The sequence below is a fragment of the Anomalospiza imberbis genome, chromosome Z, assembly GCF_031753505.1.
Source record: "Anomalospiza imberbis isolate Cuckoo-Finch-1a 21T00152 chromosome Z, ASM3175350v1, whole genome shotgun sequence".
Lineage (NCBI taxonomy): Eukaryota > Metazoa > Chordata > Aves > Passeriformes > Viduidae > Anomalospiza > Anomalospiza imberbis.
Window position 1 is genome coordinate 62,317,744 of NC_089721.1, and position 144,179 is coordinate 62,461,922.

Genomic DNA, 144,179 nt, shown 5'->3' on the forward strand with positions numbered 1-144,179 from the left:
ATATTCCAGTGCAAAAATAGATCCCATTACAGATAGCATAAAGTGCTTGGAACGAAGGACCAACTGTAATTCAGGAGGGAAAGATAAGCACAACAGTGGTTGTTTAACCATGGGGAAAATACAACTCCTTACTGAAATACAAATGTACTACAAAGAGGGATGCAACATGTCAATAGTACTGAAGTTTATAATAAGTTGACACCTCAATGTAGTTTCATTATCAAAAGTGGTTCATGTAATGTGTCTGACTCTAGAGTGATTTATTCCTCAACACATACTTGAGTAAGTAAAAATTCGTGGCTGTCTGAACATATTCCATGACTAATCTTCATGACAGTGTTGCATTATGCTGTCTGTTCAGTACAAACAAATGCAGATCAGAGCTGTGAAGTAGTTTGGTTAATATCCACATTTACTGCAATATTTTGTTCACAGATAGCAGACCCTGTAAGCATGACAGTCATGGGGCAATAGAAATCAAGAATCTTTTTGGTGGGCTAAGGAAAGTGTATTACCATGTGACTGTTGTTTCCTGATACATGACTAATTTGAATGAGCAGTTGCCAAGAGCAAGCCACAGCCCTTTCAGGACCAAATCTGAATCCTCCTAGAACTCGTTCTAGCTCTACATGCACTAGTTTGGTGCAGTGCAAAACGTGAGCCCTTCACTTCAGTGACGTAATGCTGATTTGTAATAGCGACTTCTAGCAGTGGCAAGCCTCCAGGACATGCTACTTGTTTAACTGATACTGCATACTTGAAGTCTGTTTTGGAGTAGTCATGGCTGTAGCTCTGCTGTTTCTGCACCTGGAAGTCTGGTGTAATCATCACCCTGTAACTCATCCCCATAGAGTGACAATGTCATAAAGGTAAAAACACAAAGTATGTTTTAAGTGAGGTATACCAATCCCCTTTACACTCCTTTTCTCAAATCCCCTTAGCAATGAATTATACAGATTAAAAAAAAAAAAAAAAAAGTATGAAAAAGGCACTTCAGCAGAGCCTGTACTAAGCTCTTACTTTACCTGAAGGCAGGACACAGAGGGACAAGGAACTTGGTTTAACTGTGTTAAAAATGATGAGTGGGTCAGTGTTACCAAGTATACTTGGAAATATGTAATTCATCTTCTTCAGGCTCATGCCAGCCTTTGTAGTATTTGTTTGGCTGCTATGGTCATTCACAGAAGAAAATGGTCCATGATTGATTCAGGGAGTAGCTTCAAAACTAGTGTGGAACCTCTGTGGGTATTTAAGGCAGAGGCATGGCATACAGGAACAGCTCAGGAACTGCAGTTGTGTTCAAACCACATTACTGAACCAATTTTCAAAAGTAAAAGCAACAGATGGGGCCCTAAAAGCATACTCTCCCATGACCGTTGCACAATGTGAACAAGACTGTTGTTCTTACTACATAATTTCCCCTCTAATATTAGTCTGGCTTTGTAAAACTTGAAAAAATTGACTGATCAACTGTAGCACTATTATCTTGAACTCTCTTGTTTTTCAGAGGGATTTTTTACTGAAACAGTTGTTTGTCACATGTATAATAAGGGTGTATACTCCAGTTAGGGATCACCTAATGACTGAAACTACACTGCACAACAGAAGCAGAAACTTACACATTAATGTTATACCAGTTTCCAAACAGGTAAATTTTAGGTGAACAACTTGCAGTTGTTTGTAGATAGCAGCTGATTGCTAGAATCTGGAACATGGTCAGATCATGAATGCAGCTATCCACCACATGGACAAAAAGAGAACATAGCAAAGGAATAACGTAAAGAAATATTGTGGCTACAAAGATCAACTGAAAGCATTTCCAATCCCTAATTATGCTACCTACCTATTTAAAGTCATAAATAATACTGTTAAAAAAAAATCTACATCTTGTTTCTAGTTTTTTCTGGCAAAGCCAGAAACAGCAACATGCTTGTGCTAAGCAGTAATTCCAGATGTTGGGTACCTTTCTGGTGCAAAGCAGGGGTTAAAGAGCAGATATTACAAATATGAGTGACAGGTCATTATTTAGAATTTGCTCTTGGCATTAGCAGCTTGTACAACTACTGAGTTTGCTGCTGTGGTCCAAACCCTATGTCTGCTTCTCACCCACTTCTTTCTACTAGACGGTCATGCAGCTGCAACAGTACCTCAGGAGCAGGAAAGTACTTAACTGCACAACCATCTAGTCAGAGTATGTTGTTGATTGTGATGCTGGTGGGACAGTCATGCATTTGGAGGGTTCACAGTTCTGCGTATCACCACTTGCTCATGAAGATACGTGGTTATGATGGCCTCTTGCCACCCCACCTGCACACTACTGCTTTGTGGCCTCATCTTTGTCACCACTGACCTACATCAGCCTAGAGAAAGCCAGCTTGTCAGGTAAGTTTTTACAACCTAGGGCTACAACACTGGTGGTGACTTTTCTTGCCACGGACTGTTTTGGTGCATTCATTGCCAGCAATGGATATAGCACCAGCACATTCCCACTCCTGACATGAATGTTCTAAAGACCAAAACATGCATGTCCTAAATCTCTGTAAATAACCACTGGCCATGATTTCTCCATGAATTATTTTAGCAACCCTAATAAAAACATACTGTACAGAACAAGTTACAGTATAGCTGAAAGCCCACAGCATCTCGTGGGTGCTTTACCACAGCTTCAGAGTTATACTGTAATGAGCTAAGTTCAAGTCTTTCACTGGAGAACAGTACAAGACGACTCCATGAGGCACTGCCCCTGTAAAGGAATTGTTTTCATTGCATTGAATTGCATTGCATTGAATGGATATCAGTAGAGTGTCCAGTTGCTTTTCCTCTAGCTTCTTTGGGAGTATCCTATCCCAGGAAAAGGAAGTTTGCATTCTGCTCATCATCTCTGACAAAATTGGCTCACACACAACTTTCTTTTACCTTCTCATCTTGCAGGAAGGAGTTAAGGATTGCAATGTCTACCACAGTCTGGTTTTTGTGCAATGATAGGTCCTTAGTATGGTCATCATCGCTTTGGTCCTTAGCAAAATTTACAAAAACCTACAAGAAAAAAAGGCCATGTCAAACACCACAATAGTATTTAATAAATTAATGGCATTTTAAGCAGTGGATATCCTGAAACAGTCCTGAGATTCAGTACTCTACTTTGTTTAAATGTCCTTATAAGATAGGTCAATTAAATTGGACGATGTACTCCTACCTCTGCAAAAGAAGCTTTTGGCATCCAGGCTACTAAAAACTTACTTGGTCAAGTGTGGTCTGAGAAACGGAGTAGTCTTCTATGTGGAGTCTCTTCTTGTTATGGGAGAGAATACTGAATATTTTGGCCAGGGAGGATGGTGAAGAGGGAAGTTGGTACTGCAGCATATTCCGATGTTTTTCCTTTAGGACGCTTCCAGGGAAGGCATGCCCAAAGAACTCCTCAACAGGCTTTAAGTCTGGGTTTGCCCCTGCAATTCTCACCACTATGGTGTAACCATCTCCAAACCTGCAAACAAAAATGTCAGTACAAGAGTTAAGCACTTCTGAAATACAAGTGATGCTAAAAATCCAGCAGCATTTCCTATAGTCAGAATAGCAATGGAAATGCTGCATGAGGAACTAATCCTAACTGTATCTCCCTAAAAGTGCAAACTCTGTGGTGCAAGAAAAAAAAAAAAAAAACCCAAAAAAAAAACCCCACCACCTACCTGTTTTTTAGGTGCTGAACACTGCCCAGACACCTGAATCGCCCATTGACCATTATTGCCATTCGAGTGCACAGGGCTTCACATTCTTCCATGCTGCAGGCAGAAATAACTTCATTAGTACTGCAAACAGCATTGAAGGGCAGAGCAGAAAGGCTGAGCTTAGCATGCAGCCCGGGCAGATGTAGAAGCCAAGGTATAGCACAAGTGGGCTGTTACTTACCTGTGAGATGTAAGCACCACTGATCTCCCCTCCTTGATTACACTCAGAGCACAGTTCCACAAGAAGCGACGTGCTTTGGGATCCATCCCTGTTGTTGGCTCATCCTGCAAAAGGTATACAAAAAACAGATTATGCTGCTACATTTTAATGAAAAATACCTCATCTTTGAAATGACCTGTCCATTCCTGATTATGGAAACATTGAAAATAAGCAAGTTTGATTTATTTTCCAAAATTACAAAGTAATTTATGCACCAAATTTTTAATTAGTCTTCATTTCAACATGTTTTTCTATTTTTCAAGAAAAATATTGATGAGCAAAGGTTGTGGACTCACCAGGAACACCACAGGTGGCCCTCCAATGAGAGCAATGGCTGTGGAAAGCTTGCGTCTGTTCCCTCCACTGTAATTCCCAGCATATTTTTCTCCATATTTCACAAGGCCCAGTTTTCGAATTGCCCACTCACTAACCTATGACAGACAGCACAACACCAATAAGCATAGCAACATCTGCACAAAGAGATTTTTCTTACAAGCTTTGGTTTCAAAAGCAGCTTTCAGAAGGGCCATTCATCTGAGGATCTAATGGCATGGATACGAGTTTTGAAACACTCTGTCCACCTCTGGATCAGGATATATGTAACCCTGTCCCCCAGGAGGCCTAAAAAAATCAAATGCCTGCAGCTTATCAGCTGGTGAGCATGAATTCAACATCAGCTGAGCCGCATTAACCAACAGTCTCGTGCTCTTAGCAGCACCAGCTTCAGTGAGCTTTCCTATTACTGTGGGCTTACAGTAGGGATATGGACCCTACTGACCCACAGCTCTCACACCGTGGTGCATCTTAGCCCTTTGGATAGATGGAATTCCATTTGTTGTTCAGAAGTGTCCCTAATAGTGCCAGCCAGCAGGCATTGCTGCCCTGCAGTGTGCTATGGGGAAGAGATTCAGCTACTACTCGAATCACACCCAGAACTGAGTCCCTTTTTATATGGAGCTGGTGAGAACATCACACAGCAGCAATCTTAGAAGGAGATTTCAGTTTCCACCCATCACATCTACCCTCACAGGAGGATTGAAGCTACTTGGACATACCCTAGATATCATTTACCTAGAGCAATCAGGTGTCATACAGTAAAAACTCTTAATTCCAGCAAACAGAACTGAGAAGGGTGCTCCTGTCATCAACTGCCTAAAGACTGCTACTGTAACCTCACGTCTGAATGCTGAAATAGCAGCACTTTAATGAGGCACCATGGTCAACTGGAAAGCTTTTAAAACTCAGCACAAGGCTTCTGCTAAGCTGTAGAGTGTTTGTTTCTGGAGACTTTAAAGAATTAACACTTGACAGCGAGTGAAGTTTTGCATGACCTGCAGCTCCACTGCCCTTAAATTCTTAAAGGCAGAAAGCTGTTCAGTGGGGAAGAGCATTCACTATGAGAACACAGGACCCAAATTATCTGCCCATTTAATACATTTTTCCAGGCAACACCGGAAAAACAGGAGACTTCTTGGGTTTCCCTGAAGGAAAGGGTGACAGATTTCACCATTCAGTATCTTCAGCAGCTTCACATCATGGCATTACATGAGTTGCAGGGAGGATGCATGCAAGCAAGAACTTGCAAGTTGGTCACTGGGGTGGGTCCTGTGGTGTTCCATTTACCTTGCAGACTTCTTTCTCTGGAACACCTCTCAGGAGTGCAAAGAACTCCAAGTGCTCTCGCCCTGTCAGCAGTTCATTAACAGCATCGAACTGTGGGCAGTAGCCCATGTTCTGATGGACTTCTTGGATGTTGGACAAGATACTGTAAAAGAAAAAAACCTTTGTTAGGATTTCATGAGCATATGCTGCTATTTTAATTGTTAAAACAGCGTGAAACAGCGTTTTTGGAATTACTGAACTAACAAAAATACAGGATCATAGAAGTCCATTTTGATCAAATTACTTTTTATCTCTCTCCCTTTTCCCTTCCTTTTTGTTAAAAAATTATATTTAAACTTGGAAGAGCTGTTACTGAAATGACTACCAGACTAAATCAACTTTCCTAAGCCACTGATGTACTTTATCAGACTCAAACAAGGGCTGAAACAGATGCCAGGAGTTGTAAACAAGAAGAGTGGAAGAGAGTTTTGATGTTTTGAGAGTTTTGGAAAAAAGCTGTTAAAACTAGAGGAGAAAGCAGAGAAAATATGCGTTGTCTTTCACCTGTTTCCTTTGAGGAAAGCTTCTCCTCCCGTCACATGTGTATCACCAGTTAGCATCTTAAAAGTGGATGACTTGCCAGCACCATTTACTCCCAGGAGTCCAAAGCACTGGGGATATAAATGAGCACAGTGTATTTGAGAACAAGATCCAACTGCATCATTTTCAGCAGTGGCAAGATGGGAAGAAGCAAACTTGACCCTCAGGACAGCTAGAGGGACTCTTAAGTCCATTTTTTAGAAAAAAAAAAAAAGCTTCTGGGCTTTTATTTAGGCTGGGAAGATGAACCAACTGTGATGTCACCTTGATACACTGTCACTGCAGTTCATCTGTGCCAAACCTTGCATACTGGAGTTTGGCTTCTGGTCCCAGACACTGAGAGTTAAGTATCTTCTTCAAAGGCAGAGACACACAGAACCAGAAACTGCTCCAGCTTCTACTTTCTTTTGGTGCAATTTGAACATTTATCTGGTTTTGATCTTACTCTACCCTGTCTTGTGGCTCCTAAATACTGCAGTAATAGCAAAACAATGCATTTAACAAATAAGCTTACCTCTCCAGGGGGGATTCCAACACAAATCCTATCAACTGCTGGCTTTCTCTTCATTCTGTAAATCTGAAACCGTAAGAAAAAGGAATGAGAAGGATACCATCAAAGAATTCTAATCAGAGCTGTACATCTGCAGTACTCCCAGCTCGAAGCAGTTTTGATCCCACTAAATTCCTCTGATAAGGCACAGTGAACTGAATAGTTTTGTGTCAATGAGTACAAATGCAGAAGTTCTGTCACCTTGGTTAGCTCCTTGATTTCCAAAATGTCACTCTGTCCTCCTCCATTTATTATCCTCTGCCTCTCTCTGGTTACATCCTCATCTTCATCATTCACAGGAGGCAGCTTGGCATAGACAGGCCTGAAGAAAGCAACATGATAAAACCTTAGCAGAAAATGGAAAGCAACATGATAAAGCTTTAGCAGAAAATGACACGGCCTATAGGTAATATTCTCCCCATTTCATAGGTGACACAAATGAAAACTTCACCTGCCTGCAGCAGCACAGTAGAGAGGACAACCTACCTGGGTTTGATGAAGAACCTGTACTGGATGAGCACTGTGATGAGAAAAAACACCACACCTTCTACTGCCATGGCAAAGAGGTTCCTTCCCACCAGGTCCCATGACAGAGGGGACACAAAACGATTCTCTCCTGCCAAAATGAGATTAAAAGCATAATCACTTTTCCAAAGCAAGGGGAGCAGGCTAGCATTTCTTCCAGCAGAGCTCACCAAGTTGGGCACTGGGACAATTGGTGATCAGCCAATTGCAGGAGGGAAGGGTTAGACCACACAAGGGGTCAGCTGTGGCTGCATGTAGCAAAGTTGGGACTCAGGCCCAGAGAATTCAGTCTGCCAAAGAGATATCCCACCTTTCCAAAAGGGTAATGAAGCACAGAAAGACTATGACTCAGATCTGACATCTGCATGCCAGAAAAAAAACCATCCAGCTTTCCAGAACCTCAGCCACTCCTTACACTAGGCCTAATAACATCCATACAATCGTCTTTATGCATTTTTATTTAATGCTCTTAACTCAAAACTCTTTGGATCTATCTACCAGTTTCTCTTAACAAGAGTGGAAGGCTATGACTTGCCATGTTTGACCAGGTCTGTGCTGCAAATTGTGCACTTTGAGTTCCTGAAAAGTTAAAGGAGCTTGTCTGGAGCAGACTCTAGATTTCTCTGTTCCTTTCAGGCCATTGTCTGTGTGAAACACAATTTTACTTACCAAATCTCTCCAGAGCATCAGCCATAGCCTGGTTTTTCACCATATCAATGAGTCCCCGGCCCAGGCAGAAGTGGGGGAAGATGAGGAAGACAGACTTCAGGATGTCATTGATGTCCTTCAGCTTCTGTTAAGAAAAAATTGAAGTGCCAGTGAGCCAGCTGAGCAAAAAGCAACCACCACCTCCCAAGAGTGACCCATATTGTCACTAACCCCTCCTTCCCTTTCCCAACGCTGCAATCCCACAAAAATCTAAGGATTAGAAATGTTCTCCCAAGAGCCAGGGCCACGGCTCCTCTGGACAGTCAGTGTTGTTGTGTTGCTCACAATGCTATTAATGCAAGCAAACTGCAATAAAAGGTTTTTCCAAACACTCACAGTCTAAAAGGTAGTGTCTGCAAACAATTATATGCAAAAAGGACACTGGCTGAGGACACAGGGAAGTTTAACTTGAACAGACTGGTTATGTCAGTGGCTGTAGGGAGTTCCCCCCTATCCCATATTGGAAGCTCTAATACTTTTCCTTTGTTGTCTTCCAGCTGGGCTTAGTCCATGGATTGAACTGATACTACTCTGAGTTCCTGTTCTGCCAGGTACTCATCTCTGAGCATGTACTCATTTTTACTGGGCTAGAACAGGCTTTGTAACAAAAGGAACCATCATCAAGGACCGCGCCCTTATGGCCACAGGAAGAGGTGCAATCAACAACTCCCATGGTGCCTCCTGAGCCTCCTCCCAAAAGGAACACTTCACACCACTGTGGGTCAAATAGTGCTTGCTAAGACATCTTGTGTTGTCTACAAGCATAAGAGGAACTTGTACCTTCCCCAGGAAGCATCTGGTGTTGAAAAACTGAAGTGCATAAGCTCCCCAACATAGCTAGAGAGGTATCTACAATATGAGACAAAATTTAGGGCAACTAAATGGTTGGGAGATTAAATGGCCTTTGTAGATGGAAAATACCCCATTACGAACATACAAGAAATTCTATTTGAACATAAGAAAATTCTAATTTTTTTTTTTACCCTAAGAATGACTGAAAAGTGGAAAAAGTAGTCTGTGGAGTCTCTCTCTGGAAATGTTAAATCCTAATGGCCCTGAGCAACCTGTTCTTAGTGGTTTGACCTTGCCCCTGCCACTACGAAAAACCAGGCCAAGTAAACCCAATACACTGCTGTAGCTGATCCTGCTCCAAGCTTGGACTAGACAATCTCAGGAGCTCCTTCCCCACCTTAACTACTCTGTGACCCTTTCTACACGGGGCTTTAATGCATTTCCACCAGAACCCGTGTTCAAGCTGCTGCTGAAGCTAATGCGTACAGGGCCTAGCTTTTCTGGAGATCTGGCTACTAAAGGCACCATGGAACCAACATGGAACCAGACTGTAGCAGCACAAGACAGTGAGGAGCCTCTGGAAAAACATACATCGTTGGTGAAGAGCTCCAGGACAAAGGTGGCCACACTCCCATTGATGCCAATGAAGAGATTCACACTGGTCAGCACAACATAGGCCGTGCTAGGGATTTTGAACACAAAGGAGGCCGGATACATGAGAGGGGTGATGGACCACCTGGCAAGAGAAAAGGCAGAAACATCAGGTAAGAATTGTCCAAGTCTAAGAACTTTCCCAGTCATCCTCTGATAAGAAATCCCTTACCCATAGAGAAACAGAAGGAGAGCCAGCACAGGCAAGTTGGAGGAGGATACATAGGACTTCTGTTGGAAGCAGATGAAGATGATGACAACTAGTGTGGCTGGAACAATGTAGTTGCACTGGAAGATGAAAAACATTACTTTAGATTTCTTTCCAGATGACATTAAAAAAAAGGAGAGATGTTTTTCTGCTCTAATCCAATAGTTTTCAAAATGTTTCAGTGTTTCCAAAGCTGTTTTCAATGGGAGATTCTTAAAAGTGTCATATGTGTGAACCATAATAGAGTACACATGAATTCACATTTCTTGGTTCCTCTAGAAGTAGTCAGTAGACTCTCAGAGGTTTCAGACACCACCGGTTGAGAAAACTTGCTTTGGACAGAGCAGAACAAGGGGCTACACAAGCAAACATTTTTGTGCAAGTATTTTAGAGTGACATAATAAATGCTAATGATTGAGCTTATGGTTGTCCTTCCATCCTCTGCTGTATTCCTCGACCCACTGAGATGAAGCACTGCCCCATGAGAGTAAACACAAAAGTCACAGTCACATTTGTTATTCACTGAAATAACGTGGTGCCCACTGGAACAAACTGTACTATGCACTTCAAGACACCCTGGAAAGACAGAACAGAGGATAGTTTAGCCCAGGCTAAGTCCTTACCATATCCCACACAAAGTTGGCCAGCCAGTAGATCACAGGCTTCACACCACTGATGAACTGCAAGTGTTTAGCCTTGCTGACACGTTCCTGAATAAGGAAAACCACAAAGCTGGCAGGAACAAAGGACATGGCAAAGATCACACAGATGGACACAAGGACATCCACAGAGGTGGTCATCCTGCATAAAAAATGGAAGAAAGCAAATTGTTTGTATGCTGGTACTACCTCCTTTGAGAAGAAATGAGGCAGCTCATGCAGGGCAAGGCAGAAACTATTTCTTCTGCTGTCATTATTCTGTCCTTATACTCAGAATCCTGAGTAAAGAATTACCCTGCAAGATTCTCTGAACTGCACAGCTCTTCTCCAGCCATATAGCAAAGGGAACATACACAGTCTTTTGGCATCTCAAGCACAGCATCACAACCTGCAGACTGGTTAGTAACTTCAGTACAATAGACTGCTTTCTGCTTTCCTTATTACCACCACTTTGTTTCCCACATAATACATTTCCTGGGGTTGTTGGGGTTTGTCTTTTTTTTGGTGTTTCAAAGTTGAGAAGTATCTGCCCATTATCTGCCACTGTTTTATGGATAGAAGGATATATATGCACACAGATTATAAGTTCTGACTCTGATCGTAGTGGGAGTGGACTAGTCAATGCCTCATTGAAGTTAACCCTGTGCATTACTGTGTGCCCCCCAGCTTGAGACAGTGGGCAAAACTCAACAGGACCTGTTAGTGGTTCCTAATCAAATACTGGGGACAAAAGAATGACCATATTTATGGTGAGACACCTTTCTGAAGGCGACTGAAAGAGATTTCCTACAGTTGCAGAAGGTCTGATTCCTGAAAAGGACCGGTTCTTAAGAACTGCAGCTTCCAGAGACTCCAGGACAGAGGAAGTTTGTACAGCAGTGCTGCTCAACAGCAAGTTCTCAGCAGAACAAATTGCCCAGACCAGAGAAAATAAGGCCTGCTTGTTAAGAGCCTGAATGGCAGAGGCCACTGAGTGGGTCCAATACCTCCCATGTTTCCTGTTTCCAGTCATCAGCAATAAGCCCAAACCCATCCATATTCATGTCACAACTTACAGAGCTACTTCAGAGAGCTGCTGCTTGGTGAGGTTTAGTGGGTGATTGAAGGCAGTGATCCCATAAACACTGGGATTTTCACCCTGATGGAGGTTGGCCCGAAGGATGGCATTGTTGATCACATTCAGGAAGGATGCAATGGCATGCCAGCCCTTGTTGTTAAACCACACCTACAAGACACCACATCAGCATCAGGAAGGTACCAGGTACATCAGCTACCCAAAAGCTTCCTAAGCCCTGCAGAACATCCCTTCCTCTGTTGAGGGCATATTTCTTTCCACATCATTCCAGCTAGCTTGCTGAGGGGCAGAACACACAGTTCAATCAATAAACAAAAGAGGCTGCTGGAAGCTATCACTGATCCAGCACTGAATTATTTTTTGGCATTTAGGCCTAGAGTCCACAGGAGAAACAAATTTTGAGGAAGCCCATATAAAACTACAAGCTACATTTATTCCACTAGCAAATACAGAGAACACTGGTCTACAAAGTTTTCCAAGACAAACTGCTGTGACTCCAAGTCACCAGAGCTTCAAATAGCAGACACAGAAATGAGGATTGGTTAATTTACCTTCACATTGTTCTTTGTATCCAGGCCTTTCATGAAACTTGATAAACTGTTGAGAAATCGATCCCCAGAACTCCCCTGCAAACAGCAGAGAGACAGTTACTTCTCCTCTAAGAATACCTTTATTCATGCCCTGGGGTCTAGCAGAGACTACACAATGTTTTTCACAGCTCTGACAGCTTTCTGCCGACTCAACAGCCTCTACCCACCAAACTGGAGGTGGTAAGAAGGCTGAGTAACTGTGGTTTCCCTTCACCCTTTCCCTTTCTGTAGTCTCACCGGTAAGAAGGGCCAGTCTTATGCCTGTTTTTTTCCAGCTAAACATTTTAACCAATGTTGCATGCAACCTTCAGAGACATTGCAGCCTGCAGGCTGACAGTCTCAGAGGAAAACAGTGGCCCAAATTCTCTCCTGAACCAGGGCAGACTCAGCACAGGAAGGTTCAGCTGAGGTTTTGAAGATGGCAGCAACCACTTCTTAATTCCATAAGACAGCCCACCCTGTCCTGCCACAAAACATTCAGATGTCTGCAATCCCCACTGTCTTGCAACTGGTGCTGGGCAGAACCCACATCAGCAACACAGGCTGGATAAGCTTTAGCTGAGCATGTCTTCAAGCCTTCTGCTACTCCCAGACAACAGCCTGGGAGATCTCGGCTCAGAGGTAGTGGGGAGAAGTCAGTGGACGCAGCTAACATACACATGCTCCTCATTTTATAGCTTCCAAGTCATCTCCCAAGGAACAAGACTCAGTATTTAGTGCATCCTGGGCTTATGGGGGAAAACTGCTCACCTGTGCCAGCTCCAAAATTTTCTTCACCTGTTTAATGGCATCAGTGACTTCATGACTTGAAGGAAGCACGAGAGAACTGCTGGCTCCCAAGGAAAAGCCACCATACCTGAAAGTTCAGATAGAAAGTGACGCTAGACATGACCATTCACTGACCTCTACAAAATGCTACTCCTTATCCCTCTCCATGTCCGTGTCTCCTCTTCCTACAGTACACCCAAGGCTAGCACTTTCCACTCTTATGTGAAGGGATGACATTTTTTCTCCCACATGGTTGTTTAGCCATGAAGTCTTCTACTGTCCAAAGGCAGCTATTCTTTACTGCAGGCAAAACAGTATGTCTCCCTGCTACCCTTGCTTGGAAGAATAGCACCTCACAGAATAGACTACCAGCATGCTGGTCATGCAAATCTTTTCAAGACTGCTCTCTGCATAAGGCAGACATGCTGTCCAGTGCTCTGGGGTTGTCACAGTTTATCCTTAAACATCTTCCTCCAATATCTGGTAGTTAAGAGTCCTATAACACTAACTCAAAGCAGGGTGGATGTGCCCTGCTAAAACAGCATGGTCAAGGTTTAGTGGACCTATACAAGGTAAGGAAAATGCAGTAACTCACCTGAACTCATTCACCCAGATTTTATTCTTTAAGCTGCAGAGAGAAAAAAGAGTTGATATATAATACACAGAATCAGAGGAGAGACAGACCTAACAAAGCTGCAGGCACATGGCTAGGGAAAAGAGTGCAATAGCCTCTCACATCTGATATAGCTCCCACCATTCCTCTTTGGTGTAATCCCTAGGCTTCCCCCATAATCTGCCTATGAAGGTCAGCACACAATCACGCACAAAGCAGAAACTTCACTTGAGCTGAGGATCAGGGATATCTGAGGACCTGAGTGGATCTGGCTCACTACTGAAGAGTTTGGGCTGCCCAGGCTTATATGCCTGATTTGTGCGTCACCCATAGAGCAAGCAGTGTTTGTCAGGGAGGGAAGGGGGAGTGTTCAACAGCTACCTTTTCCCAATGATCTGCGCATAGGTCTTCACCAGGTAGTCTGATATATTGCGGCCTGTCAGATTCTGGAGGATGTCAGCGGTGTCTTGCTCACGCTGGTGTCACCAGTGGAAACACAGATAAATGCTCATCAGAAAACACAGGTTCTGAGTGAAATACATCTTGTACAATGCTGCATGCAAGAACCACACCTAGCCACTCTGCTCCTCATGAGCAGTACCACTGCAGTACCACTGAGCTCCCTCCTACCTGTGGGGGTGGGAGGCCACCTGCACCAGGGGGGCATACAGGCAGCAGCATCTTGATCTTCTCACTGCTACACTGGCAAGATGGGGAAGGATTCTCCATGCTCCAGTTGCCTTTCAGGAAGATGTCCAGCACTGACTCTGGGACTGAAGCAGTGGCCCATTCCTTCTGCCCCACAGTGCAAGGAGTGTCCCTGTGTTTGGAAAGAGGCAAGAAAAAAAGCAATTTTTAAGACAAATATGATGGTCTTTGCTTACAAGAGATTTAAAGATCAAACTACACAGTCCCCAGAAGAGGCAGTGTGCTTCTCAAAGGAGCATGACCTCACAGAGATGAACGGCTCAGAGCAATAGATCAGACTCTGCAGCTTTTAACAGATCCCACTACCAAAGAAACTGAGGCTTGCCAACACTGTAGGGCCAGACACTCCCCTCTTTGCATTATAATTAAATGCTTTGTTTCAGTCCCAGCAGGCACACTGTCCAGGCTTCAGGGAGCATCTGGAGAATGTGCTTAGTCACATGGTTTAGTTAAAAGTAGTTCTCTGAGGAGCAGATAGTTGGACTCAATGATTCTCATGAGTCTCTCCCAATCTGAGATATCCTATGATTTTAAGATCACAGCAGACGATCTTCTTGTATGACTCCTTGGATATATTTCTGCCTTTGGGGCATCAAAACACTGCTCTTCCCCCAAGGTAGCAGTGGGCAGCTTTTTCCCCATGGCCCATTGGTGGAATAGCTCAGCTTTCATGCCTCTTATGAAGGATGCAGCTTACTTTCCACCACTGGCCATTATATCAGACACCTTGCCTCCGTCCCCATCATCCTGTGAACATGAGCTGCAGATCTTCTGGACACACCATCTTGGACTCTTGGAGTGTACCTCTTCTACATTTTCAGACTAGATCTTCAGTGACTTGCCCAAAGCCATGCACCAAGTCAGGTGGCAGAGTTAGGAAACAACAAATGCTGTCTGGCTCTCCATTCCTTCTGCTAGTGTTTGTGGGGTGTTAACTCAGGTTTCTAATGCAGCTGGAAACAAAGGATTGTGGAGTGGGAATAGCTACAGTCAACAACATACTGCAACATAAATAGGTTTTTTACCATGTTCAGGCCCAAACAGTAACTTGATTCATTTGCTCTCTCCTTTCCATCTCTACCAGCAAGGACTTGCACTCAAACCTCAACCTCCTCACCAGACTGAGGGCTGGCAACTTTTAAAAAGCTTCTGAGCAGAAAAACTGAATGTAATCACAACTCTTTTGGCTTAAATCCTGCTCTGGCCATGCATTACTGTAATTTCCTAAAGTCAGCTAGAGCTACCAGGGATGTGCTTCCTGTTCCCAGACCAGAGTTCTACTCACGGGATGGAATGTCCCTGCATACAGCGTGTCCCAAACCCTGGCTTATCAAGAAGGGCATCCAAAAGCTTGTGAGTGCCTGCATCTTCTGGAGCATCATTGCTATGGGAACAGCAGAAAAACACTATCAGTCAGTGTGGTAACAAGCACACAGCAAAAGAAGCAACAGAGCAAGTCCAATAGCACAGTGAAAGGATGTGGGTGGGGATTTGCCCTTGAAGAATGCTTGGCCTAAGAGCACACATACATTCCAAGTTTTTGTAACAGTATTATTAGGAGAGTCATAGCACCATTCAGAAATGGATATGGCTTTGCCTGTACTTAGAGCTGGCATTTAAAGGTCAAAGAAGAAAACACCACAACTCTCTTTTAAAATGTGCTTCTGAGATAAGCACAAAACCCAAAACAACCTGTTAAAGAACTCAGTAACTAAAGTTCACAAAGAATATAATTTATGGGCCACAAAAAACATACCTAATAAAAGTGTACTGCTCATCATACATCCAGGGTTGTAATTCCAGGCTGGGATACTTCCCAAAAGGAGGAACAATCAGGCTGAACATGAGAGCAATACACACAAAGACAGCTGGCAGCACAATCTGAAAGTGTAAGGAAAAAACATGTCTTTTTTATAAGCAAATGTTTCCAGAGGCATCAGGAGTTACATATGATTCACTTATCGGTTCAAAACTTTTTCAAAGCTTCCCAGGAATACCTTTGCTATTTACACCAAAGCAGTCCTAGACACCAATACAAGATCTATCTTGACATTCAATCAGGGAATTCACTTTGCTCATGTTGGAGGCTGTAGAGGATTTAGCTGCAAATGCTGTTCTCAAGGGCAAAATTACATTCTGCTGTGCAAGAGTACTGTAATTGCATGGTTAATCATGCAAATCCTTTCACTTGCACAGGCAAGTGCTTCATTTCTGCCCCCATGCGTAGTGAAGGCTAATTTTGGTTATCTGCATTCCCTTGAGGTTATTAGCCCACCATCAACTCAAGACTACAATACACAGTCCAGAGCTGTCCCTGATGAGGGACTTTACTCATGTTGGAAGCTCTCACCTGGGCAAAAAAGCCCTTACGGCTTCTCTTGGCAATGAGCATCCTCTTCCATAATAAAGCCATGAACTGCTGCTGAGTGAGCTTCCAGCCCTTCATTTGGTAGGAGCCTTTCCCATCCATGCCACTGAGAAGGTCTGTCTCTCTGGATTCTGCTAGCAAGAAGAAATGACCCTCATTCAAAAGTTCAGACATGCTCTCTGTGCTGAAGACACAAGGTGATGGCTGGAGCAGCCACTCTCACTCACCAAAAAAAAAAAAGCATAATCAGCAGCAATAACAACAGAAATTTACAAGAATGTATTTTCTTATCTCTGAGCTTTGAATGGAAGGATTGAGCAGGCTGTGCATCCTGCACTGTTCACTATTTCTAAAGGCAAACACCACTCCTTTGGCAGACTCAGCCATCAGATCTGCAGTTACTTATAATACAAAAGAGCATACACAGAAAGAAAAGAGGCTTGAACTCTAGCAATACCTGGATCTATGTCTGAGTCATTAGGATCAAATGCATCATCTTCTGTAAACGGACGAAGGCAGCTCTGTCTGTCTCCAAACACACGTCTGTTCCTTCTGGCTGGCAATGTACCATCTGAAAATAATGCAGTTATGGTTAGCTGAACTGCTTCAGTCAATCTCCGGCCATCCCCAGAAAAAACAAAGCAATATAATTTTCATTTTACATGTCTTCCATTTGCAAATTGAAGAGCTGATTTTAGGAATGACTTTAGGGCAGGTAAAAACAAAACCAAGACTGTAATTCTGCAATAGGTCATGCTTTATGCACTATACTTTCTGTGATGTCCCAGAAACTTCTTTTAGTGCACTTGACACCTTTCTGGTTTTTCTCCCAGAGAGCAGGCTGCTCTCCTTGTAAGAAAACTCTCACTGTCCACAGGACAGTCATATGTAGTCATGTGACTGCAAGTGCAATTTGCTGTTTTGAGCACTTAGTGCAGTGATCTGCTCTCAGAAAGAGAAAGTAATTTGGACCCTGCTATGGTCTGATGTGTCAGGAGTTCTTCAGAGCAGACAACAGTGTCAGTCAAGTAATTTGCAATATATTCAAACAATAGAAACTCTTCAGTATTACAACATAAATATGCTACCAACTGAGTCAATTGACCTTTACAGCACATAAAAGCATGCATTAAATACACTAAACGCAGCTAGGACAGAAGGACTAGGACAGAAGAACTTCAGTTCAGTCTCAATCAGGCTCTGTCATACCTTGGTATGTGTCACTTCTGTAGGGAATAACTACACCCACCTGAGGTTTCTGCATCCACACCACTATCATCAGCCACTTTCAGGAAGATCTGAAAAGGAATGATAAGTCTCAGTGAAAATCAAAAGAGGAGAGATATTGTAGGTACTGCTTCAGAAGATGCCATGTAAGACTGGCAGGTGCTACAAGAGAACTGAGGATACTGAGTTTATCTTCTGCATGATGGAGATACAGACTTTGTGGCTTCTCTCCCATTTCCGGGAGCCAGACTGCTACCAGCTGTTCCCCCTTTCCAATATGAGTTCTCAGGCCATCTCAAACATGAGCTCTTTCCTGTGTCTCAGAAGCAGACCTAGTAACTAAACTTGGTGAATCTCATATTTCCCCATGTCTAACAGCTCTTGCTTGAATAGGCACCTTCATGGAACTTGACTCATGGACTCTCCTAAACCAGAAATAATCAGTTTTCAAATTGCAGATAACAACCAAGGTCTTCAAAGCTGTTAAGGACCTAGAGGGCAACCTCAGTAAGTGACAACACCGCTGTTTCAGTTTCCCTTATCACTCTTTAAAAATAAACAAATAAATATTCTACAGAAATAATGTGCTTGATACTTCTGTGATAAAAAAGAAAGACTTGGCAAAGGAACATAGTCACATGGAACAAACCCTGAAACCATAAAAAAAATCCCTCACAAGGTCATATATCTAAATTGTTTACATAATGTATGTATTTAATACTGAAATGTGTGTTTTCAGTTAAATGCAACACAAAGCATCCCTAAAAATAACACAGATATTAGCAGCCAAATCAGGGGCCAACCATATCTCAGCAAAGCGCATATGACCTGTCCTTGCTTGTCTGTACCACATTTCAATTTTTAATGCACACCTCTATGAGCACACTCTTACACAGGGCAGAAGACAATCCATTTTGGAGAGGAATGCAAAGCTGCCTGTTCTGTCAATTTTTACAGGAAGCAATAAGGCTTCATCTCATTCTTAATTGTGCCATGATTCCTTCTGCCTAGTTTAAGACAAACAGGAATCAGCAGCTCACTAACCTCCTCCAGGGTGGTTTCTGAGATGCCATAGCTGGAAATGCCAAGATCAGAAAGGCGGTCATCAATTTCATGGAACAGCTCCACAAAAGCTCCCTCTTTAGCAGCTTTGTATGGCAAGACATAGGTTAATTCATGACCTATGTCCTCCACCAGTCTTGCTTCAGGAACATGTTTTGTAATGAGATTTGAAATTGCAGACACATCTAGAAAAAAACAAATGCAAAAGATAGTTCTGTTCTGGTTACCACTCATTATGTGGAAAAAAGAGCTCAGCCTTAAAAATCCTACCAGAAGAAAAGAAGAACAAACAGGACATCTCTGGAAAGAAACTCATTTCCATGAAGTGTCATTTCTTTTTAACACAAGCCTGGATAAAAGCCTGACTATAGTTTTTATGTGCAGAACTTGGGAGAGCTTGTACATGCTACTGGAAGACCTGCAAATAAATCATTGATGTACAGCTCACCAACATTATATATTGCTAACAGGTCACACAACTACGTAATATTTGCTTATTATATCTCAGAACAGCTTGAATTCAAAATGGCTCACTCAAGAAATGCATTCCAATATTTAAAATACCATCACTGTGAATTTAATAATTTCCCCAAGACTGTAGCTACCTAGGAGCAACAAGAATAAGGCAGCTGTCCAAGGCAAGCTACAGAGCAATGTCAACTAGGATTCAATCTTAAATTTTTTTCCTCACCTATTGTCAATGTGTCACTTTCATGGTCACTGCCAAGGCCAGCATCAGAGCTGCTCTGGGAGACACTATCATCCTGGTCACAAAAGAGAAGACAAACATTATTTCCTGCTGTTTATTCAAAATGGGGCCCACCAGATACTACATACTAAGTAAATCCAACTAGATGCTGCAGATGGTGACATAGCACTGCAAAGGGCTAAAACAGAAGTAAGATCACAGGTATAGAAGTGGGTGTTACAAAAGTATACTTCACTTATTTTGGATCTCTCTGATCAGCTTGAGACCACCAGCACTGAAAAAAACTAACGGGGATGTATGTCTCACACAACAGTTTAACTAGACATGGATTGGCACAGTACCCACTGGACAAGTAACACTTCTTTCAAAGAACAAGGGATTTTCTTTTGAGGCATTCTACCATAGAAAATCTCAGCTGCTGCTTCCAAAAAGCCTAAGATTTCATGAAGAAAGAATAAACATGTACAGAAAAGGCCAGCTGTACCTTTTTCAGATAGGAAACTGTGCTGCTGCTGTTTCGGCAGGAGCTCAGAGAAGAATCTACATCCTTTTTGACCAGGGTCAAATAATAGCCTGTTCCCAGCTGGTTCTTCAGGAAGAGAGAAGATCCAACACAGCAGAGCTTGCCATGAGAAATGATGGCAATCCGGTCCCCCAGAATGTCTGCCTCATCCATGTGGTGCGTGGAGAGAATGATAGTGCGACCTGGAAGAGAGCAAGGAAGGCGTGGCTGCTAAGTCAAACAAACCTGTGCTCCCATGCCAGAGCCACAATCATCTGCATCTTGCCATTAAGTTGGATGGGAGGTTGATGCCACAATTTTGGCTCCTTTGAACAAGGAGTATGGAGAAGATTCACAACTGCTGTCATGGGTTTATTCTCCCCACTGTCTGCTGGCTCTTGTCATGCTTAGCAAATGCAGGTTTAATTTCATGTCTGCAAGGCTAGTTGCATGAAGCAGAACAGGACGCTGCTGAAAACTAAGGGTGATTTTCTGACTTTACCTGCCCTCCGTCATAACCTAGTAAAAAAGTTTGTTAATGAATTCTGACATGAATAGGAGGAGAAAGATATACAGACGAGAGATCTGAGCCTCCTTGTCCTGCATGGTCTTTGTTCATTCCTTGGTGCAGGCAACAAATTTTGCAAAGACACAGTGGTATTTCGAGAACAGTCAAGAATCAGATTGACTTTCTTTTGCCTTCCACAATACATTTATTAAGAGTAGAGAAGAAGATGACTTACCTTGCCGATACTTCAGAAGCAGTTCCCATATTCCTCTGCGAGAATAAGGATCCACCCCAGCTGTAGGCTCATCCAGAATGACAACCTTGGAGCCACCGACAAAAGCTAAGGCAACAGAGAGCTTCCTCTGCATGCCACCTGTCAGCCACAAGAAGAAAGAGGTGTTCAGGCTGATGCAGAGATGAGTGGAACAGCAATAATTGCAGTATGGTAATAAGCTCTCTTATATGGAATAAGCTCTCTGAAAGAAAGCAGGAGGAGAGTACTGAGGAGAGCAAGTACTGCTGCTGTTTCAGGCTTTCAGGGTCCCACCACTTTCTGGACAGCAGATAATTCATCGAAGGGGATAGTCTTTCCTCAGTGGAGTCTAACTCTCCTCCTACTGCAGGGAACCACAACTTACATGCCCTTTCTTAACTGAATTATACTGTCCCAGCACCAGGGGTAGCAAATCGCCAGCTTGGAGGCCTAAGCATATTTGGGCATCTGGAACACAGGTCTCCAGAGCTTGAGCTGCAGAAAGAAGTCCCCATGAGATTCCCCTTCCATGGAAGTGTTCCAGAGGCAAAACCAAGGAATTACATTGCATTCCTCAATACTAAAGTCAACTGTGGTCATCTGCTTTCCCTCCCCAAAGTCAAATGTGCAGTCTGTACTGATAATTGAGTAAGACAAAGGCATGTCAGTCCCTCTAGTAGCTGGTACAGACTGACACAGGAATTCTGCCCCTACTGAACAAAGAAGGGCACTCCAGGACACCAACTGAAGGGGCAGAAGTCAGCATAAGGAATGCATGTATGGTGCACAAACAGCAAGAGACTTGTAGACTGTGGTCCGAGCCACTCTCACCTAAACTCCTAACACCCAAATATATTAGTAAGCTTTGGACAACACACAGCAAATGCAGCTGAACTGTGCCATGATGGAAAAAATACAAAATACTCTGAGAAAGTGAGAGACTTGTTATGGCCATTAGATAGCTTGAGACTGTGCAAGACTGTGATGTTTGCTAAGATACACTGATTTGATACTTAATAAATAACTGACTTCCTTAAATGCTTAATTTTATAGTAGTCTATATATAATTGCAGGAGCCCATCAAGGTCTATAACACAGCCTCTGCAAAAGCCAATGGTTGCTTCTGAGGCTGAGAAATGTAGAAGATCTGAACCTACCAGAGAGCTTGTTTGTCCTAGCTTTCAGTTTGTGAGGCAAACCAACATCTGTTGCCATCTGCTCCATCTCCTCTTTCACCTTCTTTTCCGGCAGCCCTTTGAGCCGAGCATAGAACCAGATGTGCTCCTCCACAGTCAGCCTAGGGAACAAATGCAACCTCAGGGCAGAGTTGAAAGCACCATACTGGGATTCGTCCCTTTTATTAGCATTACTGTAGGCATTTCTGTTTCCTCAGGAAAACATCTTTTAAGGCTGAGGTTTCAGGAAGGAGCCACAGACTGGGTGCACTCAGTTTCGGCCTCACTTCAGGGTGTGGCTCTATTCAGCACCCATGTAAGTAATCCTTTTTTAAGGGTGCTTGACTGTACCACAAACAACCCAAATCACTAGGCACCGGGGAAACACTTGGTACGTGAAAGATGAAAGTGTAAGCTCTTGCTGATCATTCTCAGGCACTTAGGAATGTGCTAATAAACAGAATGTTCCTGCACCAATCCCACACCACTCCACTGTCTCGCACCATGCACACACAGAAAAAGAACTGTAAAGCCGATGCCCACTGCTGTATCCTAGAGAACCAAACATCTGTTGGGTAGCACCAGTCCTGTGTCTCTCAGATGATACTCACAAGTCAAACAGCACATTGTGTTGCGGACATACACCCAGATTCTGCCTGATGATGCTAAGCTCAGAGCGAATATCTTTGCCCAGGATGAAGGCTGTACCCGAAGTTGGGGGGAACAAGCCAGTCAAAATGGACCTGAAAGAAAAATAGAATAGATCAGCAGGTTCCACACCAGGAAACAGTGGAAGGCTGAATTAAGAGTAGGTGGAAACCCTGGGGAATCCCATATCAAGAAATTAAAAACATCTGAAAAACATCTCACTAATGGATTTTAAATAAACGAAAACACAAATCAGCTCCACTGGTGATCAGAGAACACCCACATGGCTGCTTGAAGGAAAGATTTTTTTCCTCTAAAAGCTTCTTGTTCTTCCAGTACCAACTTGCTTTCTTTCACTGGTAAGTCAGAATCACGTCATGGCATCACTAAAAAATGCTGCCTATGGATTCATTTGACCCAGCCTCAACCTGAACCCCTTGTGACTCCAGTCCCCTGCATCTGTAAGGCAGCACCACAACTAGAGTAAATCAGCAGAGGCACTCTAGTCTGCACCAGCTTGCACACTGCAGTTCTATGGCTACCTCTACTATATGGATAGGAGTTGCATATTCAGTCACTTCCCTACTGTCTTAAATCATTATTTTGTTCTTACATGGTAGTGGTTTTCCCTGCTCCATTATGTCCCAGAAAGGAGGTGATTTGTCCTTCATAAAAGTTAAGTGTGAGACCATCTACAGCAACTTTCTTGCCATCACGGTAAACCTTGACCAGGTTCTGGATGGAAACACCAAGACTCAGATGCACCGGCTCTTCTTCCTTGCAGACTGGAAGAAAACACAAAGCAGAGAAATATGATAGGTTTGAACAGAAATTTCATGGGAGTTTTAATAGACATCACATTCCCCCAAGCCTGTGAAGGAGCTTATGAAGAACTGACCACTTTCTTCCTCAGAGACAGGAATCTTCCACAGAAGTCATCATTTAGCTATTGTCTCTCTCCTGGGCTAATATAGGAGCTGGAGATCTCCTGTTTTATCAGGTTCAGCAAAAATACAAGGACTTCTCAACTGCATGAGCCTGGAGTACCCAGCTGCACTCAGATGGGCAAAGTACTTTGGGTTTACCTGGATGCACTCACCTGATCAGCATACCCAAAGTGTGACAACAAAAGGGTGACCAATTTCACCTTCCATGCCAGTAGTGCTCCTGCTGTCCTTGGACTCTCATTTCAGAAAAAGGCAGACCTTAACACTTCACTTCAGAAAAGCTCTGTGTCCAGCACTTACCTTCTGAAGATCCCGTCTGGTCAAGATGGGGTTGCTGCCTGCCCTGAGGTTCCTCCCCGAACCAATATGACCTTGTGAAAGGAAAGTACCAGGGTCTGGGAATCCCATACTGGCCTAAAAACAAAAGCATTACATGAGCCTGAGTGCATCTGTCCCTTTTCTTTAATTAGCTTTCAGGACAAGAAGGGAAGTACTTCACCTACAGTAAGCCTCCAGATGAGGACGAAGGAGAAATATTTCTATATGAAGACACTGACAGACTCTGGGTAAGAGATATCTAACTTCACTTTAGGGTTAAAAACCCTGTGCTGAAAGGTACATAATAGCACATGCGGTACTGATACTCAACTCCTCTCTTGCAGCACTGTGAACTTTAGAAGAGGGAAAAAGTGAAGTACAGCAAAGCTTCTGGAGCTAGATCAGCCCAAAATGGGGTCATGCTTCTGTGCTGGGCAACATTCACTACTAACAGCAAGCAACAACTTTGCTCTGATGCTGGTTTTGCTCCATGACCTTTATATAGCTCTGCTTAAAAATGGGCAAAAATTTGCACCCACCCTACCAAGTGAAAAGGGTGAAGGGATTGATTTAAAAGCCTTAAGATACGATTTTCCCTCAGAAGAACACCTCACCTGGGAAGACAGATTCAATGTACCAGGTCATGACTCCATACAGGAAGGTATCAAACATCATCATGATGGCTGATGTGGTGATGCTAAAGCCATCTTCTTCCAATGGGCTCTCAAAGAAGTTGTCCCACTGAACACCAACTCCCTGCTCCTCAAACAGTGCAAAGTACTCACAACCAAAACCAAAGGCTACTGGAGACAGCAGGCTCTGAAAATGGGAGGCATGAACATACACTGAGTTTTTTTACATCTACTCTCCAACTAGTCATCTCAGTTGTAGCACAAGAATAAGGGATGTTGTCCATATGAAAAGTCCAAGTTCAACAGACTATCACTGTATTTGCAGATACAGAGTGGCAGATTTGGTCTAGGTTCCAAGAGGCCTGAAATCTCTACTGGACCTCCACCCAGAATTGTTTGTTTCCCTATCTTCTTTCCCTTACTCTTTGGATTTTCCTGCAAGGGAACAGGTTGCTAAGTCACCCTTCTCTGGACAGGTAAGAAGTGCTGTGCAGAGGAAAGGCAGGTGGTTCCTTCAGTGTGCACATCTGGTTGTACAGTATCACAGCATACAGAGATCAAGGCAGCTTAGTCCAGCTGCATTACCCACTACCAAAACCAACAAAACCCTCCCAGCAGCTTCTACCAGGTTCAGGAAACCTCTTTATCAAGCCCAGCCCTGATAGACTCTTACACTGAAAATTAATCTCCCATTGCCCCTTCCCCCCTTCTAACAGTGTCCAGGTGTTGAGTGCCCTACTGGTGGTGACCCAGTGCCCAGGAAAGTTTCATCAAAACTCACTGCAAAAATCTTGAGTGAGAAGCTGATGTGGTCCTGCCAGGCAACACACAGCACATAAGGCAGGTAGAGCGTGAAGTAGACAATGCCCCCACAGGCAGCTGCCAGGTTGGCCCTGGAGAACACGGTGCTGATGAGGAAGCACTGGAGGATGGTCACAACGCCAAAGATTGAGAGGAAAATGAATACCACACTAGGATCACTGTAAGGCAGCAGATTCCCCATCTGGCAAGAGAACAGTAAGTGTATAAGGTTTTGAAAGGACTCTCCAAGGTACCTCTGTTACAGGCAGCTCTGCAGAGCTGCTGCTCAGGGGAGGCAAGGCTTCCTGCAATTTGCACAACAGCCTTCCCGGAAGTGAGGCAGTAGCAGAGCCATCTTTTAAAGAGAACTGAATCTACAACATTCCCTCCTGCTGTTTTCAGCCACACAGTCCTGTTGTTCCAAAATCTTGTTCCCAAAAAGCAACTGGTCAACAACACACACCCACAAACTCCTCCCCAGTGTGTCAATGCAGACCACTGCTTAGCAGGCTCTAAAGGCTCTAGGGTCTGCTGCCACAGGCCAAACCAGGCAACTCACCTTCAGGATCAGCACCAGCAGTCCTGCACTCATCAGGAGAGGGACAAGGCTGCTAATGAACCAGCTTAACCAAAGGATGCCATTGTCAAGTCCCATAATCCTCATTGTTTCTTTCAGCCGGGCTTCCTTCTCATACACAATGCCCTTAATTATCACAGCCACTGAGTAGATCCAAGCTAGTGTCATGAAGAGAGGCATGGAACGGCTCATGACACGCAGAAATCTGAGAAAATGAAGGAAAGAGGCCAGGAGGACCGGGTGAGAAACATTACTGCAACTTCAGATACCACTTCAAGGGCTAGCAGAGCATGGTGACAGCTAAGGCTTCACTGCACAAAGCAGCTGATGTGCAAAGACTGCCACAGGATCCTTGTCTCACCATGAGGTGAGGTGGATGGGTTTAGAGCATATCACCAGTTAGGAGTGGGAGCTGGAGCTGCAATTGTCACTTAGCGGTAGAGTGGGTGCAAAGAGCTGCCTTGCCTGGGAACTGCTCTCAATTGCCCTCTTTCCCCTCTCCTGTGCCTATCTATCTGATTTTTCCCAGTGCTATTTTTGCGTGCATCAGGTGTGAGGATATGGTCACACCTCAGGAAGGTACTGTGTATGTTCAACTCCAGTACTCACAGTTCCTCTCCTAGGCAGGACTCTGCAAGTCATTACTATTATAAATCCTCTATGTGGGTGCCCTAATTCTAGGGATTGAGAACACTATGGAGATTGCCTCCTCACTGATAATGGGGACAAAAACTGTGCCTGAGGAGTGACAAAAGCCCATGCCTCCCAAGCTCCTCCTCCTGGGAGTTTTTGAAGCAGCTTGCATACATACATGTCATCCACGTAACATGGGTAGGGCATCTGCTGCACATAAACTCCTGTCTTCTTCTCTGTGCCTGTCTGAACCCTGATGATGGCCTGTTCTACCACATCCTGCAGGTAGACAAAGCCTCCCCAGACATAGCGCATGTCCTCAAAGGGGTCAGCACGGGGACCAGGATCCCAGTACCTGCACCAAGGGAACAAGACCTTTCCGTCAGAAATCCTCCTCACCTCCATCCTTTGTAAGAAATTGATCATAAGGCAGGATTTCAGGGCTCACCCATCCTTGATCTTGTTGGTCCTTTCCACATTATCAATATCCATGCGTATCTTGTATTTCACGTGTTGAGGAAGGTCTGTGCTGTCAGGAACTATTTCAGTGAAGACTATGCCAGCCCAGAACCTCCTTTCATCCAGAAGTTCCAAGGATTTGTTAATGAGCCGGACTTCTGTGGGCACAGGCTCCAGTTTGTCCAAGTTGACACACTAGACAGAGATAGAATTGGAAGCATTTATGGGATACACTGCCAAATCATAATGTACGTTGTTTAGTTGTGGGGTGGAGGGAAAGAAGACAACACTCCAACAGTAATGTCACGCCCAAGAAAAAGACAACAGCATCAGACTATTTTGCAATGGTTTGTTATAGCCCAGCAAGCTGCAAGAGTAGTCATTGCTTCCTGCTTGACAGTCACCTACCAGTCAAACATATATCACTGAGAAATACCCCAGCAAAGGCAATTTCTGTACAAGAGGTTAGCTAGCACTGCTGTATTACCTACAGGATCTCATCCAAGTTTCAGTTTCCAAAAATAGTCTTATTTTGTCTGCTATCAATAAATCAAGTCTGATTCAAAGCCTCTAAACATCAGTCAAGCGACCTGAAGGTTTTGGATCAGGCCCTTAACAAGCCATGGCCTGTTTCTGTTTGCACTCATCTCCCAAGCTGATGAGGCAAAAAGTAGAACTAATTTTGTTCCTTCAGTTTAAAGCAGCTGATAGCTTCACCACAGCCCCCAGCTAAACCCCAGACTGAAGTACGAGCTGCTACACTGCTGGAGACAGCAGCAGATTTCAGTCAGTAACAGAAGGGCAGGAAACCACACACAGTGACAAAAGCAAAAACTTCAAAAACAAGGCCTACAGTTAGATTCCTGCATCCTGGTTGTATCCAAAAAATGGATGGAGGAACATCTATCTTCCCTGTTCAGAACACCCAACTGCATGAGTGGAGATCAAGCTGCTGCCCTCCCCCAGTGCCTTGCCTATACTAACAGGATCTCACCTCCATGAAGCGGGAGATGGTCTGGATAGCCCGGTCTGTCTCATTGAAGGCATCCACCCAGGTGTACACAGAGCCATTTTCTGTCTCAAATTCCTCTGGACTGTTTGACAGGAAACGGGCAACATCCTCCACTGTCCAGTTGGAAGCTGGCAAGTGCAGGTCCCAGAGGGCTTTGCCTTTCAGCAACGTCTGCAGGTGTTTTGTTTTCAAAGAAGAAATAGTTGTGAGAAGTAATGTTAGATTCCTCTCTCATAACGAAGACGAGCAGTACAAGGAAAACAGCTGTTTAAAAGGTGCAGGTAGAGGCCCTCTGTCATACTGAGAGGATCAGCACAGTTCTTCCCCTCATCTTCCCTTTGAGAGGGATGTGCCTCCCTCGGTACAGCTACACCATATTGGTGTGCTTTGCAGGCTGGCTGTCTGCCTCCATGTCCTGCCACCCCTCTCCCAAGGAGAGGGCAGCAGAGAGCCATGTACAGCTCTGCACCTCACACATGCAAACCAGGGAAGAGGGAGATGCTAGCTCAGCAGAAATGCATTTGCCCAATACTGGGTGCCTAGCTCTGCTCACTTCTCCCAGAAAAATCTCACCTTCTGGCTGGGATGGAGAGTGATTGAGGCATGGCTGAAGGCTCAACAGTCACTGTGCTGAGCAGAAATACCACCACCAGAGGCCAGGTGATTTTTGCATTTTGCTTTTGTGCCACCAGGGCTAGCTGAAGCAGCCCTGTACAGCCATGATGTCCTGCCTCTGTCCTCCTGTCTGGGACAGTGCTTTCTTCAGCTGGTTTAACTGCTAGCTTTCTGAGGACAAGCTACTGTATGCACAATGCCTAGTACAAATACACTGAAGCAGAAACCAATCCACTGGGCAGACGATGTAAGGCCAGGCAGAAAGGTAACTGTAATTGTAAATTATATAGTTGAACTGAAGTCAGGGAGATAAAATGAAAAACCTTCACAGGAGAGAAAACTGCAAAAATCCTTATGATTAAGAACAGGAAGTGGATTTTTTGCCACAACAAAATCAAAGAGAGGTAAAGAGCTTCCCCATACTCTGCTGTTACCAGCAAACCAAAAACTAGTGGGTCATACAGTTACAAAAACAACTCTGCAAACTGGAAAAACAGAACAGACCAAGCTAGCAAAGGAAAGCATACAAAAAGGAAATCCAAGCACACAAGAATTGGATGTGCTGTGCGCTCTTCTCATTTGGTCTCCATGGTTAACGTCTGCTACCATGTGTGCAGGGAAATGGCTCAGTCTCATCTTGTTTAAGTCCAGCATTAAAGCTCCTTAACCCTAGGGGCATATGCTGCTCTTCCTGAAGTTCACAGGCGCATTAGCATCAAGCTAGAAGTGGCAGAGATGGGCAAGTAAAGCACTTTCCCTCAGCAGGAAGAAATACGCCAAACAGATTGTACAACCCAGAAAGCTGAGAGGTAACGGCCAGTCAACCCAGGAACATGGCAACGGAAGGGGATGCTCCCTGGGAGCTGCCAAGGCACTGACAATGAAGAAATCCTGCTTGTGTGAATGTCAACAGGTGACAACAAAGGGATTGCTGTTACTACACTAGTACAGAAAAGACCAGATTGATGGGAAGATCAATAATTAACTACCAGAGTCAACAATGTTAACATGCAACATAAAATATAAAACCATAAAAGCCAAGGGCTCAATAGAACTAAAAAAAAAAAGGCGCAACATTCAGTTTTCAGAGGACATCACTGCAAATCAGTGTTTTGGACCTCAACTTTCTGCCTGAGCTTTGTAAAGATCTGTTCAACTGTCTCTGGCGCTCTAGTATGTCATGTTGATGAAGAAGTACAACAGGCCAGGTCACAGATCATTCAGCAGAGCATTACACTGTGGTAGAACAGGAATGAATTTCAAGGTTTATACAACCTGCAGAAGTCTCTGTACACAAGAAGGTGCACTGAGATACCCAACCAACTGTGTTGCAGAGACAGCTGGAAAAACGACTTTACAGTGGTCCCTCTGTTTCTTCATGCTAGTTTTACATCACTGTGCTTCCAAAGACATCGGCACAGGTTGCAAAGATCCACCCCCCAGAGCTGCACCTGAGGAACCTAGGTGACGTGCTCATGACACATTAGGGCAACACTGCAGACAAAACATTACATTTTCCACCAGAGACAGATTGGAACAGGGTGTTAAATGTGCACTGCTCCTGTTTGCAGGAGACTGTTATGTGAAAGAAGGAATGCCAAGCATAATGCAACTTCAGTACAATCAAGATCTCTTTCAAGAAGGGGTCCCATCCATAATATTTATCTGCCCAATTCAGCACTGAAGCATCATTTAAAATAAATACTTCATCATTATTGCAAAAAAACAACAGCAGTGGTTCTGGCAAGGACAAGCATACTGACCCGAATGAGATCCATTTCCTGACTACTCTCCATAAATGTCCAAATCTTTGGGCTTATCTCCTCCCACATTCCCCCGAGGTCACGAAACACACCCAGCTCCTGGAATGTCCTGTTCACCTGTCACAAAGAGGAGAGGAAGGTTATTTCCAAAAGCTGGTAGAGGCCCATCATGAGCTGAGAGGGTGTATTGAGCGTTCAACAGTAAGTGCATGGGATGTGAGAGATTAGGGAGGCTGTGCTTTTGCAGGCAATCCTTCCTAGGTTTGTGTTTGGGTCCAATTTAACTAGAGAGGATCAGCTGCACAGCCAGAGGACATAGCTAATGCTACATTATCAGAGGACAGGGCTAGAGTTACCTCAGACATGACCTTCCTTACAGCTGGCGTATCTGGAGTGAACAAGATCTTCCCAATCAGCAAGGGTTTTAAAGCCCTCCAGATAATCCTGGAAAGCGGGCTGGATTCCAGGTTCTTCATTAGCTCATTGCAGTAGGGTGCTGAAGAAAAGCACAAAGGTGAGCAGCTGAACAGCACAGTGACAACTGCAGAAGGCATAAAGCTTCCAGAACATTCAAAGCTCAAAGCAAAGCATTTTTTCAGACACAAACCCCCTCCTTTACTGCAAAGCTCCAGAAAAAGCCCCTTTTAGCCCAAGCCTGCACAGTCTGACCAGTGAACAAGAAGCAACCAGGTAGCCTCCAACACTAAGCCACAGTACTAGTTCTGCAACACTCCCACAAACCCAATGCATGGCACAAACAAAATCTGTCCAAAATGGTCAGATTTCCAGAGGCTGCATGTGACTGTGCTCCCTCTCCCACTAAAGCACGTCCACTGCACAGGTTTCTGTGTACTCTACACAGTAGGTGGGTAGCAGGTCCTTGGGAGACTCTGCAAGTTGATAACTTATTGGCCTTAAGGGCATATGCAGGACAATATATTGTATGCCTTTCTGAAACAGCAGTGAGTATGTCCCTCAGGACCACCTACTTTCATCTGTGGAAGTTTGGAAAACACTAGCAATGACAAGCATGAAGTAGATAGGACCTCAGACCGTGCCATTGTTACACTTACTTGTGGAGTTATCATAGAAGTTAATCACATCATCTTCAGTGCTGTTGCCTCCAAACAGCGCTTTGTAATTGTTATCCTCATACCAGTTGAGGGATTTAATTTTGAGCCCTCCGCCTTCAGGATGGCCGCACACGATGCGTGACACAGCCTGATAGATCTGTGTAGAGGAGTTTGAGGCATTCACATTGGTCAGGAACATCACCTCTTGCCTCATGTCACTCCAGCTCTTCATGCTCAGCAGCTGGAGGGGAAGGGCAGAGAAAAGAATGGAAGCAAATAACGAACAGGATTAGTAAAAGGAGTTCTTTCTATGCACCTTCAAACCACAGAACAGATTTTTCAACAGATGAGAATCCCCTTGAACACAACATCAAGGGTGAGAACCAGAGAAAACATTTCCCCACCACCACAATGGAAGACTGTAGAATGAAGTCTCTTCTGTGCAAGTATTTGGAATGTATCCTTGCCAAGTTCTTTACTCTTGAGTTTTCTACTCTAGTGCTGTGGGTGGTTCCCGGCCTCCCTGCCTTCTAACATAGGAACTGCTTGTCCCCCTGGTTGCACAATGGCTTACATTCCAGTGGAGTACCCTCACAAGGACAGGTGGGGTGGGGTACATCGAGTCAGAATAGGAATTAAAGGAGCAACACCAAGTGACTGCAGCTCATGGGTCACAAACTGGATGAGCCACAGGCCACAGCAGTGTCACCTGGCACAATTCCACCAAACCTCCACTGATTTAGAGCAGGCAGCCAGTTTGACCTCCCAGATTGGCATCCCTTATTCCTGCCCCAGAAACTCCTTGCCCCATTGTCAACAGCATTCCCAGAATATCCTTGAAAACAAGCCCTGCTGCAGCCAGGAGTCCGAATCACAGCATAAGCTTAGCACACAGCCAGTCACAGCAAGGAGCCTTCTGCTGGCCAGCTGACCTAACATCAGGCCTGAGGTGACAACACTCAACCAGCCAGAACAATTAGTACCTCCACACTCATCTGAGTGGCATAAGCCAGACAATATGCCTGCAATGTGTCATGAACAAAAGCACCCTGCCCTCAGCCTGAGATACTCACTGCATTAATGCTGCCATATTTGGGCATGGCCAAGCTCACCACAAAAGGAAAGGCAACCCACCTGCATGAGCACTGGTTTCGTTCTATACTGGAATGTAGTGCTTTCAGACCCCTATCTTGAGATGTCAGAACATCACCTCTTTGATGGTGACAATAAGTGGATGTTAAGAAGAAAAAAGGCAAGAATCCAGGATACTTCCTCTAAGTAACCTTCCAGCTTCCATATATTTTCAGCCCTAACCCTCAATGACTTTCTTCCATGGTAAACTCCTAGAATTTAAAACATCCACAAGTATTTAATATCCAATATCACAGGAAAGAACCTCTCTCTCCTTATCTGGCTGTGGTTAGCTCCATTTAGTGTCATGTGATTTTGTTTTTTGTTTTTACTGCAAGAGACAGTGAGCATTCAATCCCTATCTCTTCTTCATGTGCCACTCAACTCTGTAGGTCTTTGTCACATCCCTAACTCATCTCTTTTGCAAGCTGAACAGTCTCAGCCTGTTCCCTTGTTCCTTTTGTGAAAGCCATTATACTTCTAAATGTCCTAACTGGCCTTCTCTGAACTTTATTCCAATTATGCTATCCCTTTTCAGAGAACAAGAACCTAGATCTGTGTTCCATATCAAAGGGTTTTGTATCGTATCATGGTAAAATGCTACAGCTGGTTCTTTAGCCCTTTTTAAGTGTTTTCTAGAATTTTATCTGATTTCTTGACTTCTACTGAAATACCAGGTGACATTAACTTGGATGTTCTTACTGTGATGTCCAGAACAGGCACGTGCACTTAATAGGGTTAGCAATACTGCTGAGACACCTATTTGTAACTGCTCATCAACTGCATCTCAGAAACAACTTCAAATGCTGTGCTCCAACTGCCCTATTTTTAGAGACAATAAGAGAGTCAAAGACCATCTGCCACTTTTGCTCACAGTGCATTGGTCTATCACCTTTGTTTAAATAAATGCAGATAATCAAAGTCTAAAGACAGCTGGTAAAGCCAGCCAGCAACAATGCTGAAAGCACCAGTGTGCTGGAACAGCCAATCGAAGTTCACCCAAGGAAAGCACACTCAAGACTCTTTGGCCTTACAGTGGGAGGTAAACCTGACCCATTTGTGCATGCTTTAGATGTGTCAACATCTGGAGAAAAATTCTTGATGCTAAACAACAGCTACTACGTGTCACCTACACAAGGAGCCTCTATTTTCAGATGCCTAAGAGCACATGACACACTGATATAATGGAAGACAGCTGTGAGAACAGCAGAAGTCTGAGTACAAATGTCCAGACTGACTGATTCGAGTGTACTTTCATTTCCTTGCTACTCACTGGTGCCTTTGCCTGCAGCCTGGTGCCAATCAACCTCGCTTCAGGCTCAGGGTGACCTACAAGACCTACCAGCATCATGGAACATGAATGAAAACTGTCACAAAGCCAGTTTTGTTTGTTATATAAGTTCATGCAGATGTTTGGATTTGATGATTCCTCACCCAAAAGGCCAAGGCTGCATTTCAGGTGTGACAATTTGAGTGTGCAATTCAAAGGGATGCCTCAGGGAGTTTTTGGTATCTTAGCTAAAATAGCTCATTTTTGGTCAGCAAAAAGGCAGCTGCTTCAGCTAAAGTACCATAAACTCCCTAACATGATAAGCAAAGGTACTTAAACAGGAAATGAATATAATTCCCACGAACATTTGAAGTACTAACCATCTTAAAGAGGGATTGCATTTGCATACAGCTTTCTACAAATTATTTTGAAACAGCTTGAGCAAGGAACTTTGTTTCATCTTTGGCACCAGCATCTTAGCAATTTACATGCAGACCTGATCTTTTTACACCTCTGGAAGCATATATGTCAAATGTGAAGGGTTATTAAGCTATTTCTTCTTCCAGACATCAGACCTGGCTCTCTAAGTGTATCTAAATAGTTGTCCTTGTTCTTGGTGTTTAATCTACCCTCCTAGAAGTTGATTTAAAGAGTCCAAGGACACAGATTCAATCAATCCCCATACTCCGAGACAAATATTTTGTTCAGACCATTTTCTAATTGAAAGTCCCTGCTAGAAAGGCTCCTAGACATGGCACAAACAATAGTTCTCTCCACCCCCTCAAGCTGCTGCCCTTTGAAACAAGGGAGCAAGTCCCTTCTTTTCACACAGAAATCCGCCTGACAGACAATAAGAAGTAACTTTCGGTCAAGCCATCTGGAGCAGCTCATGCTGTACACAGAGCAAAATGCTGCCTTTGTTTGCACAGCAGGGCAGAATAAAAGGTAGTCATGCCCAAAACAGCTGCCAAGCAAAAGGCACATTACCCTGGGACATTTTCGGCCACATCAGCAAACTGAGTATCACGTGGTTTCCATTATTTTTATCCCAGACAAGAAGAAAAGCCAAGCTTAAATGACGTAACAGGAAACAGCTGTAGTCAAACTCTGAAGGGCAGCCTCCCTGCTAGCAGCAAAAGCTCTTCCATGGTCCTAACTGAAGCTGATCCTGGAATCGTTTTAATTTCAGTGTGAAGGGAACTACACAGCAGGTTGTAGGACTTGGGGAGGGGTGCATGCCAGGAATTGTTGGCTGGCACGGCACAGGCTCCCGGCAGCTGCCTCTCCGTGGGAGTGAGGCACACGCTAACCTGGAGTGACCCGTTCTTGTGCATTCTCCCAGAGGTTACTGCCGTTCACGGCGCAAAGCTCTCTAGCTCTGATGCAAGGGAGGAGGAGGCGGAGGCATTGTTTAGCTTAGATGGAGGTGGCGGCACTGTTTAGCTTAGATGGTTGTGATTTCTGCTCCAGGGAGAGAATGTTTTTGACTAATAGCAGCACTTCAAAGGGCCAGACAAAAAAACTAGGGTAAGTTTCTGGCTCAATACCCATCCCCTACCCCCCAGATTTGGACTTCTGATTCAAACTTAGGTACGCAGGGCTTTTTTTCTTAATCCAACATTTCACCCGCAAAAACAAATACTTGCAGTCTCTAGAATGTCAATTTGACTGTGCAAATTGACGTTTTTTTAGTGTTGTGATGTCATTGTGCTGAGTGCCCCACAAGACTGGAAAACCATCTCTGGCCCAAAAAGCAAGATAGATAAAGAGGAAACAGTAGCCAACTGCTACTAATTTAAATTGTAACAGCCACAGCACCTTTTCCACATGCCATACCCCTCACTGCACATGAAACCCAGCAGATATAACCAATTAATAGCCCTGATGTGGATAGGCAACCGGATGGGAAAAAATAGAAAGGAAAGCCTCAAAATGTAGTTTGCAAGGCACTACCTGGCAGCAGATGTACTGCAAGCCCAACCATTGTGCCACTGCTGAGAAGACAAAACACTACCGAAAATGTCCTAATTCCTGTTACGGTATTTGTAACTTGAAGTGCCAAGAGGTTGCGAAGTGCATACTGCCTGCACACAGGGAAAACAGCTGTAGGATGGGGAAAAGTTTCAAAACAAGCCAGGGATTTGACTGTAAGCTGCTTCTTGTACTCGATCACAGGCTAAGATAGAAACCACAGTGATGTCTTCTCCTGATACAAAGGCTCTTCTTACCTCTTTAACAAGCTTCCCAATGCTCTCTCTCAAAGTTTCCACAGTTTCTGACAGATCCCACAAGGAGGAATTGAAAGAAAGTTGTCTCTGTGGGAAGAGAAAAGGAAACTAGAAGTTACTGCAAAGCACAAATGAAGAAATTAAAACTCTTGTAAACATTCCTGCATAGAGCAGTTAGAACTGTTTATATTGGTGGGGAAGACGGAGCTGGCTTTCTGTGTAATGTTGTACTTAAAATACCATGGGCATCTGCACCCTGCAATGTGATAGGATCACCCCTTTCTCTCCTCACAGGTTAGGTATACAGATACCATAATCTGAACCATACCAACAAAATGTTAAATGAATTCATATACACTTACAATGCAAAGGACGACTTGCATTCCAGGTCACACAACAAGCACAGTCTACAGGATAGCATGTGAAATCCTGCAAGCCAGCGCCAAGAAGGGGATGCAAAGTCAGTACAGTGGAGGAAAGACAATTTGGTGGGTACAAGTTTTCAGTAAGACTACACAGATACAAAGATACTCAGATACAAAGGACCCCCTACTGCAGTGTACATTATCACTAAAATCCTCCCATCAGGCCTTGATGTTCTTTATCCAAACCAAGGTTTTATTTTAAAACAAACAGCTTCCAGGAATTAGCTAGCATGCACTGTCACCAAAGAGCAAGACTGATAGGCTTCCAGAATTGGAAGGCATAGCTTTCAGGAAACTATTTGCTCTAGATGAAGTCACATTGAAAACAACTCCTTGTTTCCAATTGCTCTACATGTAACTGGTGGCCTGGAGTTCCATTTGTGGGGCTCTTTTCCCCTTTCATTTACATATCTGGATTATCTTGCATGGAAAACATTTGGGCACAATCCTTGTTGCAAGGGAATGAAGATTAAAATAAACTCCTAAGATTTTGTATTAGTAGCTCCACGTTGCAGCATTTGAAAGCATACTAAAATTACAGCACTGCAACACACAGATGAACAGCCAAGGCCCTTGATTTTAGCACATATCTTTTGAGCTGAATCTCTTCCTTTTCACATCTTTCCTAGGGCAATCTCTGGAAACCAATCCTGGAGGTTTTCACTTGTTCTGCTTGATCTGCTGGAGATGGCTAAGCCCTGGTCAGTGCCAGCTATTGTAAATGAGCACTGTTCTGCTGAGCTGCTGGTATGTTTAAAACTCATTTTTTGAGTGCACAGTTAGTTTTTGCTCCAAAGCCAGTTGCAAATTCAGGGAGGATTCTCTAACCTCTATAGATCTCTACTAAATGCAGTCCTTAAGGTTTGGATAAATAAAAACATATCATCTAGGAGAAAAGCAATTAAAAATCCCACAGGCTTAGACCTTCAAGACATATTTAAAGAAATTTAGCCAGCAAATGTCAAAGCTACTTATCTGCTCTACCACTACAACTTTAGCAGTAAGATGAGGTAGAAAGTTCCAGGTTCATGCATAAACAAGAGATGTGTTCAGCTCCGTATACTTCATCAATCTCCACACAGATTTGTGTTCACTGCATTCAGAGGTGATTCAGGGACAGGGTGGATGAGGAAAAGTTTTCTGAAGATAGTAATTGGTTCAGAACAGTGAAAAGTCAAAATCCCGTTGCAAAGGATTAGTGAACATCCTTCTACTGACACACTGTTACAAAGTGCCAGGCAAAATTCAGAACTGCAAAGTAAAGTACACAGGGAAAAGACAGTTCTACCTTAAGATACCCCTTGTATGGCCCTGAATTAGCTCATGCCACTCAAAAAGAGACATCTTAGAAATACAGTGATAAAACAGACCAACATCAACATAAATCCACAATGCAATTCCAGTTCTCAAGTACTATGTGCAGTTCTGGGTTCTCCACCTCAGAAGGAGCTCAGGTACAGACAAAGGCCATGATTCAAGGTAAGAATAATTTTTGAAGAACAATAGACCCCAGTTCTTCCAATGGGTCATGTAAGGACAAACAGAGATTATGACAAAGGTCTGTAGATTTACAAGTGGGATAGGGAATGGAAGTGAGATGATTGCCTTCTGTGCCTCATCATACAGAGCTAGAAAATGTCCAGTGAAATGATCAGTTTAAAACAAAACCAAAGGAGCTTCTGCATATGCAACTTAGTCAAAACAGGAAAAAAAGTCAGTAGACTCTACACAATGCTGAGTTTGAGAAATACTTAAAAGAATTAATTGAACATAAAAATCTTAATAAATGCTATTAAACAAGCTCTCAACAGCAGATGAGAAAGTCTGGGTTGCAAGCTACTGAAGAACAGGAGATTACACTGAAGAAATGTTATGTGCCTGCCCAGTGGCTTCATCCTTTCACATGCCTCCATTAAGGGTCACTGCTGCATTATCAGTCAAGGACACTGAGCTTAACATGACTTTTTCCTGACCTCATACATCTTAGGTGATTCAAGAAGATTGCAAACCTTACTCTGTGAGGAGTACCCATCTATCCTTTCATACCACAACACTCTGACTTTTCTTTCCTAAGAAATTCCTATCACTTCAAGATCATTTCTCACCAGAACTTGCAATAGTATCATTGATATGGAGGAAATTTTACTCTCTCTACCACTTCTTGAAATTTTTCTCTCTCTACCACCTCAAAGCCCACTCAGGAAGCCTCTCAAAAGTCATGACCAGAGACAATAACAAATGATCAGTCACAAGGGCCAGTCTTCTTGGAACAGATGAACATGTCATTAATTTCCCTGTAATATACATCTTTGTAGTGACTCACTAAGTAGTTAATTACATTAATAACAAACCTCTAGATTCAGGGTAGATCCAGGAAGACTGTTCCTTCTGTGGGACTGTCTTTAGCAGATATCCACACTACATCTAGGGGCTGGGGAGGGCAATGACTCATTTACTGACAATGTGCTGCAAAAACATCACCTGTCTGCTCTAGGCACACTGTGGAAAGACAAATGTATAGCAGGTTTTGAACACAACTGCCCTCTACAATTACTGTGGTAGTGGCTAGCAAGTCACTAAATTTGTCTTTTGGGGCAGCCAACATCATAGTACTCTTGAAGTACTGAGTGCACTGTGGGGGACTCTGTGTGCGTGTATGGGCATGCTACAAGACTTACTCTAGTGACAAATTCTTGAGATGGCTAGAGTTGAAGGACAAGCCTTCAATAAATTCACATGAGACTTATGGGGGACGGACAAATCTGATTTAACATACATGAGAATGCATGGGTTTGAAGTGTTGGGAAGTCAAAACATTCAGCCAAAATTCAGTCTGCATCATACAGCTGACTGTTTCTCCTTAATGAAGATGACTCTGCCACATTTGCTTTGAAATAGTTATTACAACTTCATACTGATCTTACCAGAAACTTTCCACTGGCCTCTGCAAAAAAAAAATCACATGTTTTAAGTTTCTGCTCTTGTTTCCTGAAAGTGGAAGTCTCAAACCTCTGCTGCTTAAAAGGATGATATCATTATGCTTAATGAAAATTCTCTCAAAAGACCAAAGAAAGCTCGAATTCAGTTGCAGCACATATTTACATTAGGAAACCTTTTCTAAAAACCATTTTTCAACTGCAATGCATTTATTATCTAATGCTTAGTTCATACTAACCATTTGACAAAATACCACCCATATTACGGAGGGAGAAAGAAACAATTGGATTTTCATGTGCTCACCCACAGTCTTTCAAGGACCACTGTAATAGACAAGCCACAGCATATTTATGGCTTATGACAGATCCATACCACTGGAAGTGAGTAGGGCAAAGCCCTTATTACGCAGTGGTGTCTAAGAGATGAAATCCCACAGGAGCAATCTGAATTATCATTTAACCTTACCCTGCCAAATCATATTTAAAACTGGGGAGATTTGTAGAGGGATATATAAACAGGTACTTCTGTGATGTAAGACAGTCAGAAATGTCCCACTGGACTGTGTGGTAATGGCTGGGAACTTACTGCCATTGCTCTTGTTAGCCTTTCCCAAACTGCATAATTCCTCTATGGGACAAGTGCTGGCCTACCATGAGGAGAAAGCCAGGAAGGAAATTTGCATGCATGCAGTCATATGTAATATGCAATCATATGCTTCACTACTGTTCTCAAACCAGCTTCTCCTGCCTCAGTCTCACTCAGCCCGTGCAAGGCAAGCCTCAAGAAGAGATGATGTGTCCATAAGGAGCTTGTAAAACATGTCCTATGTCCTATAGTATTGTTGGTCAAAAGGCTTCAGAGAATGGATGCCAATTAAGACATGGGCCATGGAATAGGGAATTTGACTTTTTGAAACACTTTTTCCATCTAGTGGAGTGAACACTCAGAGAAGAAGGAAAGTTGATCCTCCACCTTAGTGCCCTGTGATCACACCCAGATTTTTAGCTGGGTTTTGATCTGAACAGTCTGCCTCAAGTAGGTTCTTACATGAATAAGAGTAAGGACACTAACCTCCCTACCATACCTCCATGAGCTTGGCTCCGTTATTGCATCCTACAAAACAGGCTAAATTCAAGTAATACAAAAGATCCACGATAGAGCTAGCATCCTAGTGTGAAATCTTAACTACAAGTCCTTGTTTTAACTGTATCACTGTCCTTTGGGCAACACTCAGGGTGTTCTGCGTAGAACTGAGGAGCAGGTATATAAAACATTTATGCCTCGCCTTTCTTTTTATAAAAACGGTGCTGCGACTTTTAGAGCTCATGCATTTCATCATGCATGCACTTTAATTTATTTCTTAAAGCCTTGATCTGTCCATAATTTGCTAGTAATTACTGCATTTTTGAGAGCTACTTAGAACACTTTGCATTTCCCTGAGGCTGCAAATGCACACACATTTTAAGCCAGCAGAACTGAGTGTTATCATGAGGGTCTCAGCCCACACACTCACTCCCTGATCATAGGGCTCTCAATCTTGCACTCTCCCCTTCATGTTTTAGCTTAAATATTTGTGTAAGCATACAATCAGGTCAATCACTTTTAATCTGGATCAATTCCATGATGAAATTTACTGCATCATCTTGCAGAGGGAATAACAAACAGGAATGCAGACAGAAAAAAACAAGCAGGTGGATGTCAGGCTAAGTCATATGTATTGAGACATTTTAAGAAACCATAGCCACTTAACTTCCCAGATATCAGTTTACAATTCAAGCCCTTGGTGTTGAATTTACAGAGTTCTTGCACACAGTTGCAAGCCCTTATATTAACCTTCTTGTACTAAGATGCTACCTATCCATAAGTCACAAAATAGTACAACCAGTGAAGCCCATGTTCAATTACACAAGCTAAAAATCTCTCTCCAAATTGCTGTTGCACCTGCATTTGACTTGGCCCTTACTTTGCTTACTGAAATGCCTTGCTGTAAAGTACATCAAAGGGATTCAGAAAAAAAAATTAGTATCTTGACAAATTGCTGGCATTGGTTTACAGACTCTGTAGTAGATACAGAGCATGCTATCTTCAGTGTGCATGTCCAAGATTTGACACACAATAAGCTGCATCAAAAGCCTCCTTTGTTCATGAGCAGAAAGTTCCCTCTTTGTTCAAGGATGTTACTGCAGGTCAGGGCACTTTTTAGCCTCTAAAGACATTAAGTTTCCAATGTGTTGGTTGTGATCCTACAGTTAATTTATCATTGTCTGGCCACAACGAAGCCAGTTAGTTTTTGTTTTACTCACTGACGCATTACAGCAGCTTAACTACTGGGTGCCCTGTGACACATTTCTGAGAAAAACTGTGGACCTTTACCAGACAACAATACACAGCAGGTTTAGAACTGCTGGATTCTGAACTCCCAGCTTTTCTCCCCTTGAAGACAAGATCATGAGCCAGCTTCTCAAAAGCCCCCCAAAACTGCACATAATGTCTTAAATCTATACTGCTGCTGCCAAGAGGCACAAAGTGGCTTGTGAGTGTTTCCTTTCACCAACAAACAATATAGACCTAAGAACACAGACACTCAGCACCTGCTTCTGTCAGCGAAGCTGCAGAAGTTTCCATAAATAAGAAAAGCAAGACTGAGTCTCCACAGGGCCTAGAAAACCAATTCCAAGTGGTACAATAGTGTTTCCAAGTGGTTGAAAATGGCTATTTTCAACCCACTCAGGCCCCAAAATTCTAGCATCTTTGAAAGGTTTAAAGTAAAATAAGTATATATGTGCACATACACATACAACCCAAGACAAGAAACAAGTTATAGCGAGTCCTCTCCAAACAACCCATCTCTGTTAAAATTTTAATGCTGTTACCCCATCTCTTATTGCTTATGGGTTGTCTTGCTCTTCCAGCAGTAAAAACTAAGTGCAGATGGAGCACACATGCAAAACAGACACTGAGCTGTGGAGAGAAGATGTCACTGACCACTACATAGTGTGCAGAAGAGTAATATGATTCCAGTACTTGATAATGACTCTCTTTGACTGGCGACAAAGCCAAGCAACAAGTACGTGACTGTGAGTACTGAAAGGCTCATCAAATCTGAAAATTCACATAGCAGACAATAGAATATTTGTTTTAGTGGGTAACAAAGTTGGTTCTGTGGTCCTTTTTTCACTCTACTGTCATTTCCAGCACTGAATTCCTCAAACTTCCATATTTTAACAAATATTGCAGATCTGTAGCAAAACATCATTGGATTTTCCAAGATCCAAGTCTGTTCTAGTCTCCAGTCACCCTGTAAATAATGTATTTCTTGAAGTTCAATGAATTCCACCCCCAATACCCATTCCATTGGTTAATTTTTGAAACAGGACTTTAAAACTTGACTCTGATTCATATGATTTAAATCTGCTTAAAGGTTGTAGCCTGCCAGTGGCTAGAAACTTCTGTATTCAGTGGCCCCATGCTAAGGGCAGAGGGCCGTAGTTTTAGTGCTCAGAAAAAGCCAGGCTTATATTTGCGCTAATTACAGCCAAGATACAACATTTGACTAAAACACAGGGACAACCAAGAGCCTGTTTGTTACTGTGCAGCATAGAGACTTTCCTCTTGACAAACTGAACGGCAGACCACACACACTTAGGCTGTGAAAGTAGCAGAATGAACAGGAAGGGTAAGAATGATGGGAAGAAGCATGCTGTTCATGCTCCCCATGACAAAGACCAACCATCTTTCCCCTTTCTAACTGCCTCTAAGCAGCTCTGGAAATGCAGGTATGAGCTCCTAGACTGAAAGACATGGAAAGCATCACTGTGTCAATGACAGACTCTCACTGGTGTGACCAGTGAACTCACCTGAAGAGGCTTCAAAGGATTCAGGTTAGCACGGAAGGCTTGCTCAGTTGCACGGAGTTTTTCCTTTGACAAGGTGCAAATGAAGGCTTCAGAGTCCATGGCTGCTGTGTGATTTTGGATCGTTAGAAATTCAGATGACATTGAGCTATTGCAGAGATCTCGCAGTCGCATTCGATAACCAGACACAATGACCTATAAAAGTGGGAAAAACATGTAAGTCTGCCTGCATCTAAGACTTCAACAAAAAAAATGGTTATTGCTCAGACAAAGCAAGCTATTAATAACATTTCCAGATAGAGGTGAGGGGGCATTCTTCACTACAGGTTGAGCAGCCCTGATCCATATGTAACCCAGTTCCAAGAAAAACCCTTCCCTGCTGAGAACAGGGAGAGAAGTCCTGGGGGAGGCAGGTCACTCTTCACTTTCCCACAAATATGCACAAAGCAGCCATGATCCAGTCCTCCACAGCAGCCATTTCCTCCAACCAAGGGTACATGCATTGCCTAATGTTCAGTCTTCTGGGAAATGAGCCACAGAGAATAAAACAAGGCTTGTGACCAGATACAAGTCTGGCAAATCTATGTGAAGGGCAAAAGACCTATGTCCCAAACTACTTAAGACATATTTGCCAGCCACATTTTATATGCAGAAATGATTCAGAATCATCTCCCTTAACTCTGAAGTATCTACTCACTAACTGCTGAGACAAACATTTTGCAGTGTTTTTGAGCAGATAATGCATCAGCAAAAAAAAAGTTATCTTACTGGCTGCAACAAATGAGATAAGATCCTAGAGTCTTCCTTCACAGGCATCTTTTTCTTAAGGTAATGGTTTCCTTGTCAATAATGTCTCCTAACCCACATGCAATCACATTATTAACAAAATTGATAAAATCCCTCTGAGTTATCACCAGACTGTTTCAGACCTGATAAACAAATTATTTTAATAAGGTCAGTTACCAACTTCATGTTTGCTGAACAACAAAGTCCAATCCAAAAAGCTGTATACTTCTCAAAGGTGATAAACAAGGAAAAGTCCAGAGTCTACTATTGGAAAGAAACTTTTGTTTGCCGTGGGGCTAGACAGATGGAACCGTTTTACTGTAAATGCACAGGTAACAACAGCCATAGACTTAATTTCATCTTTCTGTCATTTCATAAGACCCAGTGTGCATTGCCCAACTTACAACAACAACTAAAGAGGATTGATCTACATTCCAGAAGAGTTAGCAGCTCTTGAACCAGGCTGTTAAGTCTGAAATTTTTCGTCTGTCAAAACCAAAGGGGTATACACAATCTGGGGGGGAAAAATGCATTATGTTCAGTAAACAAGCAAATGCAACTAATAGAAAAGAAAAGGGATTTTTAATGCAATACTCATGCAAACCTTTAACTTCAGTCTGTATTCGTATGCCAAAAATCAGATCTTTCAATGCCACACAGCTCTCAAACCAAAAAGATTTGCCTTTTGAAAATTTGGGGTGTTTTTTTTCTTGCCAGTTCAGACACTACTACTAGTGTTATAGCCATGCTGAAAAGGAGGTATTTGTGGGGCACTGAAGTAACACTCCCAGAACAAACTTCCCTGGGTGGACATATAGAAAAACCAGTGTCTTCCAGTGCCTCGGTGTTCACTCACAAAAAGTGAAGGCGATCAACCTGCTACCATTCAGAAAATGTCCACCTTTTTCACCCAGATTTTATGCTCTTTTGGTGAGAAGCTGCCCTTTTCAAGCACTGAGGTCCATAGCATGAGACCTTAGAAAAAAACACTCTACCTATCCACCCTGAAGCACCCAGTCTCACCAAGTCTGCAAGTTCTCTAACCATTTGCTATCACCTGAACCCATGGTGTCTTCAGCAGGCAAAAATACACCCTAAATGACAGGTTTAGTCCCCTAAGGACTCTCAAAATGCCAGGCTCATGCCTGAAAGTAGTCATAGGTAACTGTTCTGTCCTTACATGTCATATAATTCTTTCCTTGGGACCCTTCCCCCTTCATGAAACAGAGATTTGATCCTAGCAGAATATGCACTGGCCATTTCTATTTACTCTTCACTGATAGTCAATTCATCATGCTGCAGCACTGGCCCAGGACCTCATTGTGCCTTCAACTTTTCAGCGGGACAACACCTAGTCCTGCCTCCAAGCCACACAAGAGCTGTCTGGCCACACCTGGGCAACAGCAGCATACCACGCTTGATTACACAGCTGCCTGCCCACTGCTGACCCAGGCACCTTCCAAATCCCACACCCTTCTGAGCACACCTGCTAGGACTGGAAAAACACAAGGTGGAGCCACTCAGCCCCAGGAAGCAATATTCCCATCAAGACGTGGCTATGGTTGCTTTTATCTGTTTGCACTAATTTCAGTATGCTACATACACAGCCCTGCAGGACATGCTGGAATGCTGTCATTACAGTAACACCAGTGAATAGTTCCATCTCTTTGGAGACTTCAGTTCCTCACTTGATTGTGAGGAAGTAACTTCTGGCCTTGCTGAATGACCCCAGGACACCAACAGACTGCAGAAGCAGGTTGTATTTGCTATGAAAGGTTGGCATAGTCTGGATAGGCCCTTTTACTACATGATTTCTGAATGAAGCTGTGACCCACTCATTCAGAGACCTAACAAATACTGCCTATTAATACTGAAGTCACTAGGCAGCTCAGCAGTGAGGTCAGATCTTCAAACCAGATCTCCAGCAAAATCAAAGACATCTGTTTTGTGAGTCAGATAAAGTCATTCTGCAGGAAGGGAGAGGTCTGCATCTCTAGTTACCACCTGTATTAGAAAAGCGCTGACAGAAAATTTGGCGGGCCACTGCTCTGCTCTGCAGCGTAACATCCTGGTGCTCAGATTAGCTCTTCTTGCCATCCCTAAGCACAGAATGCTGTTATAACTTAGCAGCATCACTCCCAGTGCTTTAGTGGAATCAGCTCAAGAATTACACAAGAGCACAGCTTGAAGCATTCAAGGAAGAACAAGGTAACTGACCAGTCTTTCACCACCCTTCAGACACATTATGTAGATAAAAGCTAAGCTTTTTTCTTCCTTCCATTTCCCTATACAGCAAATACAGCATGGCAGTCACACAATGTACGGTGAGGTTTTTTGCCTGCTGTTTGAAAATATTTCTGCCTCTCCACTAACTCAGGGAGAATGATAAGAACGCTGTTGCTGCAGTCTTCCTGTTACCCTCCCAGAATCATATGTAGCATGATTCTGTTTTAATCTAATTAGTTTCAAGTAAAACTTGAAGACTTGTAGCCTAAAATGGGTAAAAATTTTTTATCTGCTTTACATTTTTTTAGTAGAACGTATCCTTAACTTGTAGGATAACTTATCAAACTGTACTAAAACAGATGGCTTGAAAGAATTTACTGAAGAACATGACAATGTGTGCAAAGAGGGACAGCATCTATAACTACAGGAAAACAAAGACTAAAAGGACAATGAAGCCATTCCACTTCAATGAAGAGATCTGATGTGGAGTTAAGGATCAAAATTGATTTCCTCCTCCTTTTGCATACCATCTTTTGCATTCTTTCAAGAGGACCCTGGGCCCTCCTTTGAAGTCTGTTCTGACTTCTGCGTTAGAAAGGATGCTGGTGGACTAATTCATCAAGCCTAGCAAAAAGCATGTTACAACTTTGAGAATGACAGCCAGCCATCGCAAGACAGGGCTCTAGCCCACTGTCACCACTGGCTATGTTTATGACTGCAATCATGGAGCACTCAGGATAGCAGGACTCTTGTACTACGTAATTTACAATGTGTCTGTCTTGATGCATTGGCCACAAACCTAAAAGTAGAGCTGCGTTTGCTGCACAGGAATATAAGACAGAGCAAGACCAAGAAATCCTGCTCCAGTCCAAGCTGAGTGGCTGAAAAGAGTCAGAACAGAGCTAGCAGCTTAATAATGTTTTCCTTCCATTTAAAATAAAAAAGAGGAAGGAAGAAATTCAGTTTAGCCTGAGGGTTCTATTCTCTTATGCAGGTCAAAACATTTACTTATGGGTTCCCAGTGTCCTTTTACAGCTTAAAATCAAATAAGACAGTAAATTGTGGGCAAGAGGGAAGACAGAAGCAGGGAATACATTTCTCTCTGTCTTTCCACAGCATGTAGCGCAGAGGGGTCCAGCACAACGGATCTTGGCACTACAGCTAAACAAACAATAGACAAGCATTATGTTAGGAGCTGAAAGTACTCTTTACCTGCTGGAGGTTGACCCCTGCATCCAGTAGCTCCTCTACGGCAGATGATGGCATGGACATATTATGATGGAGGAAGTCAGAGAATGTCTCATTGTCAATCAGGAAATCCCGAAGTTTCAAGTCTGGAAAATGACAAAACAAGCAAAATTCTGGTCACAGCAGAACCAAAAGGAAACTCACGTGAGAGCACTGAACAGGAAAAGTCAAGCTGACAAGTAAGGGAGAGGGAATTACACAAACCATAGCGCAAAGGAAGAGGAGCTGCTGGTAAAGTGCTCTGAAACTTGGCAGGCTTCAGAAATGTCAATCTATGATGTCTTAGTCTCAAATAAAACCCCGAACCAACAACAAAAAAGCAATCAACCTTCAAAAACAACACCCTTAACATCATTACTTCAGGTCAATTTGCTCATACATACACAGAAGCAAGGCACACCAAGTTGCTCCCCTGATCTGAAACCTACTACAGCATTAGCACTTAATCCCTGTGTTGTTACTGAACATAGGTCTGAGTTGGTGCATGGACCACTAAGGGATTTACTAGCATTTAGTTAATTATGTTAACAGCTGATGTACTCTACCATTAATTTCAAAGACTGACATATGCAGACACACAGGTATGATATAGAATCACAGATCTAGGAAAAAATCTCAGCTACTTGGAATTAAAAATACATTTACTCCTTCTCAAGCCATCAATGTTTCAGCTCTTGACTTTAAAACAAATTTGTGGCTACATCACAGCAAAGGGGAACCATCTGGAAATTATAATCCAAGCACACAACTAAAGTCCACAAAACTGGATCTTCAGAAGCTGATGCTCAGAGCTAACACTGTTTTGAGTTGTTCTCTTGGGTTTTGTATGTGGGTTTGGTTTTTTATGCTTGTTGTTGTTGTTTTGGTTTTGTTTTTTTATTTGTTTGGTTTTGGTTTCTTTTTTTTTTTTGTTTTGTTTGATTTTGTTTCTTTTCTTTTGTGGTTTGGTTGGGTTTTTGTTGTTTTTTTTTTTTTGAGGGGGGGTGTCAAGCAGTCTTTAGTAGTTTTGGTTTGGTTTTTGTTGTTGTTGTTTTCTTTAAGAGAGAGAGAGGACAATTCTATCTCCACAATGCTTAAATAAGAAGTGATGAGCAAAGCACTTAGGCCAGGAGGAGGTGACCAAGTCCTATAGGATTTACCAGAGTGAAGATTTCCAGACTGAGGTACAACAGCAAGCTAGGTGTCATGCTGTATTTTCTACTTTAGGAAGACAGGATGCTGCAACCCAGAGCAAACAGTGGAAAACAATGAGCTCTAAAGAGAAAGTAATGATATGGAAAACCAGCGGCTTGTACCTTTCCCCTCCTATAGGGGACAGCTGTAACAACCTTTTCCCCCACCTCCTATACAGGATAGGTTTTTTGATCTGACTTGGTTTTTTGTGTTTTGTTTGGTTGGGGTTTTTTTGTTTGGTTGGTTTTGGGGTTAGTTTTTAGTTTGGGTTTTTCTGTTTTGGTTTGACTTTTTTGTTTGAGTTTTGTTTTTTGTTTTTTGTTTTTTAATTTATTTTGTTGTTGTTGGTTGGCTTTGGTTTAGCTCGAGCAGGTGATCCTGTCACTAATGGGCCCCATCAGGCAAAAGTATGCACTCGGGGTGGGTGCCACCGGAGGTTACCGGAGACCCGTCGGTTTGGGTGCCACTTCTGCCTCCCAGGCTGATCCTGCTGGAGGAGCCGGCAAGGGGAAGAACCACGCGCTCTGCTCCTGCAGCATGAAGTACACGGGGTTACTGACGGTCACTGCTCCTTCATCTATATATCCAGTTACAAATTCCCCGTTGCCTTTTTGTTCCACACGAAAAATTAAATCACCCGCCTCAGCTGAGGCAAGGCAGAGGTTACTATGGGGCAAAAGTTTATCCCTTGCCTTCCTCTCTCCCACACAGCAGGACCACTCATGAATATGCTGGTTTTGAGCACACCGTGCAAACACCCCACTTGAATGCCACGAGCAAAACCCACCATCACCGCCACTCTCTGCCCGGGAAAAGGCTGTAAAAAGATCTGGTTCCTGCAATAACATAAAACCGTCCTTCTCTTTCCAGCAGAGGCTAAAGCACCCTGCTCCACCGCAAGCAGAGGAAAAACTTCCCCCACCCTGATTCCTTGGTTACTTCCTACATGTGCCAAAATCCCTAAACACTTCTGCAGCTTGTTTATTTTTTGGTGAGATCATCAACTGTTCAGAAAGTCAGATGGACAAAGGGAGGCCTGACTGAAGGCACACTGGCATGCAGAGATCAGATGTTTGCAAGCTTTTAATTGAATCTGCCCCTACTTAAGATATTTTTCAAGCTTCTCTTAGAGGGCCACATGCCTTAAGGAAAAAAAAAAGGTAGCCAAGCAATAATTCTTCCACTTTTCTGTTTCCTCAGTGATGTGTTGCTTTTTGGTTTAGCTAGTCTGTTTTATCTGGATTTGGCTTGGAGGTTTTCTGCCATATGGAGGCATGATTTTCTTGGTCAGGGACATATTCTATAGGCAATTGCAGGAATGCAACCTGAACTACACTAAGATTCCTGCTGACCTGCCTGTAATCATGAGGGGGAGTAACAAAGACTTGCCATCTTTCACAGCTGTAATTAACCAGCCCAGCATTAGCAGAGTATTCATCCCCTGTCTTTTGTGTCATGCCAAGTATTTTCAGACTCACTTAGCACTAGAATTTGCTGAAAATCAATGCTGCCTCCCAAGGAACTCCTACAAATGTCTGTGCAAGTTTTCATCATCATTTGGAGTAAACCATGAAGGAAATAGAACAAGCTTACCATAACTGTGGGGCAGTGTTTGGCTTCCAGACAGCTGATCATGAAGCCATGATCACTACCCAAGACCACACATGAAAGCTCTTCAAGGCCAAGGGACCAAATCCCAATACCACGATCCTGGCTGCAGTGCCCCAAGCACACAGCCAGTCTTTTGTACCATGCATTTTCTCCCCCACCCCATCTGGTCCTACTTCCAACACTTGTTGGTCAGTGTCTTATGCAATCCCTCTCAGTTATGGAGGCATGCATAACAGCTTGCACATGAAACGACAGAAAGCACTGAACACTGCAATGCATCTAAATTCTCCCTCTGGATACCTTTAAAAAGATGTAACAGATTTCCTTTTGAAAACAGTCATTCCCATCCAAGATGACTACTTGCCCACTAGGGCCTAAGGAAATAGAAGAGCATTACTTAGAAAAACCACTCCAAAAATAGAAAGCAAAAGAAACAGGCAAGTCTTCTGAAGGCTAATACTAAGGTTATTTAATAATGCAAACATTTGGAGTGGAAGAACACATTTTACCACCACAGGCCTACTACTGCAAAATTTTCCTGCCATAAAAATTTAGACACACTATCAAGTTACTCAAATACACGAGACAAAACATCAGCTCAAACGTGATATAGCTTGCGTGTCTCTTCTCTTGCTTGAGAGTGGCCAAGCATCATTACAGTCAGCCACTTCAAACTGGTGGGCACAGAACAATGTGCTGGAGACCAATCTCTCCATATACTTGACGTGGACATGCAACCTTTCCTTGCCCATCCCCTTCATCTTCAACAGAAAACGAAGGGAGCTGCAGCCCTGCAGGCTCCCTCACCCCTGGCACAGGGTTTGTCCTCCTGGCTGAAACCATAGGCCTCAGCAAGCAAGCCAAGCCCTAGACACAAATGAGGAGATAAACTTGAGCTCAGACTGAGCCAACATGCTCAAAAGACTGTCAAAACTGATGTGAACCATCTTGCTGATTCAGTGGTGGGATAGCCAGCAGAAATAATACTGAGACAGCTTGTCCCCATGGCACACTAGTTTTTCAGTTTCAGTCCTGATAACAAGGGAGCAACAGCAAATAACAGACTTCTGCTTATAAACCATGCAAATAACCCCAAAACCAACAGGTCTGGCAGGGCTGAAATGCCTTAGTTGTAATTAGCTCCAGTTTGGCCACAGTATGGCAATGCAACAGGAGACAATCCCCATGCACATGAAACAAGCAGAAGAGATTTCTATATCCCATGTGGGACAGGGAGAAAGATCCTTCGTATGGTCACATAAGGAAGCTCCCAGCACAACTGAGAACTCCCAGAAGTGGAGGTCTTGTGCCTTAACCACAAAATGTCCCATCCTCTCTGAAGTCACCAGTCAGGATTAGACAATCATACATGGCAGCATTTAACGGGTATTGTTTTCACAGAAGGCACAGCTGTCCTTCATTTCCACACCATTCAAGCACACCTTTGGGGGCTGCCTTCTGGGCATCAAAACCAGAAACTCTCAGATTTTCATACCGCAGAGCATCTCCTACTCTAACACCGTATTACATCCTAAGATTTACATTTTACTGACAACCTAACCTTTTCCAAACCCTTCATGCCTGGGCACAGTGGTAGGCCAGTAGTCCCTGCTTAAGAATCAAAACTTTGTGACAAAAAAAACAAAAAAAAAAAAAAGAAAAAAGAAACCAAAACAAACCAAAACAAAAAGAAACCCCAAAATGTACTCAAAGAGCTCAAGACAATCACACGAGTCAGTGAAGAAAAACAACCTCTATGCTTGCTATATTACTGATTAAAATGAACATCAAAATAAAGATATGCATTATAAAAACCAGCAAATCAGTGCTATGTGGGGGTCTCTGGTTCCATGCAGACCAGAGCTGAACACTGACTGTGCAGTGAAGGAAGCACCTGTGGTCTGAAAGCCACAGGGTTTTATTTTCCTCATTCCATAAACACATCCCCAGTTACTTGCACAAGCTCAAAAGGGTGGTCAAAGTGCAAGAAAAGCCGTGGCTGAGTACTTTATTTTGCTGATCTTACTACAAGATCATAACAGGTCCCACAGTAAGCAGTAACAATTTCCAATAGTACTGGGAAGATCCACAGACAAGTGAAAAAAAAGAAAAGCTTTTAGGGGCGGGTTACAGGACAAAACTCTCCTATCACACTTCTCTCCCATTCTTTTTTCTTTCACTGAGAAGCACAGAGGTCTCATACTTTCCTCCAGAAACTTAATGGTGCAGTGTCTTTTAAAATTAAACAGCAGGGTGGAAAAACAGAACGCCACAGAAATTGTGGCTGTTTTTCATATCCTGAACACTGTGTTCTAAAAATAAAAGGCATGCAAATGGAATTCAATGTTATCTCAATCCACTATAGAGTACAAAGCTCACCAGGTCTCATGTTAATTTGTGGGGTTTCTGCCCAAAGGGTTTGTGCCCATCATCTAAAATATACCAGGTTCTCAGCCAGTTTAAAGCTAACAAGCTCAATGAAAATACTGTGACAGTCAGATCTACTTCCCAGTTTCACCTATTTTAACTCCCTATAAAAAAAGAATGACATGAAGGGGGGAAGTGGCTTCATGCCTTAAGTTAATTCAGCAGCTATGAGGAAAGCAGGGCAATATGTCTGATCTATAGACACAGCTTTTTGTCATCAGGAGTCTTCCCTCTACTGATTAAACACGCAAGACTGAAAACAATGACATTACTTTATATCCACTGCAGCTGGGGAGTCTTGCAAGCCTTTGGCTAAGCCTGTATTCATCATAGCCAAACATCAATGCAACACAGAAGCTGGTATGAAATTCTGACCCTTATTTCTTACCACAGAGACTACTCACAGGGCAACCCAATCATTTTTGTAACAGCAATTACGGTGTCACAGCAAGATGAAACAGTAAGATAAGAGGAAGCATGAGACACTTTAGCTTCATTCCTTAGAATCAGCAAGGTTCCACAAGTGCTCAAAGGAGACCAAAAAAGATAATTAGGTTCCCAGCTCAACATCTGTCTCCACTAATTAACAGAAGGAGCAAAGCAAGGAAGAATGTCAAGCAAGCAAACAAGGTACTTTCTTGTCCCTGTTCAAAGACTTCAGATTCATAGTTCCCCATGCAAGTAAAACTGCACTTCTACAGGAAGGGAAGGCCCAGTCTGTTTGCACAGCTGGCTGTCATGTCTGTGCAAAACTGCGCCCAGGTGTGACTGGAGAACAAGGTCACAAGGCACCCTAGTCACACAGGCCTGCTTCACCCAGGGCACTGCTTCTTCACTGATCATACTGCCAGCAAGAGGAGATTTGGACAACACAAGCCCAGAGAGATGCTGAAGCTGAGACAAACAGCCAAAGCTCCAGCTCCAGCAGCTGTGAGCATTTACTGGTAGCACAAATGACCACTACAAATGTTCTACTAGATACCTGTCTTTCAAGAAACCCTCATGTGGTGAGATGACCAGGGCAGGCAAATCAAATGTTGCCACAGAATTACCTTTTACACTGGAAGTCTGTATTAATTTTTCATTATCTGGGAAGTTGTCGGAACCCAGAATGTCCCTTGGACACTCTTGGATGTTCCGGGCCCAGGTCAAAAGCATTTGAGACCCTGGAATGCAGCCACGGACCCCTGTGGCTTTGAACCTGATCCATGGAACAATTTACCAACCTTGCAGGAAGAACAAGAAATCACAAAAGTTTAGATATTATAGTAGAAATAGTCACAAAGTGAAAGGAAGAAATTTTGAGTGCTGTACAGGGGGGGTTTAGGCCTTGTACAGAGGGGTCTGAGTTTTGTACGTGGGGGTCAGAAGTTCTAAGATGGAGGGACTTGGGTGTGCCCTGTCCTCTTTCCTTCTTCTTCCTAACCTCCCTGTTCTTGGTGATGTTGGCACTCACAGATTGGTGTAGAGTAGAAAGTCACTGTTCAATATAGGTGATAGGCATTGGGGAAAAACTGTAAACATCTAATACGTAATGTATGATATAAAAGAGGGCACCAGCCCCCTGGGTGTCGGAGTGTGCCCTTGCCTGACTGCTGAACGGACCGCAGCAGCTCAGGGAGAAATCTTTTAGATAACATACAATAAACTACCTTGAGACCGACAACAGAAGACTACTGAGTCTTTCTTTGGAGACATGGGTTGGAGGAGAGACTTTTCCACCTTTCTGGCTCACCCCAACCAGGGGGTGAGGCCTGACAACACAACAACAGTCGCCACAGGAAGTATTCCTCTTGAATAGGTGACAGGTGCACTTGAACATCTGGACTGATTTTCACACTTGCTACCTATCACTGTGATTTATTGACAAAAGATGTCTGAAGCTACTTTCCACAAAAATAAAAATGGGCTCTCAAATAATTTCAACAGCAGAACCAAAGACCGAATTACTTGTAATTGTATGACCATCCAGAGTAAATTGATCATCCAGAACAAACAGCAATCTCCTAATGGTGAGCCATGCTACTGCACTGTGCCCTACCAGGCCAATGACCCTGACAATGTGAAAAGCAAACTTTTTGCAGTGCTGGGCAAGGCAACAAGTTTTCACCTGCCTTTATTATACTCCTAACCTTGGACAACACATCCAAAAAGCATGATAAAGTAATATTTTTTAAGTTTTTTTTAGCACTTACTATGTTCTAATTATTCTTTTCCTCTGGGGTAGCTTTCCCCCTGTGAGGTGAGAATAGCTCTCAGAGCTGCCTGTGTACCTATTACTGCTGGCAAGAGCTAAACTGTCTTCTGAAAAAGTTGGACAGCCATATTCTGATTTGCTTACAAGAAATCAAGCAGCTCAGCAGGCCTGTTGTGCAGGATCAACTAGTGTGAAAATACAAGACTAATTTGCTCTCAAATTGCTGTTCCCTTTGCAGCCATAGCCTGACCTGTTTTACAGCAGGCTACAGCTCTCTGCCCTAAAAGCCATCAGACATCAAACAGTGCGGCCTCTGCAGACACAAGATAATACCAAAGTGAACACCCCATTAACCAGGGTCCATCATCTTTGTATATCTGCCATGCCAAATGGTGATGTGAGTAAAGAGGAGGCAGCTGCCATCCATCTCCACCAGCTAGCACCTCTCCTGAGAGAAAGGGAAATGCTGAGCAACAGGCCCAGGTCTTCCCTCGCATCTTGGGACTGTGACATCAGGACCACCTCCATTCCTCTCCAAGTCATGATTTTTGCTTGGAAGAGCTTTAAATATAGTCCAGAACAATTACTCCGGCAGAAAGTACAGCTCTCAGCATGTACTAACACACATACATATTACATAAACCAGTCCTCAGCTAGCCTTCACTGGGGATACACTGCTTCAGGCAGTAAGATGGCCATTAAGCCACAATCCCACCTCTGCCCTGCGTGGGAAGCCAGCAGCAAACACAAGGCTAATACATCCCTTTGTGCAGTTGTTTTGTGCAAAAGCCATCAGGCCCTCTTTTTATATATATATATATATATATATATATATATATATATATATATATATATATATATATATATGACACACATGAAAAGAGAAAGACTCTGCATCAGAAAACCAAGACACAAGGCACAGAGGCAAAATCCTCAGGCTGGTCACCACAGCCCTGCCAGCAAACACAGCCTGCAGAGCTCCTGCTTAAGGAGGGGCACACCCTAAACACCACATTATGCCTCAGAACGATATTCTTGAGATTTTCCCTGTTGCAAGGCAAATTCTGTTATCTGCACAGAAAACCATGAAATAGAGTTTGCAAATGAAAAAAGCAGAAAGAAATTACACAGACTTCAAACAGTGCAAAAAAATTAAGCAGGCTTAAAGGAAACACCCTAAGAATAGTCATTGTATGCTTTAAGAAGTAAATTCTGAGCAAAGCTTCAAATTGTATGGTATTACAACTGGTTGAAAATTCTCCTGCTAATGTTCACGAAGTAAGGACAAACTGCAAATTTCTTAGCCTCTGAACTGGCTTGTCAGTCACAGAGATGACAGACCACACATGTGACAACTCAAAATACTGCATTATTACAACAAAATTATTTTCAGGAGTGGTAAACCAAACAAATTCAGGGATGATATAAGCTGTGGAGAAGGCCCTCCAAAGATCAAATCCAGCTCAGGGCAAGATGGGTTCTTCTACAGAGGCAGGAAGTAATTCTTTGCTGTTAAGACTGGATTTTCACTGCACTAGGAATATTATGCCCTGGATAATATACAGGTTTTAGATGTTTCAAAACATCAGCTCATAAAGTAAAATATATTAAAAAAACCCAAGCAATAGAGAGACTGAAAACCAAATGCCTTGGTCACGTCCAGTCACATACTACCTGTCACCACAATTCTAACAGCAAACATAAGCACACAAGGAATGACAATGGCACTATGCTGTTAAAAATGCATGGAGGTAAGAAGAAGTTGAAAGAGTAAGGTGTGACCAATGAGGACCCTGTCCAGAATTCCTTGTACTTGAGCAAGTGACCGTAAATTTAGTAGAAATTCAAATCACAGGAAAAGGCAGGGCTGGACATTTTAATCAAATGACCATTATTAACAGCAGAAGTGTTTTCATAAGCTGGCTATGTAAGCATGCATCCATGAGACTGCTAGTTCAAATGCAACCAGAAAACACTTATATGAGAATCATTCTCTTCCCAAAACAAGCAGGCAGAATGTATCCAGCAGTATTTTCCTATTTGAAAATTATCACAGCACTGCCTATCCAGTTTGAAGAGCTTCTCCCATTAAACTGGCATGGGTAATGATGAGCCTTAAGGAAAACAGCAGGCAGAGCTTTCCAGGATCAAAGCACCCTGACTGTCCTGCACTTGTATTTGCTCCTCCTTACACAGAAAGGCTGATGAGAAGAGAAAAAGCTACCCCTCCCTTGGGTGTGAAGGCTCATCCTGTCAGATATGTGTTCCTCTTACTTGTCACATTTCGGAGAACTTGACTGAAATTCCAAGTCTGCAGTCAGCAGATCATAGTAGCTCTTACTTTTTCTATGTTAAGGAAGACCTGACACTTCTGAATTTAGTGCCAAGTCCTAATGCTCCTTATCCAGCACACTTCAGCATAAGCCACCACCAGAACAAAGAGCAAAGCCAATCAAAAACTGCCGAAGATTAACAACATGCCATCATTACACTGCACTTAGCTTAACCAGAAACACTGCCTACTTCCATTTAAAATACATCTACATCTGAATTATTTCAACCTCCCATAATTGCTCCCTACATTTCAATTTAGTTGGTCACTGCAAAGTTACCCTTATGGATAGTTGTTTGGGTTTGCTTTTGAGTATCAAGTCCAATGGAAGGAAATAAAACCCTCAAACTTCAGCAGTAAATAAAAGATTATGTTTTCTGTGCCTAGTTTAGGGCAACCTTTGCAACTATTCAAGCCCTTCACTACTGGAAATCAGACTGTTGAGCAACAGCACTTCAAAATAATTGAAGAACTTTCTCAATCTTTGGGAAAAACTGAAAAGCAGATGCTTAGTAAATAATGATTGCCCAAATTCACACAAAGTTTTAGCTGGAAATCATGTCTCTCACATTCTAAGTGTGACACTATACTACACTACACCAGGATAGTCCCAACAGACCCTGCCTTGGTAGTTTCAGGAGTTCATCCTTCCAGCTGGTTTTCTATTGGACTGTCAATACACTAACCAGTCCTTCCCTTTGGTACTGACACAACTTGCTGGCTGAAAATACACCCTGGAGCATTTGCACTGCTCTGCTTTACACAGAGGACTGGATTACTTCTAGGCGCAGAGAAGAGCAGTGCCTCCTGGTACTTTAGGAACCTCTTTCTGTGTACCAGAGTCAGAAAGCACTGCAATTACCTGAAGAAAATTGAGTATGTACTGCTGGAGAGGTCTTACACATTATTTCTATGGATACACTAGTAAAATTCCTTGCACTTTAAGGTAGCAGCAGCAGAGATAACATGAAAAAGAAAGAAAAAGATCAGGTAGGTGAAGACACTTGTGATCTTAAAGGGCTACTTCATTGTCTTGTGTTCTCTGGCTTTACAGCACACTGTTCCCCACCTGCTAAGCAGGAAGCATCTGAACAGAGCAGGGTAAAACCATAGGTGATGGCTGCTGACTGTGTTGTCACACAGTTGTGCCTTTGCCACAATGAAAATTGTTGGGACACTGGACTTCCATGTCCACATCAGGTCTCAAGTGTCAAATTTTTTTTTCTCCCTACTGTTCTGAATTAGCTTTTTGTTGGGCAGGCAGCAGTGCTGCTTTCCTAAGGAGGTGGTTGGCACAATCCCAAACAGGCACTCAGACTTCAGATATTGCTATCTTTGCAGTAAGCTGTCTTTGCCCCATCAGCAAATCTCCTTCTGGCACATATCTATGCTCAGTCAGCTTCAGATATGGTCCAATTATGTTTCAGCTGCACTTGTTACAATAGATAGACAACTATAAGGAAAAGACCTCCAAATATACAATAGCTTATGCTTATTAAGTTCTGGACTGTCTGTGGTTATGTAAACCTTCTGACAATGTCAAGAAAAACACATCTAAATACTACCTCAGGTAGTATCTTCCTCTAAATATACATTTAGAAGAACAGGAAGGTTCAAGAAGGGGGGAAAAAGCCACAAAACACCAAAACTCACAGGAAGGGTCTTATTTTAAATCCTTTTTAAGGGTCTTTTATTGCATCATTCTTAAAACTAAAGCTAAATTAGAAAGGGAAGGAAACTCTGGCTGTTTACAGAGGATGTGTGTCACAGAACAGCATGAATCTCCCCCACAGATAGCACACAGAGTGCTGCCAGGTCAGCACAAAAAAAAAAAAAAGCTGGGGCAAGATCTTCAGCTAATAGATGAGCTACATTCCACTAAATTTTCAAAGGTACACCAATTTTTTATCAGCTGAGAATTCCTGATACACAGGCCTAAGCAATTCACAGTTTTAACAAACTCTTGTTAATTATTGACACTTAGTAAATAGTTAAGCCTATGCCTATTTTTTAAATTCTGCAGCTGTTGCATTTAATTCAATGGATTTTTCCAGAATTTTGAAAACAAAACATTTAAAAGTATAAACATAAAACCCATAAAGTGAATTAAAAATGTATTTCAAAAATTTCACAACTACTATTCGATAAAACACAGCAACAGCAAAAATCTCTAGGGTTGAAAGTGGAAAATGTCACATTTTAATAAAGCTGCAAATAAATTTAGCAACAGGTGGCAGAATATTTTAGTCAGGATTCTGCTATTAACACTTATTTTATGACCAAAAATATTTAAATAGAACATGAAAGACTGCCCAAAAAATGAACTGTCATGGATTTTCAAAAAAATCGGGCAAGCAGTGCTCTGTCCTCTTGCCTGCGTAAAAAAGAAGTTGATTTACCATCAACGTTTTTTAAAAGCTTTCAGCTTTTATTGCATCCTGACTGCATTGAAAACTGCCACATCCTACTGTGTTTGAGAATGAGGGCAGCTGTTTATTTATTTAGCTCACAGGAATGCTGTAAAATTAGGTAATAAGTGTTTGTAACACATGCTGAAGATAAAATGTATTATTACCAGAGACAGCTCTGAAGCTGAATATTAACTTGAGAGATATGGAGGTCAGACCCAAACTAGGCACTCTGGCCTCAGTATCAATCAAACAGAGAAGTGTACAGGGTTTTTTCCAAATGGGGCAATTTCATAATCTCCACTGTCATGAGAGCTCAGGCCCACGGAAATCCCCTGAGAAAGCCGAACTTTTCATCAGATAACAGTGTTACATATTTCCCAGGGGATTACTAACACTACGCTCAGTGTGGAAAGTCTCTATCCTGCTGTCTCAACCAACCTCAGAATGTAGCTTAAATAAACCCAATGCAATCTTCCACAAATTAGGCATTGCTTAAGATTCTGAGATTAGAAGTGAGTGAAAAGAAACGCAGAATTTGCCAGAGTGGAAAACAGAAAATAAAGGTAAATTCAAGCTAAAACAGCGTAAGTTTTGGCAACATAGTCCCGATATTAACAAGCTGTACTGACAAGGCTACATACAAAGAGGGAGATAATAGCAAAGTGTGAAAGGTTTAACTGTTCACTTAATGCTTTCCTCTTTATTTGCTGGTTTAAAATAAAAGTCAGCGTTGACAGATGATGCTGACAAGGCTAAAGACTAAAGAAAACTTTTAAAGTTCTCTGCAGCACATACTAATTACTGATAAACACAGTAAGCAATTCTTGTTTTCTTTATCATTGTGTCTTTATCTAGACAATTTAAGAAAGATAAAGGTGAAAGAAATTAAGAAATTGCAATTTGGTATCTACCAGAATAGCTCTGTTGCTAATTGTAGTTATGGGTGCTGTTGACTCTGCTAATTGTAGTTATGGGTGCTGTTGACTCCCCTACACACATTGAGACCATTAACTGGCATCACCAGGTTAGCTGGTTATAAAGTAACCATACTGCCAGTGCAGCCTTATGCCAACAAGCTTGCAGTTTTCCTTGTGTTTTTTTAACAAGTTTCACACAATCTTCTGCGACAGGATTCCCAGAAATGTTTTTCTCAAGCTCCTGTCACCTGGTATAGTTCAGAAATTACAGCAAGGCCAGATTTAACATACCACTGCATATGTTTTTTTTCAATACCCCATTCAAAGATATTTCAGTCTTGCTCTATCACATCCATACATATCTACCTAGAATCCAAGTTGGCATAATTCTAAACATCTGTCTTCAAAAGCATCCCTGTACAAAGGAAGTTCAGACCAAAAGAAGGCATTAAAGCCCAGTTCTACAGAATCAGAATACAGCAATACATATTATGCTATATGTGTTTACCCATGTCAACCTCTAAGCAAAGTCACATAGCAACAACTGTTCATGAACAGTTCCATGGAAAACAAGTATGATTCTCCTGGAAACAGATTTTAAAGCACAGCAGACCTTTGTACCTTGACCTCCATCAAGATAATTTTATTAGTTTTATCACATCCTTGGCTTCCAAAAATAATAAGGAAAGCAGAAGCAAGCTCTATTGAAAGTGATAATTCCATATCTAGTTATATTGCAGTTACAGGATGCTATTCATTGAATTATGCAAATATCCTGTTATCTACCTAATTAAAGCCATATACCTAACTGCCCGAGAAGAAACCTAGGACCAATGCTGCCATAAAAAGTTGTGGTATTCACATACCCTCTGAACAGAGAGACACTTAACTATCTCAGGATTTCTCCTGAGAGAAGCTGTGAGAGAAGCAGAGAAAAGATAATCAAAACAATTCTTATCTCATTCACTGTTTGTGCCCATGTGGAATGCAGTCTGGAGATTGTTTACCCAAGGTGATTACTTGATTAAATTCTAGTGATTAGTATTTTGAATTAATTGACCAATTAAATCCACACGCGTGTCTCAGGAGAGAGTCACGGGTTTTCTAGTTAGTCAGTGATAGTTCTTGTTAGTGTAATATAGTGTAATAAAGTTATAATATAGTATAATAAAGTAATTAAATAGCCTTCTGGAATCATTGGAGTTCAGACATCATTCTTCCCAAGTCAAGGATTCCAGCACCATTAAGAAGTCTTCTCTACTTTTGCCTATGTCTTGACTGTCAGCCTCCCGGTTTCAGTTGAGGACAGAAAAAGTAACACACCAGCTGGATTCACAGAGTGACTTTGCCCACAGCCTGTAGTAAGGGACTTAAAGTGCCCTTCCAAGAAAGTTTTGGAAATGTTTTTCCAGAAGATCTGCAGTTGCCTAAACAATTTCTATTTGCTTAAAAAAAAATAAACTCTAAGAATTTTCATGTCTATGCCTGCTCAGCAGCAGAGAGATTTGAAGAAAAAGTTAATTAGGCAAATTTGGGAAAACTGCCATCTTCTACCCAATCAACCTGAATCTTCTACCCAATTAACAACTACAATCTTTGTGCAACCCAAGTACCCTGTACTGGCTGCTTCTTCCACTTGCTCATTGTGACAGGCTGCATCTGACCACAGCAGAAATCACAGTGGCTCCTACACAGTCCCAGACTCTCCTTCCTGGAGGGATGCTTTGGGCTGGGAGGCAGTAGCAGCCAGGAACGCCCTAGGGAGTTCTGCTGAGGGCTAGTGCAAGGTAACTGCTACTGAATATACAAAGGTAAAGTATCCTTCCTACCCACCCCAATAAATCAAGACCCCTCTACTGGTAGCACAGGGCAGCATTTTTGGCACTTGTTTCCCCTGACCTAAAGGAAAGGAGAGGATCTGAATGCCACTGCGGAGCACACTACCAGAGAACCCAGGTGCGTATTTATGTGCAGCAAAAGGAATGCCACCCTGCCACAGCTGGTGTTTGCAGGTGTTTCTGGGCGTGAAGGCCATCTCGACATATGGTTTGCTAGTCTTCATTCTAACCTAGCTGGTTTTTGCTAGGATTCTTCCCAAAGGAAGCCAGGGAGGAAACCAGTCTAATTAGGCAGGTGTAGGCAGGTATAAGAATCAATATGAATGTTTAGCTTGAGGGCGTGGATTCAATTTTGTTAGGGACAAGACACTGAGGAGGGAGTTAGCCATCACCTTAATCATACCTGTAACATGTATGCACCCTGTAATCATACAGTAACACACAAGCCATGTGAGCACCCTGTAATCATACAGTAACACACAAGCCACCAGAAAGCCTCTCCAAAGGCTCTTTTTTAGCAGAAGCCCTCTACCATCCTTTACCTGTTAAATAAAAAAAGCATTAATAGCACTGACCAGACAGGCTGCAAACTCCTTCAGTGCTGACATCTCTGTGTGCAGCAGACTGCAAAAACAGCAAAGAATGCCACCCAGATGATGTTTGTCTCTTCTGCCACAAGCAATACTAATCCAGCAAACAACTGGGACAGGCAGGGCACATGTGGAATAATAGCCTGAGATCTGATGCAATTTCTTAGGGGATGTTTGTTTCCCTCTGCCTATTTCATTGCTCCATTTATGTTTAGTTGGGCTGGCTTCAAGAAAAATAGAAACATGCCCTTTGGGATCACTGAAAACTAAGAGCAATGCAGTAAATACTAGCCAGGCTGGCTTATATCTGTGACTTTTAGCAGAAACCAAAGAAGATGGCTTTAATTATACTTGTTAATTTATTACCCTGTGGCATGGCAGAACAAAGTATATTGGAGTCTTGTAGACAGAAGGAAGAAATAAAGAAAGTGTGCCTCAGAGTCAATAGCAAGCTGTATCTCATCTTTCAAAACAGAAGAAAAGCTTATTTCTTGCAAACACTTAACCTGATAAAATGGCACTGAGGCCAGCTGCAAATTCAGTGCCTGCAAGCAGCAATCCAAACCTTCTGCAGCTGGCAATCCCAGCAACCTTGTCATGCTCTTGAAAGTGCCGTCACCAAGGTCTTTGGCTCTCTGTACTGATTTACACTCTGCCTTATCATGAGTGTTAAAGACCTTGGTGACATTGCTGGACAGACATGTAACAAGTGGAACAGAGAGGGCACCTGGCACCTGCCTGCAAAATTGATTGTGCTATGGTATGTGTGTGCCTGCACGTAGATTTCACTGCTTGGGGCTTGCTGGAAGCAGGCACACAACAGCAGTGCCCATAGAGCACGACAGCTGCATGTGCTGAACTCCCTCACACCGCCACTTAGCACTTTATCCTGGCATCCTGGCCAAAAAATGTGCAACGTGAAGCAACACTGGACTGTTCCCTACTGATAACACCTTCCTCTCCAACAGAGAGATCAGATCTTCTCTGCTATTCCTCCCCAAACTCCTCCACAAACAGCCCTGTTATGAGGAATTATCTCCCACCTTATCAAGAAACACCTAAGATACAAAGCCTGTCGGAATGAGTAGATAGCGTGTCCTGAACAAAACCTTCATGTCCTACCTTATGTTTAACAAATACACTGACACGCTCATACCTGTGCAAGCAACGTGAGCCATCTTAAGTAGGTCTCTCATCCCCAAGGTTCAGCTCATGCCTAACTTCAGACCAGATGACTAAGAGTCACACCTTGAACATTAGTTTGTGAGGGTTGTTTTGAAGAAGGTTCAAGCAAAAGGACTTTGGCAAATGCCCTCTGAACAGATTCAGACATCAGAAGCCAGATATAGACATCAGTGCTCTGCATGACTAGCATTAGTTTCAATTTGCAATGAGAGATCAACTCCTGGAAGCCTGTATCAAAATCATCAGGCAGGAGTCGGAAGAGCATGTGAGGGGAGAAAGGAGCTGCAGAAACTCCAACAGAGTCCATGTCACACACCAAGGAGCACACAGTCTATTCCACTGGGGAAGTTGCAAAGTTGCACCTGTCTGCACCACCAATTCACATGACTTCAGATCCAGGCCAGAGTTAAAACATACAGGATATTACATTTTCATTTATTGGCTTATTGATAATTAGCCCTCCTGCTACTGGGGGAAACACATGTATAGAGACAGTGCTTTCAGGCTGGGTGGCGCACTTACATCTGACACCCACTCCTGTCTCCTTAGTTTCCCAGAGTCACTGGAAGAAATGCCCCAGAGTGAAGAGGATCTGCATCTTTCACACCTCACTGTCAACAGCAACTGAGAGCTGACCTTCCTTGCACAGAAATCTAACCACTGCTAAGTATAAAGAGTGCTTCTAAGTTTAGAGGATGCTGTTTCATGCTGTCAAAGCATGAATTACATAGCCAAGGAATGGACAGCAGGACCCACCAAGCTGGATGGCTTTGTAAATTAGCATGAGAAAGACAAACAGGCTTTGTTCTCCAAAAGCCTTACCAACAATGGACATTCTGTCATTCTAATGACACAGAGGCTTGATTTTTTGATTACACATTTGAAATATTTTATTATAGAAATACAATCTGTGATGAATGGATCTGAGGCTTGTTTTTACAGTCAGTCTACTAGTCTTTACAGTAGAGAGAAACTTCAGCCTTCTGACTTTCAATTTGTATAGCACTCCATATGCAAAACTCTTGCTGGAATCACTCCTCCCCCTCAAACCTTCCCAGCAGCAAGAGCTTCAGTTTATGGCTTTGATAGTGTTCTTGTAAATGTCCATGTCTGACATTCACTGCATGTATCAATACAAAACACCAGACCAGGATCTACTCTCTTTGGAAGAGTTAACTTGTCAATGCAAGTGTAAAAGTAGTACTGCTAAAGAGTAAAATACTACTGCTGGAAGTGTAAAACCAGTAACAAAAATATCTGTCATTCTGATGGAGAGAGCTTGTTCCCAGCAAATCAAACCCAACAGCTGAAGATATCCATGAAAACAACATCAAACTTCTCCTTGGGAAATAGTAGACTCATTTTGGCTGTGTTCATTATGTGTCCATCTCTGCACAAAGGGTTCACTCTGTATCCTCTCCCTTCTAAAGCTGCTCCAGATTTAGGTAAAAGCATGAGGATGCCACTCACCAGTTCTCTGAGTAAAAAGTGAGAAGGCCTGGTGGTATGGATACTGAGCTCCTCAGCAAGGAGGTGTGTTCTTTATACACACCTATGAACTAATGGTCAGAGTCAGTAGATCCCACAGTATTATATGCAGATGTGATCACGTCACAATTCTGCACAACCCTGAAGAGGAGAGACAGAGATTAAATACCCAAGACAAATACCTTGCACAGTCCATGTCTGCACATACATTCAGCACATACCTGCCAACCTGTCACTAACAGTGCAGGTTATTCCAAGGTGACCTGCAATGTATTGAGCAACACAGAAAAGAATGTAAAAACACCATCTCTGCTTTAAGTGTGTTCAGTACACATCAGACTATGTGACACTATTCACATCATATCAGCTCAGGTATTTTTCTCCCTGCAGCCTGCCTGAGCCATTCTCAAATGATGAGAAATAAGAAGAACTATTGCTGTGAAACCAATGGCAATTTTCACAAAACACCAAAATACCATCTATGTCCAAAAAGATCTACATGCTGCATAAAGGTTGTGGGTGAAGACCCTCAATGGCTGTGCTCCCTTTTCTATTTCCCTGCAGTATGTCTTTCTAAACTGTTACTTTCCATCACTTCCACCAGCCACATGCCACACTAACACAGCAGCCAAGACAGATAATCTTTCAGAGAAGAATATGCCAAAAAACTTTTACAAGGTACCACATCAGAGAGACCCGGCAACAGCAAGAGATCCACCACGTTTCCTGAGACTGGACAGAGCTCTTCCACGTCCCAGCTCTGCTGCAAGCTTCCCATATAATCTCACACTAGTCACTCATTCATCTGCACAGGACAGGAAGGCACACCATCTTCTCATACAAGCTAAAAATTGGAGGATTCTAATTATCATAGGAAATAGGGGCAGTGAAACCAGACAGTTTTATTTTGTACCCTGCCATTCAAAATCCTGCCAGACAATATCAGAGAGTATACTACACCAAAGTCATATAGAGACAAAAAATCCCCCTCCAAAACCAAACACAAGAAGGGAAATGGATATTTCATTGTCAGATAATAATCAGCTTTGAGTTTGTAAATTGGAGACTGTCCTAGTTGACTGTGTGATGCTTTTATCCCCAATTGTCTGTCCTGTTTATACTGAGTAATAAGTCTTGCACCTTTAAGACTTGTCACAGGAGTGAAGGGGGAAGAAGAAGTGCGGAGTTTGTTTCCAGGAACTGCACTCACTCCTCCACGTTCCTCTCCTGGACTGTGTTGTCTGCGGATGGACAGACAGCAGGACAGAGCTCTCCTTTGCTTTTTAGTTAGTTTTAGCTAGCTGAGGTAAAGAAGTTCCCTGGACTGTGGTTTTCCCTTTTCTTTGGACCTGCTCAAACCTGCTCTGGACTGAACACCCAGAAGAGCACCGGCAGCTCGCACCTGTGGCCCAGCGGGCCGGGCAGGGGCCGTGGCATTTCCAGCGCCGGAGGGACTGAAAGAGACTGAGTGAGCTGAGCTGCAGCCTTGCCGGGGGGTGGGGGGGGGGAAGATTCTTCTGAGTTTGTCCCTCTTTTAGAGTGGCAAGAAGTTTTTAATGTTTAATATTGTTTAGGTTTTCTTGTTTAATAAACAGTTTTTTTCCACTTTTCTCCAAGAAAATACTTTTTTTCCCGAACCAGTTGGGGATAGGGGCCAATTGAATCTGCTTTCTAGAGGAACCCCTTTAGGGGTACTCTCCCCATTTTGCCCTGAACCAAGACAGAGACCAACATCATTTTTTCCCCATCTGTGTTCTTCCAGCACACTTCCCTCTGGAGTTCAGAGGGTAGAACACTAAACTGTAGCTACATTATGTTTACCACTTCACAAAATATCAAAATAACTAGTGCTTTCCAACAAGACACGCTACTTCAGCTCCTTTGAGAAAACAAGCACTTTGACTAACTTCAGCGCGCCCAGGATTATAGTTTCCCATCCAAAACAGCTGCTGTTCTTGGCGTTACACACCACGCCTTTTTTCTTCCACCAAATAAATCAGAGAGCACACAAAGCTCTGACACATACTTCTGCAGGATTGGAAAAGGTTTGACAAACCAGAAGTTATAATCGCGCACATTCATATTATGGCACGTTCCTGAAATTTCCACGCACATGAAATTAACCAGGCCAGAAATACCAGATATTGACTCTTTCTATCAGGCTGTTACCTAAGCCAGAGGAATTTCCCAACTTGCGTAGTTTTCCCAGGACCTTCTGGACATCCTTTACACTCGTGTCCTGTTGGCTGTACAGCAGTAACCTCCTGGCATCTGAGAACAGGCGGGAAACACTGCAGGAAAACAGAAAAACAACTAACAGTCATCAGCTCTGTGAACCACCATCCACAGATATAGTTTTATATACCAATTCCAAACTTTAATCCCCCTGTCACTCCAGCACAAAAAACCCTTTCCTCAATGACTACCTTGTGACAATCTAAGAAGCCTAATAAAAGATGTCTGCTAATGCAAGGTCAATCTAAGTTACACTGAACATCATGCATTTGAAAGCATTTTTAGGATGGAGATGTAGAGGGCTTCCTGCTGCTTATAAACTGCTGCTTCTTAGAAGCACAATAATTTAAGAATATCCTTGCTCCTTTCAAATGCTTCTCCAGGTTGCAGGTGCATTATGCTCTGCAGTAAGCCTATCTTTCCTGACCCATGAATATAGCAAGTAGGGCAAGGTATAGAAAAGCTGGCCATAAACTGTGCTTCCTGCATCATGTTAGCCAGTAATAAGTAATAAACATCAGGGAGTATTCCCTAAACCTGTTCACTGCCTCTCACTCTATGCTGTTCAGAGGTTCATTAACCAGAAAAAAAGATGCTCTGAAAAAAGGAGCATCTTAAAAAGTCTTACTTTTTTGGGGTCAAACTCTGAACCCATGTAAGAGAATGGACTCAGTCCTTATCCACACAAAGCTTTTCATTCACCAAGAGCTTCAGGTACATGGACTTGGGAATTCTGCACATGTACCAGCTGTCTGCTAGCCCCTATGAACTTGGCAATTGAAGAATCTGGTACTTCAGAGGTGGTGGAAACTGCAAAACCCTCACATAGTGTAAGACTGCACAACTGGTAGGTGACTTCCAATATCCCTCTCCCCCATGTTTCCCCAAGAACAGAGATGAGGCAAAAGCAGACAAACGCACATGGAGGCATTGAAGTTTCCAACAATACCAGGGGATTCCCCGGGAGTTGGATAGCGGAAACATGGGTTGTTGGCATTGCAGATGATCCCCTGTATCCATGGCAAGGTTCCTGCTGAAGGCATAGCTTTATTTGGAAAGTGACCTAGAATAGAAACACAGGCGTTAGGAGACAAACACATGATACAATCGTCTAATATACAGGATTGTATTTGAAGAGTAGTGCTAACCCTGCACTGGTTATTGACCCAAGGTGCCTATGAAAGAGCCAACCCAAAGAAGTACTAAGCATGTATTTGACTCTCCACACTGCTCTTTCAAATCTTGCTGAAGTCTAAACCTTTCCACTAAAGAACTAGTGAAGTCATAGGCCAGAGTTTACATCCTGTTTAAGAAGAAAGCAGTAGCAAACTACTCGTGACAGATCTCCACCAGTATGCCACTTGTATACTTGTGAATCCCATACCTCCCAATGACTGGGAAAGAAAGGCCTCCCTTGTTTAATCCTAGACCTTACATAAGCTGTCAGGCTGCTTTTTGCAGTGAGCTTGCTTCCTCAACCCCACGCTAGGGAAGGGATCCTGGAGGAAGATTTTGCCCCTTCCTCAGTATCTTAAAGCTCAAGACGTTGAGGATCAGGTGCCCAGCCTCTGGTGCCCACCTCAACCTCCCAGCATGCAATCACTCAGCAGGCTGGCTCCCTACCTCCACAACCCCAAAGGAAGTATCAAAGCCCAAGAAAGAAGTAGTATCAAAGCTGTTAAATTACAGCAAGGTGGATTCATGTGGATGGCTGAAGGAAGATGGGAATCTTATCAACCCTCCCTGAAGAAAGCCTAGGACTCTGTGCAGAAGGGTTAAGGAAACAAAGTTTATTGTTTCCAATACCCAGTTCTCTGTGCTCCTAGTTCTCTGCTTAAAAGAAGAGCTATTCATCTGGCCTGACTTTTGTTTCATTTTGCCTTTTTGTTCTTCTTGGCTGAGGGGCTTGCAGTGAAAGAGGAGGAGGGAGAAAGAGGAAAAATGCTAAGACTTTCAGATTCATCTTGTAAAATTTCCCAGAGAAACATCTTCTCTGTCCTCCATGCCCTTCATTTTACATTGTTAGTAACGCAAAGAAAATGTTCAGAGCAATGTCGAAAGAGGAATGGCACACAAGAGTTTATGGTAACCTTTTAGACACAGTGATGCATGTAACACCAGTTTCTCCAAGAGTAAAGCAGGACTCTGTTGGTTTTAAATCAGATAAGATATACAGAAAACAGTGCAACAGCACATAATTTTCATTACTGCAAACATCTAGCTTTTCAGAAGAGATTAGTCACGTCTTGACAGATTCTCTCCCTTCCACCAAAAAAGTGCATTTTGAATACTTTGAAGGGTCACAGGAACAAAAAAGAAAAGTTCTACACGACACAAGACAGCACTAGCACTCTGGCCCAACAGCAATCTAATATGTCTTCTCTCACTGGTCTGGTGAAAGCCACACAACTATCACTTCAAAGTTAATTGTTCCTTCATATTTTAAAAAAAACTTCCTCATACTAAGCCAGGCCGTTAGAAACAAGAAACCCTGACAACAGTCCAATCCTTGGTTCTTCTCAACCAGGGAATGAAAACTGAAAATTTTACTTGTTTGTTGAAAAATACTACCATTAAAGTACTGAGGCTACGTGGAAGCTACGAAGCACTTGCACACAGCTCTGTTACTGCTATCACCAGACGTTACTGCTATCACCAGGCATTACTGCTATCACCTACAAGTGATTTCATAACAGCATACAACACTGCCACTACAGATAACAATCCTACTTCCCTTAAGGCATCCACAGGGTTGCCAAAAAGTTCACCATCAACCCAAAAGCCTTCTTTCTTTCTATGTCTGCTTACAGTTCAGCAAAAACTGCTTCACTTCACAACACATCCACATCTGTCAGCGTAAGTGAACGTTCAGTGAAACCAATCCAGACAACACAATTTAGAAACTTATTCAAAGATTCTCTTCAGAAAACAAAGAGGAATTAGCCATAGAAGTGAATTAAAAGTTACCAGATGCCTTGTGCTCTATAACTGCTGAGGACAATGTAAGAAGGTGGACAAAGCAATAATAGTCAACATAAATAGGAAGGGAAAAGGATTGCAGGTGAAAGACTCAAAACTATGCTTATGACACCATGGTGCCAGAGCATATGTTTTACATGAATGTTACTGACTAGCAAGACCAAGCCAAGTAGTTCTATGAAATCTCAGCTCTTGCTAGGTTTCAGTTTATATACAGCCCTGCCATACCCAAAATTAATTACCACTGTGGTTGCTAGTTATTTAGAAAAGCTGAGTAGAGTGCTAATTGCTTCTCTTCAGCTTCACATCTGAAGCTACATTACAGGTATCTCTCCTAATGTCACCATAACATTCAGTCAGAAGAAGCAGTTCAAATTCCACGTAAAGTATGAGATTTAACTTAGGGAAGTTTTAACTATGCTGTTGAGTGCTGAAAAAAGTGAGTTAGGCAGTACATGGGATCAGCAGAGTCCAAAGTGTAATGGGAAACTGCAAACACAAACACCTCAGCTTTAAAAGATACCAGCTTGAACACCCAGCAAACAGCACAAAATGCCCCAGACACTGCAAAGACAGGATAAGTGCTGTAAAAGGGAGTTCTTTCCTTACTTCAAGAAAGAAACACTTCAGAGGGCCCTTCAGAAACATGTTTTGCTGACCCTTAAACCTTACCTTGCAGTAATCAGGCTAAGAAAAACAAAGAGCTCTTCCACAATCAGTTAATTGCAGTATGAAGCTGTCACCAAACACAGTAAAACAACATCATGTTGCTAATAAACAAGTCATGCTTCCTAAATCAAATGGCAACCAAAGAGACCTATAGATATTAATTTATAAAGAACAAGCTTTATTTGAAAGAAAAGCAGAAATGTGCACATTTAGGGTGCAAAGAGAAAAGTAGAATTGTTTTTTTTTTTTTTGTCAGCAATGTATGACTGCTGAATCTACTAAATGCAGAGCTGACACTGTAATAGTTTGAAGGAATGGAATCACTCTTGTGCTTTTTAATGTGATACATTAATGCATTTTACTACCTGGAAACAAGATTGCTTTCTTAGAGATCTTAGAACACTGCATTCTTTTATGCTAAGTCACACACAGATCAAAAAAGAAAAGTAAAACTGGCGTTCTGTGCAGGTTTTATAGATATTGCAGAGTTGTACAGCAAATTCTCAGGTAATATAAATACAAAATGAGAAACAGCAAGAAAAAGAGCAGCAGCCTACAGTCCTGGAGTAACATCAGTTAACTGCAGTTCCCAAGGTGGAAGCAAAGAAGTTATTAAACCCTCCTACATATTTCTGACTGAAGTAGGGAATCACTGCTCTTTGCATCTTGCCAGTTGCATTATTGTGTTCTAACCATGAAACAACAAGCATTTTGGGTGCAGCTGCTGTGTTTGCTACTTACATTCATGCTGCTCATAGGGTGGATATGAAAGTCTTACAGAGATCAGGATGAAGAAGATAAACAGAGGCCAGGCAATTTCGATCAGCAGCTGGAACTGGAAACAATAAAGGCAAAGTATTAAGACATCATACTCAAAATAAAGGTCAGACCAGAAGTTCTAGGACAATCCAATTGTAAGCCAAAACAGTTTTGTAAGTACTGTCTCACTTTGCTATGCCTATGCATGCCAGGATCAAGAAGTTTGTTCCTCTAGCTTCAGAGGATAATCTGCAAAGAATTACAATTTTTTTTTCTCATTGATATGTGCCAGTTATTCAACTAAAATGGATGTGCTAAAGGGCTATTTTTGGCTTCTTTTTATATCTTTCTGTCTCCTGACTGAAAGAAACCTCCCAATTAATCTTTCTAGAAATGAGCTGAATTTTTCATCCCAGATTTTGAGGCAGTGGAGTACTTATATCCCACTCTCACAGCAGACCATTAAGCTTCTACCCCAACACATCAGGCACTGTGCTGATGCATGCTACGCCAACTCTTTCAGTACTGCAGAAATGTATTGGTATCTAGAAAGCAGAGCTACTAGGATTGTTTTGTTCTAGTCTGTTTTGTTCTGATTTATGTTTTTTCCTGAAGGTAGGCAGCATCCACTGGTGGAGGTCATCTACTGAAAGGCAGTGAATATCAGGTAAATAAATAAAGAACTCAGTTATTTAGAGGGACAAGACAAGAAGAAAAAGCCTGCTATTAAATATACAACATTTCTTAGACAAAGAATTGAAGTGCAGAAAACTTCACTGAAATGTGTCACATCCCAATGAAGATGTGGACAAAAGCAAGTCTCCAGCCTAGAGCTTCTGAGACACAAGCTGAAGTTTCCCAGACCTGAGCTTCAGTATTCACATCCCTACTTTCCCGCTCCAGAAAGACTGCATAAACATTTATTTTGAGTAAGCTATGAGACAAGGAAAACCTGAAAGCTTTTTATGCTGCTATTCCATATGTTTCTCATCTATTACTAGTAGCAGAACAGAGTGCTTTCTTGGTCAAATAAAGAAAAATATTTTCCACTTCTTTCCTGAAAAACAGTCTTTTCTAATAAGAGGTCTACATCATTCTCCTTAAAAGCCAGAGTGTAAGACCTGCAACCTAGTGGGAGGCAGTATCCCCACCCACAGACATGTTTTTCCATCTTCCATCATTAACAGCTGAAACTGGACTCTTGACACTCAGCACAAGGCACTCCATGCAAACCTTGAGGTGAGAAACTTCTAGGTAACTACTGTAACTCAACATAAGCACACACTATAAAAACAGGGCATTAAAACAAAGGTCACTTGCTCCAGCAGAGGAAATTATGTAGGATGGCTTTTCACAGATACCCTTCACAGGTGACATCAAACAGCAAATAGCACCCCTATCTAAGAGGTATAAAAATTGAGCATCAGTCTTCCAGGCACTCCTGGTAACAGTGCCAGTCTCTGCAAGATAATTCTGGGATATTGTTACCCATTGGATCCTGAGATTAGCTCAGCTGGTTAGAGCATGGTGCTAATAACTCCAAGGTTGCCGACATAATCCCCACATAGGCCATTCACTTAGGAGCTGGGCTTGATTATGCTTGTGGGTGCCTTTCAACTCAGAATATTCTGTCATCTGTTATTGTCATGCACACACTGTACAACTATTGGGTAAGAAACTCTACTGAGACCACAGTAACAGAGGTGCCAGGAAGATGCCTCAGTATCTCTGGTCTCTTATTACAATAAATGATGTAGAGGCAGCACACACTCAGCCATTAACATTGACAGCCTGCTTCCATCTGCATTAAACAGTGCTCTGGCTTCCAGAGATCAGTATTTAGACTAGGACACTGACAACTTGTCTACTCCTGTTTTCAGGATACTCTTATAGCGGCTGCCAGGATGGCATAGCAGGACTTTTCCTCCATTTGATAGAAAAGTGCCTATGAAACCAGGACAAGTCCATTCCATCTTCCAGCATCAATGGTCATGATTTAGCACATGTCACAGCCCTCTGCCACCCTGGCTGCAGGCAAGCAGCATGCAACCCAAGCCTCTACTGCTACACTACTGAACAGTGTCCTCTGGGCTTGTGTAGGCTTCCTGTCGTAACCAGTGCGCACAGACAGCATCTCACAGCCCTGCAACTGCTGCAGAGCCAATGAGAAATGCTGCCCTTGAGCTCAAGCCTTGGCTTGCTCAAAGAACATCAGCCCCAGCCACACCACACTGGGGTGGACAGCAGTGCCCAAGTGGCTCTGTTGCTGAAGGGGGAACAGGCCACCTGCACACACAGCTCTTCTTTTGCATGCCTGGTTACACAGTCACAAAGGTAACCACACGTGGGCTGCATGCACGACACACCTCACTTGGCACATCAACAGCCTGGGGAGGATAGAGAAAGGGGCAGCTCAAACTGAACAAGTTGCACCTTTACAGCTTAAGGAAGGCATCATAGCAGGCACCTACTACATTGTGAGAGACAGCTGGCAACTACTGCACCAGAGGCTTGCGCAGGCACAAGATCAGAGTGTCAGGAGCACATCAGTAGAGACTCCTCAGCAAGTCTCTTGTGCTGCTCAACAAAAACTGAGTTATCTTCCTTTGCTCCTAAAAGTAGGTTCCCTCCCCTACTGCTTCCTGACCCTGCTATGACAGCACTTTTCATCCACTTTGGCCTTTCCAGACAAGGACACAAAGATACTAAAAGGGAACATGTCTCACTGAGATTCATTCTAAATAGATATTGAAAAACCAAGTCTCCTCTGCCACTTTTGTGCTGCAATGACCAGCTTGGTAAATAATGAAATTAACCTTCCAGCACCCAGCCCCTCACCTATCCCTGCTCCATCTGGAGTTGAAGAAGGAACATCCCATTTGCACACTGCAGTTGAATTTAGCTAGGAACAAATTTGTCCTAATTTTACCAAGGTTAATCCCTAAAGCATGCCAAATTTATATCAGTTGCCTGATTCAGGATGCCATTAAACACTGAGTTCTACATTGTGTCAACAGGAAATCTGTTGAGCAAGAACTAAGTAGACTATCACCCCACCCCACTGTCAACTCCCCTTCCCACTTTTATGGTCCAGTTTCAGTGTTAGCTACAAGAAGCTAACCAATCTCTCCATGCAAGTTTGAGGTGTCTCCTCATTTGCAAGAAAGCAGGGAGAGAAAGGTTTTTACACAGTGACCCCTGAGCATGATTTTTCTTTCCTCTCTCCCTGGGAGCTCCTTCCCCCCACTTCAGTGATGTTGGAAGTTATCCAATACAAAGTAACACTTGAACTGCACACATTAGGGTGAGCTTTGAACCCAGGTTTCACAACGCAGCCCAAACTCACAGCGGCCAACGAGGGGGTTCAGTGCGAAGCCAAGGCTAGACCACATTTTTTCTGAGAAGGGTAAGGATCAAACTATTTCTAGGCTACACCTTCAATAAGTACAAACGGGAGAGAGCCTTCATCAGCACAACTCAAGGACAACAGTCTCCTAAAAGGAAAGCAAAGAGAAAGAACTGTGCAGCTCTGATAACAGCATGGTAAGAGATGTTCTGCTCCTTCTCTGCCATTTCCTGTTAAGTGGACTTTTCCTCCTGACATCTTCTCATCCCAAATGAGAACCATTAATGAGAAAACTGCTGCATAACTGAGGAGCCCCACAAAAACAAGTAATGTCTCAGGCCTTCATTATGAATTGACTAATAATCAGTGTGGAATAGAGATTATGAGCAGTTTCATGCCCTCTGGGGTACTTGATGGGAAGCCAGTACAGCAGATCTGTAGATACCTACCTGTCAGAAGGTACCAAGAAATAGCTGAGCAGATCCAGAATGGTTACCCTACTGTGTTTCTCTGGCACCACTGAAGAATATGAATGCACCTCTGCTGCCCAGTAAGCCTACAGCTACCTTGACATGACACACATGCTAAACACTGACCTTTTCACACCTGATACAATACTGGGGCTGCTCGGCCTGGAGAAACACTCTTTAAAACTACCTGAAAATGAGGTTATAGCAAGATAGAGGTTGTTCTCTTCTCCCAGGGGACTAGTGACAGGACCAGAGGACATAACCTCTAGCTCTTTCAGGGGTCAGGTCAGACATCAGGAACAGTTTTTTTCATTGCAAGCATGAAAAGGGCAGGCATTGCGACAGGCTGCCCAGGGAGGTGGTGGAGTTGCTGTCCCTGGAAGTGTTCAAAAAATGACTGGGCATGACATTTAGTGGTAGAGTTTAGTTGGCATGGTGGTGTTTGGACAAAGGCTGGATTTGATGATTTTGAAGGCCTTTTACAAACTTAATGTCTCTATGATTCTATTATTTTCAGAAGATCCTGGCAAAAATATACCAAGCCATCATTCCCACTGTAAAATTCAGCTCCTCTAGAATAGCCCTCCTGATTTACCTAGTTTAAACATCATTCCAGAAAATCCCACAACATTCTGGAATTCCCCTACCTTCTATGGCAGTCTGGTAACAGGCAAAATTTAGACCTCTAGTAGCAAGATAGGATGAGTATTTTTAGCTCTTAGGGCCTAGGTTACATGGGCAATTGCTGAGAAGAGACAACCTTAAGGAGCCACAGCCAATTTTGAGACTACTTCCCCAGCTTCATATGTAACACTTTCCTAAACTATGAGACTGTTCACAAGGCCATGATGTGACCCACATTCAGAAAGCAGACAGGCTCACTCCTTGCAGTTGATACAATTCATGACCTCTCTGGTGGGCAGTCCTATCCTGGAAGATCAAGCTCCATGAAAGGCAAAAGCATGCAAGACAAAAACTGGCACCATTGGCAGCTCTGTTTACATACAAGAAAAGACAAAGAGGTGATGAGCCCCTTGTCTGTTTTATTTAACAATGAACTAATTCCAGCTCTGAATTCACTGGACCCAAGTTCCATAAAAACAAGCCTCAGACACCTGAGTGAAGACTTCAGGGACTGTGACCATTACCAGTGGTAAATATGATAGCCTTTCGTCTCTTGTGACACTGAGTTTCTAAAACAACCCAACCAGCTGGCAAGCATCCTGACATTTGAAAGGTTCAGAAAGCTTATCAGAGACCACTTTCCACTCACCACTTCACTAACTCGTGTTCCTTTCACATTCCCTACGGATACCTCCTCAAGGTCAGATCTAACAGGCCAGATCCTCTGAACAAGTCTGTTGCACAAATCACGCCCTTGTCCAACACAGGTATTCCCTAAACCCCCATGCTTTCTCAGACTTTTAGCTGCTTGCAATAGGTATAGCATCCTATGAGGTCTCAATCTAAAGGGAAAAGAATCTTAAGAACACCATACTGGATCCACACTCCTGTGTCCTTTTTATTACAAGGAGAAATTCTTCTTATGTATTGTCTATGTTTAACAGATAAATTTCCACACTGTTAACAGATGGTGAGGACAGCATTTCAACCACTCAGAACACACCCTGGCAGAAGAACATCAGTTGCCTGGGTCTATCCTCGTGCCGGTACAAGAACATGCTTCATGCCATCCACTTAATCTGTATCTTCTGTTGTAAAGTTACATAGGAGGTTTGGGATATACTCAATGATTAAAGTCACTGGAGATGTCTGCTATTGCCTCTGCCACTTCTGCCATTAGGAAGTGGCAGGATTTTGTTGCCATTTTATGCAGCCTGCAGCATTCAAAAGGTTTTAGACTCAAGGGCACATCCCTGCAGCCTGGCAATGCCTCACCCACAGAGTGGAGCAGGTCTCAGCACAGGTTTTCATTTCACATCTTTGTTACTGCACACAGCAGTCATGCACCCTCCTTGCCTGATCTGACACCAGTGTTTCAGTACTCCGACGCTCTCTCACACTGGAAATCACGACAGAAGTTTTGAGCACCTTCAAGCCCTCTGGTTTCTGTCCACCCACCACTTTCTCCAGTTTGAATAGGGTTTTCCCAAAGCCAGACCAATTGCTCAGGCAGGGATCACTAGAGGAGGAACATTAAGTAAGATACAGGATATTTCCCTGTGTTTCTTGAAAAGCTGTATAGCCTTGAAAGCTATAAGACGGTAACTTAAGATCTACAAACACCCTTGGGCTAATACTTACAGTCTGTCTTCTTCTGTAGGTAAAGTTCTTCCATAGCAGCAATCCCAGCTGCGTCCAGAAAGCCATCTTCCTTCAGCAAAGCCTAGAAATTCTCTTTGTGTAGCAGCAGTAGTACACGGTACAGATGTTGTGGCCAGTCATTAACTAGTGAAAGAAAAGAAAAACAGGAAAAAAGTCAGAAGGGGAAAGTTCTGCCATTCAAAACAGAAAAGGCAACAAGACAGGGAAAGACAAGAGGCTGTATTCTGTGACACTGCAGCCCCTCCGTGGAACACCCCATTGCCTTCTTTCTTACCCTATGCTCTCCAGCCAAGTTTCATGGGTCTCAGTAAGCTCAGATTTAGACTCACTTTTTCCTTATCTCAGAGCTCCAAAGCACAAAAAGAAGTTTGCTATACAATTTTCTTATTTTCTGCCTCAGAAATTCCAAGCGCAAGGACAGCCCAGAATGAGAATAAGTAACGGGCTTTGAAAAATGATTTAAAGATCTCTCTGAATAAGTCTGAACCATACAATTCAACACTTTTCCTTAAAGCCTCTTTCCATATTCACTTTTATACTGGTGAAAAGCTGTCTGCCAAATTAGGAAAACCTTTGTTTTGAAGTCCAGTCAATACCATTTGTAAAAGAAAGTGCTGTGCATTTAACAGGCAAGAGAGAAATGCCCATTCCCTTGAAGGTAAGTAACTAAGAAGGCTGTTAACATTTAGATGAAGTGAATGGAAAATTGTTGTTGAGTCACTGTTTAAGTCTTGCAACCACCTGGCCTCCAACAATGTTGTGCATTAAGTGTGCGTCGTGCTACAGTACAAGAGCACAGAGGATTAAAAATATTATTTTAAAAATTCAATCTCTTTGGTGGCAATTAATAAGAGCATAGTATAGTACCATTCCAACAAGGCTCAATCTTAAAGTTCTACATGAGCTTTCACTATATTAGTTAAATGTCATTAAAGCCAGAATTAATTCAGCATATCTTAATTTACTTCTGAGTTTTAAGGCCACTTCAAATTAAGAGCAGCTGAATCCTGAGCAAGTGTCTGCACAGGAACTTAGTTAATCCACATTAAATTAATTCTGATTTATGTACCTGAATACACTTTGTTGACAGAATCAGCATTAAGAGGCCAACTAGCAGTTGATTCAAACACACACCAAGAGAATCACTTTCCAATACCTGTTAAATTTGGAACACACGCTTTTGAGTCAGATGTCCCACATAACAGTATCCTAGCCCTAAGATTCAGAGTTGCATGTCTAATTGCAAACTGCATTGAAAAGATTACCAAAAATCCATAAGTGTGCTAGGAATATAAGACTTCTTTGGGAAATTCTCTGGCCATACCTACACTGGAGTAACATCAGATGAAAAATTAAGGATGTGAGCTTTGAGATGATGAAAAATTGTCATCTTTCAGTCTCTTCCAAAAGTAAATTCCATTACTACAATGATTTGCAAACTAAAAACTTGTCTCTTAATAATGTAGGTCTGTGTTACAAAAAAAAATTCTCTAACATGACTAACAAAAATAAACCAGTGACACTGAGTTCTGTAGATGATTACACTGTAGTACCACAACAGGACAACAGTGCTTTTTAACAGAGTACAAAGAACCAAACAGCAGTAATAGATGCCTACAAAACCTTACAAACTGAACCTCATAGCAGCAGCAGAGCATATAGTCAGCACAGTCTCGATAACTTCTGCCATGTGCTGCTCTAACTCACTGACAGGACCTCCACAGATGCTCCTTCACAGAATGATGCCAAACTCATCAGTCAGAACAGCCATCCTTCCCTGCCCAGTGCATCCTGCTGGCTGGAATACCCTAACACTAACACATTGCAGATGCACGCACATCTGGCTGGTAAACCATGAATTCCCAGGCATACTTAGCAAAAGGCATTGGCAGGCTACTGGCACATCCACAGCAGGGAAAAAGGGGAATCTCAGAGGACAAATCCTGGCCGATGACTGCATCCATGCTCAGGGACCCAAAGCACCCCTTCTGCTTACAGCCTTGGATATGGGGGTGTTCTGGTTTGAAAAGCAAAACCAGTGAGAGACTTCAAGTCAGAAATACAATTTATTAGGAAAAGAGAAAAAAAACTAAATACATGCAATAATACAAAAGGAAAGAAAACAGCCACTGACAGAGTCAGACTACAACCTGACACTCTGGTGGTGGTGGGAGTCCAGACTGGAATGGCTTCAGTCTTCCCAAAGTGGCAGATGTGGTTCTGTCAGATCTTGAAGACGGGTGTAATCTTCCTCTGACGGTGCAGTGGAGAAACCCCAGCTGTTCCCAGTGGGAAGCTGCCCAGATTATATTCAGTCAGGAAATGCTTGTCTCCTCCCTCTGGGCGGAGCATCCCACAATGGGATGATCTAATTTCAACAGTCATGCAGTGACATTGAATGGGCCATTAACAACAGATATCCTCCCAGGGGAGAATGATAAGAAGATAAGAGATAAGGAGGAGGTAGAAAAGGTAAGAAGAAACTGCTCACAGATGCGAAATTAATAACATCTTGCATTTCAACCTGGGACATTATCCACCCCTTATTCAATTCCCATCTGTATAATGATGAAACCTTACACATAGCTCTCGCTTAAAACTATATTTCCCTGTGGTACACAACGGGTTTCCCAATCCTTCTGCATTACCCACCAGGTGTAGCCGGGTCCTTGAGCAAAAACAACCCCACGGATGGGTTTGTCTTTGTCTGAGGTGGGATTAATCCAGACAGTCTTCCCTAAAATACCATTCATGTGTATCACAGGAACTTTGTCTCCATTTGCTGTGTGCAGGGGTTCAGACTGGGCCGGACCAGCTCGATTGATGGACCCTCTGGTGTTGACCATGCAGGTGGCTTTTGCAAAGTTCAACTCCCAGTTTCTGAAAGTTCCCCTGCCAAATGCCTTCAGGGTAGTCTTAAGTAGTCCGGTGCACCATTCAACCTTCCCGGCAGCTGGTGCATGATAGAGGATATGATATATCCACCCAATGCCATGTTCTCTGGCCCAAGTGTTTATAAGGCTGTTCTTGAAATGGGTTCCACTGTCTGACTCAAATCTCTCAGGGGTGCCATGTCTCCACAGGACTTGCTTTTCTAGGCCCAAGATACTGTTTCAGGCAGTAGCATGGGGCACCGGGTAGGTTTCTAACCATCCTGTGGTTGCTTCCACCATGGTCAGCACGTAGTGTTTGCCCTGGCAGGTTTGGGGAAGCGTGATGTAGTCAATTTGCCAGGCTTCCCCGTACCTGTACTTCGACCATCGCCACCGTACCACAGAGACTTCACCCGCTTGGCCTGCTTGATTGCAGCGCAGGTCTCACAGCTGTGGATGACCTGTGAGATGTTGTCCATAGTAAGGTCCACCCCTCGGTCACGGGCCCATCAGTATGTTGCATCTCTCCCCTGGTGACCAGAAGCATCATGGGCCCAACAAGCTAGGAATAGTTCTCCCTTATGTTGCCAGTCGAGATCCACTTGTGATGCTTTCACCTTGGCAGCTCGGTCGACTTGTTCGTTGTTGTGATGCTCTTCATTAGCCCGACTTTTGGGTATGTGCGCATCCACGTGTTGAATCTTAATGGTCAGCCTCTCTACTCAGGTGGCAATGTCCTGCCAAATCTCGGCAGCCCAGATGCGTTTCCCTCTGCGCTGCCAGTTGGCCTTTTTCCAGTGATCCAGCCATCCCCACAAAGCGTTAGCTACTATCCATGAGTTGGTGTAGAGATAGAGCCTTGGCCACTTCTCTCGTTCAGCAATATCTAAAGCCAGCTAGATGGCTTTAAGCTCTGCAACCTCACTTGATCCACCTTGTCCCTCGGTAGCTTGTGCAACTCGTCGTGTGGGGCTCCACACTTCAGCTTTCCATTGCCGGTTAGTATCTACACTTCGGCAGGAACTATCATTGAAAAGGGCATATTGTCTTTCAGTCTCCGGTAGTTCATTATATGGTGGGGCTTCCTCAGCACGTGCCACTTGCTCCTCTTCTTCAGAAGATAATCCAAATGTCTCCCCTTCAGGCCAGTTTGTTATAATTTCCAGAATTCCAGGGCTATTTGGATTTCCAATACTGGCGCGCTGGGTGATGAGGGCAATCCATTTACTCCATGTGATATCGGTGGCATGATGTGTAGATGGAACCTTTCCTTTAAACATCCACCCCAGTACTGGTAGCCGGGGTGCCAGAAACAACTGCGTTTCAGTGCCAATTACTTCTGAAGCAGCTTGAACTCCTTCATAGGCAGCCAAGATTTCCTTTTCTGTGGGAGTGTAATTTCCTTCAGAGCCTTTATAGCTCCAGCACCAGAATCCCAGTGGTCGACCCCGAGTCTCCCCAGGCACCTTCTGCCAAAGGCTCCAGGACAGGCCATGGTTCCCAGCCACAGAGTAGAGTATATTCTTCACCTCCGGTCCTGTCCTGACTGGGCCAAGGGCTACCGCATGAGCAATTTCCTGCTTGATCTGGGTGAAGGCTTGTTGCTGTTCAGGGCCCCAGTGGAAATCATTCCTCTTGCGGGTGACCAGGTATAAAGGGCTCACAATCTGGCTGTACTCATGAATGTGTATTCTCCAGAAGCCAATGGCACCTAGGAAAGCTTGTGTTTCCTTCTTGTTGGTAGGTGCAGACATAGCAGTTATCTTGTTGATTACTTCTTTTGGGATCTGACAACATCCATCTTGCCATTTGACTCCTAGAAACTGAATTTCTTGAGCTGGTCCCTTAACCTTGTTTTGCTTAATGGCAAAACCAGCTTTCAGCAGAATCTGGATAATCTTTTCTCCTTTTTCGAAAACTTCCCCTGCTGTGCTCCCCCATACAATGATGTCATCGATATACTGTAGATGTTTGGGAGCCTCATTCCTTTCCAGTGTGGTCTGGATTAGTCCATGGCAAACAGTGGGACTGTGCTTCCACCCCTGGGGCAGCCTGTTCCAGGTGTACTGCACTCCCCTCCAGGTGAAGGCAAACTGAGGCCTGCATTCTGCTGCCAAAGGAAGGGAGAAAAAGGCAATGGCAATATCAATGGTGGCGTACTACTTTGCTGTCTTGGACTCCAGCTCATACTGAAGCTCTAACATGTCTGGCACAGCAGCACTCAGCAGTGGTGTAACCTCATTCAGGCTATGATAATCTACCGTCAGTCTCCATTCCCTACTGGACTTACGCACTGGCCATATAAGGCTGTTGAATGGTGAACGAGCCTTGCTGACTACCCCTTGGCCTTCTAGTTTACGGATCATTTCATGGATGGGAATCACAGAGTCTCTATTGGTACGGTATTGCCAGCGGTGTACTGTTGCTGTGGCGATTGGTACTTCTTGTTCTTCAACTTTCAGTAGTCCCACCGCAGAGGGGTCGTCTGAGAGACCAGGCAAAGTATTCATTTTTCTGTTGCCTTCTGTCGCTACCACAGCTATCCCAAAAGCCCAGAGATGTCCCTTTGGATCTTTGAAATATCCATTTTTGAGATAGTCTGTGCCAAGGATGCATGGGGCCTCTGGGCCAGTCACGATGGGGTGTTTATGCCACCCATTCCAGTTAAACTCACTTCAGCCTCCAATACAGTCAGCTGCTGGGATCCTCCTGTTACCCCAGAAATAGAAATGGATTCTGCTCCTATGTATCTTGATGGCATCAGGGTACATTGGGCACCGGTGTCAACCAAAGCCGTGTATTTTTGTGGGTCAGATGTGCCAGGCCATCGGATCCACACAGTCCAATAGATCTGATTGTCCCTATCCTCCACCTGGCTAGAGGCAGGGCCCCTTTATTCCTGGTTGTGGTACATGTTGCTCTCTTCCTGTAAATAGGTTCCTGAGGTTCCTTCAAGAGGATCAGTCATATCATCATTCCTATATTGTCTGGAATTCTGTGTATGAGAGACTGGAGCAGCATTGACTCTAGGTGAGCTTCCTGTGTTAGGTGTTCCTCTTTTCAGTTCACGTACCCGGGCTGCTAAGGAAGAGGTGGGTATTCCATCCCACTTCCTCATGTCTTCTCCATGCTCCTGAAGGAAAAACCAGAGGTTACCTCGTGGAGTGTATCCTCTCTCTTTGGCTGGGGGACGCCAGCTCTTAATGGCAGAGACTCTTGTTGGTTCTGGCGAGATGTGGTAGACTTCTTCCTTGAGTTCCTTTTTTTAGTTTCTGATGGCTCTCTTCAATCAAGCTCCGGACTTGCTCAGCCGGTTTTGTTTCTACGGACAAGACATGGGTACGATATGGGGTGGTGACAGTGTCCTCGTAAATTCTTAGTTTATTGGCCAAGATGCCTACTCTATCTTCACCTTCTCTCCATTACAGTGTTGCCAGGTAACGGGAATATATCTCTGGTCCAAGCCATGCAAATGTCAACCACATTTGTGATGTGCACTGGACACAATCTGGGCTTTTAGGAAATATCTCATCTTCTGAGAAGATTATCTCCAGCACAGCCAATTCCCTCAGGCATTGGATAGCTTGTTCCATTGTGCTCCACTTTCCTTGGTGCACCTGGAGGTCTTCTTTACAAAGGTATCTGTCCCTCACACTCGTCAGCAGTCCCTGTCAGAGACTGAGAGTTTCCTGGGTTCTCCTGATCCCCTGGTCAATGACTACATCTCAGGACAGTGCTCCCAGTTGCCTGGCCTCACTTCCATCCAGAATAGTGTCATTGGCTGCAGCATCCCGGATGCAAAGCAGCCAGGTCAGGATGGACTCGTTTGTCTGGCGGGTGAATTCCCTCCGCAGGTCACACAGTTCACTTAGAGATAGAGAGCAAGTAATGATTTCTGGTTCTGTCTTTCTGCAGGGTGTGAGGGTCCTGCCACAGCTTCATCAATCACTATGCGGACTGATTTGCTCTTTGATTTCTTTTTCTGAACGGGGGCAACTGCTATTGGTTCAGGCTGTTCCGATTCGATGGCGGTTTGTGTGGAGATGCTGACGGCGCCTTCGATTTCTTCTTCTGTGACAGTCTGTGTAGATACAGACACTGTTTTGCTTTTGGTTCTTTCCTCCACTGTGTCAGTCTGCGTAGACATGGATGTTGTTGTCTGGCATTTGGTTTTCTCCTCCTCTGTGGCGTTCTGTGCGGACACAGACGCTGTTGATTTTTTTTTCCTCTTCCTCAAGAAAACGCTGCATCATACCATGTAGTGCTTTGTTCCTAAGCATATTGCAGGCTGTGCAGAGAAGACAAAACAGAACCAACAACAACGCTACGCTGTCCTTGGCATCCAGAAGGAACTCAACTTTTTCAAAAACTGCTGGGTTAACCCTGAAAGGCTGGAAAAAGTAATTCTTTACCTCTCCCCCCAGGGGCTGGGTGCGATTGTTGAAGCCCCAGATGTAGCAGCCTAGATTAGGACAAGCAAACAAAATTCAGTACATGTTCCAAATTATGTTCATTGTCTCGGAGGTTACCATGCTATAGATATAATAAATCAATAAAGCAATTTTCATACCATACCCTGGGTTTACACAGGAGCATTATAATCCGCAGATAATGCCCTGTGTGCGGAAAAATATAGAGAGCCAGATATAAGACCCATATAAGCATGTTAAGCATCATAATGAATAGGCACCTTCCACAATACAAAATTGTAATTCTGACTCTTCTCAGTAACTCGAGCCCCAAGTTGGGCGCCAAAATTATGTTCTGGTTTGAAAAGCAAAACCAGTGAGAGACTTCAAGTCAGAAATACAATTTATTAGGAAAAGAGAAAAAAAAACTAAATACATGCAATAATACAAAAGGAAAGAAAACAGCCACTGACAGAGTCAGACTACAACCTGACACTCTGGTGGTGGTGGGAGTCCAGACTGGAATGGCTTCAGTCTTCCCAAAGTGGCAGATGTGGTTCTGTCAGATCTTGAAGACGGGTGTAATCTTCCTCTGACGGTGCAGTGGAGAAACCCCAGCTGTTCCCAGTGGGAAGCTGCCCAGATTATATTCAGTCAGGAAATGCTTGTCTCCTCTAATTTCAACAGTCATGCAGTGACATTGAATGGGCCATTAACAACAGATATCCTCCGGGGGGGGGGGGGGGGGGGAGAAGATAAGAAGATAAGAGATAAGGAGGAGGTAGAAAAGGTACAAAGAAACTGCTCACATATGGGAAATTAATAACATCTTGCATTTCAACCTGGGGCAGGGGGGTGGGGGGGTCTTTGAAGCACCTCCTCTTGATGTCAGTATTACATATCTAAAGCTGCAATCAACCTAGCAACACAACTAAGTAGGGAATATTGTTACCTCTCCTTTGTACTACCTCTACTCTAAAGTTTCTGAATAGTATTTGGGGGATTTAGCAACACTTTTACTCACCCTAAAGAGAAACATGGATTACTTCTCACATTGAACATAGGCACTTGCTGACTAATGTGGTACAAAAATCTTTTTAAGAACACTAAGATAATTGCTCTTTTCATGCATTTTTTCACAAGGATACTGGTACTGGCCTGTGGGTCACAGACCTCCATTTGATTTTTTTTTGTGCTCTCCACCATGCCGAAAAATCATTGCTGCCTGAGTCTAATCCTGCAGCCATTGCACAAGTCTGGCATACAGAAGTAGAGGACTGGAAGGGACTGTACAGCCTTCTAACAGTCACAGGTAGTTATGCAACAGCTGTTTTTTATCTTCAGAAGGGTGTTCAGAGTACCCACTCCATACTTCATTCCCATGCCCCCAATACTGTTAAATTTCTGCAAAAAAACTAATTTCCAATGTTTTCCAGACATTAAAGCTAAACATCAAAACCTATGAGAATAAAATGCCACAGGAAGAGTACAATAAGTATCCCATGGAGAGTCAAAGGGACTTTTGGTGTCTCATCAATGGAATTAGACCCTATTCCTGCATCTTAATGCCCTGCACAGAGGCAAAATGGTCTATGGAATGAGCATATCAAAGGGTAGCTGGTTTAATGCACATCAGTGAAAATTCACATACTGATCCCTTGCAACTGCAGTCAGTCCATAGGATCCAGAGCACGGAAATACTGCTTTATAGATTATCTCACATTAGCAAACTGTAGTGAGCTAAGGGCATGTCTTTTATCACTTAACTCATCTCAGCAGACCAGCCAAAAGCATGCACAGCCAGGAAGATTCAGCTGTGCCACCTGCTTGAGCTTCAGCTCTCTGGAGTTAAGCTAAGCTTTACTGGGAAGAAAGCAAATTATCTGGCCTGTTCTTCCTGGACAAAAGTTTTAAATGTTATAAAAATATTGACTTTCAAGGACTGTCCAGATGTAGGCATACCAGCTAAATCCTTGCATTAATGTAGGGCATGGAGCCTAACAGTGGACTAATCACCAATGGAGGTGCACCTGAGCATGAAGTGTATCCAGTTCTTCCAGCCATGCTGGGTGACAGCTGCAACAACACTGTATGCCCCAGTCAGTATGTGTTACAGACTGATGAACAGGTTTGTTAGTAGTCACCTGTGATTTTCATCCACAGAGGCTGACATACTTGGTTCACTGCTGACACAAGGTTCACTTGAACAACTTATCCATCAGAAACTACTCAGCAAACTAATACCAGAGGAAAGAGGATAAGCATACTTTCAGATGTTCTTCCAGCTCACAACAGGCAAGAACTGTAAGTCAGAGATGCAGAGAACTGATCAACCCAACACTTCCAACTTGGTTAGAGCTGAAGTCCCACTTTATCTCTACTTCAGACCAGTCCAGTAAGTTCAACATAGCTGGGAAATATAACTTGCCATTTAGTACTGCAGTGCCAAAACTCTGTTTGTTTCCAATGATGGCTTTTATGTCTCACCTGTGTAAAATTTTGAGCCAACAGCAGCTATCAGTGATCACTCTTAACACTCACCCAGAACTCCCTGAAGAAGAAATACTGCTTTCTGTCTAGAGTAAGAAAAGCTGCAGGAATCCATCCTCATAGCATTAGTTTTCCTGTGATATGAAGTACCACAGTACAACACCCACCCACACAGTTAAAGCACAGGTTACACACACTTGTCCCATGGTCTGCCTTTGCAGAAGACTCCCTCCACATGGCATTTCGCCCTGCTGCAGAAGTCCTGAATGGCCTCCCAACCCACACAGCTGCAATTCCATCTCATTTTCTGCAATTCAGAAAATTACTCAAGAGAAAGTAAGGGTACAGGGCAACCTCTGAAAATAATGACAATGAAACACATCCTTTGGCTAGCCCTTTCTCTCTAGAAAGGGTGCTAGCCACTATTTCAAAGTAGAATGGCTGTTGATAAGTTGACTAGCTGTTAGACCAACAGTCTCCAAACCTAATCCCTCTTAAATAAATAATAATAAATGTTAATAAATGCATTAATTGCTAATAATTAATCCCTCCCTTTTTAGAGCTGTAGATTTAGAGAGTAAAAAGCTTAAGTGGCAGAAAATCAGTTCTCCACCCCCTTGCCTGGTGTCTGTATTAAGTAAACATAAAATAGCCTTCAAAAGCAGCTTTCTGCAAACAATGCAGCTGTTTGCTTTCTTTGGATAGGCAAAAAAACCTTTCCCCTAGAGAAAAAAAAAATTAAATCACTATTTCAAGAGGGAACAAAGTGAACTTACCAAACCTTACGAGACTGGAACATTTCAGGGTTTTGGCAAGACACTACAGACTATTTAAACTAAGTCTTTGTCAGCAGAGCTAAAAAGCTTTCACCAGTTGGTGGAAGGCTCAGTGGACTCCATGAAAAAAAGCTAGCAGCCCTCATCCTTTAAGTCACATTTTCCTTATCACAGAAGCTACCACCACTGGCAATTCTCCACAGATCAAGTGGCCACAGAGAGTACAAATCTAACAGCTACACATGAAGCCCTCATGAGCTACAGGAGCCAGCACTTTCCTTTCTCACAAGCAGACATGATCCACCACTTCTGCTTCCTGCCCCAGACAAAAAAATTGTACATCTGCTTAACTCCAATAGATCTTGTCTATACAAGTCAAATGAGACTCAGTTTGGAAGAAAAGAAGCAACTAAAATATAAACATTGGATTTCTGCAGAAATATAGTCCTCTTTTTATGAACACTGATAAATGTCTTGACATTTAATTTCTTTTAGGTAGTGTCAAGATGCATTTTGTGAAGGAAACAATATCATGAGCCATGTGAATTCTGAAAATCCTAGATCTAGAGTCCTCCAGTGATCTGTTTGCCATCAGTGGAGAGCAGATCCCTCTCAGAACTGTGGATATGAAGGCGGGACAGAAGGGCCTCACTCATTAACTGACATTCTGATTGTGCTGGTTTTGCATTAATTAATATTTGGTGAGGAGGGAAGAAGCCAGTCACGGAAGTGATTTTCTAAGAGAAGCTGCTAAGAGTTTCCTCTGTGCCTGACAAAACCAATCAGTAAATAGTTTTGAATATTGACACTTTGTTAAACCACTAGAAAGCTGAATACGCCTCTATAAACACACATGTTAAAGATGAACAAAGCCCGGGAAAAGTCTCTCTTCTGGCGTGCAGAGAGAGAAGTGCTTCCCAGCTCCCAGCCTAGCAGCCGGGTGGGGAACGGGAGGCTGTGGGGCCTTGGCTAAGTCAGGGCCAGGCCGTGCTGTTATCATCTTGCCCCCGCACAGTGTGGCTGTCGCACAAGATCATGCGGCTGAGGCCAGAGGCAGCCCTGCAGCCCGCGCAGGGAGTGACCCTGCAGCTGGAACTGAAGGACCAGCCACGCGGCCGATCCTGACACAGTCCCAGTGCTGAAAATCCATCACCACGACTGCCTCGGCTGCCGCCCAGCAGGGATCACAGGACCATCAGCAGGCCCCGGGCGAGATACCAACTCTATCAATGCATAAATAAGACTTGCAGACCTTCAATCCTCCCTCGAGTGAGAGAAAAGGACAGAGTCAAGGCATGTAGAGGAACAACATGAAGACATCAAGGTCAATGAAGAAAGAGTCAAGTCCCAGATGGAAGGAGAATGAGAAGATGCCTTAAGTTTGGGTTGAAATCCTCTTGTAAGGCTATGGAGAAGAATGTAAATGATACATCAGACTCTTTTCCCCTATAACTCATTGGAAAGTATGAGGAGATGTAACATTCAAAGATATGAGCCAAGGCATCTATGCTAAAGTAAGCAGATGTTGAAGTAGCTGTAATCCCATGAGAAGACTGAATAGAGAGAGAAGAGTGATGAAGACCCTCTTACCCCAGGGAAAGAAGACCTCTGTTCCCAGAGATAAGATGATCTCAGAGACAGATAAAAAGAACCTTTCCTCTTGAACAACTCATCTTTAAAATAGTACCCATAAGTTGGCATGGCCCCTAAATGCAGCTGTGGGAAAGCTGTGAAAAATGGGAGTGATTTCACAATTGCAGATTCCCGGACGGCTGCTATTTGTGGAAATTAAAAGCTACAAGAGAACTGTTTCTTGTGGAGAAGCCTCCATGGCATGGCTAGGGAAACTCCTCTCCCCAAGTGAACTGAAGAAAGACTATTCTAGAAGTAGTTCTAGATTAGAACTGACTTAAAAGTCCCAAGTTTCATCTCTTTACATTGTCAGTGAGAAAGAAAAGAGGGCTTGTAGAGGTGAGGGAGGAGAAGTGTTCTAAAGTTTTATTCTGATTCTTATTATTCTTTCTTTCAGTTACTGTTAATAAAGTTTTCTTCATACCTTTTTTAAAGTTCTGAGCCTGTTTTGCCTTCCTCCTAATCCTATCTCACAGCAAGAAATGAGTAAGTATATTCTAGTGGATGCACTAACAGTCGGCCAGCACTGAACCCACCACATTAACTGGTGCATTGGCCAGGAAATCTTAAATTGGTCAACCAAAACCACTACACTGACCTACACAAGACAAACCACCAGAGGACTAGTGGGTTGGATGGGGATTGGTGTAGCAGAGGTGCAAGTAAGTCTAGAGTCCAGAATTAAATCCCCAAATCAAGGTCTAGCACCTTGGCCACTTCTCTGCTGAACACCAGGATTTCCCTTCTTCCAGCACAGTAGCTGTAACTAGAAGGAGAAAAACAGTCTTGATCCTGATTATGTTAAGACTAGGCTAGATAAAGAGCAGTTGTGGACAAGTGCAAGCAAATTTTGTCCTACTGCTAGAGATCTAATTGGACATAAAATCCCCAGCAGGCAGTGGAAGCAGGCAAGGAATAAAAGAACCAAAAGTAATGTCCATTCTGTGACCTAAGTCACACAAAGCTTGCAAAACACAAAGGAACAAAGCTGGCATTCCCACCACTAAAACTTCCAAGCAGTCAAAAAACTTATGACATCTACTGGAGCTCTAGGAAAGAGGGGAAACTGCCACCTGAACAATAACAATTTCATCATACAAACAACAGTACCAATCTTTTAAAATAATCTTTTAACCCAAAGAGCCCAGAATAGGTTGCAAAAAGGTGCCATAAAAAGCATTAGCAGCACAGAGTTCAATCAACTCACCTAAGGCCACAAGCAAGCAAAAGCAGAGATTAGAATGAAACCATCAGATCCCACACGTCCGCCTCCTGGCTTAAGCACTGCTGGAGTCTGTAGCAGACACAACCAGTGCAGGATCAGCAGTGGAGGTGCGAGCTTTGGACCTACGGGCTCTTGCCTGGGACACAGGATCGTTATCACTGGAGGCACACAGACACTAAAAGCTGCTCTTTCATAACCTCCCCACAGAGGATATTTCTCTCCCTTTTGCCAAATGCATAAGGGACACAAAGTTTTCTCTTCCATCTAAAGAGCTCTTCAGTGAGAAGTGCTTTCCTCTTCAAAATCACCCAGGTCATGTCGCAGAGTTAACACCAATTCCTTGTTCCTAGCAATGTGATTGGAGATCTTCCGAGTCAGCAGACAAGAATTTGACTAGGGTGACAAACAACAATATTTTAGTGGCAGATCTTGGCAAGATCCTCTACTGGTTCACTTCCCACACTGACTACCTGGCCTTGGGTTGGGTAAACAAATTCCAGTCTTGGTCTCTAGTGCCAACTAATACTGAAGGCAACTAGTAAATGACTTTCAACATGGCCATCCAATTGAATTCATTTTTCCTCCTCAAGGAGCATGTAAAATTTGGTAAAACCAACATTTAAAACGATAATGCCAATATATAAGGAAACTGATGACACAGGATTATGGATTACCTATAGCAACCTGCCACCTCTGGTCCAAGACACAGAGCCCCCCACTCGTCTACAGAGCCCTTATGGCAGCATGCACACAGCTACCAAACACCAATTAAATAATTTCACATTGTTATTTAAGGGGGCTCCAACCTCACAGAATATTAGGGACAACCAAAGGAAAAGGACTCCTTTCAGCACAGGCCAACAATAAAATATTTGTTCACAACCTGCTAGAACTGCTGCTATGAAAACAACTAGTGACAGAACTCAAGCCCAGTATTAGGTTCTACTTGCTGCACTAGGTACTACACAGACAAGCAAGCCTGGATCTCGCTCTGACATGATTCAAGGTCAACACAATGTCATGTCAGGAGCAACAATCTGGCTTCCCAACTCTTTAGGCAAAATGGCAAGGGGCTTCTAAAGTTATTTAGCCTTGGCATGAGAATTGAGCAAATGGGTATTTCGTAAGTCAGTATATTATGAGCTGAGTTCTTCTGAATGCTCCACTATGAACAGATGAGCAGATGATCATTTTGGCCCAAAATTAATACAATGAACACTGATATTCCTGATCCTAAACTGTTCAGAGTATCTAACTTGCCTCTCCTGTCACAGCCAAACCCCTAGGATATATTTCTGAGACACTAGTGGGCCTATCCTTACTTATCAGAAAAAAAAATATCACATGACACTTCATCACAGAGAAAAACACTAGCTTACAAACAGCTCCATTATAAAGACTAGACTACATTTTTCAGAGTCCTCAGTGTCCCCTTAAAACATTTACGCACATGCACATTTTCAAAAATGGCTGCTGCTTTACAATCTTTCCTTGTGACACAACATGCGAAGTAATTTTGAAAATTTTAATTTTTGAAATTTTGAAAAACCTGTCAAAGGTGAGCAATATCTGCCTACCAGAATGACCACAACAACTGGCTTCCATTACTTCTAGCATGCTTATAGAGGGCTCATTGATGAAAACAAGCACAACTCCAATGCAATGGAAGATGTCAAGTTTGCATGCACCATAGCTGGACTTACCCAAAAGAATGAACATGCAAGGGACTGTGGCATGCGCTTAGGCAAGAGGATTGTTTAAGTGTCAAGTATATTACACAAGGTGAAATGCAGTCATCTATTTTACAAAAAAAACCCAGCAGCTTCCACTAGAAGGTTGCGAAATACATGAAGCATTTCAACTTCCAACATTACACTGAGTGTCCACTACTTTGCCCATGGAAGAAAAAAAAGGCAAGACTCTAGTCCATTCTTTGGCAAAAACAAACAGAAATGTGATTTGCTTTATCACGACCAATGTCCAAAAATCCATAGTCCATATTAGCAGTTTTTTTTTTTTTTTTTGGCTCTCATAGAATGGCTCTTTTCTAGTGGAATGTAGAAATAATAGAACATCCTGCTAAAATAATAATTGCAACATTTGAGCTCAATTCATGCCATTAGGCTTTGATCTCTGAGTGAGTATAGTATTGTCGGCACGCAGTTTGCAAAAAGCTGTGTTACACAGCCCCAGTCACTTTTTCCAGCTTTTGACACATCCTGTTGAAGGACAATATAACTGCAACTAGGAAAAAGGGGTAAAGAATTTCACATTGCAAAAGGTACCTTTCTGCTCGGCAGCAATCATAAAGGGGAGAAGGAAGACACAGCCTCCCCAAGAAAGCAGCTTTTCCCAAAAGAAATCTATATGCTCAGACATGTTAGGACAGAAACACTTTCAACCATCACCCCTTCCACAGAACATTCTGGTCATTTAATTATTTACACTGATCAGATACCTGGTTTTAAAAAGTATGACACTGACAGGCACTCCACGATCCTACTGCAGAGTCACTGAAGCATCTGGCATATTTCTGTCTTCTACTGAGCAAAGTAATGAAGCCTTGTGCCTTTGTCATCACATTCATAAGGACTTTTTTGGAAAGAAGTCACTTTTCCTACATCTTGCTTTTGGAACTTATTGTTTACCTTGGGACAAGACAAGGACACCAATGGTGCTCAGTACAAGATTAAACTGCAGTTTGATTGTATGCCTGCCCTGTAACATCAAAAGAAACTGTAGTGTTATTTTCCTCTCCATCTTTGCCATTTGGGAACATCATGCCATAAACCAGCACATGTTTTCAGTAACAGAGCAGAACACTACATGGCTTGTAGTGTAGAGAACAGAGGCAAAAAGAATAAGCTGCTTGTTAAACTTGATATCTACACAACTGCACTGGTATCTGTGGCACACCTATAGGTAACAGCAAACAAAAAAATATCCCTGAAATATGCAGAAAAACATCAGCCAAGAAAAAGCCTCTAGCACAATGAAAGGAAATGACATTGATGAAAGAAAGCCATAAACCAGCAAAGTCAGTATTTAGCAGCCATTGTCAGCTTGAGCAGAGTTGGAGTCTGCAAAGCCTACAAGAAGACCACAGCTCCCACATAGCTACCATCCAACTGTGCTGATACGGGAGATGGTAATCCACTAAAGTGATAAAGAGATGCCCAATTACTTTTGAGATCAGTTTGTGTCAGATGAATCTATGAAGAGGAATGAATTTATTATCAACCTTGGCAACCCATACAGACTTCAATAAACACTCATCTCTAAAGTTATTCATAGAAGAATATGAAAATAGCTGGCACAGATGATAAGGCAGCCCACATACCTGCTGAGTCAGGTATGTGGCACAGGGCTGTGGCACAGGGCTGTTAGCTCAAAGTACTGCCAGAAAGCGTGCGACAATCTTCCCGTTTTGCCTGATCCACAGAGCAAACAGTTGTTAGTCACATTTTCTATTCTTCAGCTCCAGCTGCACCCCTGCCACTGAAGCTTCAATCCTTAGGTGAGCATGGCAGTTAAAGCCATGCAAATCAGGCTAATATATGCCTAATTCAACATCATGATCAGACATATCCAGGAAGGAAGGATGACAGAATTTGTGCAAGTCCTAAGCTCCACCTCACAATTCAGAAATATTTTCAGGACGGAGCTCCATTAGTTTGCTCCTAAAGCTTCAGGGGACTAAGCACAGAGCTAAAGAGTTATGATCAACTAAATTTCAACCAAATTACTCCAAACAGCAGGCAAGTGCAGAAGTAGAATGAAGTGGTAAAAGCAATATGCTTACAAGAGAGTAAGATGAGCAAAAATAAGTTTTGCAAGTTTATGGACATAGGATTCAAACCATACATTTTTACATTAAGTTTAGAATATCTTTAACAGTGTTCAGAAATTTCCAGTAGAGCCAAAGCACACTGCAACAGAGAATCCCATTTTGCAATTATATCTCGTTTTATAAATATGATCATAATTGGGAGAATAGATGTAGAGACAAATATTAAGAGTATGTCACAAGAACATGGAATGCAGCCCTGGGAGACATGGCTGTCAATCAGAAGAATGACAAAAATTATCTGCAAAAACTAAAATCTGTAGAAATATGAAAACTGATGGCAGACAGGTGATTGTATTAGTTTGCTAAAAGAAGGAACCGAGTCCAGATCTCTCTAAACACAGAAGAAAAACTCTTATTGCTTACTTTGGCATGAATATTTAAATATAAATTTGAGAGAGATGGAAAGTAAAGCAGTAAGAACTGCTACTCTGATTTAATAGGGTAAAGAATAGTTAAAATATCTAAACTACCTAAGACAAATTAAATAAAAGCATTTTTCCCATTGGCAGAATAAAAATACAAATGCAGCATCCATTCAATTAAGATTATTAAATAAAAACATCACATGCAGAGGAAGAGTAGATTTTGAATTTTTGCTCTTATACTTGTACCACAAATAAATATCCATGAATCTGCATTCAGAAAAGCTCAGTGCTGCTTTATTGATTGGATGAGGAGAGTTCTGGTGTTTTTTTAAACCATTCAAGTTTGGTCCTAACTGTTTTCATTGGCAGTCATAGCCAAACTCCTGTTGCAGGAACAAAATTAAAATAACAGGAAGAGAAAAAAAGCCACCAATAGATCCCCAAAATCTCAATATACTCCTCATTAATACAGCTCTCAAATAACATTTATGATAACTTGCTTGTTTCTTTTTAAGGCACAAAAATTCAACTGTAAAAACAGGCATATCTCTAAAAACATTGGACTTAAACCCAGCTTGCTGGCACTAGCAACAGAGCCTGAAGTCTTTAAAAAAAGATGTGTTACCTGCTGAATGTGAGAAAAAACACATTTTGACTTCTTCCATAAAGAGTATAAATTTTGGTCATGCCATTAGTAGAACAAAAGTGAAAGTAGATAAGAGGAAACAGTCATCACAAGAAGGGCAGAGGTGCTGGGATCCAAGTTTTCTTGGTACCTAACCTTTCCCTGGTCATCTACATCACCAAAACTGCTGCTCCAAGACCTTCCACATGGCTTAATTTTGATCTTTATTAATCTAACTAGTACCATGCTAATGAATATTAGCTGCATGGCTTGCTTGCTCCCAGGAACTCATTTGGAAACAGACCAGTGAACTGCAAGTTGTTTCTGAGAGTCAAGCAAGTAGAGTGGTTAACATGTTTTGGCCACCTATCTTCCACACAACCCTGCCTGCTATTTGCTAAAAAGGAAACCAGATCCCCAGACTGATCCCTGAACTGCATGGTAAAAGGCTCAAACTTTGTTCTTTCACAGAGAACAACCTTGCTATCTAGCCCAAGCCAGAACAGTCTTAGAAAGGCTCTTTTCTCTCCTTTTTCTGTCCAACTCCAATTGTTCTCTAATATAACACAAACCAATACCATTGCATTAGGCAGAACTCTGCTAAGCAACACTTCTCCAGAAAAATAACAGAAGAGGAAAAAGGTCAGCTTGTATGTGGATACTTATGGCATTCAAACTGGCATGCATTTTTATTACCTATGATCAAGCTTTTTTGCTAATAATCCATGAATAAAGATCTGAATGCTCCCATTTTTCCTACAGTGTTAGCCTGTTGTGTCAGGAAAGCTGCATCAACAGTTTTTCATCCTACTCTGCCTCTCTTGGTCCTCAAAGCAATCAAAAATACTTTTTCTCCCCTTCAAAATGCTAAAAAAGACAGGACTAGTTTTGCTGCCAAGTATTTTAAAGAAAGGGAAGAGGTTACTTTAGGTACCCCATTCAGTAGTTTTAGTCATGGTATTTCTTCTGAATTATCTGTATTACTTTTGTGTAATCAACACAAGCAAGACATGCAGCTACAGAATGAGACATTTTAACTTTTGGGGTTTTCTGTGGTGATCATCTTTTAAACAACAGAAGCAGAGTCTTACCATGGTATTTTTTATCTATACTCTTAGTATCAGCAACTGCAGATGTGCATGCTCATCAACTACACTAAAAAAGTTTCTAGCATTCAGATTCAAATCCTTAGCTGGCATAAATATACAATAATCTTAGGGAGAGTGAATTTCTTCCATCCCAGACCTGAAGAAAGCAGGCAGAGTCCCTAGTAGCCTCAGATAAACAAGGAAAATCAATCTAATACATAAAATGTGTTTTAGTAAACATAGTAAACCCTGACTCTAGCTCCTCTCACAGGAGTCATGAAGAATAACCAGCTAAAGAGAAACATCATGATGTTTGGTCAGCCATGGCCTCTGGACTTATTTCAGGATTCGGTGTGCTGCCCAGCCTAGAAGGCCTACATAAACACTGAGGGTGCCTGCTTCAAGGTTACTCAAACAAAGTGGTAGTTTGGGTCCCTCTCTGCTCCCTTCTGTCATCATCTTTGTGCTGGCACCAGCGCTCACAAAGCCATGAGAAGACTCTGAACACAGGATGCTGGGGTGAAAAAAACAAAACCACCATGCAAAAAGAGGAGAGTTTGTTTTCAATTACTCACCCTGGGTCGGTGAACTCCAGTGCCTGCACAAAGGATGAAACAGACATAGAGAGAAAAGAATAGGCAGACCAGGGGAAATGAAGCCAGTCCATTACTAGCTCACTAGCAACCTTCAATTACTCTGGATTAAAGTTGTGGAGAAACCACACCCTAAGGAATAGTGTGCCTGCATGGTGCAATGCACATAATAAACACTAGCAGAGCTGATTGTATTTGGCCACAGATGGATGAGTTCAGTACCAATCCTCCTTCTGTTCTGTCTTTGTGAGTCTAGCTCTGCCAGGTGAACTCAATGGTGAGAGAACAGCCTTGCAGAGATGTAGGCAAGGGAAGACTTCCTTCCTAAATGTGTATTACACTTGATTAACAGGTGAGAATGCTTCAACACAGAATCTGCATAGAAAATCTGTTGTTACTTTGTTTAAGTCACTAAAGCTTACTCCTGAATGATATATACCAAATCTGGTACCAGATCAAGTAAGTCTCTGATCACACCAATACAGCATTGAGTGATGTTTGAGTTTGAAAAAAAATTAGCATTACAAAAAAGTTTTACTAACAGCTGCCTGTAGCACACTGATTTATAAATGTGCCTCAGCCTCTGTGTGTGAAGAGACCATGACAAAACTTTCAACATACTTGCTTGCACTGCTCTACGTCTCTCTTCAGAGGAAATTTGGAACTAATATCCAAAAGATTCCCATGGCTCCTGGAAAACACTAAAATCTTATATATAGCTGCACCCAAGGTGTTTATTTCACCTAACTATCATACAGCAACCTGTCCTTCAGCAACAACTTATTGGGGGAAAGTTACTGTAAATAGTTTTGGGCTAGCTGCTGGATTATTACACTCTAATGCCAAATTACAGCAAACTGTGATTTCTTGTAGCCCAGAGACCAGCTAGTAACCCCTTCAGAACACCTACAATGAGCAAAAAACCATTGTCTTTTATTATTTAATGCTAAATATTCTCAACAGGTTCAATTTAAATTCTACTATGTAACACTTGTGTTCCATGCTGCCAAACTTATAGGCCCATCTTTTTTGTTGAGGGTTGACTTCTAATTTTAACCATAATCAGCCCCACAAAATTATGATTACAAGAAACAATGTCATGAGTAAGCATCAAGCTCCTGCCCATACCAGATATAGACTGTGTCACACAACTCACTCTTACATCAATTAAAATTCAAAAGTGCACAATGAGGACCCACCAACATCATTTTTATCTGTTACATCAGTAAAACACTGTACAGTCCCAGGTACTACCCCTTTAGCTAAATACCCTACTGTGTCATCACAGAATTGCACAGTGATTTGAGTGACAGAAAAGTGTCAGCATATGTTGCCATTCTCACTTGTAAGGGAGTCAAGCTGTGACACAAGCATCAAGCACAAAAAGCATTTGCACTGAATGTTTACTACCATGAGCCCCTTTCAAAACTGAGCAAGACTGCTCCACTACAACAGCCTTTCGACAGCAGGCTTGACCATCTGTTGTTAATGGAACATCCCCAAGACGTGGCTCTCCTCTGCAGTACAAGGAGCAACTAATTTTCATAGTTGCTCCTTGAAGCTAATTTTCAAAGTTGCTCCTTAAAATAATTTTTAATGCATTAATCCATAGCAGTAATTTAAAAAAATGTTCAACTCACTTTAGGTTTTAATCTAGATGTTTACACCCCTCTGGTTTCACCAAGGTCTATTCCAATGCACTTGAAATCAACTTTGATTCTTATGTATGTTTTTGTACAGACTTTAAAATCTCCCAGGACAACAGTTTGGGGGAAAGGGGGCACTTCTGGTTAAAACTAGGAAAAAATAGGATTTAATAAGAACTTTTCATTTAGAATCCGAGTATCTTTCCAGACATGTTTTAAGCATCTGGGCTGCTGCGCAGCTTGTCTTTTGTAAAAACAGCCTGATGATAGGTTGCAATGTAGCACTCCAGACTTCACAACAGTCTGGCACGCAGCAGCACGATTTGTTGCATATAACTGAGCCTCCTTCCCATCACAAAGGCAGCCACATCGATTTTTTATTTTTACACTCCCCCCACCCCAAGGCCCTCCCCTTATCCCACCCCCGCGACTTTACAGGATTCACGTAGGAGTGAAGGGGATGAAAACCCTCCCGTTATCTTCTAGCACCCATCGGGGCCGGGAGAGGCAGCGGTAAGGTGAGCCACCCACCGTGAGCGCTGCCAAGTCAGAGTCGCCTCGCTCAGGATAAGCTAAAATAAAATAACTATTTTTCAAAAAATAAGCACACTCAACCACGCCTCTCTCACACACACACAAACACTATCAGCCCCTCTCCGATGCACCGCCACGCCGTAAACCATCCTCCGAGGCGCGCTGCCGACAGGCTCGGCACCGCGTCGGAAGACAAAACCCCAAAGCAGTAAGAAAATAAACAACAAAAAAAAAAAAAAAAAAAAAAACAAAAAAACCACAATAAGAAAGCGCCCCCCCCCCACCACTAACACTCATTTGCGTTCTTCCTCTAGCTTTGTGGTGCCCGTTTCAGGAGGAGCGGGGACAAGTGGGAAGCCTCCCCGACAGCTGCCCGGGATGCGTTCCCCCCCACCCCGCCTACCTCCCCGGCCGGCAGCCGCCGTCGGTCCCGAGGAGGAGTCGCTGCCTGCTCCGCGCCGCGATTGCCTCCGCTCCCGGCCCCGACGCCGGCCCCGCTGCCGCTACCGGGCGCCCCCGCCCCGCAGGGCTTTTATAGGGGCGGCGCGGAGCTGCCCCCGGCAGGCCAGCCCGCCCCTTCCACGGCCGGGGCCGCCCAGCACACTGCTTTTCTCCTCCCTCCGGGGTCTTCTCGCCGTCGCCTTTTCTCTTTGCTTTCTTCTTTTTCTCTTCTCCTGTCCTCCGCGCCCCCCCCCCGCCCCCCACCTTTGTTTTCTTTTTCCTCGACAGAGGCTGCTATTGGGAGGGTGGGGGAGTGCGCGGCGATTTGCATGTGGACGTGCACAGTGCAGCCAAAAACAAACTGTGTGTCCGCCCCGGCGCCACACGGCGGGACGGCGCTGCGTGGGTTACCCGCGCTCGCTGCTTTTTGTGGAACTCCGCGCTCCCAGGTGCGTCGGGAAGCATCCCGGCCCCTCGCGTTGCCTCCCGCGCCGGCCCCCAGGGCGTCTCTTCTCGGGGACCGTGGGAAGAAAGAGCAGAAACCCGGGCACGCAGTTACCTGCGAAGTGAGTGTGCTCCGGCCGCCCACCGGCTGTGAGTGTATCCAGGCCTGCGCCGCTCTCCCCATCTCCTGAGCTGAGCTGGTACAAATTGGGCACAGATCCGTCCTCAGCTGTACAGCTGCACAGGTACTGAGTGTACCAAGAGTGTTGGCCTAAAAGGAATCAATCAGTAATAAACAGCTTCAACAGGACCAGATGCCCTGTACTCCCTGTGACTTATGGCAATAAAACAGCACGGAACTGTGAAAGGTAACAGATAGGCACAAATGAGGATGAATTCAGTTGTGTCGATTTATGGAGAAATTTACAACTATTCACAGATTTTATAAAAACAAATCTCAGTTTATTTTTAACAGTTCACAGTGAGCCAGCTGACTTGTTCCAAATACAAAATCCGTGAATGATAGCGTGTTTTGTTTACCAGAGAAATGGCTTGGTCTTAGCAATATTGTCTGGTTGCTGAAGATGTCCTTCGACATGAAGTCCGCCTGTAGAAATCACCCATCATGCAAACCCTTCCAATTTTTCACTTCTTACATGTCAGGAGCCCTGTAAAATCATGCAGTGCAATTTGTGAAAGTATAGCAGTGCAGTTTCAAGGCATAAAACGTTCTGTGAATGAAAACAAGTAATGCACAAAAGGCAGGCAACTCTAAATTATGGTTCCCTCTACAGACTGCCATTTCTTTTCTGCAGTGAAGTGGTTGATGTTTTCGTTCATGCTGTTAATGCTTTGCCTTATTGTGAGCAATCTGGATGACACATGGTTACTGAAGGAACCGTATCTTCAGGTTTCCTGGCTTTTATTTCCATGCTGAGACTACCACCATGGTATTTTTTCAAGTGGCGCAGAAATACAAACACCTGAAAGCAAATTCCAGAGAGCTCAGGCAGATTGTAATCTGACATAATGCACTGGAGTATCATAGATAGCTGTGAATATTCAAATTAATAATGCAGACCCTTCTACACTGAATAAAAGATGACACGTTCATTTTCACTGTGAAATGAACTAGCTCCTTCCCTCAGTGCCTGTGTGTCAACATCTCACAAATGGGCTAAGGGACCAAATGGACAAAAAAAGTTCCTGATTCTGACCATGGTTTCCCCAGTGTAACTGCTACATAATGTCACTGGCTTCAACAGATTCATTCTGTTTGTACCTTCATCTGATGGTAAAACTGAAATAAAAACAAGGATTTTATTTAGTGTATAAATGCAGCTGTGTGTTTTCCACCACATGCTAGAGCTTTGCATTTTACACATTTCCAAACATTGCTGGATTGTAGTTTTAAATTCTAAAACAAAGAATTTCTGCATGGTTAGTCAGAACACAGGGAGAAAGAGCACATTTAGTTTGCAATCAATAAAGCGTTATGCCTCATCCTACATAAAAAGGAGTTTGAAAGAGAGGTTATATTGGATGGAATTTTTTTAAGAATTAGTCATTTGACTTCAGTGGAAATAGCTATGTCAATACTAAAGACCTGACAATAGCTCTGCTACTGATGTCTATTTAAATCTAGATTCCTCTAAGGAAAGTGTGAATTCCCAAAATTTTGGTAGTTGGTGCCAATAGTTAAAACATTTGAACAACATTTTCCAATAAGACAGCTAAAACACAGCTGTCTGTGAGAAGTGAATGGAGCATTTGATTTATTTTGTTCTGTTAAAATACCTGTAGGATGGTGGAAAATGCTTGTGCACCACTGGATATCATTTCCCCAGTTTTGCTTCTCCTTGTGGCATGGCAATGATATAAGGTCAGTTGGGGACAAGCATTGGCAAATGGTACAAGAAGGATGACAGGGGAAGGGGCACAGTTAGATGTAATGAGTAGGCTGTACAAAGTCAATAGCCACACTGCAAGTAGTTTCTAAGAATAACTATTCTTACGTTTGAGTAGTTTGAGATCTCAGGGCAGACAAGCACATGTGACTCCTATAGATTTCTTAAAGACATTTGTAACTCCCAGCTCTTTCATGCACAGCAAATATTCTGGCTTCTGTCTCCTGTGAAAGGTGTGATAGGTCTTTGCAGATAAAGCAATCTCACATGGGACTTCCTGCTTAATTTAATGTATTGATGGCTAAGACAAAATTTCAACTACTGATTCAGAGCGGAAAAAGGCAGACATAAACAAACACTTAGGGAAAGACCTTTCTCCTTCCTTCCCGAGCTCAAGTTAAGCACCTCTCCTACCCCTTTCTGGTCTCAACATCCCTTGCTTTCAAATAGGTGTTATGATCAGTCCCTTTTCCCCAATTCTTTCTGTGAAGCACTGGGCAAAGTGGAGAGTTGGGGTCAGTTTGTAATGGTTCTTTCTGCTGTTGCTTGTGTCTTACTCATTTTCCTCCACTGCTTCTTGCCTTACTATTCCACAGTTTCACAGTGAGTCCTCTCTGTGCCACAGTTCCCTACAGAGTGTCCCTTCTTTGGCATGGTGTGGCTCTTTCCAAGACGGTGTCTCTTCCTTCCATGTGTCTCCTCCACTTTGTCCATTTCTCAGATATCACATTTCCTCCAGTGTCTCCTGTCCTATGGGCTGCTCTTTTTTAAAATATATTTGAGCAGAAGTGCCATGTGCTGCTTTCACCTAGCTGAGTTTTTGGCATGCAGTGGGTTGTTTTCATCCCTTTCAAAACACCTGACAGCAGCTGTAACTGGCACAGAGGAGTTCATGATTTCTTCCCTTGCAGCTTCCAGTACTAAAGGCCTGCCATTTATGCCCAATATGCAGTTCACATGACATGCACTTTCAGATAAGACCTGATCCTTTTTCCAAAAGCTAGTCCTCTCCTTCAACCCATTCATTCAAGCCATTACATTGGCTTTGAATAAGCAGCCCACAGTAGGGTCCAAGGCTGGGTGGAAGGGAGGGCCGCAGACTGGCAAAGGGGCTGTTAGCTGCACCAGTTACTGAGAGGTCAGAGGACCTCTCAGTGTACATTGCTGTTCATGGAAAAGATATTATGTAATGGAATGAAGGGGTGGAACTGAAAATAGGAAAACACGCTGTGTTCTCACAGGAGGAAGTGAGGAGGAAGTTGTTTCTTTGTACTTGTAACTTCTACAAGACAAAACACAACATTGTCAACTCTGAAAGACTGATGTTTCCTAATGTCAGGATACTACAGAAGACTGTGGGCTTAGACAAGCACACCAAGAAATGTCTTGGTATAAACCAAAGTTTTGTATTATAGGTTTCAGCAATAAAGAAAGCCACAGTTTAACAGTTGTCAGCTCTTAAGATATTTCATCTGGAAATCCAAGTTCTTTTTAGCCCTAGATGATCTAGTTTGGACTAAATTAAAGAAGCAGAAAAGACAGCAGATCAGCAATACTTCCATTTAAAAAAAATTACTTTTCGAAGAACTTTGCTCACCTCTTTTTTTTTTTTACTTTGCATTCTTGTTGCAGAAACATCACTTCAAGATTCTTCACTCTTATCTTGGGACACACACTGAAGATTATTCTGTATTTTAAGCATCTGTTTTGTCTTGGTTTATTTTCCCTTGGTTTGAAATATCTGAGTCATAGGATGGTGACAGATTTTATAAAGTCTTCTTGGAAACAGCTTCCTAACTTTTAGAAAAAAGTAATTGCATTGTTATTACTGTATAGCAACCTAGGCTCTCCCTGAACATCCTAGCTTTGATTTATATTACCTAGCATGGGAGTGTTAGTCACTCCAGCCTGGTTTACGGCCCAGTGAGTACAAGCAGCTACAACATGCTGTTTACTGCAACTTTCCATGCACACTTTTCTTCCCTTCCTATTTACAGAAGAAAGTAGGAAAGAGAGTTGCTGTTTAGTTATTGCACCTGCAAAGAAACAGAAGGTTTAAGTACATCCTTTGCTCTGCCCTGCAGTGGGGAAGCTTTGAAGTGCTTGTCTGTGCCATGTGAAGAAGTGAATCTGGGAAGTTGCTACCTCCCAATCAAAGAATATTGCAGGCCTGTCCCAGTGTCTGACAGGGACAAAAGAGCTTGTGCTCATCCTCTCCATCTTTCAAGATAAATATAGGCTTCAAACTGGCAGCACTCATTAATAAGATGGTTCTAAGTCCTTTCAATAAAATATAAATATATTGTAGTTCAGATATGAGCAAGCCACAGTTTAAGCAATTACTAGAAACATTTCTTAATGTTATCTTGTGTTTGAGAAGGGTGATTTAAAAGCAATTTCTCATGTGGTTAGTTTCCAGATGACTGATGTTGTTTTAAGAAGAGAGACCATCATCACAAGCCTTGCTTTGTAATTTGTCACAAACACTTACAATTAATAGGAGTAAAATTCCATCTGCAGTTAGCTAAATAAAGTAGGGTGCTGTGAAGCTCACTGTTAACAAAATTACTGCTTTTTAGGTGTAAAATATACATACAGCTAAATACTTAGGTGGTAAAAATTCCTTGACTTTGACAGAAATAAACTGATTTTTCCAACTGTGGACCTAACCTATAATTTGAGGAGGAGCAAGAAAAATATGTACAGTTGCCAATTAAAATACTGGAAGTTTATATTAGGTAGCAATTTTAATTCGATATGAAGTTTTTGGTCTTCTCAGTTCTCCAGGTGTATACTTCATAATGGCGTGCAGCATGAAAGTATTTTTAATGTTTTACCTTTCCTCTGTGCAATTGTGTATCTTCTAAAAATTAGCCCAAGATAGGACTTCTGTGAAAATATTTCAGTGTGCATTACATATGCATTGCCAGACAGGGATATGGGGATATGCTGGCCTGTGTGAGCCAGGGTTTCTTTGCCAGCCATGGGACTGAATGGATAGCTATGCAGAATGTTAAAGTTCAATGTGAAATGCTTCAAAAATTCTGCACTTTATCTCCCATTATAAATTTATATGCTAATAACAACACCAGTGCATGGAACAAGGAAGAAAAAATTCATCACAAAACAGAAATGAAGCCTAGGAGATATAGAACCTGATCCAATGCAAAGAAAGCCAAATAAAACTATGCAATATGTTTTCATCTAATTTCAGTTTAGGTACTGATGGGTGAATCTTCATGGATCATCCAGTATATAAACTTCATCAAATTAAGCCCCTAAGATGTAAGTTAAAATGGTCAATTACCAAAACTTCCTTGAGGTCAGCCAAATGTAATGCCATATCAGCTGCATTACTTTAGTTTCTTAAACCTAAACCTATTAAAAAAAAAATCTCAAAAATTGCCTGTTTAATATCCTTCATCAATTGTTATGGAACTCAATGCAAATTCTTCCTGATAATGACTCCCAGACTGAGTTTGTTACTACAAAAGTTTCAGCCTGTTATATAAACAGCATAGATTCGAGTAGCCCAATTAAGTCAGTGGAGATATACACCTGGGATTTTGACTGCATGTGCTGACTGTAGACTTAAATGGAGATAAAATTAGTCCCTGATTAACAAAACTTCTTTCACTCACAGCTTTTGAGCTGCAGGCAACAACATTCAGTGCAAATCTTAGTAGCAAGGGGATAAGTTTTAGGAAGTGATGTTTTCCTTCACTAGATAACAACATTCCAGAAGGGAAGAAAATACACCATCATGTGTTCAAAACCAGCCTGTGAACCAGAAGGAAAGACAGGATGGAACTAGTCTGTAAGCATACTGCTTGCTTCAGCACCAGCATGACCAGAGGCCATGAGGGAAAGTGTGCTGTCCCTCACCTCTGGTCTTAAAAGTTACACTCAGAGCAAGCCATCCTCAGGCCCTGGAAGGTTTTTACCTAGTCTTGCTGTAATACACAGGCCAATAAGCCTCATGGTCTCCAACAAAAGCAAAGCTCTGCTTTTAGGATCTCCAGCAGCTTCCCCAGCTCTAACTGTATCCCTGGAATGAGGCTGGAAGAGTGCCTCAGACCTTCTGACAGCATCTCACACAATTGCAAAATTAATTGGGTTGGAAGGCCCCACTGGATGTCATCTAGTCCGACCTCCCTTGCCCCAGCAGGGTCCCCTTGAGCCTGTAATTCAGAAATGTCTGCAGATGACATCTGAATACATCGACTGAAGGACTCTGCACCTTCTCTGTACAACCTGTATAACCTGTGCCTGTGTTTAAAAGAAGGGAGGATAAAGGCCTCTTGTCTAGTGTAAACTACAGTGTCCTCAAAGGAGGAGTCACCCTTTCTTGCTGTTGGCAAAACCATATGCTCCTGTTCTCCAATCTCCTTGCCTCTACTGAGCTCATGAGTACTCTGCATTACTGTGCTTTTCTGAGTCAGTTCTTACAAGCAAGGATTTGCTTTCCAGGAGGTGAGAAACACCTTCTTTATGCTTCCTTTTTACAGAGAAAGGACTGAGGTTTTGCCTCTGTTCTCTTTATACACCTGGAGAAACATGGTCAGAAAGTGAGCCTTGGGGGTGTTACTTCAAATCTTGAGTTTCCTCAAACATCAAGAATAACCCATAATGCAGAATGAAGGATTTCTATTCAAATCCAAAATTTTCCAGAGCTGCTTAGAACTGCCAGTCAAATTCCACACTTAGAGACCTTCAGTCTGCTTTGTAGAGCCTAATTTCTTTTTCTCTTGATTGCCTTTCCAGCTTGATTGCCCAGATTGGGATTTGCTTGGCACTATTGTTGTACAGATATTTGTTGCACAAATCAGGCACCTTTTGAGTTCTGCCAGCTGTTACATTTTGGTCCATTGAAATATCTGCACTTTTTGAATATTTCCTGCACTTTTATTGAGGCAGTCAGGTTGACCTCTACATTTTTTAGCTGCTTGCAGGCATCTGGGACTGAATCTTGGGTGTAGATAGCTTGCTCTGGAGACACAGTCCTGGTTTTGGCTTCATAATGAGCCAGTTCCTGCTTCTGCTCATTTTGTCATTAGATGAAGAACAGGTATCTCTCTCTGTGTCTGTTAACTATCGCTCTAGCATCTTCAGCAAAAGGACAAAGTCAAATTTAATCTCCCTAGTGCACCCTCAACCCTCCCATCCATTACTGTGGCATCTCATGAGATAGTTGGAGAGACTAATGCTCCTGCTGCCTTTAACCTGCCCCCAGTGTTGTTGCCAGAGTCTATGCAGGCATTAGTCAGTATATCAACAAACTTCCAGGGGACTCGATGGACTCACAATCTATCATGCCTTTCCACAGAGGCTCCAGTGCCTAAGCTATGTCCTTTACATTCTTGGTCAGTTTCCCCCTTTATACCATGATGTGCCCAAGTTAAATACTGCCTTGTGATTGTTCAGCATCCAAACTCACCGACTTAAGTATCCAGATCCCGTCCCTCCTTCGGAAGGTATGTTCTTTCTGTTTCTCTCCATTTTGCTTCAGCATATTCTCACCTGCCCCTGTTTGGAGAAGGACAAAACAATCAACCTCCATTTCCCTGTCCTCATGTCTTTACGCAGTCATTCTCTCCTGCTGCACATGCTAATGGGCATGCTAGACGGACCTTCCACAAAGAGTAATAATTCTGGGGTTCTTATTTCTCATATCAGCTGTTTCCTCCATTTCTTAAGCATCAGAGTATCACTCATAATTGTACAGGATTTAGCTATCTTTACTGACTCTTCTACCTTAAAAGGAAAAAAACTAATCTGGTCTTTTTCCCCCTCAAGTCAGGATCTACTATATCAGGGCTCTCCCAGGCAGCCATTAAAATATTTTCTTTTTCTTGAGAAAAGCAATATCTTCAGCATTGTCCTCATCAGAAATACAGAGCAATGAGATACCTGTCTGTTTTTCTTGGTAGCTGTAAAAACTTGTTCACTTTCTTATTGTGCATTCAGGGAAGAATTTTATTACAATTTCTGTATTCTGTGATGTCTGTCCAGGCTGCTTCCTGAGCTGCTCATTAGTATTGACATTTATATCTTTCTAAAAGTGTTTATGATCAGGGACAACCTTTTTGACTAAGATTTCCAGGACTTCTCTTTAGTGGTGGGTAATCTACTGAATCAGTATAGCCTGCCAGGAAGAAATCTGCAGTGAAAATCATTCCTAGCAATCAGCCCAAAACTATTAGTTTTCAAAAGAGATATATAAAGGAATGGAAGGAATGAGAAAATTAGGTATATAATGTTAAAAGAAGAGGATGCAGACTGTACAGAAACATGCAATACAAGTTTTATTTGTATGGTATCATAAAAAGCTCTCCCAAGATTAGCTATAAGATATTATTGGTTTTGGCATATTTTACTTTCTTTATTAAAATCAATGAAATTGATTGATTGATTGTCCTGGAAATATTACCAGGACAAATTTTTGGAATCCAAGTGCCACTAATACTGTTACCTCATAAGAAGCTATGATCGAGGAAATTATATATGAAATGTATATAATCAAATTTCTGTAAAAACATCGTTTTCCATTAGTGCCCTTAAAATTTTATGTCATATGTTGTGCTAATCTTGGAGATATTTTGAGTTTATATAGCTTTGTATAGCTTTAAATATAACTTCAGTGTTCACACACATATTTAAGACCTGGTTGCAATCACTTTTAGATATTTGTTAGTTGGACTTTATGCCTCTTCTATTCCTACAGAATTCTGTTCTATTCCCTCTAAACATACACTCTTCTGATTAAATGAGTGTTAATTCAGTAGTTTAACTTCAGATACAGATGTTTTTCATAGAGTATCTTTCATGTTGAATCAGGCCCAACTAGTTATTATTCATTTTCTTTTCCCCATTCCATTACCACTTTTTTGGTCATAAAAAGACAAGAAGCTACATGGATTCCTGTTAAAATACAGAATGCTTGTCATTTGCAATAAATGTTTATCATCCACAATTTTCTTCTACAGAAGTTCAGACTCTTCTTCAGATTCAACCTGCTACTCATTGGGCTAAATGTGTTTCTCAGGATAAAAATATTCTTTGCAGTTCCCCTGCATGTTTTGCAGTCCCTTTAGCACATAAAAGCAAAGCAGTTCACTGACTCTGAAAAGTAAATAAAGGCTGGATTTTAAATGCTGCCAAGTGATTTTAGACCTCAATTAAGCGCTTGTCCAAATTTTTGCCACTTCAAAAAATCCATTCAGAGTTACAGGTTCAGAATTTCACTCTTGATCTCCAAGACTGCTTTGGAAATGTTTGAGTCTGGACACTGGGGTTTCATTTCTCTCTGTTGTTTTCAGTTCCAGTTAAAGATTTTATGAACCTCTCACAGATGAGTACCTTTGAAGCTACCAACAATCACTAGAATTTCTTTGGGACACTCTAGAGTTACAGCTCTGGAGCCACAATGTCTCACATACTTTTGTCTTCTACACACTGCACTCAATGATTAGTGTGCTGTTCAAAGGTAATATTAATGATCCATTTATATATGTTCTGTATATATTATGAATAACTCTCTGATAGCAGAAAGCTTATGCAATATTCTTCCCTGTGCAATTACAGTTTAGACATAAAAGCACATAACACTGCATAATAATACTGTGCCCTGAATAGATTCCTGTATATAAGATCATATATGATGATCTTATATACAATGTGATTTGTAGGGTATTACAGCTGGGAAATGTCAGGCTGCATGGATAGAACAAAGGTTGTAGAAATAACTGGGGACAGGTTTTGCTGTCCGCCAAACTAGCCTCGAAAGATGGAAGATGGGTTTTCCAGCAAAGTAAGAATGAAAAAAATGAACAATGAAAATCTGCTGTCTACAGAATAATAATAATAATAAAATTTCTTACCCTAAACTCAGGTATAAAAGGACTCCATCTTCTCCACCTTTTTTGTTCCTTCCTTCCACTGTCCTTGCTGCCAGGGTTTCAATGGAATTTAAAACAAAGGAGAAAATCTAGGAAGAGCTAGAAAGAACATGAGACAGCAAATGGGAAACACATTAAGAAGCACAAACTCTTCATTTTTGTATCAGCCACAGATCAGAGCTTTCAGAGAATAATTGCTGATGTTTTTTATCAGTTCTGTCTAATTAGCTCGTTCTTCATTGTCTTGTTGCATGTGGTCACATAGAAACAGTAGCAATTGGTGAATGCAGTGTGACCCTGCCTGCACAAGAAAAAATTCCTTCCAGAGGGAAAAAAAATATATATATAATTTTTTTCCCAAGAGTTTCTTTGGGTCATTTTCCAAGGAGACCTGAGCATCTTCTATGCATTCAGCAGCTTAGCTACCTTGGCCCCAGTGAAGATGTGTCCCTGAAGGTTACAGCTGGATTATAGCCCTTCCTAAAGACTGCCACTGTGACAAATGGACTGCATCCTACCACAGAATGACAGTAAGATGCAGGAATCTGTCTTTACTTACACTATTATCATTATTTTGGTGTACCTTTAATTCCCTCAGTCAACCCATGGCAATTTGTCACCATTGTGCGCTGAGAAAATTTGGCTAATTACTCTATTAGAAAGTTTATGTTTAGTTGGTCCAACTTTGGAAAAACAAGATAGAAAAAATTACTTCGTAAGGGATCTTTCCATGTTACTATCCCTGCAAAGGAACAGAGCATAATTATGAAGTACACCTGCACACTGCTATATCACAATCACACTCAGCTGCACATACTGCCACAAGGTAGCTGGAGGAGGTGTCAAACTGAGTATGGCATCATGGTTGCATGCCCTGTTCTCACAGGAAAATAAATCCAACTATGGTGTAACTGCTTGGAGAGGGACCAGCAGTCAGGATTCTGTGTCAGCTCCTCCTTCTGCACAGTATCTACAACCTTAGGAATGTCAGACTAAATCTACTGCTTACTGTCACTGCTATCAAAGCTTTATGCAAGCCACTGTATTTCAGGTTAAAATTTTTCAGCAGTACAGGATTTACTGGCTCCCCCACCAACTAGAACTTATTCTGGAGACTTGAATGATCCAGTGCTGTACATAGATGCTCTCCCTGTTTTGATAGTTGACCTGCCATGCACAAAAAAACCAATTTGACATATGGAATTAATCTTTTTGGTATTAGCAAGTAATAGAAGTTAAACATGCCTCTTTGTCAATTCAGTTCCACAGTTCTTGGCCACTTACAATTCTAGAGAATATCCTCACTGACCAATTTTTTGGCATGTGTCTAAGATTTGAGAACATGTCGTCTTGGATGCCTAAATTGTTCACTGAGGAAAGCTGGTGAAGAAAAAGTAAGGCTGCTTTTATGAAAAACAGCAAGTAACCCTAAGATTAGTTCAGTTACTTAGAGCATGGGGCAGTGGTAATAACAAAAAAATTTGTGGGTCCAATCCCCCTATGGGCCATTTACTTAGAAGAGCTGGACTTGATGATCCCCGTGGAACCCTTCCCTTCTAGCCCAGAATCTTCTGTGAAGCAAACTCTAGTTTTTAACTTGTGTCTTCAAATATCAATAGTAACACACATTGCACTAAACTACATATTCCCATACACATTCTGAGTTATCACAACTGCATGAAAATCCTGCATACACTTATTTTACCTATACTTTACTGAGAATCTCAAAACCCTGGTTCTTCCAGCTTGTTGTTCTTAGGACTGATTTGCAGACATCCAGTTTTTGTTTGCATCTTTTCACCTACAGTCCCTGGCACCTCCTAAGTGGATGGAAGCTGCCAGCAACTAAGCTCTGACTTGCTGTTTGTATTCTGTTGAGTTTTGGCAGCAGCGGTACAGAGCAGATGACAGGCTCTTCTCCTTTCTTTAAGATGCACTGACCGGCTTGTCTCTGTAGATGCCCATGAAACAGAGACTGAATGCAACCAGAATAGGAGAGGGGGGCTGGAGAGCAACACAAAAGTGACCCAACTTCTGACACTTCACAAATCACTGTCACTCCCCTCTGAGTCAAGTTCCTCCCTACTGCGCTGGATAAGAGAAGTGATTCTGTGATATCGATGGAGACTAGCTACAGACAAGGTCAAGTTTTGATCAGCTCTGTATAAACACAAATAAATGACAGGACAAAAATCAGCCTTTACCTTTCCTACCAAATGAAGTTCAAGTTCAGTTGCTAAACCACTGTTAAACTTTGTATCAGCCTTTCATATATTCATGCATCAAAATGACAGTATTTTCTTCTAATTGGAAGTAACAGTTTCATCAGCTGCAATACTACTATATGGGTCTGCATTAGAGAACCTGGGCCTCACATACTTATATTAAAGGGAAAACCTTTACAAACTTTTCTGTCAAATCAATCTAAGTTAAAAACTTCCTTCTGCCACATAAAAAATGGCATCCAAATCCTGCATGCCTATGGCTGCAGGACAGTATTAGCTATGATTAAAGATTAATCTCTCATAGCAAAGTTTGTGCTTCTAAAATTTTCAGAAGCTTAATTAATTACTTACATGTTTAATGAGCCTTAAATGGATGACTCCTCGTCTATTGGTGTTATTGCAACTATTCAAATTACCTGGAGCACCCTGTTTTATCTCTTCTTTCTTTGACAAGTCTGGTTTCTAAACCATCAAATCAATATTTATCTTGAGGAAAAATGTAGTACCGAAGGAAATACCAACAAGCTTCCATGTGAACAGAGAGAGAATAACTAATGTGAATTATTGTTTAAGCCAGTTCAGCCCTCATCCTCCCTTACACTTTGCTCCTACCTTTATCCCTACAAAATGAACTTGATTTTTGCCTATGTCCAGCCTGTAGAAACATCCCTCACTAGTTAATAGCAGCACACAAAGGTGGAGTCTGTGAAAGGATAAACCAGGGTTTATCATTCCAGACCAGTGTGAAAGCCTCGCATGTGTACATGGGGAGTTTGCTTTTTGAAGTCAGCAAATCACTGTATTTCTGGGACAGGCTGCATATATGTCTTAATTACAAGATATTCCTCCATTTCCATAGACCATTATACTGCTGGTTTAAACACAGACTTAGAGCTTGTCAACACAAGGAAGCTACTTCTTAGTAAGGAAGAAAGTTAATTTACAGCTGAGTACTGTTCTTTTGTGGACACATGCAGTGTGCATGGAATAAACTACTGTTCATTCAAGCTTTAAGTGAATATTTGCTCAGGATTCAATCCCTGAAGACTATTCAGTTCAATGTAGATCAGACTTGTGAGAGATCTAGTGAAGACTAATCAGCTGAACACTCTGAAATACCCAGTTTTTGAAAAGTGATGGAAAAAGCTAGAAGAAAACCATAGTACTCCTTCAAAGTTATGGGTATAGTAGTCCATAGTAATCCATAGTGATTTGCAGCTTGCCAAACAGCTGACTGGTTACCTGCTTGGAAGTTAACTTCCAAGCAGCCTGGGCAAAGGCTCTTGCCTTTGCCCCTTTGCCTCACAGACAAACAGACACACATGAAATGCATTCTGCTGTTAGTCAGGCAGCTGTTGACAGAACCATTACATTTTCAAAAGAGCTATGAAGCCTTCCTGGTGCTTTTATTTCCTTTTCCATGCTGTGCTGCAAAATTCATTTGCCTTCTATCATCCCTTTCCTAAAATCAGAATTTGTCAACTAAACTCTTCTGGCTGGTTTGGCTCTTCTATATTCAGCTTAACTGTTCTACCCATGAGCTCTTCTCTTTTCTATCCAATTTGATGCCCCAACCTTTCTGATTTAACACTGACCGAGGCAGGCAGTTAAACCTTCCTGAAACATTACAGAATAAGACATATACTCAGTGGGAAGTGGATAATTTCAAGACATGGCAGCATGGTCTGAAAATATCTCTCTCTCAGTTGTATCAGTTACAGATTTGGAATCATGAGGACAATAGTCTGACAACTTCAAAGTATGTAGACTCATATTTCATAAACACTTTGCACATGGGGCTGCCTTTCTGAGTGATCTCTAAGTAATAAAAGATAAAGCCTGAGCTCTCTTGCCAACACTACACTGTGACTAATGCAAATTCTTAGAGTCCCACACAGAGGCCCTGTGATTCTGGGATTTGCATAAACATTTAGATGCAAAACGACAGAAGAAACTGTCTGATATAAATTACAATGAACATAATCTGATTTCTTCTGCCAGGAAAGCCATGGTACAGGTGAGCCCTGTCACCAAAGGTTTGGGCATCACTTAATTCAAGATGGCCCTATGACCTAGAACTGGACAGAACTCTTACAAGGTGTATGGCTACTACTGAAACAGAAACATGGACCTCTGTCAGTGAAGAATCATCCTGACAAACAACCTTTGTAATCAATATTACTCAAATTCCCAGCCAGAAGTCAATATCCTTCACTATATGCAGGAATCAGAGAAGAAAGTTTCCAGAATAACAGAATAAGTCGAGTTGGAAGAGACCCTCAAGGATCATTGCAACTCCTGGCCCTGCACAGGACAATCCCCAAGAATCACACCCTGTAACCAAGAGCATTGTCCTAACTCTTCTGGAACTCTGTCAGGCTTGGTGCTATGATAATTTCCATGGAAAGCCCGTTCCAGTGCCCAACCACCCATAGGGTGAAGAATCATTTGCTAATATCCAGCTTAAGCCTCCCCTGACACAACTTCAGGTCCTTCCCTGAGGTCCTGTCACTGGGCATCAGAGACACAATATCAGTGTCTGCCCCTCCTCTTCCCCTTGCAAGGAAGTTTTACCAGTTTCTTCCTTCAGGCATGTTGAGGTGAGGCAAGTAGTAGGCACATCTTCAAAAAACCCTTCCATTCTCTTCTTTTCAGGAAGAGGATTTTGTCCTACATTCCACAAAGTTCCAGGTGACTCCAAAGGGGACACAGCTGTAAAGGCTGCTTGTGCACTTTACCGTAACTCTTCTTAGCATGTTAGAGGCCAATTCAGAGAGCTACTTTGGTAGCAAGTGAAGAATGTCAAAAATTACTTATGAATAGAGAACCTCTACATTGTTTATTAAATAGGATCACAGTATGCAATTCAGCAGCAAAAGCCAGACTTCTTGCATCCATTTGCATTCATATATTTGGTATTAATATCAGGCCTATAAAAATTTATATACTTCACCTTTGTTTTAATGGCACTGACATCAGCACATAGGACAGTTCTAGCCAAGATCCACATCCTGCATCTGAACTACATCAAGCACCATATTTAAGATTCCTATAATGAGGTAATGTAAAGGCAGGAATAATGTGTATACCCCCAGAACAGCAACTGAATAGAAAAAGAAAGAGCATACATTAAACCTACATGGTGTTTCTGTGGCATGGCCCTTCTACCTTCATTTCATCTATGCCATATTTCCTTTAGTAATAGCTGAACTAATACAATTCGTGGTAAAGTGTGATGAGCTGTGAGGATTTCACACCAAAATGATGTGAATGATTTCAGATTACTGAAATCAGGGGAACAAAGAGAAGGTTTGAGACTGCTTGATAAGGAGTGTATTACATTGTAGGCTGTGGGATAAATTAAAAGAGCAGAGGTTAAGCCACATGATTCAGAATTTTATTCAGGTCAACACTAAAATGTCCAATTTATATTTTTTAATGGCAGTCAGAAGAAAGAAAATTACTCACACATTTCCAGCTACTAGATAGATGTGTTATGTGTATTTCAGATAATTTTGCTTACAAGAAATAGATGTATGAAATATGTTATGTTGGTAAGAAATATTCTTACAAGGTTTCTTAAGCACTCAAACCGGAGTTGGGAAGATTGCTTCATGGTATTTTGAAACCACAGCTGGCAGCAGAGAGAAAAGGACCTAATTTGCAAGCTTGCTCTGAAGGTGGCTTGCTCGGAGAAGGGTTATTCTCCAAGGTGATCCAAGGAACACCCAGGTGATGAATACTCAATAAATATCTCAGAGTGAGATAGCCAAAGCCATCAGGAAGACACATCTCAATGCCGAGTTCCAATAACTTGATGATTGGCATACATCGCTTCCAGACACGGTTTTGTTCAGCTCAGGCAGAGAAAAGAAACTACATGAATATGTGAACCTCTGAAAAGAAGAAAAAAAACCCTGCCTCAGGCAGAATAGACAATATAAGAACTGCCCGGACAGAACAGTGGGGTGAACATAGGAGACCCTATGCTGTAGAGGTCGGACCTGTGTCTCACCCCAGCACCGATCCCCGGGCTCAGCACTGACCTTTTGATTGTGGCTATCTTGGACCAAATATCGGTCACAAAATAAAAATCTATTTTATTAATTACTAATTCGGCTTGACCATTTTTACCTATAACAGATGCATTTATTGTCTGTTTACTACCCAGAATTATCAGCCAGCTGGGGCTGTAAAGCTAGGTATCAGACTCAGGCAGCAGCTTTCAGTTACTGTTAACAGGTAGCCATAGAAAAAAATAAGAGAACAGCATTTCTTACACAGAAAGAATTGTTATTTACATAGTACCCAGAGCATGCTACAGGCTCCGAAGGGAAAGTTAAATAACAAACATATGATGTAAAGCAATACTCCTGCTCTTACTGTAATAAAAATGAATGTGCTTGTTTCCCTAGGCACAGGGCTGGTCTCCACATTAGTTTTGCTACTGAAGTAGCAATGTGTTTTTAAATTGCTATGCTGCAGAGGTTTGGTTTGTTTTATCTTCTTTCAGTATTAAACCTCTCAATTCCTCAGCCACAGAATGGGAAGAGATTATTGAGTTCAGCACGGTTCTTGAAGTCAAAAAGAGTTACTTCTCCAATAGGAGGGCTTTTGTTCAGAGCACAAGGCTGTTTAGACAGTGTAGATCTGTAAGCTGTAAGGAACAGTTAGTGCCAGAGAAATTAGCTTGTTCTTTGTGCTCATCAGTATATGAAAAAAGAACAGCTGCATAGTATTAATAGAAGAATTATTTAAGAGGTAAGACATATCCATAGCCAAGCTTCTGCAGTTCACGATTATTTCAGACCTGTACACGGCCAATGATTGTGCTGATAAACCCCAAAGAGTAGCTGGGCATGACCAAAAGATATTCTTTGAATGCTCTGCTCTTGAAATTAAATGCAAGTGCATGCATGTGTGCTTGCAGGCTCTCAATCTGTAGCATCTGTGTGCACACTGCAGGAGAGTCTGAGCATTTAAAGCAAATTTAAAGGGAGCTCAGTTGAGAAAAGTACCCAGATTTCTTGCATGTATAGAGAAATGTTCACCACTTAGTTTAATCATATCTTGGACATCCATTTGAAAATTAAGAAACAAGACAACTCCATTTTTCTGAGAGGAAACTTATGTTACAACAATTAACTTCCACTTACCTTCTTTTTGCCTTCACCTTCTTCATGATACTTTGTTTTATTATTTTACCTCCATACTGATGCAAAAGCATTTATTATAATTTCATTTATTATATGTGATAGTTACCACAATACATTTCAATGTTTGTACTATAGTGTAATATATGTTATGGAATAATTCGTGCTTTTGTAATGTATGCAATAAATGATGCCTGTACGAAAAATCCTTAAAGTTTTAAACCACAAGCCCCAGCAAGGAAAGGTTGGAGGAAAGGTTGCAAAACCACAGCTGGCATGAAGCAGAAAGACCTCATTTACAAAAGAAAAAGCATGGCTCTGTGTGAAATGGGCCCTTTCCAGGACCATCTAGGAGACACCCAGCGATGAATACACGGGAGATATCTATGATCAAGATAGTCAGAGTTGTCAGCAGCATGTCAAGAACACACATCTCAATGCCAGGTTCCCATAACTCATCATCAGCATTCATCGCTTCCCAGAAGTGGCTTTTGTACAGCCCAGCACAGAGAAAAGGAGACCCATGAATACTTGAAGCAACAAGAAGAATAGGAGAACCTCTGCCCCAGGCGGAAAAAAGCTGTATAAAAACTGACTGGACAGAGACAGCATCCGTGAACAGAAGAGATCCAATGCGGTAGAGGTCGGATCTGTGTTCTCCCAGTGCCGATCCCGAGCTCGACACTGCTTTTTTGATTGTGACTATCTACGACCGAATCTCGGTTGTGAAATAAAAATCTGTTTTATTAATTATTAATTTGGCTTTGTCATTTTTACCTATAATATATAGTAATTCATAAGATTTCCAGTTAGTAGTCATGTACTGTGTAAGCACCAAATATAAAGACAGTTATTGCAGCATTTAAGAATTTTTCGCATATCTGAAGCACTGTGTTTGCAGACTGTGAACTTTTATAAAAAATTAAATTGCTTTAGCTCCATACCCAGCCTCACATATTCATTAAATCATTTTAGAAATCTATTTATAAGATCCCAATGACATGACTGAAGTCTTCATTTCAGCCTGGAGAGGCTAATGGGGATATTCCTGCTACCGGGGGGGGGGGGGGGGGAGGGAAAAATCTGACAAAAAAAATCCCACATTTGAGATAAGACTGTGTCATTCTAGTTCCTAATGTTTAACTCCTAATTCTCAAAGGGAAGCTGAAAATGAAGACTTAAAGATCCTGACTGCTGTGTTTACTGCACAGGACTTCTACATGAGGTATAATTGGAGTTCTTGCCTTTGTAAGCCAGATAACAAATATTCCACTAAAAAGGGCTGCAACTACACTTGCAAGGAAACTGAATTGGAAATCTGTGCTATTTTTAATGGCAATGCCATTTACAATAAAATTCCAGCTCAACTGGCTTAGTTTCCAAGCTGTTGAGACATGTCCAGTCTTGTCAGAAACATCATAGGGGCATGAGCTCTACCATCCAGTATAAGCTATCCTTCTCAAGAATAGCCCTCTTACAATTTAAGCTGTTCAAATTAGAAATGTAAAACCATCTTAAAATACAGTAGGAGAGGAATTATGTTTGAAAGTGCTCTGTGTCTATCTGGTTTTCAGCACAACCCTGTGAGATAGATTAGGAGATGAACTTGCCTGAAGCACAACATTTTCCACTGCTGCAGTCTGGGATTTCTAGCTACAAGTCTGAGTCACCACTACAGAAGGAGGGACAAAGATGTGGAGGGACAAGGAGTAAGGGCAGATGAAAAGGAAGCACAAAAAGTAGAAGCACTCAAAAACACAGACCCAGAAGACCATCCATGACAGGCAGGGTCTTTTGAAAGAGAATGCAATACTAGCTCTGGTATACTCCTCTTCAAAAGATTGTTTCATCTACAACAATTTTAGCTTGTAATTCTGTCTTCTCAAGCATGCTGACACTTCTTTTAAAGTATGAAGACTATTTCTACACTGGTATGCATGCAAATCCACAGCTACTAAAAAACTCAGGAGACAATAAAATTGTGTGAATAATTGTAAATCATATAATCTCATTATCCCACTAGGAACACAAAAATTACAGCTTTTTTTAAACCTTTTATTCATGAAGAAGTCAGAAGATTCGTTTTTATGTTTAATAGCCCCCAGACGGTTCAGTACTTAGTAACAGCAATTGTGCAGTTTCCCTTAAATATCCCTGAAGTGAAAGAAAACAAATGCAGGTGGAAAATCTACATCAACAGCTGTCGGCAATGCAAGGGGAAGGGGAGGGGAAAACAACATCAAAGACTGTAAAGCTGATAGAATGGTTACATTCCTACCACCTCTCTTCATTTCCTATAGCAAATCAATATATTTCTCCTCATTGTATTTGTGCCTTTATGCAGCATAGGGATGACGGGTAAACATCTTCATCCAGAAACCTGGTAACAACAGAGTACTGAGTGAGAGAGAGAAAGGCAGAGAGAAGCCAATCAGTGCTTTAGAAGTGGAGAGAAGAAAGTCTGTAAGGGGACAATGGGTGGGATTTCAGTGAAAAACACACCAAAAAAAAAAGCCCACAAGAGTGAGGGAAAACATCATAAGCATTTATAGCAAATCGCAAAGATGCTTCTAAGATCCAGGAGACATTCTTACTCTTTACTGCTTCATTTTACATTGCTGTCCAAATATCATGGTTTCTAAAAATGTATGCCACGGTTTAAATAGCTAAATAGGAGTAATCTGTACCTCATGAAAGAATAAAAATATTCCTTCATTTCTTTTGTAAGTGTTTAATGACAAACTGTACTTACATTTCCTTTATGGAGTGGTATACAAAAACCATGAATGTGAATTATGTTAAAAATGCTTGCATCAAATTTCCTTCAATTTTGTCTCTTCTAGACCACAGGAGGATTGTTGTGTTACACTTTGAGAGCTTATCCTGCTGTTAAGACAGTTAAAAGAAAAAAAAAAGTAATTACACTGTCAGAAATATCTACAAACACTCCTGAAACTGAGCTAGAACTGCCTATGGATAATTCATATCTTCAGTTCACAGGCCACATCACCTTTACCACTCTTTATAGCATTGTCCTTGAAACATAGGTAGGAGCATAGGTCGTGTGCTGTAACTATACACAATACAAAAAAACTTCTCACCTGATTTTCCTGGCTAATGACTACAGGGTAAATTTATGGAAAAAATACAAAAAGCCAAATTGAGACTGAGTAAGTTTTACCTAGAGGAACCATGTATTTAAACCTCCTCAAGAACAAAATTCAACCCAGCTGCAGGATTCAAGTCTGGTCTCAGTAAACATATTACAGTGTACTTATTTTAGCTCTTTTAAACATTGCTGTACATGCCTCATCGTTGTGGTTTTAACACTGTAGAGATACCCAGCTCTTACAGAGCGAGCAAACATTCCAGTTTGCTCCTAGAAAAGTCCTCATCAAAGTATTCCTTTTACTGTTTTCTCCATCTTCTACTGCAAGCTCAGAAAAGAATGGTTTGGTGTCGGTCTAGAGATTTTATAAGTCTCTTTTGAACACTTCTGGTTGATCCAAGATCAAAATTCTCAGTAGAAGTAATCCTTTCATGCTAAAAACCATTCAGTATTGCTGCAAGCTTTGTGCCCAACAGAAGACTCATTCAGGAAGCGTTACCACTGGGACTACTGAAAATTACTTTGCAAGGTAATTGTGGTGCAGGACGGGATTGCGTTACGATTTTGCTTGCAGCGTTTAAAGGAAATGCAGAAGTATGGTTTACAGGATCGGAGGCACTCTGCAGGAGTGGAAAGCGAGCGGCGCAGGCGGCGCACGCCCTGCGGCAGTGACCGGCAGTAACCCCGCTCTCAGCCACCCTCGGCGAGCAGTGAAAACACTAGCTCCCTTTGCCAGCGTTTGGGACGAGCGAGCTCCGGGTTATCCACAGTGCGAGTCCTGCGAACACATAACCTCTCGGCTGCAAAGTAGGTGGTGGTCGCGGGAGCCGAACTGACGAGTATAACACGCACCGGCTCCTGCTGTACTGGAGAGTCCGCGCCCCTACTGAAGTGACACTGCCACCTGCGTGGCTTCCCGGGGGAAAGGCTGAGGGCCTGGGGGGCGCTGGGGCAGCAGATGGGCTCGGGGTGTGTGGCCGGAGGAGCAGGCTGCAGGAGCGCCTGGGACTCAGGCAGCCTGACCGGCAGTAACCCCGCCGCTAGCGCCGCCGCCAAGTGGGTGAAAAGTAACTCGGAGTCATCGCCCGCGGGAAGCGCTTCCCCCGCCCCGCCTGGCCCGTGGGGACGGGGCGGGGGGGCTGCCCGGGGTGGCGGCAGGAAATGCGGGAGGGGTAGAACAGAGCGAGATACGGGGGATGGGGCAACTCCGGAACGCGGGTTGCTGGTATCGCAGCACAAAGGAGCCGGCGCCCCCGACTTCTGCTGGTCCCTCTCCCCTCCCGAAATGCTTCGCCATAGGAAAAAAAGTGGTTGGTGCGTACGTTAGTTGGGGAGAAGGAGATGGGCGGGCCGGAGCTCCACGCCTGTCCTTTCCTGCCCCCAGCCATCTCCTAGCTGCTGGGTTGGGGGCGAGGGCTGCATAGGGAGCCCCCGGACAAAAGGAAGCACTGCTCTGCTTCCACCAGCGACCCCCTCTCCGGAGACCTGCCGCTAGTCCGGGCCGCAGAAATGTCGGGTGCTGCCACGTCCCTGTCTGACACAAGTCGTGCTTCGGTCACATGAGCTGCTGCCGCCCAAACCCAAACCCAACCCCAGCCTCCGGGAGGCCGCGCGCTGCGACGAGCCTGGCACCAGCTGCGGCTGCCTTTCCTTTATTAGCCCCTCTGTGCAGACCTCTATTACTAGCAGTAAGGCTGTATTTAGTAACGTTAGTAAATTATTGGTATTTGAACAGATTTTTATCTCTGACGTGACAGAGACAAGACAAACAACGTCTCTTTAGACTTACTTTTTAATTGTTTATGATCTCCCTTGAGGAGCTTTGAGTAATTCATGCTGCTGCTAACCCATACAGGCTCTGACCTCCATTTTAGTTTCCAGCATGTGAAAAAGAGTCATCAGCTCTCATATACATATAATAGTGTGCCTATGTATAATTATGTGTATAATCAGCATCTCAGGTGCTAGACTTCTTAGTCCTAAGTATCTTCCCGGTGGACTGTGGTTAGGGAGTAAAAGCCATTCTGGGGAGAGGGGTGCCCTGGGCCAGCTGCTGTGCTGTGGCAGGGCCAGCCAGCAGAGGTGTGACTGGGGCGATGCAGCATCCTGCCCGGGGCAGGACTGGAGCGCTCCAGCTGGGCCGCTGCTGTTCTGTAAACAGCCACACAAGGAACTTAAAATCCCACAGGGATGCTAATAAATCTCCAGGTTTTTTTGCTCTCTTTCTTCAAACAGCGCTGTGGGGGGCATTTGTTTAGCAAAATATTAGAAGGAGAGTGGCTACTGACTAGTGGCATGGCACAGGTGCTGTAATAGAGACAGGCTTGCAACATCACACAGTTTGTCTTCATCTCCTCTCTGCCCTCTGGAATTTAATTCCTACTAAGTGTGAATAACTTACTGAGCTATTTCAAGCTTCAAATGGTACTACAGTTTATAGACCACAAAGGACACTGGTGTTTAATATTTTTCGAGCTTTGGGTATATCAAGAGACAGGAGATAGTCATTATTATACCTAAACAAAAATACAGTGCCAGGAATTCTGCAGGTGCTTTACAGCTGTACATACAGCTATATGAGTGAAAATCTTGGTGGATTTATTCTACATCACCATTTCTGCCTTTTGTAAACACAACATATAAGAGATTTTTGGGCAGATTTCATCTGGAAACATGCATTTGACTGCATATTAAGCCTTTGCCTGATTTAACTATCTGTCTTAAACTGAGTAGGTGTGGTGACAGTAACAATATGTAGAAAACATCATGACATTACCCAGTAGAGTAGGTTTCTAAGCCTGTGTATTAATTACATCTATGTGAATTCCTTCCATCTTCTGCTTTCATTGTAGAGAGATCATCTACTTGTTTCAAAGGCTGACATGACCATGTCTTCTATTATGAAAATTCGCTGCACACTTGGCTTTTTTCGTTCCTGGGTCTACTCGTCTTCTTTGCAGATGCTTCAGAAACAATTGTTTCAGGTACTATGCCAGTCCTAAGGAAGATAAATGTGTTTAACCTCACAGACCAAAGTGCTCTCCCGCAACCTGAACATGCTGAAACAAAAGGACAGCACAGGGGGCTGCAAGTATATTTTAGTAGAGGAGGAAAAACAAAGTTGGTATGAACCTTCAAATTGTTCAGGAAAGAATATTATTTCAAAACCCTTCATGTTTGTGCAGGCATTCAGACAATGGCATTCCTAAAAGCATACAATTTTTGTCTTACAGCACCCTCAGAAATGCTAGATACATCACAGAACAATTTTAAAGTAAGTTTTGGCTTGAAGTGTTTACAATCCATTTTCCCTAAATTCAAGCAGGTTGTGTTAAATTCAGTCCAAAAATAGTAAACAGCAGACATTTTAGGATTTCATTTCAGAATGCTGGTTCAGAATTCAGTTTACAGAAAACTTCTCCAAGTGTTCACCTTGCTTTGCTCTCTGAATATGTGGTTAAATTTTTATCAAAGCCAGTAAGAGAGGAGTTGATCTCACCCAATTTACTCCTGAAAATCTCAGTTATTAGGAAGCTGGATACCAGTAAAGTTGCAATCTAACTTTAATGTTAGGACCTGTTATCCCTGTTACACAGCAAAAGCTTGGCCTGACCTCTCCCATTAAAAGACCTTTCCCATTAGACCCTCCATTAAGTATGTTTTGTTAAAGCACAGCATTGTTTTCTTGACTTTAAGACGGATCATGCCTCACTGCAGCTACTTAAGTGTCATGCTGCTGGTTTTACCTTCTGTCAAACTTACTTTTTCCTGCTGTGTCTTTTCCCACTGTTTTGACTTCTGGAAGGCCACTGGAACATAAGGATGATCTACTCACATGCCTGTCCTTGATGTTGATAACTGAGTCAGGTAGTCACAGAAGAATATTTAGAAAAGCATGAAAAAGGAAGGTAAGCATGAAAAAAAGTCCCAGAATGGAAATTAAATATATCTAGCAACTTAAAAGTGCTAGATTTTAGGCCTAGATCCTCATGCCCTGTTGAGCTCTGCTCACTGCACTATGGGAAGAGAGGGTGCAACTCTTTTCATATCCTCCCAGCTATCTAGTGCTCAGTGGGGACTGAGCTGTATGGGAAATCTGACAATTTCATTTCTCTGTAGCTTTTTAGTGCTGAGCTGTTAAAAAAAAACCTGTCCTTTATAATGTAAATGTATTCAGCAACACAGCACATTATTCTTGATGAAGTCATATGGATACTAGGCTGAAGATTTGCCTTTAATTTGCTCTGAGTATACTGCCTGCTTTCAAACATAAGGTGAATGACTTATTGTAACCCCAGATTGGTTTCAACACCAAGTGATTAAGCCCTGACATGGAGACAAAGTAAATTAAGGAAGTGGTTTCATAGAACAGGCTGACACATGACAGGCACAGAACTAATTCTGTAGCAAAATAGGGGTGAGTCATACATCTGCTACATGCGCTTTGGTTAAATTCTTGCGGATCTGTATCTCTTGAACACATAAAAACATGAGGAAAGGGGCTAAGCTTTCACATCACGCTTTTTCACGTAGCAACAATACTAGTGTAGCAATATCTACCTTCTCCCCATTGAACTAGCAGATGAAATTGAACATCCGTCTTACCTTAGGGGAGCTATAGCTTTCTTCTCTACTGCTGCTTTCTCACCCCACCTCCCTTTTGTTTAGAGATCTGTATCTCCAAAATCATGACAAGTTTGCAGTGGCTCAGCAGGCCAACACTCTTCTTTAATGGTCATCTGTCATATCCCAGAATTTACATGGATTCCTTATCTTTTATAATTTCAAAAAATGAGTTCCAGATTCCTAAACAACACCCTGGTCAGCTCAAGGGAGCAGATTCACCACCACTAGTTGACAGGTTTAACCCATATCCCTAGTGAACTGCTGGTGAAGGAAGAAAGATAGGTAGAGGTAGTTCCGTTCTGGAGAGATGCAAAACTGTCATCTTGTTGTTTGTTATGAATAGATGAAGTCTGACTGATACAAATAGGTGGAGTCTGGTGAGCACATACACTTCATATTCCTCAGTCTACCCCCAGTCTGTGCTTGCTGAGACATCATCTCAAGTCAGTTCAGTATAGAAAGGGACTATGATACCCACTGACTGAATATTTCTTGGAGGCATCTGCTTTTTTGCCTTTTTTTTTTTTTTTTTTTTTTTGTTTGTTTTGTTTTAATATACTTTGTTCTTAGTACTGCAGCTACATGGGCATACACCATGACATTTTAGATAGGGAAGAGACTGGAATGCAAGTGACCAAACTAAAGGAGATGACAGTGTTAAGGAAAATGCCTCTATTGCCTTGGTTTTGCTTCTTCCAGATGCCTGCTCACTTTAGCATTACTCAGGAAACAAGTCAAGGAAACATGTCTCTACCTTTTTCCTGAAGTATTTGTACCATAATTGCAGCTGCTCTGTTAGATTATTTTCAGTTTATACCCGAAGGTCTTGTCAGACGGTCACAAAATGTGTTCTATAAAGGATCACTGTACTCTGAAAATTCTGCAGTTCCCTGACCTTCACATACCTGCTGCACTAGAAGCAGCTGTACTTCTCATTGATCTAGCATGCAAGTATTCACTCTGCTGCAGCCACTCCTCATATTTTATGTGTCTGATCTTTCCAAGTTCTTCTCCGAAGACTGAGATCCCATTTGCACTGAGAGCACTTGCTTTTACTGAATGGACTTAGCCTTTCCTCATCCTTCCTTAGCAAAACCCCCAGGTACTAGCTGCTTGTAAATAGATTGACATTGAACTTCTGCTGGTTCTAGCAATAGCCACTGTTGGCAGGCTGTTGTTGCACAAGGCATACACTGCTCTCATGCACACTTAGGGTATTTCTCTTTCTTAATTCAGCTATCTTCTGTTCTTACATATCCTCTACTGTTCTGCTGTTAAAGAACTTCCTCCATTTCAGCCTAGAAGTGGCTGTATTCTGCTGGGCGATAAAGCAGCATACTGCATTTGTGTAATATCTCTGAACTGAAGTAACCCCTATGGAGAATTCTTTCATTTTTGTGAGTGCTGGAAGAGACCACACAGCAGAACCAGATCTTCCCGCCCTGAGTCACAAAACAAAAAGGGAAATGCAAAATCCTGTTTTCAGCATTAAATGGCCAAAAATGGCATCTGATTTGCAAGGTAATACATGCTAGAAGGAGCAAGGGACAGATAGGTTCTGAAACATGGTGGCATCATTTGGGAACAAATGATCTAGTTGTTAGATGCAAATGTAAGGAATTTTCTAGGGATGGAAGAGCCAAATTTTAAAAGCTATTTCAGTGTTATGGAAAATCTCCTAAAGAGCTTATCGGGCTCTTCAGACACCTAAGCACTCTGTGCTTCCCCTCAGAGGCACATATGTTTCTCCAGCCTGGATATGGAGATACTCTGGCAAATGTGTTCCTGTAGTTCTCCCTAGTGTACTAGCTGTATCAGTCATGATGCTCATCTTAAGAGTGCTTTCAGCATATTTTGACAAGAGTTTTGCAGTGAGTGAGTACCAACAGGACTTTACTGACAAAACAGCTTGTAGATTTTTATTTCCCTATAAAGGCTACGAGTGTCTTAAAGGCTCTCCTCTACAATGAAATCCAAAACTGGTTTAAGAGCCCAAGCCTCCTTTGCAATAGCAACAAACCAGGTAGGAACAAAAGGGCTTTTAAATATGAATGTTCATGTAATGTCACCTCAGGCAGAATTTTAGCCATAAATTTACTGACTGCATTTTCTAATAGCAATCCTGATGAAGGCAGAGACCTACCAAATAAAAGTAACAGCTGTTTCCTTTGGAGTTTTTTCCTCACTGTGTGATTTTGCAAACAAACTAGAAGGATGGCCTTTTGAAAACTAAACAGGATTTGTGGAGAGAACTGTTTAGAGAAAACTCAGTTGCTTTGCTGGGCAGAGTGATTCCACAGACTGAAGGCACCCTGCAGCCCACTGCATGATTCTTGTTTAGCAATGAGAAGCTGTTTTCTTCAAGAAGTTCAAGAATGCAACAGTCACAGGCATTGCCTTAATTATTTTGAGGTTGAGGCTAAACTTTAGTTCAAAAGACTCTGAACTCACAGTGTAAAGAGAAATCGAATTCAAGCAACCATGGCACACCGTCTCCAGAAAAGGATGAGACTGGTTTTACCTGCTAGATTTAAATGTGCCATCCCACAGTCATTTGACCTATATCCTTGCCCTCACCTCAGCCCAACACTCTCCTTCAAGTTCCAAATCCCCTTGCTTTAAATGGTGCGAGGACAATACAGAGCAGTCCAAACATCTGAGTGCTCCCCTGAGTGCCTTTACACACTGGTGAATGGTGGAAAGGGCGTAAAGCTTTGCCTGTCAACCAAGGGTTGATGGCATGCTGTTGCAGCTTGGCTATGAAGGACTCCCCTGTACCCTTCAGCCTGAGCTGCATAGGTACATCTGGCCATTGTTGCTGGGTTTTATAATTAAATAAGCATTTGAATCACTAGTAGAGAATCAGGAGGTTGGAACAGGGAGAACAGTGCAAACATCTCTTACACTGTCCCAGTCGAAGATGAGTAGTTAGTCTCTTTATTCCAAACAAAGCAAATTTATTCAAAACCCTAGTAACTGCTAGCAAAGATAAGGGAAGGTTTGGCCCTTGCTACAGTCCCTTGATACTTTTCTATTTCATGTATATGCATTATGGGATTACAGCATGCACTAAAACCTTCCTTTCTCCAACATAACCCTTCATGGCTGCCAGCAAAGAAGCATGCCAAAACAGGGCCAGGGCCTCTAGCTACATATCAAGGTGGGCAGAAAAAGAGCCACTTAACCATAAACTCCAGAGCTGCCTTGAGCAACAAGTTCTCATGGATTTGTGCTTTTTCTCTCTTCTTTTCCATCATATGCTTGGCTTGTTTCACGAGTCTCAAGCACACAAATAGTTTTGCCAAACACATAGATATAATTCTTTGAATGTCCACGAATACTAAGTAAAAAGAATAGATTATAATAATTTCCTTCTTCTGAATAAATGAGTCAGTCCCCTAAAGCAAATTCCTATCACTATTCATGTCTGGTTGCATTTATCTAAATATAATATCTGCAGCACTTACCATATGCACATCATTATTCAGGGAGTTTTGTTAAAAAAAGTTCCATCTATTAGTGTCAGCCTCATTGACCTGATGTATGTTTATCATGGCTTGTTAATCACACATTAAAGACATGTGGGTGCGGTCAAGTTTAGTCCTGGAGCAGGTTCTACTTCAGCAGGTTTGAATGTCACCTCCCATTGGGATCATTTATTTCAAGAGGAAAGTAATACCTTAGGCTTTTCAGGAAGTTTCACTATCTTTCACATTTTGCCCTTCACTTAATCTAAGTTTCAGTTATCCCTCCTCTTCCTGTTACAAATGTGCTTTCCCTAAAGTCATGGTTCACAGCATCAGCCAGAGGGAGCACTAGAGAATAACTCATGATGTTTTTGGCCGTCCGACAGCGTTGCTTCTGTGAAAAATAATAGGCTTATGAGCTCAGCTTCTGCACATTTTCTGTCCTTAGCCCTAAGAGGTAATTGTCATCTTTCAAAGCTTTATTCAGAGTTTCCAGAATACCTGGGGGTGGTGTTGAGGGGCGTGAGGGTGAGGGAGCAGGTGGCATGAATGCCATAGACTAGTTTTACAAATAATTAATATTTGCATATTTGTTGGAGTCACACTTCTGCAATTAAGCAACAAGAACATGTGTTGGAACCCAGAATGTCCCTTGGACACTCTTGGATGTTCCGGGCCCAGGTCAAAAGCATTTGAGACCCTGGAATGCAGCCACAGACCCCTGTGGCTCTGAACCTGACCCATGGAACAATTTACCAACCTTGCAGGAAGAACAAGAAATCACAAAAGTTTAGATATTATAGTAGAAGTAGTCACAAAATAAAAGGAAGAATTTTTGAGTGCTGTACAGGGGGGGTTTGGGCCTTGTACAGAGGGGTCTGAGTTTTGTACATGGGGGTCAGAAGTTCTAAGATGGAGGGACTTGGGCGTGCCCTGTCCTCTTTCCTTCTTCTTCCTAACCTCCATGTTCTTGGTGATGTTGGCACTCACAGATTGGTTTAGAGTAGAAAGTCACTGTTCAATATAGGTGATGGGCATTGGGGAAAAACTATAAACATCTGATACGTAATGTATGATATAAAAGAGGGCACCAGCCCCCTGGGTGTCAGAGTGTGCCTTTGCCTGACTGCTGAATGGCCCGCAGCAGCTCAGGGAGAAATCTTTTAGATAACATAACAATAAACTACCTTAAGACCGGACGACTGAAGACTAATGAGTCTTTCTTTGGAAGCTCGGGTTGGAGGAGAGACTTTTCCACCTTTCTGGCTCACCCCAACCAGGGGGTGAGTTCCTATAAACATGTGTCTCAGATCTTAAACTACTTGAAAACCTGATTTTTGGCTAGCACAGATTTGTGCTCATTTTTAAAAAACAGATTCCTGATTTTATACACATATAGGGCATTAAAGTAAGTTTATCCTTGTCTATCAAGAGTAAGCAGGCCTACTAATATTCTGTAAGAACAGTTCAGACTACTTGTATCATCCAGCTTTTAATTTTCTATTGTGAGAAATAAATATTAGGTTTTGCAAGTATTTACAGTATGAAAATCTAACTGTGAGACTGTTTCTGGGAAGTGTTGCAAAAAAAGCTGTGAATGTGTCAAAAATTAGGACCATGAAGGTATGTTTCTGCAGTTCTTTATGCTGGCTATTCATTCACTTCTGGTGTTTCAGGAGAAAATATTTAGGAATGTGGAGGCTCTCTCAGCTAAGTCAAAATATAGAGCACAAAACTGCACGTCTCAAGAGCCCAAAGGATCCATGAATATCACTTCAGTGCCTTATCTTTGCTCACACATGTGTTTGCTATCCAACCCATCTCCTCTAACAGGACTGCCCTTGTCTTATTATTCTATACAGCAGCTAGCACCATGAGGGTTTTATTTAATGGGCTTCTCTATACCGGCCATCTTTAGTGGGCATATATACAGAGAATATGTGTAATCATACTGACATTTATTTACAAGTTCTGTAGGAGTAGTTTTATTATTGCTTTTGATCAGTGCCAGACAGAAAACACTAGAGAGACTAACTTCATCTAGATGTTCCACAGAAACAGATGCCATTAAGATATACAAGAATTAAAAGCCTCTTGGTATTACTAGTAACCCTAAATAATAAAAGAAACAGTCTTTTTCTAGTTGTGTAAAACATTTTATGAAAAATTTATAAACTGAATGTTTAGGATGAAGACATTTTCATTTTTGGGGCTGTTTTTTATTTAGTGTTTTAGCTACAAAACTGATTAATGAAAATCAAAATACTAAATCCATGCACAGTGCTTCAAAAATGCATGCACAAACATAGTACTTGGAAAAGAGAATTCAGAATTTACTAGCAACTAAATGGAGAACTGAGGAAACTGTGAGAGATAAAGCCAGTACCAAAAAGAAGTATACAGGTACCTTATCGCTCTCTACAACTTCCTGAAAGTTGGTTATAGTCAGGTGGGGGTTGGTCTCTTTCTTCAGGCAGCAACTGACAAAACCAGAGGTCACAGCCTCAAGCTGCATCAAGGAAAATATAGGTTGGATGTTAGGAAAAAGCTTTTTACTGGACGAGTGATAAAGTGCTGAAATTGTCTGCCTAGGGAGATGGTGGAGCCACCATCCCTGGATGGTAAGAAAAAGACTGGATGTAGCACTTGGTGGCATCGTTTAGTTGAGGTGGAGTTAGGGCATGGGTGGGACTTGATGATCTCAAAAGTCTCTTCCAATCTAGTGACTCTGTGATTTGTACCTTATGTGTTCCCGGGAGTCTTCCTTCATAATGCTTTATAGGAAAAAAAGCTATAGTGGGAATCAGGAAGAGTCATGTGAAAGGTTATTGTGATAACTTTGTGATTGAGCATATGTAAAATTACCTCCTTTGTTGTCACAACAAGCAATTCAAAGTTGCATTAGTCAGCCAACAAGAGATTAAAGATCTTCTTCCTATATCTAAGGAGTTTATTCTGGAGTTCCAGGAGTGAACAGGGAGTCTCAGCATAGCTATTCCTTGCCACAAAGTTGAGGTTACCAAGAGGTCACTGCAGGCACAATATGTTAAGGAGCCATGCCTAACCCATGCCATGCTCAAAATCTTACATGAAAAAAGTAAATATGCCTTATACATAAAGATTTATCAATAGTATAAATGAAATCTTAATAGGCTGATTAAAAATTATTATCAACCCATGTCTAATAATTGTCATTAAAAAGAAAAATAATAATACAATAATGAGAAAATTCTCCATAATTATGCATTTTAAAATGTTGAACATAATTTTCTTACTTTCTATCATTTTCCCTGGTGTTACACTTGCTCTCTATTGCTCCTCTGGGTCCTAAAGTTGATGGTTTCCATTTAGCTGGAGGAGAAAAGAGGGAATAAATCAGCAGCATTCAAATTCCTTTTGATTTCTCTTTCCTAATCTCCTTCCTTTTTTCCCCCCCTATATAACATGTTTTATACAATACTTCCACACCTTATTCTTTGCTCATTGGAAACAGCTTCATATTAAATTGTAATTTGCTATGCTTCTCTTGTTTTATGTTCATTAATACTTGTAATTTTTTCACTTTTCTAGTCATGCAAAGAACTTTGCTCACCTCCAGGTCTCTGTTTCTTTAATTGATCATTGATGGGCTGGGACCTTCAGAACCAGTCTATGCCTCAGGTCTTATCATTCCATGCCCATATCCCTCCACTGCATCCTGTGTTCCCCCTTGTCAAGGCCTCTTCTCATCTATCAGGCCAGCCTGTTAGTGCTCTATATGGCATCACTGCGGGTAAAATTGTATCTTGCTTTGCCCAGATCAACTATCTCATATTGCTGCCCATACTGAAACCCAGAAAAGAAAATTCAACATAACAATGATGAACTATGACAACAAAATTACTAGAAATCCATACTGACACCATAAATACCAGGAAATTCTATGGTAATTTAAGTGCAGGATTCCATGCAGATGAAGAGGGATTGGCATATAAGTTCACAGAATCTCCTGTGTTGGAGGGGTCCTACAAGGATCATGAAGTCAAACTCCTGGTCCTGCACAGGACACCCCAAGGGTCACACCATGTGCCTGACAATGTTGTCCAAATGCTTCTTGAACTCTATCAGGTTTGGAGCTGTGACCACTTCCCTGAGGAGCCTGTTCCAGTGCCCAAACACCTCTGGGTGAAGAACCTTTTCCTGATATACAACCTAAAGCTCTCCTGACACTGTTTCATACTATACTCAATCCCAAACTTTAACTGTATGAACACCCAGCACATGAGCACTTTGTCATGCTGCTCTGCAGAATTTCTGAAGCAACAATATAGGCTGATGAGATTTTTACAGCTTCTTTAGGAAAAAGAGAAAATAAAAAATATCACAACCATCAAAAAATCAGCATCTTCCATAAAGGTGATTTATTTTCAGTATCCCTACATGAATTATTATGCATGGCATGATGTATTATGTGAAGTTCTAAACTGGAGGTGGTTCTTTTGAACCATAAAATGGAATCATATGATGAAAACATGTTACATTTTTTTTCCTTTTAAGCCTTGTTGTTTACCTGTTAGTAATTTTTATTCCTATAATTACTTTTATTCCTTAATTTACAATCTAAGGAGATTTTGGTATGTGTCTGAAAAGCAAACATTTAGTCTGAACATACGCCAAAATTTTAGCACCTGTCTTCTGTTTGACATAGATCAATGCAAACACTGCCTTATATTTTGCTTATAATACTGCCTATCAACTATTCCACTTCTGCAGTTTTAGAAGTACTGCATATTCAAACTGCTTTTATAACTCTAAACTGAAAATTAGAATTGAATAAAATTGTAAAATAAAGTAAACTCACAGTTTCATAAAAATAGTATTATGAGGAGAGAATAAAGAGATTATCCAAAAAAAAAAAAAAACTGGAGATTTCTAATAACAAAAGCAGGAGCTAATATATTGGGAGAGAAATTTTTTTGTATTAAGTCTATATTTTCACCATTACATTGTTTGACCAGCTCTATTAAAAGACAATTATATAATAACAAAAAAACCCAATTATTTTTAATCACCCTATTTATTCATTTGACTGAGAATAGTAAGATCAGATGAATATTCGCTTTATACCTACATGTCAAAGGTAAGTAATTCTGCAAGTCGTCCATGAGATAATGGTGGTTACTGAATAAAAAAATTAAATAATAATCTTCCCTCTGAAGATGTACTATTATTGGGTCTTCTTACTCTTTTACAATTTAATACAAGTCCTTACCCTGTCTCAAATTATTCACAGGGATGAGTCTATATTGAGAGAGTCATTTTAGTAAAGCCTGTAATTGTAATCATTTCCATACATACCATTCTAAAAGGTGAGTTGATTCTACTGTGATTACTTGATTAGAAGGAAAGAACGTGGGTCCCCTCTACCCACAAAGTCTTTAAGCAAGGTTGGCCCACCTACGTCCTTGAACAGACCGTGTGTTCTAAGTGCAGTTCTTGCACAACAGATAGTAATATATTGCACAGGTGAAGACTGCTGAGTATCCAGGCCCACACACAATGCATGGAATGAGCCAAGGAGTGTTTCAGTGAGTTTTGAGTAGCCTTGAGGTCCATAGGCTAACCCATACTAACTCCACCTGTAATGGCCTAATCAGTTGCTGGAGATCAGTATTATCATCTGCCTGTGAACAACCCTGTAAAACTCTGCCTCCTTGATCCTCCATGGCTGGTCCCATACTCCTTCTATTTCTCCACCAAATGAAAGCTGTTATGTGTCTCATGTAGCCAGGAGGCTGGGCACCTTCCACTTTCAGCTTATATTAATGTGAATTACTGCAGTATTTTTGTGTTTACAAATCATCTCCTGTAAAAGTCTATTCATCCAGTAACCATTCCCTTATTTCCTCTTTCTGGAAAGATATCTGGCATAATTCTCTGCTAGGACTGATCTAGGCTGAATTGCTCAGCTCCCTAGCCATTTCCTTTTCCTGATTCCTTGATGTCTCTATTAAATAAATGTTAATTTATGTAATCCTTTGGGGCTTAGATTTGTTTTGTTTTGGTCTTGTGCAGAGTTTTTTGCTTTGATTGGTTGGTTTTGTTGTAAGGTTTTTATTTCTGGGATTTTTTTTTTTCCCAAGATAGAAAACTAATTCCCTCTAATATAAGACATAACTGTAATTTTGCAGGTAGCTCATTCTGTTCAAAAGCCAGTCTGGAAAAGAAAACATCAGGTCTGCCATAAGTACTCTTACAGTCATATCCAAGAAGGTTTTGCATGTTCAAAACAGCTGAACATGCACTTAATGCTGCCTAAGGCATGCAACCTACCATTTCAGTGGCACATAAAAAAATACTATGCTGCCAGGTTGGAAAAACACTGATAGCCATAGGAAGCAGTATTTGCCTTATGCCTACGGGGCACTGCACCAATGCAGTGTGGATATAACCCTCCGGTCTAGAATCCTCAGCAACTGTGAGCATAACTCCACATCACTTGAACTGAAGGCCAGGAACTGGATGCTGCTACCAAGGAGGTACAGCCAATAACTCTTCCCATTATCAACTGACTTGACACTTCATCAAGCTTATCTTAGTCCTGAACTTTACCAGTAACCTCAAATGCTTTTGCAATAAAGTCAGTGGAACACTGAGCTATGTGTTGTGCTGTAGAATCTGCTTGAAGAGGAAATGGAAGTCTCAGAGCTTGAATGGTACCCTGGATAAAACAAGATCAGGTTTTACCCCAATCCTACGCAGGAAAAAACGGAACTTGGTCCCTCGTTTTACTCTGGGGCTTGTTTGCTGAAGCAAAGTGGAAGCAGTAAGACTCAAAGCACATCTCTTAATAGTAGCTTTCTTTTGATATTGTATTTCTGCACTTATTGAGGTGGTACATACCGAGATGAAACTGCAGCTGCTACTGTCGAGGTTTTGATGTCTGTAGTCTCTGAGTTCTGGTAACTTTAGCTTTAGTGTGGAATGACCTAGTGTATTCGTCTGGTCGGAATATGATTTATCCCAGTGAGAAGTAAATAAAATGTAACTCTCAGTTTGCCACTGTGCCAGTCAGTTCAGATCAGAACTATGAAATCCTCCAAGTCTGTGTGTTAACAGAATCACATAAGGACGGTTGCACCAGTAAGATCAGAGCTCCATCTCACTCAGTTTCTGGAGGACAGTAACAGGCCCAAGGTTAAATGTAAAATGAGGGCAAGCATACAGTGGTACTTCCCGGTGATAAGCTCTCAGAATCCAGTGACCTACAGCTCAGAGATGTCAGGGTCTCTATAAGATTAGGGGGAAAAAATAAAGAGAAAAGAAGATTTTAAGGTAATGCTCTAAAACCAGAAGGTCCTCACTGGCTTGATGGCTGAATTTGAAATCTTCTTAGGCCTGTACTACTCACAGCACACACTGCAGTAATAATTCGTACCAACATATGGCTCCTACAAAAGGAAGTGGGGCTTTTGTGGGGATATATGGACTACACCTGTAACATTAAGGAGAATAAACTGGCAATGGAATGATAGAAAATGTTTAAAAAATCATATTTACATGAAGATGAAAGAGTATGTCAAGTCTCGTTTGAAATAAAGACCTGAACTGTATTAAAAAGTCTTTATCAGCTCTTTGATAACTTGTTTGCAGAGTGCAAGGAAGGTTTATTCATGGCAGCCTTCCAGGACTTGAGTTCATGTGTTGGCCTGCAGCAAGGTGTGTGAAGTAGGTCTGAATGAAAGAGTCAGTCTAGAGAGACAGACCCTGCTCTGAGGTACAGGGTTATTCCCTGAGAAATGGAGAACATATTATTCAGTCTACATCAGATCAATTTCCACCCAAGCATCAAAGAAAAAAAAAAATTGCAATCTCTCTCTGATTTAGTTTTACTTTTCTAAAGGATGATTAATAAAGTAGTGATTAACAATACCTGCAGAGATATACCCAGCAAGACTGTAGCCAATAATGTACAGTTTACCAGTAGTTTTGGTTTCTGTGATTTTCTATTCTATGTGGTTCACGGGTCTCTAAAGCTTTCTCTATCAAAAGGGCTGTAAATACCTTCAGAAAAAAGTATGACTGAAAACTGACTGACACAAGAATCCTATTCTCCCTTTGATGACTGCGTGTAATCTAGATCTCCTACAGTGTTCTTCATTCACATATCAAAGTGTTTTATAAAACAGAGTGTAAACATTGCCTTCATTTAATAAAAAGAGGCTTGACCATGGAAGGAAGTGTTCAAGGTCACACTGAAAGTACTGGTAGAGATGGAAATTAGACATCTCTCTTCTAAGACAGGGAAAGCAAGCAGTAAACTTTTTATTTAATGATTATACTAGGACCATTAACTGAAGAAATAATCACACTGGTTCAATCCAAACCAAAAGACATGTTGGTTAGTTAGCAAATTCATGTTGAAATGCAAAGTACAGGTTGCAACACTTGCTGTTGTTTTTGTAGCCAAAGCATTTCCTCAAACTCAACCCAGATTTGGAACCCTTTTCCACTTTCTGCTTGATGACCATAACTAATTTTGCCAGGACCAGGTGAGAGCTCCAGTTCAGAGTGTTACCTGGCCACAAATATCCCCAACACAGTACAAGTATAACATCACAGAGGCAAATGCTAAAGGAGAAACCTGAACTTCTCTCCCTTTCAAAGGACAAACAGTAAAAATTACTAGATATTATAATACTTTGATTAAAAGAGAATATGGACTAGATCTTCCATATGAGCAAGTTTTCTGGAAAGAGCAGATGAACAATAAATGTGGCAGAAAAGCACAATGCATTCAAAGAAGTTGTCTACAGAAACTATACTACTGTACTACTGTCTACTGAAAACTGTACTACTACAAAAGATGTGAGATATTAATGACAATACAACTGCATCATATATTAACTTCTAGATATAGCTACAAATATGAGATATACCAGACAATTTTCATTAATTCAGTAACTTGTCTCAGACAAGCCAAAAATTTGGGTTTAGGAAAAAATACAAAACGAGGGCATATGTAGAATTTTTCGTGGATATAATATTGTCTATCAGTGGTTTGGGGTTTAATAATAAAGATGACCTCACCTTTGTGTTTAATAGTCCATGATGGATTAATTAATCGAATGACATTTAAACAAATTGCTGTCAGCACTTAGGGGTGATGCAGCGTGACCATTATGTGACATGTGCACACACTGCACTGCCAAATCTTTATACTGTTGTCCCAAATATGAGTTCTTTCACATGGTGCACTAGAAGCTGATCCACACACAGAGTCAAAATATTTATTTCATCTCTGTGCAGAGAGGAATGCTGGGTGGTAAATCAAAAAAGCTGGCACATCTTCTCTTTTATATGCTTCAAGCAGTGAAACATTGGCATTTCCCACATACATAACAACTTGAAACCATAGTCACTAACCTTTCATTTTCTCGTCCCTGCTGAAAGGTACACTGCATGCTTATTTTACTCCATGTGCTCTGAAAGGAAAAGGCTTAGGTGAGTAAGAGGCAATCATATGGTAGGTATTACGTTATTTAGTGACTAAGGCTAATGCAAAGTTCCCTTCTTTGGCTTTGTAGTTTGATTTCCAGTGTCTTCTTGTTCTTACTTCTCAGGTCATGGCTCTTGGTTCCGGAAGGTTTGGTTATTCCCTCATTTTTCATAAGCATTTTTATTTACCTTGTACTGTGCTTCAGTGAATTATTTAGGTTTTCATGGCACCTTAGTTCAACAAAAGAGAAAAGGGCTTACACTGTTATAATTCCATGTAAAACTGGACCTGGTGCTAGACACACCTTTACAAATAAAGATATCACCCATTTTGCTGATAATGTTTTAAAGCTTGGCCTTGCCAGGTTGTTCTCATTTTCAAAACAACTCACAACACAATGCTCCCTTGTGATCTATGTTTTGAGTAACACATGAAAGAAACTGAAAGAGTATTGTCCTGTGGGTTGTTGGAGGCTACAGATCTGTGTCGACAGCTCTTTGCTGTGAACACTTCCTCTCCCCCAGCCTTGCTCCAACGTAAGACAGCTGTCATCTTCTCAGCTAAATTGGGAGGAAATTATCACTACACTTTGATATGAATGCTACCTTGATCATCTCTGGAGTTGAATCCATTTCCTTACGATGAAGCTTTCTAACAAAAGGCCACAACACTTAAAGGGGCAAATACTTATCAGATCAGTAATTCAGTTTCAAATTTTCAACAGTCTGTCTTTTGACAGGGGAAACACTATCTACAATGGTTTAATCCAGGATGTGGCTGACACCACTCACATTGAATTTACAAAATGCAGAAGCAAAGGGTGAGCAAGCCCAGTTGCCATGCTTTTGACCTCTTTCTTGTACATCAGTTATGAGATGACTGACCAAATTTTCAAACCTTTTAAATGCCTTTGAAAGCTTAAGTTTGGGATTCTTTTAAAATATTATTATAATTTTTAAGTGTAAGATATATTAACTAGCCAACATTTTTGAACAAATTGTTCATGTTTCTAACTTGGCAAATTTGGACAGTGCTTTATTGCCAGAGAGGAGCTTGTGGCCCAAAAACTGTATTTAAAAACACTGAAGGTTGCATAAACCTATCTGATTTGTGTATTTAAGTATCAAGATATAAATACACTAAAACGATAAAATCCTTTTTTAAGACTCTGTATGTAGGACAAGTTTCCAGAGCTGATGATTACATGTACCTGTCATTAGCCTCCTTTGGAAACATACATGCTCACATCTGGAAATCAGGCTGCTTTTGTTAATTTTTTCAGCTTCAGGTCCTGGGCACTAGAGTTTTACTCATTATTCTATATATATCATGAACACAGAGTGCTAAAGGTAAGAAAGGGGAAAAAATAAAATTGTTAAGCTATCACTGTAGGGCTTTTTTAAAACTAATTTAAAAATTAAAATTATTTCTAATTGGTCACAGCACCCATTTCCTTTTCTTCAGCTTCGATAAAGTTGTCAATTCTTAATTTTCCAGGAAAACACAAAACGTCAGCCCACTATTCTCAGGAAGAACTTAAGGTGAGAGAACTGAGATTTTGAACAACATATTTATTATAATGAAGAGTCTTCTGAGACTGAAAGGGTAGGACAACACCAGAAAAAAGGCATCTCTTTTGTTGGTTAATTATTTTGCCGTAAGCAGTATGACTCAGGGCATGAGCCACAATAGAAGCAGACAGTGCTATGTCCCTGTTGGCTACCGGGACAATCTTTCAGTGCCTAGGAAAGGATGGAGCTTTCAACCTGTGAGAGTTGCTGGTTTTACCAATGTTGTATTTGGAGAATGACAGCACTGTCTGTAACTTTTTCAGCTTTTGCAAAATTCTCATCTCACAAATAAAATGACCAAGAGTGATAATTGTTTCTTGCCTGCCTGCTGATCAATAAGCAGGTCTGGGTCAGCCTCTCTTTGCACATAAGCATCCACTTGCCATTGAACGATTTATATTCAAAAACTGGTGTCAAGGGCTCTGTGTTTACTTGCAGGACATATATGTTGTTAAAGCTTTGTTTAAAATACATGTGGGGCTTTCCCCATTTGTGCATGAGAGTTAGGGTTTGTGTGATCAGAACTGTATACCTCTGATAGTTCCTGCTTACAGTGGTAAAATAGGGCTACCATCTGTTTGGGATTGGCTGTGGCCGTATTCTGATTACTGCTAATACTACAAGCCATAAACACATAATAGACTGCAGTCCTGAAGCAGTTTGGACATACAAACCAACAGGGAAATCCAGGATTTTTCAAGACAAAGGAGAAGATTGTAGGCCATTGGCACCTCTAGTACTCATGCACAGCTTACCTTGTGTGTTACAAGTTCATAGATCTCAGCCAGGTATTTTGTGAAGTAATTCATATCAGACGTGACTCTTGAAGAAAATTCCCCACGTCATTCCTCTCTTGCCTTGCACCAACAAAAGATGTCTTCACAGAAGGCTTCTTCTGAGAACCATCCAATTTCTTCTTAACACCAGTGGTAACTGTTATAAGTTACCTTTACTGTTGCTTGTGGTCACTTTCCTTCTAGCCTTAGTCAGAGCTTGTCTGTTCTATCTATATTTGGGATTTGCTGCTGGAGTAGACTTCTCTCTTTATAATGAGCCAAGTCAGTTCATAAAGCCTGTGTCAGCACAAGAGAAAATTGCAGGAGTGTGCAGTCAACATCAGGAAGGGGAAGCAATATCATATATATCATATTATATCATATCATATCCTAGCTCTCCTAGAATTTACCTAGTCTCCCCTCGTACCAGTTACCTCAAATCTTTGTTTTCAGCAGGTTTTGCTGTTGAATGTAAAAGTGACTTTTATTTTCTAACTAGTAACCAATGTCAAATTTTTCTCAAGGCTTCCTCTGCCTGTGGATTTCAGACATACTTAATATTTTCTAACAAGGCCCTTAAAATTTAGAAATATTTAGAAAACTTTACTTCTTTATCATGAATCATTTGTTTCATCCCCTACCCTATGTAGCTTAGCCTCACACCACAGAAGTCAGGGGACTCTGCTCTTTTATCCTGGCTGGGAACCTAGCAGCCAAGAATCTGCTCCACTAGTTTACCTAAGAATTTAATTTCAGAAGTAGGATTCAAAAAGGCAGGACTATTTCAACCTCTAATATGTATTCACATCACAATGTTATATAATTCTACCTTTAATGATTTGCTTCAGAGTATTTCCTTCACACAGTTTTTCTCAGTAAACAGTATAACATGGGCGACTCTCCAGCCAAGCAGATCTTCTGAACCATAAAGAGTATAATTTTTGTTACCAGTATAGCTGTTTTATTCCTTGATTCTGTAAGAACTCCCAGGTAAACTTCATCCAGTCCTGGCAAACATTAATCAATTGCTACAGTTTTTGTATCAAAGTTTTTAATGCCTCTCCCTCTGACAATGCCCCATCATCAGAAAAACATCAGCATATCCTTTCCTTTGTTGTGAGAACTACAGCAAAATACTCACTTTGCTGCTGCCTTTTGATGTTCTCCTTTGATAGAAAATGTGTGCTTGTTCTGGATTATATTTATTTTTCCTTAGAGGCTAAAATAAGGAAATAACAAACACAATGTCCAGAGAAAGATTCCTCCTCCCTATTCCCATACTATGAGAAAAATGCCAGGGTGGTGGGGAACTACAGTCCTGGCTATGGATACACAACAAATGCCAACAGTTCAGATTATCATTTAGTGTCATTTATAGCCAGGCAGTCCCTATTGATTACCACTCAGAATCACAATCTTATGCTCTGATAAGTACCTCTGTGCAAGGTACTGCCAAACAATTAACAAGAGAAGCAGATGCTTGCATGGAGTTATTAATATCTAGAGAGCTTATGTAATTTCTGGCATTTCCTGTTTCCAAGTGGACTATAAACAATGTTAAACATTTACATCTTCAAAGTTTTAATTGCTCTCCATAGGAATTCCAATAAGATATGTGCTGTATCCATTATTATCCATGTTTATAAGGAGCAGGAGACAGGAATAGTAAGTTGTACAAATACTGATGAGGAGTTTCTGGCAACTACCTGTAAAATAGGTGAGTAGCTCTACCCTCAACATAGGCTTTCTCCCAGCCACATCATCTATTTCACCTGAACTAAGAAACAAATGAAGGATATAATAAATTCGAGGAAGTAAATATTCATTCACATGTGGGTTACAAAGATATCATCCACTTTAAATTTATCTGGAATCTCATTACAACCAAATATTGTCAAAATGCTTTTCCCTGCCCTTGTATTCTTGCTCAATATCTCTGACAGAACACCTACTGTGAAAGCACAATGACAACTTCATGAGGAGGCTGCCTGCAGACTGAATCAGGTCCACCTGCTCTGCTTGAAATTATTTTATATACCCGCAGACGCCAAAAATTCACAAGGGTTTTCCTTCTTGGAAGTAGGAGTAGAATTCTGACCAAAGAGACTGCAGGCAGTTGTGCAAAGTGGTGGGGACAGGACAGGTGGGTTTCAACAGCACTCAAGTCCAGAGCACACTGTTGAATTTACAAGGACAGATCAAAGTAAATGTATGGAGCCCTGGAAAGACAGTGAAATCCTGGCCTGAAGCTGAAAGTGTGCCCAAATGCCAAGTATTTATCACTTTAGAGTAGAAAACCCTTTTGCCCATATATGTCTGTCTATGTAACCTGGTGCTGTCCTATGGTAAACAGAGTGTTAAGAGTCTTCTGCTGCAGGAGTATGTGTTTTCTTTAAAAACTTCTGAACCCATAGTCCAATTATGGTCAAATTTGATAGAGAATGAAATCATGAAGATTTACGTCATGTTTTAGGAAAACAAGAGAATGGCTGGCAGAGTGACTTTCAGATATCAGCATTCTTTCTAATGGAAAAGGATTCACAAAACACCAGCAAAAGATGCACGTGGGACACAGATTCTGCTGCTTGCCTATCCACTGGAAAGCTCTAGTCGGAGAGCTTACTAACTACTAACTAATTCTTTACTAACCAGAAAATCTCACTCTGTAGTCTGTTTACTGGTGT

General features: G+C 42.1%; 1 protein-coding gene and 1 long non-coding RNA gene across 4 annotated transcripts; both read right to left on the minus strand.

Annotated features, from left to right (window-relative positions):
- Positions 1–629: 629 nt before the first annotated feature.
- Positions 630–100,952, minus strand: ABCA1 (ATP binding cassette subfamily A member 1). 3 transcript variants are annotated; one of them, XM_068176209.1, is made up of 50 exons: positions 100,804–100,952; positions 78,274–78,417; positions 72,175–72,268; positions 68,707–68,848; positions 67,720–67,841; positions 47,346–47,467; positions 43,125–43,316; positions 35,906–35,992; positions 31,277–31,517; positions 30,560–30,699; positions 30,204–30,320; positions 27,808–27,996; positions 26,803–27,008; positions 26,533–26,709; positions 25,704–25,926; positions 25,125–25,346; positions 24,326–24,530; positions 23,694–23,807; positions 23,060–23,231; positions 22,410–22,541; positions 21,781–21,920; positions 20,606–20,743; positions 19,845–20,065; positions 19,343–19,415; positions 18,634–18,836; positions 17,612–17,660; positions 16,820–16,933; positions 16,345–16,493; positions 15,751–15,875; positions 15,280–15,378; positions 13,917–14,106; positions 13,668–13,762; positions 13,269–13,301; positions 12,656–12,761; positions 11,867–11,941; positions 11,296–11,465; positions 10,205–10,382; positions 9,546–9,661; positions 9,314–9,458; positions 7,892–8,015; positions 7,184–7,313; positions 6,899–7,019; positions 6,662–6,724; positions 6,112–6,218; positions 5,569–5,710; positions 4,242–4,376; positions 3,907–4,010; positions 3,687–3,779; positions 3,241–3,484; positions 630–3,036 (listed from the first exon to the last, which is right to left on the minus strand). In XM_068176209.1, the coding sequence occupies exons 2-50, from the start codon at positions 78,337–78,339 to the stop codon at positions 2,896–2,898; spliced, it is 6,786 nt and encodes a 2,261-aa protein (XP_068032310.1). In that variant the 5' UTR covers positions 78,340–78,417; positions 100,804–100,952; the 3' UTR covers positions 630–2,895. The 3 variants fall into 3 exon arrangements, with proteins under 3 accessions (XP_068032310.1, XP_068032308.1, XP_068032309.1); XM_068176207.1 differs by having other exon boundaries at positions 16,345–16,496; XM_068176208.1 differs by lacking the exon at positions 100,804–100,952 and adding an exon at positions 91,682–91,821 and having other exon boundaries at positions 16,345–16,496.
- On the minus strand, positions 66,234–67,713 carry LOC137464758 (uncharacterized). The gene is made up of 2 exons (XR_010994402.1): positions 67,283–67,713; positions 66,234–66,621 (listed from the first exon to the last, which is right to left on the minus strand). It is a non-coding gene; the product is annotated as an uncharacterized lncRNA (long non-coding RNA).
- Positions 100,953–144,179: the final 43,227 nt, after the last annotated feature.

Excerpts from the sequence above, each read along its gene's own strand:
- ABCA1 (XM_068176207.1), bottom strand. The coding sequence starts at position 78,339 with ATGGCTTTCTGGACGCAGCTGGGATTGCTGCTATGGAAGAACTTTACC. Across the intron at positions 21,921-22,409 it reads CACAATGTGCTGTTTGACTT|GCTGACTGTGGAGGAGCACA; the intron begins GTGAGTATCATC and ends TTTGTTCCCTAG. Across the intron at positions 3,037-3,240 it reads CTCAGACCACACTTGACCAA|GTTTTTGTAAATTTTGCTAA; the intron begins GTAAGTTTTTAG and ends TTTTTCTTGTAG.